Source organism: Mauremys reevesii, linkage group 2 (genome assembly GCF_016161935.1).
Source record: "Mauremys reevesii isolate NIE-2019 linkage group 2, ASM1616193v1, whole genome shotgun sequence".
NCBI classification, from domain to species: domain Eukaryota; kingdom Metazoa; phylum Chordata; order Testudines; family Geoemydidae; genus Mauremys; species Mauremys reevesii.
The window spans coordinates 265,091,673-265,235,851 of record NC_052624.1 but is presented as its reverse complement, the minus strand read 5'-3'; the positions used below and the strand labels follow the sequence as shown (position 1 = coordinate 265,235,851).

The window sequence follows — 144,179 nt, the reverse complement described above, 5'->3', positions numbered from 1 at the left end:
GAGCACTACTTTACTCAGCAAGCAGTCCTTTAGAAATCAGTGGGACTTCTTGGCAATGATATGTCTGATCCTAATCCCACTGAAATGATGCAGGGGCTCCCACAGCCTCCTAACCTCCTTAGAGTTTGTGGGTATTTATATCCAGTGCTTGGTTTGTTCTCATCCCTGGATGTAAATACTTCATAAAGGAGGGCTCTGACTCTTTCCTAGCATGTGCTGATTAGGCCTCAGCTGGAGTATTGCATCCAGTTCTGGGCGCCACATTTCGGGAAAGATGCGGACAAATTGGAGAAAGTCCAGAAAAGAGCAAAAAAAAAAAAGATTTAAGTTCTATAAAACATACCCTATGAGGGAAGATTATAAAAATTGGGTTTGTTTAGTTTGGAGAAGAAAAGACTGAGAGGAGACATGATAACCGTTTTCAAGTACATAAAAGAGGAGGGAGAAAAATCATTCTCATTAACCTCTGAGGATAGGACAAGATGCATTGGCCTTAAATTGCAGCAAGGGCTGTTTAGGTTGGATGTTATGTTAGGAAAAACTTCCTAACTGTCAGGGTGGTTAAGCACTGGAATAAATTGCCTAGAGAGTTTGTGGAATCTCTATCACTGGAGATTTTTACAAGCAGGTTAGACAAACACCTGTCAGGGATGGTCTAGATAATACTTAGTCCTGCCATGAGTACAGGAGACTGGACTAGATGACCTCTTGCGGTCCCTTCCAGTCCTATGATTCTATAATCCATCTGAATTAGAACTAGATTTCAGCATAATAATAATGAATAATCTCTTGGCCTGATTTTCAGAGGCACTCAACACCCCAAAATTTTCTGGAGCGAGAGGTGTTGATTCATTTAAAATCCACCCATCTTTTTGTTGTAGTTTACAAGTTAAGACACCGAGCCCATTGCAGTCTAGGTGTTTTTCTCCCTGATTCGTTTCTTGTAACAGGTCTGCTGATCATTATTAAAAACTCTTCTGTTTGAAAGATGTCGCCTGATAAGTAATTATTTTTAAAGGGTCATTGAGGCTTTCACAATAGAACAGTTAAGAGAATACACAAGAATGGTCCCAATTCTGCACCCAGTTACACTGGCGTAAATCCACAGTGACCCATACATTTTAGTTCCCTCTACTGTGAGTCATGGCAATTAGTTGCTGAATCTTCCAGCTGAAATCACTGTTGATTTTTTGTCAGATACCTTTTTCTCAGCCCAATCCCTGCCAATTTTATGAGGCTTTTTCACCCCTTTTAATATTAACCCTGAAAGGGAATTGAATCCATCCCATCCCAGACAGTACTCATGCAGCTTGCTAGAATTAACTCAATAATCTGGGGGGTGGGTGTTGCTCAATTTGAGTATTTTATTATGATATAACAAATGCTTCCTATTAGTGAAGCTTCCTTAAGGTTTCTGTGAAAACTACTCTTTTGACCCGTAGCATACAATGTGGTTTTGTTTCTTTAAGGAAACAGAATCATGCTGTACACACAGTGACTTTCTCGACTTCCACTAGGAAGACCTTTTAAAGGTTTTGTTGTAGTAACCAGAAAATAGTCAGCAGCCCACACATCCTGGGACTTATTGGCACAGCTCAGAACAATAGATTTCTGTCCGCTTGCTGGTAAAAGAAACAACAAATGGCATCAGAAAACCAGGAATACCTCCAGATAATATGGGGGTGATTAGCTTTCCCTTGTGAAATACTCAGGGAGGGGTGGTATTACAAGTGGAAGCACAATAAAAATCTGCTTTACTACACTTTTTTTAAAAGGTCCTCTTTGGAATGTTCACTGCATACACCATTTTACAGCCTTGAAATGATCTTTAATAGACCCAGATAGATGGACTTGCTGATGCTGACAAGCTGAAATGAGACCTGGCTGATCTTCAGCTATCGAGAAATACATGATGTCCTGCCTGCTTTCCTTCAGTGGGAGACTGGTGAGCTCATGAGGGGGTGGTAGGAACTGGCTTTACATCAGAAGAGAGAGACAATTATATGAGGATGGCCAAAAATGCTTAGAGGAGAGGTGTATGCTGAGCAAGTTTTGGAGCAACTTCCCTGCTGTCATGCACTAGATTCAGTCTAACCCATTGATCTCAGCCTTTTCAGGCAGCAGCAGGAGTCTGAAATCAGCATAGCCCTTGTATTGCTCTCCATAGGAGGGATCCTATATTGCATCTGATCCCAGATAACGGAAAGCTTCATTAGGACAGAGTAGCAGGAAGGTCAAACACTAAAATGCAGATGTAGCAGTCCTGGAGAGAGATGCAAGCATCCCAAAGGGGAGGGGTGTTTGGATCCACTGTGATGGTTCTAGCCCATCTCTAATCAGTGCTCAGTTTAATAAATAATCCTATTGGGTTATAACTTTTATTTTTGGGGAGTTTATAATTAACGTTTTAAAATTTTAAACCAATTTTCTCAAATGCGAACCCAAAGGGTGAGAGTTGTCCTATCTAATGGGCACACGGCTTGGCCAGAATGGAGCCAGTGGCAGGATCAGGTCCTTTATTTGTAATAATTTATTTTCTGATGGGAATTAGGCTATTCTGTACCTGACAGGAATTATCTTTACTTCATCTGAAACATTATCTTGTAATATTTTATCAAAAAGATGAGCCTTGCCTTTGAGATTTTTCATTCTACATAGTTTCATAGTTTATAAAGCAAAATCGTACCACTGTGATCATCTAGTCTGGCTTCCTTTATAACACAGGCCATCGGACTTCCCTGGATTAATTCTTGTCTGAACTGGAATATATCTTTTATAAAAACATCCAATCTTGATTTAAAAAATTGCCAGTGGTAGAAAATTCTTCACAACTCTTGGTAAGTTTTTTCCAACAATTAGCTTTCTATTTAGCTTTCTTCCAGTCTTCTGAAAATTCCCCAGTGTTCCAAGAGCTATTGAAAATTAACATTTAGTGAGTGTCTTGGTCAGCTCTTCTAAAACTGGACTAAAGGGTGAGAAATGTGAGTAGCAAGTAAGGTAATCAATGGTTTAGTCTTAAATGAGTGTATGTGAGCTAGTTGACAGGCAGCAAATGAAAATGTATTGTCTGGTCTCAGGTACAGTATTTTCTAGTGAGACATTTGGTCACATCATCACAAGATTACTAGACGTGATTTCCATAAAATCACTTAATATGATTGCCTGTTACTGTACAGGAGCAGAATCTGAATAACAGGGCTGTCTCATTGCTAGGGCTGAGATGTGCTAGCAATGCTGCTTGGTGGAGATGGTATAGTGCATCGTGTCATTGGTTTCTGCATTTCATGAGCATTAAGGTCACCCCAAAGCGTTTTTATTCTAGAAATCTTTTGTACTAAAATCAACAACGAGCCAAATCCCTGCACCATTCGTTCAGGGTTGGGTGCAACTGGTAGAGCAAAGGTAGCTTTGTCCCCTTTATGCCTCCCTGATCTTGGGTGTGTGATTCTGAATAGTCCAAAATCACATGACGAGCCAGTGGCAGAGCTGAGAAAGAAAAAGCTCATTTGAATGAGAGAGATTGTGACTTCTCTATAGGGTTCTAAAAATGTATAGAATTTAAGAGAGAATTATTTCCCCGCTATTGAATTTTACAGGATGGCTTAAAGAAAGAGTATCAATCTCTGTTACATTCTATAGATTTTTAGAATAATTTCTACAGACTTCCTTATTGTTTTCATCTCTATAAAATTTGGTGGGACATTTCCATACAGGTAGAATCCAGGTCCTCTGATTACCATCCCCATCCCCTACTAAACCATGCTGACAGCTTAAAGGAAGAGGCAACCAATACTACTTTGCTGTTCCTTGGAGGTTTCACATTCATGAGGTATGCTGGGATCACAGGACAAGTTATGGTTGCAGAACAAAACCAAGCTACTGCTTTGAAATCACTCAAAATTGTTAGGGTCACATCTACACAGTAAAGATCAGGCAAATGTATATTGTGACAGATCCAAACCAGGAAGGTACAGGAGTCTGGTAGAGGGCAAATATACTGGTCACTGGATGAGTAGTTTTCTGTTCCCTGAGTGACCAGAGCAGGGGCTGCACTAGAGTAATCAGGAACCTGCTAGAACCAATTAAGGCAGACAGGCTGATTAGATCACCTGCAGCCAGTCAAGGCAGGCTAATCAGGGCACCTGGGTTTAAAAGGAGCTCACTCCAGTCAGGGATGGGGGAGCCAGAGGAGAGGAAGTGTGTGTGAGGAGTTGGGAGCAAGAGGCACAAGGAGCTGAGAGTGAGAGGTTGTGCTGCTGGAGGACTAAGGAGTACAAGCGTTATCAGACACCAGGAGGAAGGTCCTGTGGTGAGGATAAAGAAGGTGTTTGGAGGAGGCTATGGGGAAGTAGCCCAGGGAGTTGTAGCTGTCATGCAGCTGTTACAGGAGGCACTATAGACAGCTGCAATCCACTGGAACCCGGAGTAGAGGGCGGGCCCGGGTTCCCCCAAAGCCTCCCCACTCCTGATCAGACACAGGAGAAGTTGACCGAGACTGTGGGGAAGATCACTGAGGAGAGCAAATCTGCCAATAAGTGCAGGACCCACCAAGGTAGAGGAGGAACTTTGTCACAATATCTTCTACCAGGCTGGAAAGTTGGAATAACTCTTATAGATTTGTTTCCATTTTTGTAAGAAGGACTTCTCTTCATACAGCTTATTTCTGATGTTAATGAAATCTACATAGCAAACAGCCATAAGGTGCCATAAATCATATAACTATTGCACCTCTGGGATATTGGAGTTGAGTGCCCATGAAGACACATAAAGACTTGTAAAATGTCCACCATTTTAGCAGATATTCTGACAGATGGGTTCTGTCTCCATACATATCATGTTATTGCAACAATCAGTTAATAGTTCATTATAACAATAATCACAGTGAAAATTTCCCAAAGGGAAGCTTTAATTTTTCAAGTCTGAAGCCACACTGAAGGAACAAGGTCCGGTTTTATTATTACTGTCTTACTTTGAGACATTTCCTACCTTCTTGTGCTCATGAATGGACATGAATGAATGAATGAAATGCATTGCTCACAAACACAACATGCGCTATTTGAGTTTGAGAAGGGGGAAATCTCTTGATTAACAGCCTGATCCTGCACTCCTTACATAGGCAAAATTGTGTGACTTCAGTTTACCTGAGTAACACCTGTAGGATTGGGTCCTGCCTGTGTTCTAGTTTAATCTTAGATTATCTAACTGAGGCGAGGTTGCAGGGATCGGACATTTACTTGGTCTTATTACAGTGTTCCTACTGCTGTATTGTAGACTCTGCAGCATCGAGCCATAAAAGCTGATTGGGTTGAACTTTAACCTGTGTGTCACAAGACAACAAAGTCACATTTATTAGTTTCTGGGCCAACCAGCTCAGTATTAACCTGTCCAGATGGAATATCAATCAGGCAGCAACTGTCAAATATTTGGACAGCATCATACACAGCACTGGAGGATGCTTGAAAGATGTGTATCCTCTGGGCAGGTCTACACTACAGAAATACTTCAGTATAACTATGTTGCTCAGAGTTGTGAAAAATCCTCCCTTCCCACGCCCCCGACATGGCTACCGCCTCTCGCAGAGGTGGATTAACTATGCTGATGGGAGAGTTCTCTTCTGTCGGCACAGAGCATCTTCATTAAAGCGCTACATCGGTACAGCTGCGCCAAAGCAGCGTTTTAAATGTAGACCTGCCTTCATATATCAGCAGCTACTGTCAGGTTTTGGGTCTGTCAGTAGCCTGTGTTGGGATGTCAGTGCATCAAGCTTGCCACAAAGTTGCAGGTCTATAGGACTACAGTTATGCCAACTTTATTGTATGAAAGGGAAATGCGGGTGCTGAGGAAAGCTGAAGAACACCAGATTGTTGTTTTTTATTCTTGTTTTCATCAGCTGCCTCATATTATGTGGCAGAACAAGATCAGAAATGAGGATATTCAAAGCTGAACCCAGCACCAGCCTCCATCAGCAGCAGTTCGGTTTCTTGGTATGGACATATTATTAAAATGTAAGACCAACAAATTCTGAAGCATGTGTTTGTGTACCAAGGAATGCTGCTACATGGCCAGCAATCACATGGACATCAAAAGCCCCAGTGGCATGATAAGATTGCCAGTGATGGACATAAAGTGAATATCCAGCCAGATCATCTTAAAGACGTAGGCACAGATTTATCCATGTGGTGCTTGAGCTGCAAGGAGGCCAAGTCTCTTTGGGGTTTGCCATCATGATACTATTGTAATTCAATGCTGAGCCAAATCCAGTGAAATCAATGGGAGTTGTGCATGATGTAGGAGAGACTCAACAACTCATAGGCTCAGGCCTACCAATAGTTTGAGTGCCATGTGGAATTCCATGGGAATTTGGCAGACACTACACTGCTGGAGTTGTTACTTACCATGAATTACATTGATGAATCCCATGTTACCCTGCATGTGCCTCTGGTCTTCTGGAGGAAATGGTTTCCTGGTTCCATTCTTATAAACTAGTCTAGCTCTAAGGATGTTCTCCTTGGGGCTGATTCTCTCACTGAAGGACACTAGTACGTTCTGAGGTGGGCAGCAGGGGTGAAATCTTGGTGACAATGAATTCAGTGGGAGTTTTTTTATTGATTTCAGTGGGGCCAGGATTTTGCCTCATGTCACTAACAGCTAAAACATGTTTTCAAAAGTCCTGGATGAAAGGGCACTGCCGTGGCTTTACTTATTTTGCCACTTTTTCATAGAGAAGACTAAGGGCCAGATCCTCAGCTGGTATAAGTGGGCATAAAATAGCTGTTCACCACGATATCTGTGTAACTAAGAGAGAAGTTTGTGGATTGTTTCTGGCCAATTATTTTGGAGTAATGATAATAGAAAAATAATCATTGCAATCTCCTTTTTCTATCTGTCAAATCCTCCACTAGCACTCCCAATCCTATTCAGCGCACTAGTCACATCCATAACAACAGGGAAATGTCCCAGTAATTAAATTGTCACTGCAACTGAAGAAGATTATATTGAATTTTATATCTTTGCTTATGAATGTCTGCTGTAACTGATCATTTGTTTTTAAGCATGATTGAACATGGAGGACAATGCTCAAAGATGTCCTGATTCTATGGTTTGATTCACTGCAAGAAAGTAGATTTAAAAAGATTTTTCTTTTTTTTCGTGTCTCCTTCTGTCTCTTTCTTGTCCTTCTATGAGTCATAAGGTGTCAGGCCATCAAAGATGTGTCACCTCCCACCTCTTCGTGCCAAGGGTCATTGTGTGACAATAAAAATGCCCCTGCTGCATCATCATGCCATTGTTGTTTTATTTTTACAGTGCCCAAGTGTGCTAAGTGCTTTACAATATAGACAAAAAGACCTGGTCCCTGCCCAGTGCTTAATTTGTAATAAAAGAGGTGCCGGAGCTCAAGCAATTAGGTGCTGGGATTCAAGCATTTTTTTTTTACTTTCATAACTGACACTGCAAGCCCAGAGATGGCAGGGCTATGAACTGCCAAGCCTAGAAGTTACAGGGCTCAGTGCTGGGAAGCCCTGGTACAAATTAAGCACTGTTCCTGCCCCGAAGTGCTTACAATCTAATTTTAGATGTGATGCAGTGAGTTGGGGTAATAAACAATAAAATGGGTGATGACGTGTGGAAGTACAAGAAGATCATAGTTTAATCAATAAGTTCACAAAGTTACTGGCTTGATTTTCTATCATGTTACACTAATTTGGTGCTGGATTAACGTGCTGAAATCAATAAAGTGGAATAAAACTGGTGTAATGTAGAGGAGAATCAGATGCAGTAGCATATGTACAGCCTGATGGTGCAGTTAAATTATTTAAGGCCTGAATCTCACTGCCTTTCATCTTGTGTAGCTGTTTAAACCAGTGCAGTAAATGAAAAGGGAATAGTGGCTCAGATGACCAGAACCGAAGGTAATATTGTTCAGGAATCATGAATACGAGCAGCTAAGATTAGCAACAGTATTCAGAATAAGTAATAGCAATGGCAACAGCAAAAGATGCAGCAAACATGGACTAGTTGATTAGGGTCATATTCTGGCCTTGGATTCATATATATGGCTCCCACTGATAGCAATAGAATCATAGAAATGGAGGGCTGCCAGGAGCTTGAGAAGTCATCAAGTCCAGCCCCCTGCGCTGAGGCAGGACCAGCTAGACCTAAGCTATCCCTGACAGGTGTATGCCCAACCTGTTCTTAGGAACCTCCACTTATGGAGATTCCACAACCTCCCTTGAAAGCTATTCCAGAACTTAACTACTCTTATAATTAGAAAGTTTTTTCTTATATCTAACTTAAATCTCCCTTGAATGCTTTTTACTATTCTTCCAATCATTCCTTCACAGCAGAACTGACTTCTTCAAAAACAGTCAGCTCTCCTGAACTCATCCCATAGATTTTTTTTTCTCAAGGGACCTTACCTATCAGTTCTCTGAGTTTGTTAAAGTCTGCATTTTTGAAGCCGTGTTTATGTATCTGAGAGCAAAATTTGACCCCAAGTAGGGGGATAAAGTGAAAGAGAATCTGAGTCTGCAGTCCTCACCTAAATTAGTAATAAATGTTGAATCTTTGGTACCCAATACCCAAAAGCCTCTGCATGGCTTAATAAAAAAGTCTTGCAAAATATCTGTGAAACAGGCAACAGTACACACTCTCCAGAAGTGCAGAGTTGAGCTACAGTTGAGCTCTGAGTGTTGAGAATTGTAGAGAATATCACTACCGGTCAGATATTGAGGCCTCACCACTCATTAATTTATCTTGGGATAATGTGAGCAGTTCCATTTCCACACTTTTGAGTTGCTGCAGTCTGCTCTTCCCATAGATGGGTCCACTCCTAACAGCACTTATCAAATCTCAGAGTGAGCTCAGCATGTTTGAAAACTGGGCCACTTATTAAGATGCCAAAATATGGATTCAGGCCCAGATCTTCCCATTGCGAGTTAGGTGTGTAAATACTTTTGAGGATCTGGGCCTTAGGGCTTGATCCTGTGCTTATTGAAGTCAGTGACAAAACTCCTGTTTTGGAGGATCAGGCCTTTAGAACGTAACTTTAGGTCCCTATTTTTGAAAATGTTGGTCTTGCCTTTCATTTGAGATAGTTGGAACTGGTTGTGGGGGACCTGATTCTCCGTTGCCCTGAATCTTGTGCAACATGAGTGTGAAATCCTGTTGTTCTGATTCGACAGTGTTTTACACCTACTTTTCACTCTGCACAGGCACATGGCAACAGATTCAGGCCTGTGGGATGGACTAGATGATCTCTTGAAGTCCCATCCCATCCTACATTTCTGTCATCCTACATTTCTGTTAGTATAAATTGGGGGTTAACCGCTGCTGAAACACCTCAGAAAGAAGAACCCTGATCACAGAGGGCATTTCATCAGGTGGAGCAATGGTTTGAACAGTAGATCATGGTGAAAGGATTTGAGATTCTCTCCCTTACCCTCCAAGCAGAAACCCTTGTACAAGCCTGTATAGGCTCGGGGACTGTCAAAAAGTATATTTACAGCCTCAAACTAGTATTCTAGGCCAATATCTTAACATAAAGTTGGAACCCTGTTCTCTGTCATATCAGCACTTAGAAATTTTAAAGTTTTACACACGTCTCCCTCTAAATTTGGTAGGACTATTCAATATATAATGGTACTCTACATTGTTTCACTGTGGTCTTGCATTGCCATTTCTAAGTGAAATATATGGTGGTATCAGTTTATGCATCAGATTAGAAGTTCATATCTTAGTGTTGGTTTTAGGATTATAACCTTAAATCTGTCAGTGGTTATTAAATACAATGCTCTATTATGTTTTCTAAATGCACCGTAGTAGTCAAGGCTGAATACCACTTTGAATCTTATACTGTACCTCACATTATATTTTGCAAACCTATCAAATCAGAATAGACAAAGGGAATCAGATCCTATGCAGGGGTATAAGTTGGTATAGTTCCATTCTTTTCAAGGGAGCTCTGCTGATTTACACCAACTGAGAATCTGGCTGAGGCTGTGATAGTGCCTATTGTATATTATGAACGACTATTTCATGCTTTAAAACAGTCTGTGGCAGCTATTTTTATTTCCAATTTCTAACTTGTGGGTTTTAAAATAGTGCTTGTCTCAAATGTAAAGAAACCACAGAGTAAGATTTTAAAGGATTGTTTTAAAAGACCTCCAGAAAGGAAACCGCATGGACTGGGATGCTGCCCCAACAAAACCCAGCTTTAGAGAAGAAACTGAGACATCTCCTTAAGGAAAGGGAATGGTCCTTTGGCAGGTCTCCAGCAAACACTATGGATCCAAGGAAGGGCAAGATGGCTGATCTGCATGTTCAAGAAGATCCTGATGTACATTTTGAATTGATCCTAGTTACATATAGCAAATTTTAAGTTTTAATTATAAAATTGTTAACCCAAGATGGCCTTGATTTACATAAATAAGGAATATTGCCTAAATGGTAATAGTAAGAAATTAAGAATATGTAACTAAGGGTACATCTACACTATGAGTTAAGGGTATGATTTCCCTGCTCATGTACACATACTCATGGAGCTCTCATGGAGCCAGCATGAGTATAAATAGCAGAAGCATTGGTAGTGGCAGCAGTGGCATAGCTGAGCCCTGCCAAGTACAAACATGCATGAAACTGGTGGGTATGTAGCCTAGCTTGTAGTGTAGACATAGGCTAAGGGTATGTCTTTTTGTTGGCCAGGAAGATAGAAAACTGTAATTTATATCTGTAAGTGTCACCACACTCCTCTTGCACTCAGCTCTGATCTATGTCCATTAAGTGTATCCAGAGGTCTGCAGCCCTAAAAAGCATTTTACCTTATGGAAGAGGACTCTGTAGCCCATGTCATTCAGATTGAAATGCCCTAGCTAGGTAGGCTCCAAACACCTGTCCTTCTCCGCTACTTTGACACTGAAAGTTGCTTCACTTCCTTGAGATGTCTGAAAACACTTGGGTTGTAGCAAAACAAGATTCTTTCAAGAAGAGAATGATAGTGTAGTACAGTAACTAGTGGGCCTGGTGTAGGACGCAAGTGGCCAGGGTTCTCATGATTCTGCTATTAGCTTGGGAACTGAAGAGTATAAGTCACAAAAAGGGAGGTTTCATTTCTTCAAGAGTAGACGGCAGAGGGAAATGGAAGATATGGACACATATGTAACAATCTTGACATGGATCCAATGAAGTGGGTATTAACCCACGAAAGCTCATGCTCCAATACGTCTGTTAGTCTATAAGGTGCCACAGGACTCTTTGCTAATCTTGACTCTGGCACTTAAGATCAGATCCTGAGCTGGTATAAAGCTCAATATGATGGGGGCTAATTTAGCTACAATGAGTCAGGAAAAAGATCTTGGAGTCATCGTGGATAGTTCTCTGAAGATGTCCACGCAGTGTGCAGAGGCGGTCAAAAAAGCAAACAGGATGTTAGGAATCATTAAAAAGGGGATAGAGAATAAGACTGAGAATATATTATTGCCCTTATATAAATCCATGGTATGCCCACATCTTGAATACTGTGTACAGATGTGGTCTCCTCACCGCAAAAAAGATATTCTAGCACTAGAAAAGGTTCAGAAAAAGGCAGCTAAAATGATTAGGGGTTCGGAGAGGGTCCCATATGAGGAAAGATTAAAGAGGCTAGGGCTCTTCAGCTTGGAAAAGAGGAGACTAAGGGGGGATATGATAGAGGTATATAAAATCATGAATGATGTTGAGAAAGTGGATAAGGAAGAGTTATTTACTTATTCCCATAATAGAAGAACTAGGGGTCACCAAATGAAATGAATAGGCAGCAGGTTTAAAACAAATAAAAGGAAGTTCTTCTCACGCAGCGCACAGTCAACTTGTGGAACTCCTTACCTGAGGAGGTTGTGAAGGCTAGGACTATAACAGTGTTTAAAAGAAAACTGGATACATTCATGGTGGTTAAGTCCATAAATGGCTATTCGCCAGAATGGGTAAAGAATGGTGTCCCTAGCCTCTGTTTGTCAGAGGATGGAGATGGATGGCAGGAGAGTGATCACTTGATCATTGCCTGTTAGGTTCACTCCCTCTGGGGCACCTGGCATTGGCCACTGTCGGTAGACAGATACTGGGCTAGATGGACCTTTGGTCTGACCCGGTACGGCCGTTCTTATGTTCTTAGTATAGTTCCATTGACTTTATCAGAGCTATTCCACTTTATATTAGGCAAGGCTTTAACCCTGAGTGCATAACTAGTATCCTTAACATTCCCTCTCCAGGGAATAGATTTGTAATGGGTATAAATAGTCACTACTTGGTTTACTATTAGTCAGACATGACAATACTCACAGGCTTTCTTTAAGTTTATAATATTAATATTCCTGCTGTCCTAACTGTACCATTACTCTTCAATATGGAGATGAAAGAGGAGTTAAAAAGCATCCCATGCATAATATGAAGTAAGCATAACTGATTAGAGATCTTGTTTTGCAATTGAATAAGTTAAGTAATCCCCCCACTTCATATGGTTCCAATCAGCACTTTTTCCTTATGCCCTTTGCTTTATGTGCTTCTGGCATTTTAATGCCTTAAATTAAAAAACATTATAGTATATTTTATAATAAAAATAGTGAAATAAATTAATCCTCTTTTCTTTTTTAATAAGGCAGTGACTAATTGGGCTGATCCAAGGAGAAGTGGAGATTAATGCTGCCAATCTTTAGCAGGTAGATTTTAACTTAAACAAGAAGCATATTTCTTCCTTGCTAACTGATGGCAAAAGATACATTGAAGATCTGGGATGGGAGAAATTGAAATAAAGAAGATTATTTATAGGGTCTGATCAAAAGCCTACTGTAGCCAATGGAACTCCTTCTGTTGACTTAGTGGGCCAGCAGATATTTTTGGTCTCTCCCACATCATCTGTTGATTCCTACTGACTGATATTCACATAGACTTTTCTTATAGTAAAGGCTGATAACAGGAGTGGTGTGCCTGTCCTTTGTAAGTATCAGGCAGATCTGGAAGTGGTATGGTTGGTACAAGAGAGAACACTATGCTGGGTTGCTTATTTCCCCATAAGCTGAGGGGGCTGGGAGAGGAGCTGGGAAGGCAGAGAAATAATAGTTGTAGAATGGAGCTCCATTCATGCAATGAATGCTTTGAAGTTGGTGCATTAACTGGGATGTGAGATGGCCAGAGAAAAAAGTGGCTGAATATGGGGTTATGATGGGGAAAACAACGTGAATCACTGACTTAGAGGACAATTGCCTAAATTTGGGAGTAAAATATACTTGACATGTTCTCTTTGAAATGCAGTAAAAGAGGCAGCCTTTGTTCAGAGTAACTTTTCTCACCTACATACTGTGGTACAGTAAGTGAGGTAAGCAACACAGCCAGCACGCAAACACACTGTAGCTGTGAAGATTATTTAAAATGGTCTTTCCTTCATTAACTTGCCTTATAACTGGGATGTCAAAATATGCTGGTACCATGTAACTCTGTGAACTCTTTTGTCACAGTCAACTTTTGTATTGCGGTGACGTCTAGAGGCCATTGTACTAGGCATGGTCCACCCATAATGACAAGACCTCCCCTACCCCAAAGTACTTATTACCTAAATAAAAGATATATGGGATCCTTTTATTGGCTGTTTGTGAAACTTTCATGCCGGTCAGGAAGAATTTCAATTTCTGATTTGGTATGCAAACTCAAACTTGGGCACAGGTTGACTAATCAACTGCTTCAGTAGCTGTATATTTTCACCTGTGTGTAAACAAAACTTCTGAAAATATCGCTGAGTGAATAATTCACAGAGCAAAATTTATTTTAAGAATTGAGCCTTTTTTCCCTTTTGGTTCATGAATTGTCCATGAGCAATTTATGCTTTTCTCAAATGCATCCATGATTCAAATTATTCACCAAAGAATTTGTATACATCACTTTTGGTCTATACATTTTCCTGAGTGGTTCATTCTGAGTAGTGAATTAATTTTGATTGGCCCCATTGCACACAACTGGTGAAATGTTACTTATCCATGTAGTTCCATTGACTCCAAATGGACTATTCAAGTGAATAATTGCTCATGAACATGAGTAAAACATACACAGTTTGGCTCCATGCTTAAATACAATGGGTCAAATTATGGTGCTGGATACAGGGACAAATGAGGGCAGACTTTGGCCATATGGTTTGTTATTTTACTAGGTAGTCAAATCTAGAATAAGAACTGTTTAGCTTGAAAAGTTATGATAGGGCCTGGAAGCTAGCAAGCTAAAAATAGCAGTGTGGATGTTGTGGGACTGTCAGAGGCTTGGACTAGCGACCTGAGCTCAGACCCAAGGGATTAAGAGGATCCCAGTTTGGGTGGCTAGCTCCAGCCTCTTTTGGTCCCACAACATCCACATTTCTATTTTTAGTATGCTAGCTTGAGCCGAGCTAGCGCGGGTCTCTCTACCAAGGTTGGGCTGCACGCTCCCAGCTGCCGTGTAGACAAAGCTTTGACTGTGCAGTGTGTATGTGTGAGAGCAAAGAGCCTCCTCCATTGTTAGCCAGTGTAAGGGTCAGACAGAATTTCAGTCCTTGCAGAGCTGACCAGCCATATAGGTGTGTAGCAGTGGATGTATGCCTCTGTGTGCCTCTAGTCTGCTGCAAACTACTCTCAACACAAGGATTTGCCTACAAGGCTCAGTCAAGCCCTTAATTTATTGTAGCTTACAATGCGTGGAACAATTGTTTCCTTTCCTAATAAAAGACTGCTGAAGAACAGAATAGGGCCCTGTAGCCTTACCAACTTGGGTGCTGATCCTAGCACACCTTATAGAGTGCTTGATTCTGCTCCCAATGAAATCACAGTAAAAGTCCCACTGATTTCAAATGGAAGCTGGATCAGGCCGAGTCTGAGACCCAAAGTCAGTATTTAGATAGGAGACCGTCATGACACTGCAAATGGGTCATGCCCTTGGATGAAACAATCATCAAAGCCAGGAAGGGTGAATGTTTTCAAGGAAGAAAAATCCAAATAAAACAAAGGTAATCTAAGCTGTCTCAAAATAGTCTGGCCACAATATACATAGACCTTAACTGATGGATGCAGGAAGAGGAACCTGCTAAGGGGATGCAGAATTTCTGATTTAGCTGTTGCTGTTATAGACTGTCTCCTCTCTGCAGCCAAGGTTTTAGGTAGTTCATTGCAATTTTTCACAAACCTCTACATCTGCACAAGGCCTCATCTCCTCTGGATAAACCTACTTAGCGGCAGGCATCTCCCTTCTTATGGGCACTTGGCCATCATCTTATCTGGGGTCTATTCCCTCTTTTTGACCCTTGTTTCTAAACAAACAGCTTAAGAAGGGCCTTAGAGGGGTCCACATACGAAGGTATGAATTCTGAGGGTGTTTCTCCTAAATTACCAACCTCTTGGTAGGTTAATTTCATTTCTAAAAACTGAACATACTTGCAACTATCTAGGCAGGCATATAGTTCATTACTGTAATATCACTGTTCCCCTCCTTTTCCCTAGTACTTCTGATTGACTGTTGACATACTTTTTGTGTCTTTTCTTAAATGAGGCTGTAACATTTTGGGGGCAGGGATTGTCTCTTACTGTGTTTTGTATAGTGCCTAGTCCCAGTTGCAACTGAAGTCTTTTGGAGCTACTATAATGCCAATGAGTAGTAATAATTAACAAAATAAAATAAAGAGCTCAAGAGTTATGGGCCATACACTGGCCTTGACCAGCTGCAGAACTCCCCTTGACTTTAAGTCCCAAGCCAAGATACAGGCTGTTTGTTCATAAAACGGATGCACAGATGGACCAACTTGCTCCTGGTAGTTCTAGGCACACTGAGATACTCCCACCTCAGATAAGGATGGAATACGGATTTCCACTATGCAGCCTAGATTAGCATCCCACTAGGTTATTTGGCTAATCTATTGACTAATGTTTCATAAATTTGTAAGAAAGAGCTATGTTGTAACGAAATCATGCAAACTACTAATAAATGCTCACACATTAGCTTCCTGAAATAAATACTTCTTATCTTACCATTCTTAAGGAAAATATGTGTTTACATTAACATTTATGGTTCCATCAATCCAAAACACAATCCTTGTTTCTGGATGATGAACACATGGCTTCAAAGCTCCATTATCTTAACAATGGGACTAAATCAAACATTGTCTTATTGGCTTATTTGTTTGCTCGATAATTAATGTGAAAGCGAAGGCATTATTTATAGGTTATTTTATTCTGGGTGGATATACACATTTCCTTTTTCTGCCATTGCTTTATTTCTGGCTGCTATTCCAATGTTTTCAAAATTCAGGTAAAGAATTAATTGTTAGTTAATTTTTTTGCATTGTCTTCATCAACTCTCAGGGTATGTTTATACTGTAATGGGGAGGTGTGATTGGAGCATGTATAGACATACCCACGCTAGCTTTAATCTAGCTAGTACAAGTACCAATTACAGTGAAGCCATGGCAACATAGGCAGTGACTGATCAAGTAGGTGCCCAGAGTCCCAGGTGGAGAGGGCTAGCCCATGCCATCACCTGTGTTGCTGTGGCTTCACTGCTATTGGTATTCAAGCTAGCTTTGATTTAGCTAGTTCAAAGTTAGCTCAGGTGCGTCTACATGTGCTGCAACCACACCTTTCATTGGCAGTGTAGACTTACCTTGCATGTGGGATTTTCAAATGTGCCAAAGTGAGTTATATGCCTAACTCCTAATGGCTTTCAAAGGTAATTAGATGCCTAGGTTGCTTAGTATCAGAGGGGTAGCCATGTTAGTCTGGATCTGTAAAAGCAGCAAAGAGTCCTGTGGCACCTTATAGACTAACAGAAGTATTGGAGCATGAGCTTTCGTGGGTGAATACCCACTTCCGCATCCGACGAAGTGGGTATTCACCCACGAAAGCTCATGCTCCAATACGTCTGTTAGTCTATAAGGTGCCACAGGACTCTTTGCTGCTAGGTTGCTTAAGTGCTTTTGAAAATCCCACTCTGAGTGCTTTGTTGTCTTGTTCACTGAAGCACCAAGGATTTTCATCTCAAGTCTCTTTGCCATCTGGGATTGGTATTGCTAGTGTACAAGCTACCACACCTGGAGGAAAGAAAGATGAAGACAGATTCCTGAAAAAGGAACACGGAGTGTGAACACAGACAAAGCCCCTTTAACAGTCCTGTCAAAATCCATCTGAACATGTGCAAACTATAGCTTGTCATGGTACCAGCTCTGAATGAATTTATTTCAGGGCTGAATTGTAGCTTTGGCACAAGCCCCAGGTAAGAGGCAGTGTGTAATTGCCTTTCTCCAGGAGCAGGATTTTGCTCAGCATGATCAAAGTAGTCTTCTAATCATGCCATTCTCCAACACTTCTACCGAAAATAATGAGCCCATTCAGTACAAGGGCAGTGAATGTGTGAGAGAGATTCACCTGCTTATGTGAGGTATTCCTGTGGGCTTCAGGCAAAACACTTGGTTGCAGGCGTTCTGGTTCAAAGCTAGCTTTATGTTTTTGTTCTTGGTTTGCATGCTGGAGGTGTTGCATCCTGTCTTTTGGTGGCTTCTGTATTGTGAGCTCTCAATTATTCCGTTAAAACATCTGAGCTTATTTGCCCTTCTGTCATACGTGCTAAATATAAGTGAAGAAACAAACTGAACACAGCAAAGTAAACAAAGACCAGGAAGTGTGAGACAGGCCTCTCAAGATGTTTGGTATTCCCACATGTTTCATATTACAGACCAGCAGGCTAGTGCTCCCCACCACACAGGTGGAAATGTGAGTGAGTGGAGGCCACCGAACACTGACTATTTACACTGTGTCAGATTACAGTAAGATTTGTGCTGAATAGCCTTGTACTGAGGCACTCAGTACAAGGCTACTCAGTGAAATACTCTGAGGTTTTCAATAACCCCAGCACTTCTCTAGCTGGGCTAGCGTTTGCATAGTTGGCTTCAATATAAAAACATAGAGATACATGCTCAAAACCTATTAAGGTGTGTCTGCACCCCAAAAAAGCAGCATGCTTAGCTTGGGTTAGCTTAATATGGGTTAAAATAGCTGTTCAACCCCAGGCTGCCACATGGGCTTTAACTAGAGCTGCTAAGCCAAATTAAAAGCTGAATTCCCGTGTTTTCACTGCTATTTTAACCTGAGCTAGCTACCCTGAGTAAAGAACACACTTTTTTTTTCAATGTAGACATATCCTTAGAGAGCTAGTATTTACACTGTCCAGTATTTGTACATTGCTATACTGAGGTGTATATTGCTGTACTGCTCTCACATGATGAAACACATAAGAAGCAACTAACTAAAGATGGGCGACTAATGAGAAATCTCTGTACTTGTGTCTCAGTATGGAGCTCTCAAAGTGCAAGACTGTGATTGGGTGAGACAGGTCTGCCTTGCCCTGAGAATTGGCACTCGGGAGAATGGTCAAGTGGGAATGAGGGTAGAAAGAGAAGGTCTAGGAAGGCAACAGGGAGGAGGGGCGATCTTGCCTAGAGCTAAAGGCTTGGTTGCTTAGAGATCAAGGATGCTGCAGAGCTTGGTCTAGAGCAGACAGTCAAGATTTATGTCCAAATGAACGGCTCATACATTATCTTTAAAAATTAAGGCACCTGTAATATCAGCAGGTTGTATATGCTAAACTGATACATATTGAGGGCCTGATCCAAAGTCCACTGAAATCAATAGGAACCTTTCAACTGATTTCAGTGGGCTTTTTGCATCAAGCCTTAAAAGAATAGAAGTAACTTTATATCAGTGTTGAGAAAATGCCTTACTGAGTAACTGTGTGGTATTATCAGTCACCCTTCTGCTCCCTCTCCAGCATTGTCTGTTTTCAACTTTGCTTCTCTCAAGTTGAACATAATGTATATGCTCTTCTGGGCAAGAACTAAGTCTCAACTTGTTTTGTAAAGGGGCTTAAAGCTGGGCATCTAAATCCACAACGAGGTCCGATTTATAGAGCTGCAGTGCATCTATAGCTCGCACTGAAGTCAAAGAGAGATGAAGGCTCTCAGCACCTGGCAGGACTGGGCCTTTAGTGAAGACTCCAGTATTTTTTAAGATTGCCATGGTCATTTGACGCTGGAATGAGCTTCATAATTAATAAGTATGTCTCGTTCAACAGACGCTCCAGATATAAGGAAGAGTCAGCCAAGGACAGAGGTACAGTGTTTCTCCTTCATTTAGCACATAATAGCTTGTGAAACATCTCTAACACAGGACTGTGCAAAAGCCCCTGCATGTGGGTCATGTGATTTTTTTAATGAACCTCTTTAACAGGTTTGGTTGGCTTAGCTTCATGCCTCCAAATTCCATTCTGAGTTGGCCCAAATCCCCGAAATGCAGGATGACAACTGGTGAGTGTAGTTGGTTTCATTTTATGACTCGTGGGTTTTGTAAATAAATCTGACTGCTCAAGCATGCTGGTTTGGAGCAAAAAATCTTTTATTATTATTTGCATTCCAGCTGTGTCTATAGGTGCCAACAGAGATTGCAGTTCTATTTTTCTAGGACATACATGTGGTAAGAGACAGTCCCTGCCCTGAGAACTTTAGAATCTAAAGAGACAAGACCGACAAAGGAAATATTGTCACCATTTTACAGATCGGTAACTGAGGCACAGAGAGATGAAGAGACTTGCCCAAGGTCACACAGGACTAACCTGTGGCAAAACTGGGACTTGAAGCTAGAATTCAAGACGGGTAAACGAGCACCTTAACCAGAAGTCTATTGTTCCTCTCTTTTGCCATTCCTCGTCACTGACAAACAGGCACAGCAGAGAGATTCAGTGAGTGGGTTCATGTGAACCATAGCGGGCTTTGCCAGTTGGCCAAAAACCTGAAATCAGAACGCAGCACTTATTTAAAAGAAGTGAACTTCAGGCCCTTGTGATGCATTCTCCATGTACAGCTTGGGGAAAGGAAAATAGAAAAACTTGTTAACCAGAATACCGATTGTTATACAGAAGGTAATAAAAAAATTACTGAGGAGGCCTTGGTGTTGGCATAACATGATTGCAGATCTAACGGAGTGTAGACAATTAAAATTATACATGTTGTTTTACATTTGTCTTGTACCCCAGAGCAGTGACAGGAAAATGAAGGGTGTCTTCCAAGAAATGTTCGTATGGATTGCCTTTGGTTTATTGCTGCTCATCTTCTGCTGTGGGGCATTTTTCCCATTCTTTTGGGCACTGTGTGTGGTACATACCACTTACATTACATTAACTATAAATTGCTGGAGTCTTAATTGGTTGGTGAACTACTTGGGGGATGATTACATACTGTTGATAGGAGACAGTACTCCTGATAATATGTTTCCTAAAGAGTTCACAGCAAAAGAAAACCTCTATTGTGTGTTTCTACAAACGTGCTTCTCTGCATAGAGCCACTATTGCTTTTTACTTAAAGGTGACTCAAAAAAATGGATTTGTGACTTTTTTATTTTTTTATGAAATCCAGGGGAAGGCCTAGACTTTTTTTTTTTTTAAAACTTATTCTTTTGCTTCTTTTTCATATTAGAGATTGGGTCATGCCTGTCTTGTTTTTGCTGGAAGTTTCTATGGATGACTGGAAGAAGTACAAATAGATTGGGAGGGGAAGCAATTTTTATTGAGTGTTTAAAACTCGTTTTCTGTTTCGTTTTGTTAATACCTATTGCATTGCAAGTTGGAATACTACTACTAACACCTAACTCTTATGCAGTGCTTTTCATCAGTAGATCTCAAATTGACAAAGAAAGTCAGTATCATTATTTCCAGATGAGGCACAGGGAGACAAGTGACTTCCCCAAAGTGATCCAACAGATTAGTAGCAGATCTGGGAATAGAACTGAAGTCTCTGGTTCTAGTTAAGTACTTTATCTATACTGGCTCTCAGGCAGATGCAGAATTTTTTTGGGGGGGAGAAGCTCATTTTGATTAAAATCATTAGGCAAGATGTGTCTTTTGCCCAAAGCCAGAAGTAAGGAACAGTGTGTAATTGCACCACCCTTTTTGGGAAGGAATGCTAATTTTTGAAAGAATTAAGGGCATCTTGGATTTCCTAATCTGTTGTGCTAACTACCAGGTGATCAAGCCAACTGCGTAGCTGAAAGAAGAGTCAATAGGCTGCAATTGTGGGCTTCTCCAAAGTTGTACATCCTCATAAAAACAGCAAACTCCTCAGCCTCGGGCCTTCCAAACACTTCACTGCCATTTCCCTCTCCAAGCACCCATAACTCTCACAGTATGTACCCATGGCTGGTATTTATACTTTTGTAATTTCCTGTTACTTTTATGATACAAATGCTTTGATGCCAAAAATCTTTAATAAAAAACGCTAACCATTGTTATAATAATTAAGAAAACCTAAAGACTACATGTAACCCATGTGATGGAATGAGGTATGTGAGAGGAATCCTTACATGTTTTCCCTAGAAAGCAATTTCCACTTTGCTACACTACAGTAGCCAGCACCCCATGAAGTGTGGGAAAACATTTGCCCTACAGTACATCGTAAATTTCATGACAGATTATAAATTTTGCTGGGCTAAACATTTAAATTAAACACATTGGTCTTTCCTGATTTCATGAAAAACTGTTCTTTCCTCTTCATTAAAGAGTATGTGAAATCCGCACTGTGGAGGAAGCACAATGATAGAGGAAAACAATATAGTGGTTGGCTGGGTCTCAAACCCAAAGAAAGCTAACACTCATCTGAAAGCCAGCATTATAGAGAATTAGGCAGGATCGTCTTTGGTAAGTTGATCATGCCTCATAAAAAATGGACTGTAGCCTTAGCAGCGTTGATGCTACAGAACATTGCGCAGTGGTGCAAGTTCTAATTAAATTACTTTTCCAACTAACCATCATTTGTTTGACTTGCCTTTACAAGGGCTTTCGGTTACATCAGTAGTTATGTCAGATGTGTTCTGGCATTTATGATTTCCCATTCTATTTTACTCTAAAATCCACATGAACTTTTCAGTGCTTCAGCACGAAAACACTTAAAGAGAAGCAGTGATCTCTTCAAAATGAATGAAATACTTTAGGTCCCAAACCTGAAATGTGATCCCTGGATTGGTATCCCAAGTCATGTGGAATTTGCAGCCTGGAGCACTCATGGAAAATAAATAGTGGGTGCTCAGGACCCACCGGCAGCCAAGCTCCCTTCCCTCTCAGCCACTCCTGCCCACCGCTGGCCCCACTGATCAACTCCTCCCCATCCCTCCCACTGCCTCATGTCTGCCATGAATCAGCTGTTTAGCAGCATGCAGAAGGTGCCGGGGATAGGAGTGAGGGTGGGGCAGACTCGGGGCAGGGGTGGGAAGAGGCGGGGTGGGGGTTTAGTGGAAGGGGTGGAGTGGGGGTGGGGCCTGGGGTGGAGCGGGGAGTTGAGCACCCCCTGGGAACACAGGAACACGGCACCTATGACATTGGGTTAGATATGTTTTGTGGTTCCCTGCCATCTTTTCCCTTTGTGAGGACATAAGGTCTGTAACACCTTGATTTCCTGCACCCTATTGCCTGCACCTGCCATGGGCCAGAATCCCTGCAGCCACTGATGTCACTACCCCAATCCTGAAAGAATGAGAACCGTAGTTTTGGGAGGAAGTCAAGACTTCAGCAGCACCAGGTGTTTCTCAACACCTCACTGAACTTGTCAAGTAGCTACTATCACCATTTATGAACAGCAGTCCTGGCTGAAGGCCTTGGATTTTTGGTGTGGGTCTTATTGCCTTTACAGGGCACAAGTGCCCATCTGCATGGTCATTCGACACATTATCCCCCTTTCCCTCAGGGGCGCCACACCAGATTTTTTTTTGAAGGGGGGCAACTTTAACTGTGATACCAGGAGCTACTTAGGCACCTGAAAATTCTGGATTTTTTTGCAGATAATAACTTAGAAATTAGCTAACAGGAGCACTGTGTCTAATTCCTATATAGAAAGGAAAATATATATCTATATATATATACAAACACCAGTTAAAGCCATATTTTAATTCTGTATGTAAATTTAGAACAATCAGTTGATAATACAGCAAGATATTCCCAATCTGAGTCCTTAAGGTATCATAAGAACAGCTGTACTGGGTCAGACCAATGTTCCATCTAGGCCAGTATCCTATCTTCCGACAGTAGCCAATACTAGGAGCTTCAGAGAGAATGTACAGACCAGGCAATCATCAAGTGATCCATCCCCTGTCGTCTACTCCTAGCTTCTGGAAAACAGAGGCCAGAGACACCGTCACACCCAGAGCACTGGGTTGCATCCCTGCCCATCCTGGCTATTAGCCATTGATGGACTGATTCTCCATGAATTTATCTAGTTCTTTTTTAACCCTATTAGAGTTTAGGCCTTCACAACATCCCTGGCATCAAGTTCCACAGGTTGACTGTGTGAAGAAGCACTTTCTTTTGTTTATTTAAAACCTGCTGCCTATTAATTTCACTGGGTTACCCCCTAGTTCTTGCATTATGAGAAGGAGTAAATAACACATCTTTATTTACTGTCTGCACACCTGTCAACATTTTATAGACCTCTATCAGATCCCCACTCAGTGGTCTCTTTTCCAAGCTGAACAGTCCAAGTGTTTTTAATCTCTCCTCATACAGAAACTGTTCCATGCCCCTTCTCTGTACCTTTTCCAATTCCAATATATCTTTTTTGAGATGGGGCGACTAGTTCAAGGTACTAAAGGTGTAAAGATTCAAAATTAAAAGAAATTAAAAATTGAAATTTCAATTACAAATGACTGACCTAAAAGCCTGTTTTAGCCTCTGGAAACAGTTCAGTTTTATAATGTAATATGGAAATCCTGAGCATGTATCTACGGTGACACAACTGGATGATTCTCAGCCGTGCCTTAATGAAAATATAATATTACACTATACGTCTTAAATGTTATTAAGAGAAGTTGCCCTCTAAACAATGTAATTTTCTAGGTCATAGTCAACTATTAAGGAAGTTAGTAAAGAGACCTGTTCTAAGGCTGTAACAACCTGGTAGGATTAAGAGCACTCCAGGAATTGTTTAAAAAAAAAAAAAAAAGGCCCAGGGGTCCAAAGACTAATTCAAGAAAGAAAACATTTTTTTTCTGATTGAGAAGTATAGGTATGTACAATAACTTCCTTTGAGGTCCATCAGGAGCAGCTGAAATGTATAAGAGAAGCACTGACTGTTACACTGAAAATAAAACTGATCAGCTTTGTGGGAGAGCCTTAAGGAGATCAGCACTCATCAGGTCTTTTCTCTCAGCCTAGGTTATCCAGAAACTGCTCTTTCCCGAGTCTCATCCTATCAGCTGGGTGACAGGGAGCTATTTACCCATGTGAAGTGCTTTGCACATCCCTGTGGCCTCAGGCCTGCTAGTGCTGCTGCTGGCTGAGGAAGCTAGCAGGCAGGGTTTCTAATGTGCACACAGGCTCTCAGCCACCCAGCCAGAGGGAGCATTTGGGAACCTCATTAGACTGGCTCTGAGAAGGGGTGGGGGTGGACAGAGCAATACAGACAGCAGGAGCAGCCCACACAGTCCAGAGCCCAGGGGTAGAAGGGAGCTGCTGATACAGCTCCTTAGGGACAGCCCGTGAGCCAACAGCAACTTCTTACTCAGATCACAGCTAAGGGCTTCAAGTTCCTCCAATGAGAGCACGAGCAACAGTTCATTTTCCTATTTGCACTGCACTGTGGTAGGAAACTTGTGGCGGGAGTCGGGGGGGAAGAAGCTCCCCCCCGCACCCTCTCTAAATGGTGCCTCTGCTTTCCCTTCTGGTCTGTTTTTGAGTACCTTAAGTGCAGGGACAGTGCTCCTGCTGATAATTGTATGCCTGTTACATTTAATGAATGCTAGGACTGGGGTTGCCAGAACGCCTGGTCGAAAAGGAGCCCTGGAGGCAGTGCAGCAGGGCTAAGATCGGCAGGCTCTCTGCCTGCCCTGGCTCTGCATGGCTCCTGGAAGTGGCCAGCATGTCTCTGCATCCCCTAGGTGCGGGGTTGGCCAGGGAGGCTCTGCGCACTGCCCCCGCCCCGAGCACTGGTTCCGCAGCTCCCATAGACCGGGAACCATGGCCAATGAGAGCTGCAGGAGCAGGGTGCAGAACCGCCTGACCATGCCCCTGCCTAGGGGCCGCAGAGACATGCTGGCCACCTCTGGGAGCCGCCTAAGGTAAGTGCTTCCTGGAGCCTGCATCCCAACTCCTTCCCCATCCCTGAGCTCCTGCCCGCAAACCTAACTCCCTCTCAGAGCCTGCACCCCACACCGTCTCCTGCATTCCGAACCCCTCAACCCTAGCCCAGAGCCCCCTCCTGCACCCCAAACGCCTCATCCCCAGTAGCACCCCAGAGCCCATACCCCTAACCAGAGCCCTCACCCCCTCCCACACCCACTCCCTGCCCCAGCCCAAAGCCCTCTCCCACACTCTGAATCCCTCAGCCCCAATCCCCCAGCCCGAAGCCCCCTCTTGCACCCCACACCCTTCATCCCCAGCCCCACCCCAGAGCCTGCACCTCCAGCTGGAGCCTGAAGCCCCCCACCACACCCCAACCTTTTGCCCCAGCTCAGTGAAAATGAGTGAGTGGGGTTGGAGGAGAGCAAGCAAGGGAGGAAGGGGGGATGGAGTGAGTGGGGGCAGGGCCTTGGAGAGGTCGTGGGGCAGGAGTGGCGCCTTGGGGGTGGGAGCGGGGCAAGGGTGTTCAGTTTTCTGAAGTCAGAAAGTTGACAACCCTAACTAGGACCTGTACACTGCTGCCATACGTTCACTCGTTCACTCACTCTAATGGCACTAGAGAAGGCAACAATAAATGCCGCCTTAAATAAAATGGCCTCCCTCCCACAGCTGCCAACCCACAGCAGAGCCTGTACTAATCCTGTCAGGGTTTCCAATGTTATGGATACCCTGTTGTCCCTCTGGTGTCTGCTGCTCCTGGGTCACCCTTCTAAGAGTTTCCATACTATGAAATGGGTCTGGGAAACCCACCAACCTACTCCAGGAGGGCAGAGATAGGGGAGAGAGTCAAACTGTGGTGGGTGAAACACACCACATTTTGAACCACCTGTTGCATAGGTCTGGGTCACCAATAGTAAAGCCCTTCCTGTGACCTAAATTTTGTGAATTATGAAAGACTCTCCTTATAGGCTCTCAGAGTCCTCTACTAGTCCCACAGCTGTCTTGAGCCAAGGCTCTAGAGTTCTTGGGGCATCACCTGCGGATCCTTGCTGGCTGGTGGGCTGAGTTCCCAGAATCTGTCATCCTGAAATCAAGATAGAGCATCGGCAACACCATTATCCATTCCCGGGACGCGCACTGCATGAAAAAGGATGTTAAACCACAGGTAGTGTAAGATGAAGCCCCCACCAGCCTTATTACCTGAGCTGTCTTAGATGACTATCTATTTACAATATGGGCCACAGATTTGTTGTTGCACCAGAAACAGACTTTTTTGTTCTGAAAGGTTGCTCCCCAACCATGACTGCCACCAGTATAGGAAAAAACCTCAAGGAAGATGAGGTCCCCTGTAATACCGTGAGCCACCCAACACACTACGCTCCCTGAAAGTAAACCCCCAAAACTCACGCCTCCTTAGGCATCAGATGGTACCTGCAGCTCAGTTCTGAGCTGCCAGTCCAAATGCCATAATGAAAGACCACTAAACTCTTCCAGGAATCTTTCCCACACATCTAAGTCTTCTTTCATTCTTCTTGTTTCACTCTCACTTTTACTTTGATAAAGTGGTGGGTTTTTGCACTCCAGACAAGGCAGAGGCTGACGCCAGACAAGCACAAAATGCCCTATTGGGTAACCGACAGCAGCATGCAAAGTTTAGGTGTCCCAGGACCCCGTCTAGTTCCCTCAGAATAATTTTCTTTGAGAGCCTGCATTAGTGCACTGACCGATTCCAACTTCTCTGTAGGAAACCTAGAAACACCTTGAACTGTGTCCAGTTTGATGCCCAGGAACATCAAACTTCTGGTTGGGCCCTCTTTTTTTATTCATACCAAGGGGGACCCTGAGGCACTTAGCTAGGTTCTGAAACACCTGAAGCATGTACTCACAGTTGTCTGTCCCTAACCTTCCTGCAGATAAGAAGTCATCACTGTGTTAGGCAGGCCAGTCTCCCACACAATTGCTCACTCCAGCATGGAGCTGCATCTTTCAAAAGGAGTACACGACACTGAGCACCCCAGCGGCTTTATCAAAATGGTAATGGCCCTCAAACAGAAACCCAAGCAGGTTAAAGCCACTGGGATAATAAATAATATGGAGATATACCTATCTTAGAGAACCAGAAGGGACCTTGAAAGGTCATTAAGTCCAGGCCCCTGCCTTTACTACAGGACTAAGTATCATCCCTGACAGATTTTTGCTCCAGATCCCTAAACGTCCCTTTCAAGGATTAAGCTCACAACCCTGGGTTTAGCAGGCCAGTGCTCAAACCACTGAGCTAGCCCTCCCCTGAGCTGATGCACTGAATACACTGAAAGCAACCAGAATGCAGACCTTATGTCACATTTTGGTAACAGCACCCCAGGGTCACACTCCCTAACCATGGCTACTGCAGCATCAAATGAGGAATATCTCACTGGACTCAGTGGAGGAGTCAATATGCTCATTTTCCGATGAGCCTCAGGGATAGGACAGGTGATGGATCAGCCTGTATTCCCTCTTCCCCTTATTCGGTACTATACCCAGGGGAGATACACCCAGGGAGCACAATTCTGGCGCTGGAATACATCAGAAGGGGCCTGCCACCTCTACCTGCCTGCTACCTCTGCGGTGAACTTTGCTAAATTCCATTAACTCTGGCAGGAGTCCTCTCCTTGGAAAGGAAGAATGGTTTGCAGTTAAGGTGGTAGAGTGGGACTCGGGAAATCTAGGTTTGATTCCTGGCTCTGCCACAGAGTTCCTCTGTGACCAGGGGCAAGTCACTTAGGTTCAGATCCTCAAAGGGATCTAGGTGCCTGAATCCCATTGAAACCAATTTAGGAGCCTAGATCCCTTTGAAGATCTGGACCTTAGTCTCTCTGTGTCTTGGTTTGCTATCTGGAAATGGGGCTAATAGTGCTTCCCTACTTCATAAGGGTGCTTTGAGTTATAGTCATTGAGGCCCAGGTCCTCAAAAGTATGTAACCTAATTGAGGATATGGGCCTTAGTGCTTAGGTCTTGGTCCTGCAACTGGATCTGTGCACGCAGACCTTGACTGCTCTCAATGGGACTTCCCATGGGCATAGCGTCTGCCCACGTGGAATCCCACTGAAGTCAGTAGGGCTCCATGTGAGTGAAAGGATCCCACTGTACTGATTCTACTACTTATATACCAAGGTGGGTGGTGCTATAGCAAACCTTAGGTAGATAGCACTCCCCAGGCACTCTCCTTTAAAATAATTACATTATGGTGACAACGCTGCCAACACAGATTGTGAATGGAGACACAAATTCACACTTCCAAAAATGTAGCCCATAATACACACTGTGGAATCGAGGGTAATCTTATTATTGCTGTCTTGTTTATTTAGGCTTTAACCTTTTTGGGGCAGGAACTTTTTCTTACTATGTGTTTGTACAGCGCGTGGCACAACAGAGCCCTGAACTCGGCTGGAACCTCTAAGCACTACTGGAATACAAAACATTACTAATGTACTGAGTATATGGGAAGAGTAGGCATTTTGTCACGTCAAAAATAATTCTGCAGAATGTTCTGTTTTTTAAAAATACCCATTCTCCAGTAAGCAGGAACGTCTGTCTAGTACCTCTGTGTGGACAAGGCAATAAAATACTCCTTCCTTTAGCTCTACAAAGAAACCATATAAATGTAAAGATAAAGGGTACTGAAAAGGCTTGTACTTTTTATTAAATTTGGATTCATTCCTTTCGAATTTTATATGTGTTTGAAAACTGGATAGTTTTTTCATGAGGAAAAAAAATGATTACTGGAGGTAGAACTACTGGAGGCTTCAAAAGGCTGCCAGCAAATGTATACCATCAGGGCTCCCAGTGGGTGGGAGCTCCAAGTAACGTTTGATTCTAAACGCTGACATTCAGGGACTGTATCTGGATGACTGCGCCACATTGATTTTGCCTTTATTTTTCTTGCACTGTAACCTGACTTTGGTTCAGGAAGAGGAAATCCAGGGTCTTAATTGAAGCCAATCAGTGAAAGGTCATGGGGTAATACTTAACAGACAGAAATAAGGGAAAGGAAAAATGAGGAAAAGGTAAGGGCTTCACTTGCATCAAACAGTCCGTTGGGTTTTGGAGACAGAATGCACCTGGAAGGAAAATGGACTTGGACCCCAAATATACACATCACTTGGGAGTTATAAAACTAAATACAGTTTGTTTAGATTATTTGCTTCCCGCTTCTCTTGTGACTTGTACAGCAGTAACCTCTGTGCAAGGGGGTTAGATTGCTTATTGCAAATATTCAGGTGTTTATTATAGTGGCGCCCGCAAGAGCAACTGTGGGGAGAGGGGTGTCAATGTTTCCATTCTAAACCAGAAGAGGAGTTCTGTGGTTCCAGCTGTTAAAACGCTTGGATTTAAATGAAATATTGCTAGCTAATATTCCATAATGTGGCTTGCTTCCTCTGGATATTTTTTATTGTTTCAAGTAGATTCACAGGGATGCTTTGTTAAGATTTAACAGCAGCTACTGACCATCTGCAGGATTCCATTTGCATTTGAAAATTCAGGTCTTGATTCTATTTTCACTTACACCCATATAAATGACCAATAGTAGTAATTGGGTTATGAGATAAGAGCCCCATTGTGCTAGGCACAGTATATAAATGTAGTAGAATACAGTCTCTGTTCTGTCAGGCAGCTAAAAGTCTAAATAACGGCAAAGGGTGGGAGAAAGGAAGTATTATTATTATTATTAATAATTATTATTATTATGGGTAGCAGATTACACAAGACTAAGTTGGGAACAGGCTGAGAGATGCCTATTCACATGCTGTTTTGGGGAAGCAATTTCATGGACAAGTGGGGAACAAAGATCTTATCCAACAACTTTTCTTCACGATGACCTACATGGGGGTTTCAACCTCTGGAATCTGATATTCAGTATGTGCAGGTTTGCCCAACTAAAATTAAACCTGGTGTTTCAGTCCATCCATGCCATAGAATCTGATCAAGGGAAGCCAATGAAACACCACTAATAGAATGAGGAGGATCCTTCTGACAGAGAGAGTAAAATATAAGCCACTTGTGGAACATGTATTTTATTACAAACCTCCATAATCCCAATCCTTGGATTTGAGCAAGCCTTTGAATACATGGTATAAAATAAATGCTTTTGTAACTTAAGTGGAGAGACAAGCCTTTGTCTTGGCTTAACTGTGAACATCCATTCATTCTATAACACCAAAACAGAATTGGGGGGTATTTCTGACCCTTCCTGTGGGTATATATGTTTAAGCAGAAAGCCCAAATTATATACATAGACAATAAAGCAGTCTCAGTGTCCTCAATAAATAGCTCTCACTAAAGCCTCTGTAAAGAAGAATCAGTTTTAAATAGCAAGTATTTAGAGGCTACCAGAATCTTAGAAAACTATTTTTAAATGGCATCAATGAAACAAAAGGAAATGTGCTGAACCAGCATAACTAACTTCATTATATGTCCAAGGCCACCACACTAATAGGGCAAAGTCCTTCTTTTCTTCCCCACAACTGGGAAGGAATTTCAGATTCAGCATTCTATCCTGTGCAGCACAGACTTTGTGGCATCTTAGCTAAACTGTCGGCACAGCATGATTAATATTATAATGTGTGGGTAAAACCATGAGACCATTGAAAAGAAGATCAGCCAAAATTTTTGTACAGACACCTACGGACAGTTATTTTAAAACTGTAAAATATTTGGACTAGCTGGTATTTAAGATTCCAAGCAGGATCACAACTTGCAGGATTGGTCCCTCAAGGGTAGGATCCAAAGCCCACTGAAGTCAATGGAAAGACTCCCATGGACTTCAGTATCTACATCCATTACCAATCCTGTGAGGCTGCCCAGAACTACCATCTCACCATTGAAAAGTTAAAACTAATTTCCATTGCACATCAATACTGCTGTGTGCATTCCATCTGCACCAACAACTTTGCTATATGTCCTTATGTGTCTCTACTGTTTTCTGTAGTATCTGAACACCTCACAATCTTTAATATATTTCACTCTCACAACATGTCTGTGAGGAAGGGAAGTGCTATTATCTGCATTTCACAGATGGGGAATTAATGCACAGAGACTAAAGGTACGTCTACACTACCCGCCGGATCAGCGGGTAGTGATCGATCTATCGGGGATCGATTTATTGTGTCTCATCTAGACGCGATAAATCAATCCCTGAATGCACTCCCCATCGACTCCGGAACTCTACTGTTGCGAGAGCCAGAAGCGGAGTCGACTGGGGAGCGGCAGCCGTTGATCTTGCGCCGCAAGGACACGAAGTAAGTCAATCTAAGTCACGTCGACTTCAGCTACGCTATTCTCATAGCTGACGTTGCATATCTTAGATTGATCCCCCCCACCCCAATGTAGACCAGGCCTAAGACACCAATCTTTAAAGGTATTGAGGTGCCTACCTCCCATTGATTTGCCCAACATAACCCAACAAATCTGTGGCAAAGTGGGGAATTGAACTGATGTCTCTCAAGTTCCACACTAGTGCTTGAACTTCTGGACCATCTTTCCTCAGCTGGATATATGTCCAAATGTTCTAATAACTTGAATGGATATGCCTTAGAAATAAGAGCAAACTTTGAATATTTAAATAGTTTCACTGGGTAACTGGGACATTTGCGGCTGTCCTTAAAAGTTAAGGATAGGATTGAAAGGGTTGGATGTTTTCCATAAATCTTTACACTGAAGCTGCAGGGATTCCAATTACTCTTTTAAAAGATTCTAAAAATGTTGACTTACTCTTCTGGTGCCGTACAGTGATATCTGCCATCTAAGCATCAGTACAGCCAAGCAGACAAGAATATGGTTTGTTTAAATTCTTCCTCTATGAAAAACACTGAGCTCACAAGAGTGCTATTTGGGAGGAAACATTGTGCTATTTGGTAGGAAAAATCACACATCTGCTACCAAAATTCCATGCGGAGCGTAATGATCCCTCACACTTTGCTTTGACCTGCAGAATGGAAGATAGATTCACGCTGTTTTGGAGAAACAGTGGATAGATGCAGAAGAGCTCAGACTAACAGGAACACAAAGTAATGACAACAAGTTATAATGTAACATCAAGTGCAGGGTCTTGGTTACCACATAAGAGTTCTCTGGAACAATCACTTTTATTGCATTGGCCTGGCTTTATGGTCATTAGCCTTGGTATTTATTAGAATGATACCACATGTTTATTGCTTATGTCACTTTGAATTAACTACCACCCAATGCAATGAGCTTGATCTCTGACCTTTCTATGTCTTTTAAACAATTGTTTGTTATATGATTTACTATTATGTGATATTGAATTTTATTGACAAGTTATTGGTATAAGACTGTCTCTGATTGGGTGTACAAGCCCCATGCTCGTTAAGAATGGGTTAATGAGAGCCCGTGGGCTTAATCAGTCCCACCCCACTATGCTGACAGAAGGCGTCAGACCTGGAGCTAAAATGGGAGAATCCAGCTTAGCTGGTGGTTGACTGGGGAGGGACGTAGATCTTCGGCTCTAACTGGGGGGGAAACCTGGCTGAGGAAACTGAGTCAGATTGCTGGCTGTTAGAACCTCCCTGGGGGAAGGAAGACTTGAGGCAGGAAGCCCAGATGAGTGCTAATTAGAAAAGGCAGACTCTGAGGAGGAGGGCTGGGTACTCCCATTGATTGGGCTGGTTGACCCTCCCTTTTGATTTTGTATATTGTTTTTGAAGCTTGGAAGGGGTGGAACTTTGGCTGACTTAGCTGGATGGCTAAGTTACCATAGCACTGGACTGTTTCCGGCTATGGCTGCTGATCACTGAAGACCTGGAGGGAAACTGAGGCAGGGTGACTAGTGCCCTGGTGGGCCACAAGGGGGTGCTCTGGAGACCGAGCCTGCCACACTCTCAAATACTCACAGTCCCAGTTCCTGAGAGGGATTGCACCTACTGCACTTCTGCAGAAGATGTGGAGCAAGCTGTCTGTTTAAAGCAGAAGCCCCTGCTAATAGAATGTTGAGGACGAGAGATTATGATACAGATCATGGTGCTTTAAATACTCATTCGCACTGCAGCTGTACCTTAACCCCACATAAGCTGATTTGCCACTGATGCTGCTCATATGTCAGCATAGCTTCAATAATTTCAATGGAGTTAGTCCTGATTTCTGCTGGTGTAAGTGAGTAGAGACTCAGACCCATGGTATTTTCTTTTCCAACAGTGTTTGTTATGGCTTTGAGTGAAATTGCTACACAAAGCCAGAGTAATTGGGCTCTGTGCAAAGATCTAAATGGGGGTTCTGAGGATGGAATCACTACTACAAATCACATGCAGGCAGGCCATGAGGCAGGTGCTCAATTTCTCCATGACTAAGGTGACCAGATGTCCCGATTTTATAGGGACAGTCCCGATATTTGGGGCTTTTTCTTATATAGGGTCCTATTACCCGTCACCCCCTGTGTCCTGATTTTTCACACTTGCTGTCTGGTCACCCTCTGCACGACTGGAGTAATAACCATTGTCCCTTTCCACCCACTCTGCACAAGATTTGAGCTACTATATCTACATAATTCCAGTGTACTTTAGGGACTGAGGGAGCAATTCACACAGACTGGATGATCAAATAGTTATTTTCCATCCCTAACTTGTATGAGTCATATCAACAATGAGAACGGAAAATCATTTGAATGGTTGTGATTCAGGTGTTGAGCCTATTAAGGAAAGTGATTAGAGCTGGTGGAATGCCTCTTTCTGTGTGAGTCATAATCCTTTCACCTTCACCTCACAATGAAACTTTACTGCCATTGTTGAATGAACACATGCAAAATGAAATACCTCTACGTAATGCTGTGATTACCTATTGCTAACTCATCTGCAGCACTAGCCAGTTCCTATACTTGGAATGAGTTGGTGGGGAATCTGTTAGGAAGTGCACAGACTCAGCCCTGGTCTACACTATGAGTTTAGGTCAAATTTAGCAGCATTAGATCAATTTAACCCTGTACCTGTCCACACAACAAAGTCTTTTTTTGTCAACTTAAAGGGCTCTTAAAATCGATTTCTGTACTCCTCCCCCACGAGAGGATTAGTGCTGAAATCGACTTGCTGGGTCAAATTTGGGGTAGTGTGGACGCAGTTCGACGGTATTGGCCTCCCGGAGCTATCTCAGAATGCTCCATTGTGACCTCTCTGGACAGCACTCTCAACTCAGATGCACTGGCCAGGTAGACAGGAAAAGCCCTGTGAACTTTTGAATTTCATTTCCTGTTTGGCCAGCATGGCGAGCTCAGAGGTGACCATGCACCTCTTATCAGTAGAGGTGACCATGGAGTCCCAGAATCACAAAAGAGCTCCAGCATGGACCAAATGGGAAGTACTGGATCTGATCGCTGTATGGGGAGAGGAATCCATGCTATCAGAACTCTACTCCACCCCAGAGGACTTCCCAAGCTACAGAAAGCTGGCATTCAATAAGTTTTGAAGTGCAGTGTGGCCTTGTCTTTCCCTCCTCCCCTCCTCCCCCACCCCTCCTGCGACACCTTGGCAATTATCCCCCCATTTGTGTGATGAATTAATAAAGAATGCATGAATTTGAAACAACAATGACTTTATTGCCTCTGCAAGTGGTGATCAAAGGGAGGAGGGGAGGACGGTTGGCTTACAGGGAAGTACAGTGAACCAAGGGAGTGGGTTTTCATCAAGGAGAAACAAACAGAATTTTCACACCGTAGCCTGTCCAGTCATGAAACTGGTTTTCAAAGCTTCTCTGATGTGCAGCGTGCCCTGCTGTGCTCTTCTAATTGCCCTGTTGTCTGGCTGCATGTAATCAGGTGATTTGCCTCAACCTCCCACTCCGCCATAAACGTCTCCCCCTTACTCTCACAGATATTGTGGAGCACACAGCAAGCAGTAATAACGATGGGAATATTGGTTTCACTGAGGTCTAACTGAGTCAGTAAACTGTGCTAGTGCACTTTTAAATGTCCAAATGCACATTCTACCACCATTCTGCACTTGCTCAGCCTATAGTTGAACTGCTTCTTACTATTGTCCAGGCTTCATGAGCCATGGGAGCAAGGGGTAGGCTGGGGTAGGTGCAACTGCATGGTACTGCCGGCTGGGTGAGCAGCCTGAAGCAGAAGCCTCCAGCTCGCATGGTATTCCAGGCAGGACTGAATCTCCATGAGATGAAACTTAAAGAAGAGAATGACCTGGAGACATTCCAATTTATGTCCAGGCGCCCCTGACTGACCTTACCGAGGAGCACCCAGGAGACGACGATGATGGCTAGCAGTCATACTGCACCGTCTGCTGCCGCGAAGGAAAGGAGCTGCTGCTGTGTAGCACTGCAGTACTGCGTCTGCCAGCAGCACCCAGGAGATGTATGGTGACGGTGAGCTGAGCGGGCTCCAGGCTTGCCATGGTATGTCATCTACAGGGGTTACCCAGGAAAAAAGGCGAGAAACGATTGTTTGCCATTGCTTTCATGGAGGGAGGGGAGCCCGACGACATGTACCCAAACCTACCCATGACAATGTTTTTGCCCCATCAGGCATTGGGAGCTCAACCCAGAATTCCAATGGGCGGCAGAGACTGTGGGAACTGTGGGATAGCTACCCACAGTGCAATGCTCCGAAAGCCAATGCTAGCCTAGGTACTGTGGATGCACTCTGCCAACTTAATGTGCTTAGTGGGGACACACACAATCGACTGTATAAAATTGATTTCTAAAAAATCAACTTCTATAAAATTGACCTAATTTCGTAGTGTAGACATACCCTCAGCATAAGCAAAACATTGCTGCTTTTATTTTTTCTTTCTCTTGCCACTTGTCCTCCTTCACAGGAAGATAGTGATTCTGAAAGTAAAACCAGTGTAACTCAGTTACTCTTTTAGTCTGCGGAAGAGAAGAATGAGGGGGGATTTGATAGCTGCTTTCAACTACCTGAAATGGGGTTCCAAAGAGGATGGATCTAGACTGTTCTCAGTGGTAGCAGATGAAAGAACAAGGAGTAATGGTCTCAAGTTGCAGTGGGGGAGCTTTAGGTTGGATATTAGGAAAAACTTTTTCACTCAGAGAGTGGTGAAGTACTGGAATGGGTTACCTAGAGAGGTGGTGGAATCTCTTCCTCAGAGGTTTTTAAGGCCAGGCTTGACAAAGCCCTGGCTGGGATGATTTAGTTGGGAATAGGTCCTGCTTTGAGCAGGGGGTTGGACTAGATGACCTCCTGAGTTCCCTTCCAACCCTGATATTCTGTGATTCTATGATTCTTTTTTTGGTGTGTGGCTATCTCACCTAAGAAACATCCTATTTTTTTGTTTTCTGAAAAAGTCTCACTAACTTAAGGATATTAGATTTCCGGTAGCTGACACACACTCTCCTGAAAATGAAGAGGAAGACTTCCAGTGAAATCCTAATTTTGATTATGGCTGTACTAAGGAGACAAAGCAATGTGATGGCCACTGTAACAGTACTTGGGGCAACAGAAATTTGGGTACTTCCGCCAGTAACACAAAGCTGCAAGGTATGGACCTGATCCAAAGCCCACAGAACTTGTGGACCATATATCCGCTCTTACTATGCTGTGCTTTTAGTAGGTGGATACACCTGAAGAGTCCCAGTGACATGCCATTGATGGCTGATAGAAAGCCTCTGAAGTCTCATGAAAGCACATTGCTATTGATTTTTGAGCTTGGATAACTTTGTCTTAGAAAGAACAGGAGTACTTGTGGCACCTTAGAGACTAACAAATTTATTTGAGAAGAAAACCAGTTTTCTCCTGTAGAAAGGCTTTTCCCCAGCTCTCTGACTTTCAGTGAAGTCCAGCACAGAAATCAGTTAGTACACTTAGTCCTTCTCTCTATGGTTATAGGTGCCACATGTGGCTTTGTGGATTGTCATCAGTCCAACTCTGAGGGATGGCTGGATGCCAGCATCAGACACAACAAAGAAGTCTTGAGATGGGAAGTACCTATTTAGGTCATGTTCTCCACGCCTCTATGCAGGGTTCTCTCTACAATATACTCTCAAGTTCCTTGTCCAATTCAATTTCAACTGCCTTGAGAAATGTCTCTCACTTTCCTAGGGAGGCTAGTTCACAGTATAACACACATTGCTGTTGGATGCTTTATCCTGATATTCAGCCTAAATTTTCCTTGTCTTTTATTTCATCCCATTGTTTATAATTTTGCTCAAGGCCATTCAGGGGTATTTCTTCTTCTTTGGTGTTCAAGTAACATTCATCTCTAATAAATTTGGATATTTTCCCTTTATTAATCTTATGGCACATATACCACTCATGAAGAGACACTACTAGTCTAAGGGGCTGATCCAACCCCACTGAAGTCAATGGAAAGACTCCCAAAGATTCCAGTGAGGTTTTGATCAAGCCCATAGGGAACTTGACAAGAAGCAGGGCCTGCAGCAGAATTAGGCTGGAAGCAGGACCTGCAACAGGGCCAGTCTCTGGGCAACGTAAGAAGCGCAGCTGGCTTGTAACAGTCTGTCCGATTGGTTGGAAGGATCAGCAGACAGACTCTTAAGCCCAGCTCCGGGTGTTCAGCAGTGCTCAAACCATTAGCCCATGTCTAAAATAGTGCCGGCTTTGGACCCAGCCCTTTGCCTGCCTTGCCTCACTCTAGACTCTGACTCCTTGCTCCTGATTCTGGCTCTGACATTTGACTCTGGCTCTGATTCCTGGCTACTGATGCCTGCTCTGACTACGAGGCACGACTGCCCATCTCCTGGTCACTGACAGAACTATAGCTAAATAGCATACATTCATTTATAATCCTGTCAAATACTAATAATTTTTAAAAGCTAGATTACCTTCTACTTTGGCTATTTTATTCTTTGCTAGAGGTTTTTATTTCATGAAGATTGTATGATTTGAGGATCTTGTCTAAAAAGGCTTACCTCAATCAACAGACATGGTTATGTTAGCTTTTTGATTTGATTCCTTATTATGTGTCATACGCTGAGTTTATTTTTGTAATGGTCCTTTTCTCTTTTCAGTATCCCTGTGTAACTAGGCCAGTGGTTTTCAACTTTTTTGCATTTGTGGACCCCTAAAATTTTCAAATGAACATGCAGACCCCTTTGGAAATCTTAGGCATAGGCTGCAGACGCCAGGTTGAAACCCACTGAACCAGGTCGTCTGAGCAGCACCCCATTGTGGCCTGTGATGGCACTCCTCACCCTGCTGCAGATTCCTGGGTGTTGCCCCTCATAGATTTGAGGTAGTGGTGCCTCAACCTTCCAGATACTCCCTTCTGGGGGTGCCAGAGTCCAAACAAAAAAGGAAAACAGCAATATCGGAATCAATGTCTACACGTTCGTCAGAAGGATCCTTGCATGTTTCTGGGAAGCTAGTCCCTTTCAGTCAGTCCTCCTGGGCCTACTTGTACCATCCTCCAAATAGCTCACACAGGTGGCAAGCTGCCTTAGGCTCTTGGCTGGAACCAGGCTTCCCTCCTGAGAGACTTCGGCTCTCCTTCTTGGTCAGCCCTGGACTGGGCTAAGTCTCCCTCTTTTAGCTTCTCTCTCCGTGCCTGGCATTGAAACAGCTGTAGTGGGATGGGTTCAGCAGGCTCTCCTTATCCGTCTTGTTGCCACTGGAGAGTCTCTCAGTCTCCATAACCCTCTTGTTGCCAGTATGGGGCAGAAAGGCCCCATCACACTTGCTATACAAATAAGGCCTGATTGTATCTGATCCCAGTTATACAGGTGGGGACTGATGTAAGTGTACATAGTTCATTGAAGTCAATGGAGCAACACTGACTTGCACCAACTGAGGAGTGTACCTGTATTTTTCACTAGTACATAGGCTGTGCATCTGATGTATATTGACAGCAAGACCTCTTATGATACAAAGTTTACAGTGGAGGATAATTCTGGCCACATATATTGTATCCACTATTTATATTGTGGCAGCACCTAGAAGCTCCTGTCATGGACCAGTGCTAAGCGCTGCACAAACAAAGAACAAAAAGATGGTCCTTGCCCCAAAGAACTTCCAGTCTAAGTATAAGACAAGAAACAACAGGTGGATTCAGACCACCAGTCAAGGGAAGCACAGGGAAACAATGAAACAGTATTGGCCAGTCTGATAGGTAGCGATCTCAGTGAACCATCCATCGAATCATTAAGGTTTTTTTGTGGATAACTTTCATTCTTCTTTTAGACAATGAGGCAAACGGCCAGATCCTTCTTGCCTTACTCACATGAGTAGCCCTTTTGGGTCAAATACTTTTGGGACAAGATATAAGAAATAGCAACTTTCACAGAAGAACCGTCTCAGTCTGAAGGAGCAAGCTGATACTTGTGCAATAAGTTTCCTCACAGAGATGTGACCATGGAAAGCAAAACATCAAGCATTGTCTGACAAAAGCCATCCACTGTTTAATTGCACTTCAACTGCAGCCATCCAGAGTCACAGTGCTATACAATTTGATTATTTTTATAATATGCACACCAAATTTCACTAAATCGTCTCTGGGAAAGTGTGGTTTCATGCTGTGTGCATGAGACATCACCATTTGGAACGAGCTGTGTGTTAACATCATATGATCTGGACCATGCACTGACTGAGCATCATATAATAACACTTCCCGATGGTCATATTAACTATGTTTTGTAACCATTTACATGTAGCTAATTTCATGGAGTGTTGCTTTTAGAGCTGGTTGGGAATTTTCCGACAAAACATTTTTCATCAGAAAATGTCAGTTCCTTAAAACTGAAGAGGTTGGTTTTGATGTCTACATTTATTTGAAATAAAGTTTAAAAAAATGCCAAAAGAGGATATTTCAATAGTTTTGAAAAAAAATCAGTTCAAAATGACTAATTTGAAATGTAAATCTATACTTTAAAAGAAGTGAAAAATCAAAAAAACATTTCAAAATTATTAAAACAAACCACTTTGACCCAATCTGAATTTGTTTTGGATTACTGAGTAATGGAAATGTTCAAGACTTCAAAAACCCCTCCCCACCTCTCGTGTCCTGAAATGGGACAAACTCTTTACATCTCAAACTCTCATGAGATGGGAAAACCATTTCCCACCCAGCTCCTGTTGCTTTAAGCATGTTTACTTGAAAACACAATTACTGCTGCACCAAGGCCAGGCCAGCAGACTATGAATGCGATTTACTTCTCAGAAGGGACTGAGCTAATAGGATCGGTGTAGATTTAGCTGCACATTATAGGTGGTACTTGCTAAAAGCAAGGTTGAACATTATAACCACCGCTTTCATAAACTCATAACTTCACAAAAATTTCCAGGTTTGGGCTCAAATTTTGCATGAATGATCTCTGGTCAAATGTGAATTTGTTTAGATGGTATCAGCTAAATTCCTCCCTTTTCAAAACACATTTCAGTGAGAGTGGGGAAAATACATTTCTTGTGTTTTAAGAATGCCTCTCCTGATCTCAGTGAGGAGGGGGATATTTGATCAGATCAGCAGGAGAAGGACAATCTCTGAGGTTCTGGAGAAGGAGGGTCAAGCTTGGTTGCTCACTCTGCTCCCCATCCAGAATATTATGTGGAGATCCAGCTTGGAGCTAGGAGATGAGTGCAGGGGACTGGACTAGATGACCTCTTAAGATCCCTTCCAGTTCTATGATTCTATGAGGGTCGGGGAGGAGGAGAATATCTGTCATTTCCTCGTTCCTGTATGTGAAGCCCTCAAAGCATGCAACGGCTATTCCTCTGCCCTGCCATCACCACCCTACTGTAGCAGTACAGTTTGAACTGTGTTCCCAAGATGCTGTAGCTCACTGGTCACCAGTTTTTGGTATCAAGAAGGACTTTTTCCCTAGAGGTGATATTGAGAAGTGTTGGGTGGGGGTTTTTTTTGGTCTTCCTTGAGGTATCCTGGGGGCTTGATTTTAGGTTCACAGGCATTAGGAGAGAATTGAACAGATGTAGGCTTATAAGTGGAGTTTGTATTTTTGTTGCAACTTATGGGTGAGAGGCTCAAAGGGGCCAGCTCCCAGAGATGCACAGGAGCAAGAGCCCCGGTAGTTGGCTGGTACCCTCCATGTGTGCCCTTGTTCCTCCTCACTAGTATTTTTGGGAGGGCAGTTTACTCTCTCCCCACCCTTTTAAAGTTTAAACTTGCTTTAAAATCAGCCCATGTCTGTTTCTTTGTTTCTTTCTCCGGCATGTTGTGATCAGATACAAGGCCTCAAGTGCACACGAGTTGTGTTTATTGTTTTACGAGAGGAAGAGCCTTGACAATGCCAGACTGAAGTGGCAATTCCACAAAACTTGTTCAAGAAATCCCCTCAGTTTTCATGTAAAGTGAAAAAAAGGGCATCTTGGGGCATTGTAGAGTGCTCCAGCCAGCCTTGGTTGCAGAAAGCCAACTATGATAGAAGCAGCAGCACTTTGCATTGGCCTAGACTGTACAAAATGGACATTGCAGAGTCTTTAAATAGCTGATGGGCTTGCAATTGCCACCCATGAAAAATGACTACGGTAGGTCAAGAACAGAGAAAAAAGCAGCTAAAGTGGACTTCAGATCTACCTGCACTTCTATTGGAATAAAATCCAGTTAATGCTAGACTTACTTTAATGTGCTCAAAGGAAATCTATCAATTAAATCTTTCTACCATTAATGAGAGCCAAAGATGAAGAAGTTACAGATTTGTAAAGCCAACTTCAGGAACCCATTAAGTATGTGCTAAAATTCCAGACTGCTGCTTAGAGATGATTTTATTACTGAAAAGAGGAAAGATGTTGGTGATCAAAAATCATTAGGGAGACAAATACAATGTACAAGGACCACCCACTGATTCAGTTCTGCTTTGATAAGCAGACTCTGTTATCATGACAGACATGGGCACAAACTCTCTTCTTGACTCTGCTGTCAGCCGTTTCTTTGCTTTTCTCATTGCAAGCCTGCAAGATTATAACCTAAGCATTGTCCTTAGTGATGCCATGTAGTGACACATAGGGAGTACGGTGACTCCTCAAGGCAGTGGCAGTGTCCCCTATCCTGGATCTAGACCAGAAGGTGAACCTCACTATTCTGTGCCCTAATAAAGTAACTATTAATCTCAGAATCCACTCTCAATGTAGATTTGCAGATTACTGGAATGTGGGTTAGTGAGGTTCTCTGGTATGTTCTGTAAAGAGCTACTAAGTAGCTGAGTCATCTGCCTACAACTTGTGTTCAGTTGTGGTTTATCAGTGAAGTGCATGTGGGATAGCAGTAGTTATATTCTGAAGCTCAGAGTGTGCCTCATCCAAAGTCTGCTCAAATCAAGGATAATCTTTTCACTGGCTTCAGTGGGCTTTGGATCAGGTTCTATAACTAAGACAGGGAAGATAAGTTCTCTTTATGCAATTCCGCTTCTGTTTATGTTGGATTCATCTGCATATTTACACCCTCCACAGTCAAAATGAATGTCAGCTTTGTGATTAATGCCATTCTTGTGCCAGGGTGAGAGCAGTCTGCTACTTAAAGCACTCCCCATGTGTCAGGATGGTGGGTTACTCTGAGTATGCTCAGGCGGTATAAGGCAGTGTGGGACACATTCTGTTTGTGGACGTGGTGGGCGTGACACTTTTTGAGCCACAGGAAGTTGGTGGAATTTAGTCTGAGGCTCGCATTTTCAAAGTGCAGTCCAGGCAGTGTGGGAGTGATAAAGAAACATTGAGGGTACCTGAGGCACACAGAGTTGTTGTGGCATTGTTGTTTGGATTCCATTGTGCCTAGAAGCCCCAACCAAGCTTGGGGCCCCATCGTGCTGTCCAAACTCATTGTTAGCTCCTGCCCCAAAGAGTTCATGGTCTGAGTAGAGAAGACAGACAGTGGGAAGGGACATAGATGCACAGAAAGGTGAAGTGACTTGCCCAAGCTCACATTCAAGACCCATGGCAGAGCTGGAGTTAAAACTCTGGTCTCTAGCTCTCCCTGCCTCCCTGAAAGCCTTGTGAAGATTCAGTGACTAAAACAGTTTATATGAGACTCATGTCTAAATAGATCATTTTCCTATTCACTTCGGGTCACAGCTAAGGGAAATACATAAAGGAAGTGCAGTAGCAATCTTCACTAACTTGTGTCATTACTCTGTCATGCAGCTCTGTGCAGAGAATAAGTGGGATTAAAAAAATACATGCTGAATGAAATTCCATATAGCAACATATGTAGGAATAGACAAAATAAGACTATTTGAGTATTATCGCTTCATAACTTGTTTGCAGCGGGAATATGTGCACAAAACCCGTCCCTGTTGTATCAGTAGTTAGTACTTGACTGTACTCTCACAGCAGCAACAAGATGTTGGTATGCAGATCTGGTGAAGATGGTCTGCTGTCCCTGCCACTGTAATTAATCATGCTCAATATGATTGGAGATTAGAGAGAATCTAGTAATACTGCACATGCATGTCTTAAGTGTCCATTATCCATGGGTAACAGAGGGTTAAACATTTCCTACTGTTACTCCTTCCAAGGATCAGGGAATTACCATGTACCCTATCTGGCAATCTTTGGGTGAGTTCATTTTCTTTTCCATGCTGAAGAAACCCAGACATGCTTTAAAGAAAAATATTTCTTAATCTTATAAAAATTATATATGTTGTAGCAGATTGGTGCCCCCTTCTTGAAACAGGCTCTATTCCAAGTATTGGGAAGCTAATATAGATAGCAATAGCTAGGGTGACATTTAAACTGATACCACTTGAGGCTGATCTCTTGAATTCCCCATTGCAGTGGTGTGCTGCCAGAAAGGCAGCATAGGCCACTGGCTAGGACACTGGATTGGGATTTAGGAGACCTGAGAGATTTAGAGAGACTGCTGAACTTGAATTAATATGCAAATTAGATACAATTAATTTAGGTTTGAACAGAGCCTGGGAATGGTTGGGCCATTACACTAATTGAAACTATTTCCCCATGTTAAGTTTCCTCACACCTTCTAGGAGTCATCTCGATTATCACTTCAAAGCTTTTTTCCTCCTGCTGATAATAGCTCATCTCAATTGATTGGCCTCTTACAGTTGGTATGGGTACTTCCACCTTTTCATGTTCTCTGTATGTATAAATATCTCCTGTCTGTGTGTTCCAGTCTATGCATCTGATGAAGTGGGCTGTAGCCCACGAAAGCTTATGCTCAAATACATTTGTTAGTCTCTAAGGTGCCACAAGGACTCCTGTTCTTATTCCTGGCTCTGTCATTGACCTGTTGTGTGACCTTTACTCCCTGCCTCTTTGCTTTCCCTCTCTTCTTCCTGTCTTGCCTATTTAACTTGAAAGCTCTTTGGGACAGAGACTCTCTCATATGCGTTTGTACAATTCCTAGGTCAATGGGGCTTGATTTTTTTGTTGAGCACCTTGAGGTACTACTTTAATAATCACAATGCAACCAGAGGAATGTCTGCGGGTCGAGGTTTGCCATGGCATTTGGCATGGAGTTGGCTCTTGCATCATTGTTATTAAAGCCAGATAAAAGGCAGAGCCATTTGGGTGCATGAGCAGAGTTTATGTTACATGGCACTGGCTCTGGCATTTGGCAGTTGCAGTTTGCATCCGGCAGTGAGCTTACATTTATCACGGACATTTCCAGTGGGCAATGTTTTGTGCTTACATTCCGAGCCCTGGGAATGCACAATAATAGCTAGAAGGGTGTAGCCAAGAGCTCATTACATAGAAAATTATGCTTCTTGATTTCTCCCATATGATTTCCAGTTTGTAAGCATTGATGAACATGTGATCTTTCAGCCAATTAATTTGGGGATCATTCAAATAGGCAGCTTCAGGGCTGCTGTTCAAATTATTGAGGGAGCTTGTTGTGAAGTTCTTGCTGTTTACCACATCGTTTAGCTCCAATCATATGTCTGGGGCAGAGTCTCCTTTTAGCTTTCAGTAGTCTCATTTTGGATATCTGGCACGAGATGAGGAACATCCTGGCCCCATCCAGCTCTGGAACTTCCTTGGATGATTGGTCTTGCACGCAATAAAGCTCAGTGAATGCATTTGAGCATATAATAAAGGAGCCACCAGCATCTGCTAAGAGGAATAAGCAAAAGTGGACTCAAAAACATTGTTCTGTCAGTTTAAAATAGAAGCCTTTGGCCTCTCTTCAACACAAAGTAGCTCCCTGATCACCTTACCTTTCTATGCTTTCTCTGCCTGTTGTGGTTATACATACCACAGCACGCCAGACACTGTTCCATTATGCCACAGTAGGTATTATGAGCCGAGAAGTGCAGAACCAAAGCCGTAGCATTCCGCAGTCAGTGTCTGCTCAGTTCCTGCAAAGAGAAGCCACATTAATGTAAGCAAACCTCTGTTTCATCACTGGGCTGAACATGAGTGGGCATGAAAGGGGGCAGGGCAGAGATACGGTATGCGTAAATGGAATGCAGTGAATGCTACTGATGTGCAAAATATTTTAAGTATCTTTAATTACTGCTGTGACCAACCAGGAATGGTGGATTATTCACGGCACCTAGAACTGCACCTAGAAAAAAGTATGAACAAGGACAGTCTAAAGGTCCAGCTGCTGACAAAGGCATGCCTGCATTTCAAGCTAGGGATGTGAGGAGACATACCTGTGCTAGCTCTGATCTAACTAGTGGGCTAAAAATATTGCACAGCTGTTGTGCCACGAGGAGCAGCAGAGGCTAGCTGCCCAAGTGTGTGTCTACCATCTCTGATTAGTTTTGTTAATTTAGTGATGTTAATTTTTTCAAATGTCAATTTTTTTTCAAATTTCAAACACTTGCATTTTTTTACTAGAGCTTAAATTTCAAAACAAAGTTATTTTGAATCAGAAAGCTAGAAATTTTTGTTTCAAAAACATCAAAATGGGATGCTGACAATCTTTAAACTTTTTTCAAAAACTCTTTCAGTTGAGAAATTAATTAAAAACAATATTTTCCCGCGAAATGTCTTCCCTTTGACAAATTTGCATTCTTCAACAATTTTTTTTATATAAAATTCTCAGTCAGCTCTAGTGTACTGGGCAAAGTTTGCATGTGAGACCACTGGCCTGCATTACACTCTCCTCTTAGATTCCTTTGCTTTCTTGTGTCACAAGTAACAAAGCACTATACTCACCAATTCTACCTGTGATTCAGCAATGGTATCTCATTCTGTGAGGGTGCACAGAGACTCAAGCCTGTTATGCCAATGGAATGTATTGACATTAGTAGCTTTTCTGAAGTTAGGTTTGAGTGTTTTTTATCATTATCAATCATGTAAGCTAGTAGGCCACCTTCATCTGTAAAACTATTTCTGTATTTGAAAGGTCCTATTCACCTGTCACAGAATACGAATTCAGTGGGAATTACTTGTATCGAAAGCATGAGAATAGTACCCGAAGGTACAAAAACATGACAAAAGCCCATGACTGGAGTACTGTGTCCAGTTGTGGTGTCAACACTTGAAAAAGGATGTTGACAAATTGGAAAAGGTTTAGGAAAAATCTCTACAAGAACGATTTGAGGTCTTACCGTGAGAAGAAAGAAGCTCACTCTACTTAGGCCTGGTCTACACTGGGCGGGGGGGGGTGTGTTGAACTAAGGTATGCAAGTTCAGCTACGCGAATAGCGTAGCTGAACTCGAACTACCTTAGTTCGAACTACTCACCCGTCCAGACGCCGCGGGATCGAAGTCTGTGGCTCCCCCGTCGACTCCGCCACCGCCGTTCGCGGTGGTGGAGTTCCGGAGGCGACGGGAGCGCGTTCGGAGTTCGAACTATCGCGTCTAGATTAGACGCGATAGTTCGAACTCCGAGAAGTCGAACTCTACGCGTCGACCCGGCAGGTAAGTGTAGACCTACCCTCTGTTTATCCTAGAGAAGGTCAGGAGGTGATTTTATTACAGTCTAAAAGTACCTATGTAAGGAGGAGATTTCTGATAGTAGATGGCTCTTTAATTTAACAGACAAAGGCATAACAAGATCCAATGGCTGAAAGCTGAAGGTAGATACATTTGCACTAGAAATAAGGTGCAAAATTTATACAGTTGATCTTAGGTTGGCACCAGCCTCTGAATATCTCAGAGTTTAATGTATTTATCCTTATAACAACCCTGTGAGGAAGGGAAGTACTACTATCCTCCTCTTATAGATGGGGAAGTGAGGCGAAGACTAACTGGATTTTATGCTTGGATGGCTTTTATGCTATTAGCCAGGATGGTGTCCCTAGCCTCTCTTTGCCAGATGTTGGAAATGGATGAAGGGGATGGATCACTTGATGATTGTCTGTTCTGTTCATTCCCTCTGGGGCGCCTGGCATTGGCCACTGTCGGAAGACAGGATACTGGGCTAGATGGATCTTTGGTCTTACCCAGTATGGTCGTTCTTATGACATTCCCAAGGTTACATAGAAAATATGTGGCAAAGCTAGGACTTGAACACAAAGCTCTGAAGTCCCAGGCTTATGCCTTAAAGACCAGCCCATCTTCCTTCTTGTGTGTTTGACCAGCATTAACTTATGGTGGCCTTTAACCATTTAAACCAATGGCAATTAACCATAGGAGCAATATAGTTAGGAGTATAGTTCATTTTCCATCACCTGAAGCCTTTATATCAAGATGGGATGTGTTTCTAAACTTAGTGCTCACCCAGAAATTTGGGGCCTGATGCAGGAATCACCTGGTGAAATTCTATGCCCTTTGCTATGTAAATCAGACTGGATGGTTATAATAATCCTCCATACTTCTAAAACCTGTGAATCTATAATCTTTGCCAGCTGTTGCTTTCTTTAGTAGTCTTTTAACAGTCTTCAGTGGCTTTCTGTCCAAACCGTTTGGTTGTGGATATCTAAGTGATATACAAAAGCACGTTTGAATTTCAGCTCTTGTGGAATTATTCACTTACAATGGAGGCGCCAGTCAGAGCTCCATAGCTGAAGGTTGAGTTAAGGTTTGAGTTAAACTGTAGTCCATTGACTGGGCTTATCTCTTGACATATACCAGGCCTTCCTGGGACATTTTGTGTAATTAATCACAGTGTTGCATGTGGTATTCTGGGTCATATGATTTTGTTAGGAAAAATTACTCATTCCTATTGCCAGGCGGACAGGTCTGTTCCCAAGGTTTTTTGTGGAACATCTATATTCTTCACTGATTTGATCTCCAGTTAAGTTTTGTTCATCCACAAGAATTATTTTAACTTGCACATCCAACTCTCCATGTATCTAACTGCAATAAGTGTTGCCCTTCTACTAATGATACTTGAGCCTCAGGTCTTCCCTGCTATGCCTACTTTCTCTTCCATTTGGGAGTTTAATCAGTGCATCTACATAGCTGCAGATCCATAACCCTTGCCATTCCAGAGACTCCCTTCAACCAAAATTCTCTTTGTGGAAGGATCCCCAGAGGGTCACTCCTAAGCCTTATACAAGGAATGGAGACCCCGTAAGTGAGACATCACATCCTTACATACACATTTTCTTTGCACCACAGCTGGCCTTAGGTGCAATTCAGGCTACAAGGCAGTTAAATATGAAGCGAACTTAACTGAAAATATGTGACTGATTCATGCATAGTAGTTTTCACTATTACTGTGTTATATTTTATTGAAAGTTGTGTAAGAACAGTTTAATATGTACTTTTATATATATGTTTCTTGTGGATTCTATATGACTGGCAGCCAGAACAGTACTAGAACTTATTAAACATATGAATGTATGGTTGTAGAAAAAAATACATATTGCAGTGTATCATTTGAGAGTATTTTTGGTAGAACAGAATAGTAATTTTCAGAAACCATAAATCAGAGTCTATGGATAACATGCGGAACTGATTTTTGTCCTATTACACAGCAAAAAAATCCACAAGTAATGTCTCTGACAAATTATTCAACTATAAAATGATCATTTCAAGAAACTATGTTTCAAGCCAAACATTTCATAATACAAATTTACTCAAGATCTACCTCCCACCATAGATTTGTATTCCAGGGATTATGATTTGAAAGTAGTTTCTTTTTACAGCTACAGAATAATTATTACATGTGTTGTGAGTTCCAGAGCAAAATGAAGAGTGTAGAATCCTCTCTAATATAATCTCTTATCTAACTCTAATTTAGCTACTTCAGAGTGCTTTGATTACTTAACATTAATTACAATCAGCCCTCTTTGCCTCAGTAAGTTCCCTAAACATCTATGTATGAGTGCGTTCAATGTTTGTGTTTAAAATGTGTTTAATATTATTAATTTAACAAATAGAATAGTTGGGTCTTCATGGACTATTTACGTGAATAAAACATTCCAGATTAGGCCTGTAATATGCATATAATGGTAGCATGCAGACACTACTCACATGGGATTCTTGGGCACAATTGTCTCCTCCAGGCTGAAGAATAGACTCCAAAGTCCAATAACCAGTTTGAAAAACAGCACAAAACATCCCAAATGGGGAGCAGAGTTATCTCCTTACTCAGTGCACTGCAAGGTTGTCCCTAATGTGGGCAGGCAGTGCACAAAGGCAAGGTGTATGGGACCCACAGAAGTGCCTTTTATTCATCAGATGAGTTCATGGAGGATAGTCCATCGATGGCTATTGGCCAAGATGGCCAGGAACTCAACTCCATGCTCTGGGTGTCCCTAAGCCTCCAAATGCCAGGAGTTGGAACTGGACAACTGGGGGTGGATCACTTGAAATTGCCTTGTTCTGTTCATTCCCTCTGAAGCATCTGGGCATTGGCCACTGTCGGAATACAGGATACTGGGCTAACTGGACCATTGTTCTGACCCAGCATGGCTGTTCCTATGTTCATTCAACACCCACGCTTCTGTAGGTACAGTACAGCTTGCCTTTGTGTATATGAGAGAATTATGGAGAAAGTTCAGACTAAAGCCATGTCTACGCTTACAAGCTTACAGTGGCATTGCTGTACCAATACAGCTGTGCTGCTGTAAGATTGCTTGTGTAGCCACATTGTGCTCTCTCCCGTCGACATAATAAAACCAACTCAATGACAGAGCAGTAGCTATGTTGGTGGGAGAGTGTCTCCTGCTGACAAAGCGCTATGCACATGAGTGCTTACACCGGCAAAACTTCTGTCGCTCAGGGCTGTTTTTTCACACCCCTGAGTGACAGAAGTTTTGCCGACATAAGTGCTAGCGTAGACATGGCCTCAGGCAGCTCAGACTTTGATTTCTTTTTCTGTTTTCATAGGTCCCATGATTGGTGCTAATTAATTTTTTAATAATAACAGCACTGGTATGGTTATGATGGCTAGACATAGTGAATCGCAGGCCAGTCAACATGCACTGGGCTGGTTTTTGGGGGGAAAGAGGCAGAGCTAATCATTATATCACCATAAGCTGACAGTAGCTATTTTGTATGGCATAAGAGACAGTTAAGACCAGGGACTAAATTCTGCTCTCTTACCCCTATATAACACTACAGACTTCACTGCATTTTATGGAGATAACCTAAGGTGAAGTTTGATCCATATTATGTAATAACACCAATATGTATAATTTGCTATGGAAGTGGATTCTCGTGAGTGATTTAACATAATTTTTATTCAATAATCTATACCAATGGAATGAATAAAATACCCAAGATTTTTGGTTATGCATATTTCAGAGAATAATATTTTTGTGCTTATGCTGTAAAATATCTTTTATCCGTGATCAAGCTCTTGTACAGATGTTTGCAAGTGATAGCTGGCCATCCCACGGACCAAGTTATACGCTGAGAAATACTGCTGTACTCTACCTGTAGAGAGAAATAATCACTAGAGCTGAGGATGAAAGGCATTGTTTGAATGTGAACATCCCCAAAAATCTCTTTATCTGTGGCTGTGGTTTGGCCCAATAATGAAACAGGGACAAGCTGAACAGTTCAGATCTGGATCCACTTTTCCAAAGTGGAGTGTGTTTGCACAAAGGATTTTGGTTTGGATCTATTTCTAAAAACTTTCTTTAGGAGATTTCAGAGGAACTAAAGCTTCAAAAATCAAGGGTTGTATTGAAACAAGGAGGCTAAAGGCAACATGCTGATGTTTTCATGGTCTTCTCTTTTTCTAAAACCTGATCACAACTGGAGGCTTACACACAGCATTAGACAAAAGCTGCAGGGTGAACTGAACTGAGGTATAATGAAAACTTGGCCAAAAAGCAAAGATAAGAAGTGCATTAACAGAGCAATTTTTTTTTTTTGGTCTGAGGGAGCCTTTGCAATCACTATCTACAGCAGCTTTTTTCTTTTTCACTTTCGACCCAGAGTGTCCGATAGACAGCATTGCAATTCCTACTTTACTGCATATCATTTCAACTGTTAAAGGGAGCACATGATAATGAACAAAAAGAGCTTTGGTAATGACTAGAGCTGGTCAAATAGCATTTGTTTGAACAGAATAACGTGAGCTTTTTCAAATTTTTGCTTGTAAATCATTGCAAAATGGCCCAAAATTAGATCTATTTTTTTTATTACTAATTTTCACTCTGAGTTGTTGGCTTTAGCAATCTTCTGTCCACAGGGCAGGGATTAAATACATAATGCTGTTTCTGCTCTCTGATTTGTGCATGGCAGACCATAACTCCAAAAAACACTGTCACAGCCTAAGTAGCAATGCTAATGTCTTAAAAATGATTAGAGAAGCAGAAAAAATCCCTCATAGCCATTTTAAATACAGCTGTCGTTCAGATTATTTTCCATTACTGAGAAGACTTATCCAAATTACATGTTAAACATCACCTAGGTCCAATCCTCCTGAATTTTTTAATTTGAAAGATTATTTGCATCAGAACAATAAATAAAATCCGTTGAATTGTTTCCTGCATTAAATTGTCTAAGAAACCTATAATTCTTATGCTGGGGTTGGTGACAACAACAAGGGCGGGGTTCATGATATTTAGGGGGTTGCTTTTTTTTGAAAATAACAAAAATATGGCCTGAGTTACCACCCAGAGTCTCATTTATAGCTCTGCTGTTTATCTCGTTTTACTTCATTTTCCCTGGTTGCCCTTATTGGGAAGCACTTCTTCACTCTCAAGCACTCTTGACTATTTTGGAACAGAGAACTTGCATTGAAAGGACAGGGACTGAAAACAATGGAACATGGGACACACAACCTATAGATATCTTCAAATTAAAGATTAAGAGAACCCACTGTAATTTACAGAGAATTTATTCAAGTCTTCCCCAATCTGGTACCCGAGTCATGATATGTCAGTCAGTCTCAGGGTAGCCCAGGTCATCTGTGGGTCCCATCTTCTCCTGTCACAGCTGCCTGGTCATGGTCCTACCCTTTCCTACCCTGTGCTATGCTATGCTATGTGCTATGGCCAGCTGGTTCAGCTCTCTGGTTCAGTTTGCCCCAATCTCTGAGTGGGTCAGGGCCCTGTAAAGGTGGCTTAATTGACCCTCTGCCACTCCTCACTATGAGTCCTTTCCACCATCACTGGTCCAGAGTTCAACATGTCACTACCAGTCCACATTGCCTTTTTTGAAGAACTGTCTCTACTCTGCAGGTCTGGTTGGGCCACATCAGCAGCTACTACTGCTGCTAGAATCTGCATAACTGGATTTTCTTCAAACTGCTGGCTTTCCAGCTTGGGAAGCGAAAGCAATAGGAGATCCCTAGACAGACTCCTCATCAGGAAGAGAAGAGAGAGCCCTTTCTTCTAATTTTTCTCCTTTGTGTTCAAACTCCACTAGACAACTGTGCAAGATTGGGATTAGGTTAGGGTGACCCCTGGATATATTTAGCACAATTCTTATGCCCTTTCCTTATACAATAAGGACAATTATTACCTCAAAGCTCAAAACTTAGTTAAACTTTAATTCAAGCTACAAAACTTTCATGGTGGAATTATGGGTAACAAAAATGCAAATGAAGCTAGTTTATTCTTTCTTTCCTCCGGACACCAATTGAGAGGAGCAGAGTGCTTTATTTTTCTAAGCCTATACACTGGAGTTTACAATTAAACCATTGCATAGCTTATATATATTGGTACCTTACAACTCTGTATCTAATATACAGTATGGCCAAGTTTTTTTTAAAAATGGACGTCTAAAATTAGGCCCCTATGTCCATCTTTAAGTGCCCGATTTCAAAAAATGCTGAGCACCCATAAGCTCCATCAATACACTAGGTGCATAAATATGAATTTAAGAATAACTTTAGGCACTCTTTTTAAAAAATCTTGGCCTGTGTATTGATGTAATATACTATTGCTGTATATTTGTATGTGAATTAAATATTTGAAGGAGTTTGCCTTTTGTTTTGAATTAAAGTGCTGTGTTTGAATTAAAGTTTTAGTTAATTCCAGTTAAAGTGATAGGCTATGTATTTTGTCTTGTTAGAGGAGCAAATGGACCGTATTATTCTTATGAATTTTGCAGGAGAGAGCTGGACATTGCAAAGTACCTAGGTGTGGGAAAGTATAAGACTGGGGGTATGTTGGGTCATCAAGTCTGATAAAGACAAGAGTGTGTCCATGTCAACTGCTGGCTGGCTGTTGGATTCAAAGTGGTTGAGTCAGAGCAGTATAATATACAGAACACGGAGTGCATGCTGGCTGTGTGTGTCCGTATCCTAGACAGACCCCTGAGGGAGGTTATAATACCAATGGTGACAGAATCTCTAACCGGTCTGACTTGTATCTCAGAATGTGACAAGGGTGCATTTACTTAAAGCAAGACTCAGACAACCATTTCTAACATAGGATCCTTTCCAGTTATTAATTCCCCCCTGTGATTTAGATCCTGCTCCAGCTCCCATTGAAATCAATGCTTTCACTCCTATTTACTTAGGTGGTGGAGGATTGGGTCCTTAAAACTGGTGAAGTGAAAGTCTAAACCTGTTTTAACCCCCAGTTATCCCAACTCACTAATGCTCCACATATCTGTCCCAGAAACCTCAGAGGACAAGTCCATTTCTCTTTTCTTAAACTTTGGGTTTGTTAATAGTTGTTAATAATAAACGACCAAGGCCCTGATCCTGCAAGCTACTTCATGCAGGGGGATTCATGCAGGGTCCCATTAAAGTCAGTGGGGCTCTGGGCAGGCATAGGGGTCTGTTAATATGGAACAGATTCCAGGATCGGAACCCAAGACTTTTGTACGAGTGAAAACATTTTTGTCTGATCAGCTGAGAACTGGCCCATTGGTGTAAATCAGTGTAGCTCAACTAAAGTCAATATAGCTGTGCTGCTTTACACCTGTTTGAGGGGCTGCAACTATGAGTTGCCTAAAGTTACTTCCTGGGAGGAGGTAGTGAAGAGACTGGCAAATCCATAGGAGTGGGGAGGGCCAGGAGCTATGGAAATGGCCCAGGGAAAGGCAGCAAGGAGCAGGGAACAGACCTTGGCTGTTGGGTAGAGGGAACCCAGAGTAGAGCATTGGCCCGAGTTGTCCTGCCAGTCACTGCAGGAGTGGCACTGGGAAGCAGAAGACTGCCTGAAACTACTGGAGAATTTTGATACACTTCTATTTTCCCTCCCCCTTAGCTCGGCAGGGGAACCACAATAAGGAACTGGCTGGAGGGCTGAGTGATGAAGAGGACAGCTGTGGCTCCTGAGGGCAAAAGAGGGGCTGCAGAGGAGACACTGATGGGGTGTAGCTGCTGGAAGGAGCGTTGGCCTGACCGAGCTAATCCCCAGCGCTGCCAGGAGGTGATGCCATCCAGTGGTGAGTAGAGCAATCTGTCACAGTGCTGTAAGAAGTGATACTGCTGCATCAGTAGGTGACCCAGTCTGTCTGCAGCACTGCCTCCATGGCATTGGGTGAGGTAGTTTACTATATTTCACTTGTTCATTTAATCATAAACATTAAAAATCATTTCAGGTAATTCTGTGCATTCAGGGATAATTATGTCCTGATGGAGAAATGAAGGTGGTAGGTCAGAGGAGAGAGGAAATGACATGGTGGCACTTGTGTGGTTAATCAGTAAGGCCTGGTCTGGCTCCCACAGAAGTCAATTGAAAGACTCCCCTTGACTTCAGCAGGAGTTAGCTCGGACCCTGTCTGTGGCTTCAGTTCAGCCAAGCACTTCAGCTTGTGCTTATTGTTTTGCTGAATAGGGATGGTTGGCTGAAGTGGGCATTGTATGAGTAAAATTACAAAGGCCTGTATTGAATTTTTTGACAAGTTATATTCATGTTAAATGTCTAAGGGTGTGATCATCAAAGGAGACTATGGGAGTTAGGTGCCTGACTCCTAATGAACTTCAATGTCATTTGGGTGCCTAACTTCTTTAAAGGCTCTAGAAAAGCCTAACCTAAGTGCTTCAGGGATGTTGATATCTGGGGTCAGTTCAACACTTCACATCAGTAGTCTGGGAACACTTAAAAAGTGATGTAAGAACAGTTGTGCTAAGAGCAGCTGAAGTAATGGTATTTCATGGTGAACGTGATAATATTGAAAGCATAACACAAAGCTCCTAGAATGGCTCCAGCTAATATCGGGAGCAATAGTTTACCTTATAAAATGAAGATGAGAACTTACAAGTGAAGGGTTTTTTTGACTGCCATTATGAAGAAAAAAACATCAAATAAATGAGTCATCTAGGGACCTGGAAAGAGTTTGGGAAACAGATGTTCTTACATTCAGTACAGATGTTTTGTGATAACAGCTCTTTGAGAATAGATGCAACAAGAACCCATTCTAATTGAAAAAATGCCGTGGGATTTTACCCAAAAAGGCATTAATCAAAATATATGAAGACAGATTTTAATGTTATTGTATTATGTAAATGATGTGGCCAACAGATCACAACAGTGAAACCTTTGTAGGATAGAGGTATAGATTAGGTACTTGTAAATTAACATGAGGTAAACTTGCAGAAAAGGCTTTCAGGGGGGTTAGAGGAGAGGTGAAAAATGAGATGCTAAGTAGAGTGGTGCTGTAGGTTATATATTGCACTGCCAAGAGATTAAATAATAACTACACGCTACCTATAAAATACCTTTAATGGAAACAAGCTTAATGACAATGCTGCTGTCTAATAAGCGCATAGTGCCTAGGGGCCTGATGCAAAGTCCCTGGATTGGAAAGACTCTGTGGACTTTGTATCAAGTCGTAATAGCTGAAAAAGACACAATCTATGGAATTACACTGATGTACACGAGAGCAGTAGAATCTAGACCAGTGTTGTCACTTCTTAGTCTCTGTTTATTATTATTCCCTGATCAGCTAAGCCTTAATATCCACTGTAGATAAGGACTAGAATAAAAACAAAGGGTGAGATCCTCGCCTCTCTCTGGTTCCTTTATGTTGAATGAAAAGGCCGATACAGCATAAAGGGGCTCTAAAAACCTTAGTTCATCTGCAAATTTGACACCATCAGCTCAGGATTAAACAAAGACTGTGAATGGCTTGCCAATACAGAGAACAGGGCCTCATCCTCCCTGATTGAACTAACTCGTTTATCTCTAGCTTGCTTCTTGCTTGCATATATAAACCTGCCCTGATTTTTCCACCACTTGCATCTGAAGAAAGTGGGTTCAGGAAATCCATCAACCTCATGAAGAAACTTGCACAAATACAGACAGACACATCTTTCCTTCCAAAATGCAAACGATGGGACATCAATAACCAAACTAACTAAAAAAAAAAATCACTGCTATCTACATACTACACACACCACAGAGAGAGATTGCCATACTCAATCAAAGAAACTGAGGAACCCCCTGATCAGCCTCTCCCACACAAAACACAAAAAAAAAAAAAAAAAGCTCCCAACCTGGACTCTCTCTCAACTTCCAAAAAACCAAACAAACATACAAAACTAAAAATAAGACAGAATCACTCACTCCTCACTTCACCTCTACAAAACTCTGACATTATAATCAAAGAGGCTGATAAAGGAGGTGCTGTTGTCCAAAATCCACAAACCTGAAAATCCTGGATGCCCCATCTCTGATGCCACAGCACAACTGGTTGCTGAGCTCTGTGCTTTATCCCTCAGACACAACTATTTCAAATTTGATGACAATATATATCCAGATCAGTGGTCCCCACAGACAACCTGCCAACCTGAAGCATATTCTCACCTGTAACTGCACACAGCACACCAGTAACTCTCTAGCAGGAACCTAACACCATCACAGGACCTAACCAGATCAGCCACACCATCAGATAAATGGACACAAATCAGATATTAGGAATGGCAATATACAAAAACCTAGAAACTGCTGAGCTCCAGTTCATCTGCAAATTTGACACCATCAGCTCAGGATTAAACAAAGACTGGCTAGAACAGGGCCTCATCCTCCTGATTGAACTAACCTCGTTATCTCTAGCTTTTTTTTTGCTTGCTATATATAACCTGCCCTGGAAAATGGAACACTTGCATCTGAGAAGTGGGGGTATTCACCCACAAGCACTGCTGCAGATGCATGTTAGTCTATAAGGTGCCACAGGATTCTTTGTTGCTCCTAAAAACCTTGTATCTGGCTTGAAGCGGTTCCCTCAGGACAGGCACTGTGGGAGACACGCCTGGTGCAGGAGGGTGCTGAGGGCAAGACTGGGGGCAGGAGCGGTGTGTTGTCAGCAGGGCCATAGCATGAAGTTCTATAGAAATTCTGCCATAACTTAAGCAAGCCCCATGGCAGTCTGTTCCGCCATGGGCCCCTCCAGCCCCTGGAGCAGCCCAGGATCAGGAAGGCACAAAGGTGGTTTAAAGCACCATAGCCCTGCAAAACCTGGCTCCTGAGCTGTGAGTTCTGCATTACACCTTAGAGGCATAGCATAGAATCTCATCCCAAAAGACCTGATCTACTTCTATATCAAATGTGTCTTTCTGTTCTTCAAACCAGCACACATGGGCAAAGGCTTCCAAAGAAACTCCAAGAGATGCAGAGTTATGATCCACTATAACATGAATCAAACAAGGGCTCTTTTGTAAGCTTCACGTGATAACGTTAATTCAGTCATAAATTGGGCCACAATTAAATTAGTCAAGATGATCTTCTTCTGTCAAAATTTCACATTGCAATGAGTGGATCCTTAAGAGAGAAGAAACATTTTGGTCCTAAGAGAATTTCTAATCACAAAATTACCAAGCAGTTGGAAGGACGTGTGCTAAATTTACCATGAAACCAATTATAAAAATAATAATCATGTGTATAGGATAAGGACATTCACTATTACAAACCAGGACAAATATGTTCCTACATTGTGTTACTGGATTCTTTGCTGAGTTTAGAACACCAAAGAATCCATGAGATGTAAGTCACTGAAGAAAGCAGTCGCTAGATTCTAACAGTATTTTTAATTTTACACAAAAGTACAGATGATTTTCAAATCAATTACTTATTATACTTGGACCTGTCACAGTGTAACTGGCTGAGTTAGGAGAAGCTGCTGTAGTTTTCCAAAAGCAACAACAGCAGAACAAAACCCAACCTGCCACACAAAAGTTTTTGCAGATCATTTTTAAAGCTGCCCCTCGATGTTAGCTTCTTGTTTTCCCAGTGTCAGTGTCCCAGTGTAATTAGAGACCCCGTAAATATAGTCTGTAAACTGAAGTGTTGAGTCTCAGTTAGCACTTGGGGATTATCTTGTACCTTGATCCAGAACAAGATGGTTATTTCCTTTGTGATCCTTTCAGATGTCTGCTCATCAGCAATCAGATGAAACACACTGAATTTCAAATATCAGTTCCAGCTAGTTAATATTTCTAAACAAGCATGAATATTAGGCAATATTCTTCTGGCAAGAGTTTGAGTTGGACTGCCTGCCCATGAAGGGATGTGAATGAGAGTAGACTACCTGCTAATGCCCCTGCACAGAAAAGGCCCTCACTTTGGGTTGGATGTACAGGGTACTGCAGGCCCACTTGCCCTACCCTCTCCCACCAAGTGGAGGTGATGCAGAGGGGTATTGAATGGTAGAACCTTGCCTTTCTCCCCTAAACACTATGTCCAGTAGAACTAAGCTGGTCGAGGGTTTAGGGGCAATGCAGTAGAGGCATGAGCCGGAGCAACATCGTGCCTCGACTATGAGAAAGGGGCTGAGAGACTTTTTCCATTGGACCATATGAACTGGAACCATAAACTCACTGAACCATAAACTCACCAAATGAGGGTCAATCCATCCTCATTATTGTATCCACTCATTATACTCCGCACCGGAATATAGCCATTATATGAACAACATACCCTCATATCTCAATGTCTGTACTTTGACCCGTTAAACTTTTACCACCAATCGAGGATATTGCAGATTATGTATTCCTGATGCCATCCGATCTTAAACCGAACTTTGCACCCCTTGATAATTTGTACATTATTCCCATGATAACCAGAAACTTCTACACATGGGAAAGTAACTCTGGTTCTTGTTCCAGGGATGATTCAGAGGTCGCACAGAAACTCGCCACCCTTCCCTATGAGCTGTGTCCTTGGCACGCAGTTTAGCCCGTAGTTGTTAATCATGCCTCAGTGGTGTTTATGAATTTTTACAAGTGTTGTTTATAGTCATTACTACCATATAAATAGAGGCAAACCCTTTGCTGGGTCAAGAAAGAGGAATTGGGTCAGATTCTGCTTTCATGCCTTGTTCTAAACTGAGGATTTTTCCACTAGAGGAAAAAACACTAGTATATAGAAGCCTTTAATTACACCAATGTAAATTATGCAGGGAAACTCATTTTTAACAAAGCGGTAAAAAAAGAAGTTAACCAAGAACAGAAGTAATCTTGAATCATAACAATGAATCATATCTGGCCTGACTTGGCCATTCTTATTTGCATTGAGTGGTGCCTTACTCACACAAACACCTAATTAAAGAAACTTGGAGAGCATGGAACTACAGGTATAGTAAGATACAGAATGGGAGTTAGGGCCTAACCTGTTTAGAAAATTATGTAAATCCCAGTAAGCACTTATTTGCATCCTTAGATGCCTTTTTAAACCTTTGGAAAGCTGTCCATGGGTGCCTTCTATGTAAAATAGATTGGTTATAATGAAGTTCCTAGTGCACCTTATTGAGTGTCTGGCTTTTTACCCTTTTCAGCCTATAGAAAGCTTTGCTCTGAGTAGGTTTTATTTTTTGGGCAGGGCTGGTGTGAAGGGACAAGAGGAGTAGCTGATACTGTAAATTTCATTGTGTCTAGTGGAAAAACCTTATCTAATATAACGTTAAATGTCATTGTTTGCAGAGATAGGAAGGAATAAGAGAGCAGAAATACATTAACCTTGTTATTAAATATTTACTAAGGGGCATAGTCAGTTCTCAGTGACGCCAGAATGAATCAGGAATAATTGCATTTAATCCAATGGAGTTATAACATCATAAAACCATTGAGAGTGAGATCAGAATTGGGGCCAGAGGACTTACTCAGGATTTACACCTGAGTAACAGAGCAGAATAGAGTCCTTATATTTTACAATTCATCTTTCATTTGATGACCTATAAAATTGTGAGGAAAAAGAAATATAAAGGCTGAAGAAAACTTCATTTAAAGGTAATCTTCTTTTCCTGCTGAGGTGTTAGAGCCCACGTATGCCTCAGATAGGCTTTAGAACCCTTTGGCTGCTATAACATGATGGCCCATTAAACTGAACATAGTAAGAACCAGGAGGCTATTGTAGACACAGAAATTAGACACTTATTAAAACCTGGAGCCTGAAGACATAATCCTTTTTCCTAGAAAATCTGTACACCATGTAAATAATTGAAAGACTTCTTAAAAGTAGTTTTGTTCAAATAATTTCCAGGAGATCCATGGAGTTTTTTTGGAAGTGACTGATGTTCTGGGATTCCTGTCAGTGACTAATCTTTGCATGCATTTGGCCCACTATAGCGAGACCCAGAGGAAGAAAGCTATTCATTCAAAGTTGTCAGCACATCTAAATGAATTACTCTTCCTAACCTATGATGATTTTTCTTGGTATAATAAAAGACTTTGTGTAAGAATGAGGCCCTGTTCAAGGTTTGTCACCACAAACATACATTTCCTTGTTATTTCAGATTTGATGCAGAACGTACTACTTTGTAAACAGTAACTGAAAACAAAAGAGGGAGTTGAAGTAGAGAACATAATACTCTAAATATGGCTTATATTAGCCTAAGACTCAAGCTCATATACTTGGCTCTGGAAAATGCTTGTGCATTGTACTTCTGTTTTGAAAACAAATATCAACTCTTGCTATCCAATTCTGTGTTAGAAATGACTGGGGAAGAGCTGGGCAAATGAGTGGAGGCATGTGTTAGCCCCAAAGGGCCAAATTCTGTTTTCAGTTATGCTGATGGGATTCAGAGTAACATCTGGATATACACTGGTGTCACTGAGAACACAATTTGGCCCAATATACTTGTAATGACCACAAGTCATTGATTTCAATGGGAATTGAATCTATATGACTATTAAGGCTGAAATCCTGGTTCACTGAGTTCAGTGCCAGAACTCCCATTGACTTCAGTGGGGCCAGAATTTCACCCTATGGGTATGTCTGCCTTTGAGCTGGTAGGTGTGATTCTCAGCTCACATAGACATACCTGCGTTAGCTCTGCTCAAGTTAGCATTCTAAAAATAGTAGTGTACCCAGGTTAGCAATGGGGGTGGGGGTGGGGTAGAGCTTGGGCTTGCTGCCAGAATAGATACCTCCTCATACCTCCCCAGCTATGTACACTGGTGTCTAGCCAGAGCCACCACCCCGCCACTCTGGCTATGCTGCCCTTTTTAGCATGCCATCTCCATAAGAACTAGCACAGGTATGTCTACACAAGCTGTGAATCACACCTGCCAGCTCAAATGTAGACATACTCTAAGAGTCTGATCCTGTGCCCACTGAAGTCAAGAGAGAGCCTCTCTGGTTCCGATCCTTTGGCCATCACTGAAACAGGACTAATGACATGCTCAAAGTTAAGCATATGCGTTTGCAGGATCTGGACTTTGGGTAAGATTGCTGACAAGGGAGCCATTTGTTGCCAAATATGGGGATGACTTTTTTTTATGAAGTCATTGAGTCCACCAGTTCATTTCTGGGCTATTGACTCAGTCATGAGATGATCTTATTTTTGTCTCTATTGACCCAAGACTGGTTTTCAAACCTATAATGATTTAATGTACTTTAGGTTTATGTTATTCCAGAGTGTTATAAATGACCCTATAATTTCTAAACAATATTGATATTTATTTGTAGGTTCTCACAGGCAAACGAATTCTCTCATTAAGCAAGGGAGAGGGAAAAACTAAGCTATTGCATGAATTAAAACAAGTACAGGGAAATGTGTGCATTTAACTGAGGAAGAAGACTATAAAAATAAACCAAGTTTTCCTCTGCCTGTCAGGAAGCATGGGCAGGTTTTGAAGTAATAAATCCAAGGTATGTATCCACCAAAGGGACTGCCTAACAAAATGGTGCAATAAACAATTTTTGACAGAGGTCATAAAGGTCAGCAGCACTTTGTGTGAGTGAAGAAGTTGGACAACAGGATTTAAGTTTTATAGAGTAAAGTAGATATTGGCTGAGAAGAGGTAAGCATGTGCACAGGATTGTGAGAAAATGGGGAAACAGTGGGATCAAGAGAAGGGGAATTGTCTTAACATAAGTTTGAAAAGCTTGTGACACAGAAAACAAATCCATGGAGATGCTACACAATGGACAAGTGAAAATCTGGGATATTCCAAACTAATAGGTTGTAAATGAAACTAGGAAATCTATGGGTATGTTAATGAATGTGGTGGTTGTTCTTGTTAAATATTTATATATTTGCCTTAGAAACCTTGAACATAGCCAGTTAGTTGAGTTGGGTAAAATCTCCTTGAAGCTGGCAGCGGCCTTTCATTCAGGGTAAATGTAAGAAAGAATTAAGCTCCTTTATGGAATGAGATAGCTAAAAGAATAGGAGACACCACCCAAAACATAGGCTACATCGATGCGGGTGAGAATCTGAGCTATTTGGGCAAAGGGATTTCAAGAGAAGCTGGGGGTGGGAGGAAATGGGTATTTTGTTCAAACTGTGTGTTTCTGTTGATTCTCTTCCTACACAACGGAGAAGCAGAAGAAAGCCAAAGACCTCCAGAACAAGGATTGGAAGCATGACCCTGAGAAAAAAATCTAGAGAGCTTGTTTTGGGTAGAGTGCTGGCTGAAAGAGGCTGAGACTTGTGAGTAGAGAAACTGTCTCCTGCTGCTGGATTCCTCTGTATTCAGAGAAACAAGATTTATTTTTTTTACATTCTTTGCAAATAAACAGGTTTACATCAAACAAACACCCAACTCCATCAGGTTCTCCTCATAACAGAAACAAGCCTCAAGACCCTAAATATTGGCTATCTGGTCAAGTCAAAAGCAGAAACAATACATTAGATCAGACATTGTGTATGAATAACATTGTACAATGGACACAGTTCCTCCTCTGGTGCTGATCATGCAAAGAATTATGTACATGCTTAACTTTGCACACTATGAGTAGATCCATAGTCTTCAGGGCCTAAGGCCCTTCACAGAGGCTTCAGTTCTCAGCTGCACTCAATATCTGCTCGGCACAGCTGATGGGGAGACCCATTTGGCACCAGGGAGTTATCCAGCAATCCCCAGCTTGCAGACAATATAAATGCTCTGTCAAAGCCAACTCTTGTCTCTGGTATGTCCCAAGCAGGGGGCTTGGAGACAACTTCTATGGTCTCTCATGCCAGGCGAATGATCTAACTGCTTTCCATCTCACAAACGGAGAAGAGGGAAGCTCAGGACTGAGATCAGAAAATATTCTATATTGATCTTGCTGTTCTTTTCTCTGGCTTTACATGCCTCAAATACTCACAATTTCTTCAGCTGAATCCACAGACCTTTCAATACACTGGAGTACTGGTAAGCTGACTTTTCTATTTTAGTGTTCAGAAAATACAGCTAACTAGAAACTTGCATGACATTTCTGTATGAAATGTAAGAACTTGCCTGTGTTCTACAATATCAACAATAATTTTACTGACCTCTCGGTCTTTGTTTCTTCTCTTACGATGTGTTACCTGTTCTTCTTGTGGCACATTTGATATGATCTTGGAAACATCTTACATGAATTCCTAGGCTTGGAAGGTCCCAAAGTTTTGAAAGTAATTGACTGTTTTCCCTGACATTTCCCAGACTAATCCTCTGTGAGATCTTGTTTCAATATTTTTATGGTAGGAGAAATTTTTACAATCAGATGAAAGTCAGGTTTTTTTTTCAAAAGCTTCTCTTGCATTGCTTCATGTCAGATAATGAACAAATTTAGGCTTCATTCTTATCTCATTCATGATGGCGTAATTCTATTGACTCCAGCAGTTATTCCTGATTCTCACCAGTTAAGTGAAAACAGAATCAAGGCCCAGCATCTTTTGGAAAAATACCAATTGAATAACGAGCAGGAAACTTCCTTCGGGATGCCATGTCATAAGTGGAAAAGATCTTAAATTAGCAAAGAAATACAACCTAAAGAACACACTGTTTTCTTAGACCCTGAACAACCTTGCTCCTAGGGGTGACTGGGTCAATGACCTTTTACAACTTGGGCTTATTCAAAATCTTTGGGTAGCATGTGAAATTGGAGATTTGCAAATACCCCATTGCACTCTAGGGCATATCAGCCATAGAGAGCTTGAAGTTTCTGGGTCCAGAGAGTTTCTGGTTCCATAATGAGGAAGAATGGATGGTCAATTCATCAAGAATCCATTAAAGATTCTGATCCTAGCCTGGCACAACTCAGAAAGGGGAAGCATCAGGTAGATAGAGTGGCCAGAAAAAGCCATGTTCTAAATATGTTCCTTCCCTTATTTAGTATTCTAATATTATTAATATATGCATGTAATTTCTGGAAGTGCCTACGAGTGCTAGGCACCTTTCACAAGTATACAAAGATCTTGACTCTTGGTTGCACAAATCCAAAACCCATGACTATCATTTGCATCTTAAGAGTTCAATACATAGCAGTAGGCTTTCAGAAAGACCTGTGGAGTAGATTGTCAATTAGTGTACAGTGGAATAACTCTATTGATTTCTGTGGAGCTATGCCGATTTATATCCATTAAGGATCTGGCTAGGCCTTGTGGCTTCTCTGTAATATCAAAAATTATAAAAGTAGGTTTGTGTCCTTTGAACCAAAACCACAGAAACCTCAAATTGAATGATTTGGATTCACTGCTTACTTAGAGAGCAGTTGCTGAGAACAGAGTGGTGAATAAGAAGCTGTGTTAAGATGAAATCAAAGAAATCCAGTGGAAAACTGAGTACAGTCAAAGAAGTCATACTAGGAGTGGAATATGTGCCTTTAACTGAAATATGTGAGAGGGGGATCGTAATTATTTTTTAAAAATCAGATTATAAACATAATATACCTGTGTGCATTTGTGAATCCAGCCTTTGCATACCTTAATATCAACAGCAAACACACTCACTATCTGTTATAGGTTACAGAATAATTTAAGTTTGCAGAAAACACACAAAAGAGTAGCTCCAGTGGGCCATCAAGATTTTATGGTTTGTCAAAGAGACACAAAAAAGGACCACCCACTAAGTTTACTGTTGCAGAATGCATCCAATAGCTTGAATTGCTATAACAAAGTATATCTTAGAATTTAGACACAGTTAAAGAGCTCTTTAGATTTTGCTGATTTTTATCCAGGGAACAAGCTGTCCTTCCAGAAACCTTCCCAATGGGCCTGTCTAGACTGGGATAAAAATTGAGTGATTTTTTTTTAAACATTTGCCTAACATGTTTAAAACTCTATAGTGTATTCAGGACAAGTTGTATTTTAACACACATTTGCCTGGTAGAGGTGAACCCTAGACTGAGCACTATTAGGCTAAGTCATAGAGTCATAGTCACAGAAATGTAGGACTGGAAGGGACCTCAAGAGGTCATCTAGTCCAATCCCCTGCACTCATGGCAGGACTAAGTAGACCATCCCTGACAGGTCTTTGTCTAATCTGCTCTGAAAGATCTCCAGTGATGACGATTCCACAACCTCCCTAGGCAATTTATTCCAGTGCTTAACCACCTTGACAGGAAGTTTTCCTAATGTCCAACCTAAATCACCTTGCTGCAATTTAAGACCATTGCTTCTTGTGCTAGCCTCAGAGGTTAAGAAGAACAATTTTTCTCCCTCCTCCTTTTAACCGCCTTCTATGTACTTGAAACCTATTATCATGTCCCCTCTCAGTCTTTTCTCCATACTAAACATACCCACTTTTTAAAATTTTCCCCCATAGGTCATGTTTTCTAGACCTTTTATCATTTTTATTGCTCTTCTCTGGACTTTCTCCAATTTGTCCATATATTTCCTGAAATGTGTCCAGTTCTGAGTGCCACACTAATCCAGTTGAGGCCTAATCAGCCTGGAGTAGAGTGGAAGAATACTCCTGCTAATACATCACAGAATGATGTTTGCTTTCTTTGCAACACTGTTACACTGTTGACTCATATTTAGCTTGTGATCCACTATGACCCTCAGATCCCTTTCTGCAGTACTCCTTCCTAGGCATTCATTTTCTATTTTGTATGTGTGCAACTGATTGTTCCTTCCTAAATGGAGTACTTTGCATTTGTTCTTATTGAATTTCACCCTATTTACTTCAGACCATTTCTCCAGTTTGTCCAGATCATTTTGAATTTTAATCCTATCCTTACCAAGCTTGAAGCCGTTGCAAGTGCTTTGATCACCCGCAAACTTTATAAGTGTACTCTCTCTATGCCATTATCTAAAACATTGATCACGATATTAAACAGAACTGGACCCAGAACTGATGCTTGTGGGACCCCACTCTATCTGCCCTTCCAGCTTGACTGTGAACCACCGATAACTACTCTCTGGGAACAGTTTTCCAACCTGTTATGCACCCACCTTATAGTAGCTCCATCTAGGATGTATTTCCCTAGTTTGTTTATGAGAAGGTCATGAGAAACAGTATCAAAACCCTTACTAAAGTCAAGATATACCACAAGTATCACTTCCCCCTATCCCCAAGGCTTGTTAGCCTGTCAAGGAAAGCTATAAGGTTGGTCTTGACAAATTCATGCTGACTGTTAATTATCACCTTATTATCTTCTAGGTGTTTGCAAATTGATTGCTTAATTATTTGCTCCATTATCTTTTCAGGTACTGAAGTTAAGCAGACTTGTCTGTAGTTCCCCAGATTGTCCTTTTTTCCTTTTATAGATGGACATTATATTGCCCTTTTCCAGTCCTCTGGAATATCTCCTATCTTCCATGACTTTTTGAAGATAATCACTAAAGGAGATGACTGAAGAGGTATCTGGGCCATGAATATTCTAGGGTGCATTTCATCAGGGCCTGGTGACTTGAAGACATCTAACTTGTCTAAGTAGTTGTTAACTTGTTCTTTCACTGTTTTAGCCTGGATGCTAATTCATTTTTACTGTCAGTCACTATGTTAGACATCCAATTACCACCAACCTTCTTGGTGAAAAATGAAACAAAAAATCATTTAACACTTCTACCAATTAGTCCACATCATAGAGAGACAAAACAACTTCATTGGGTTCCCTGAAGTTTCAGATCGGCACCACAAGCCCCTCAGCTCTCTACAGCAAAGGGACATCACACTCTGTTTATCCAACCGCCAGACTGGATTGTTCTACCACCTGTTCCCCTGCTCCCCCCTCCCCAGCATGTGCAGAATGGCTCAGAGCAGGATGAGGCCATGCACCAGGGACAGGGATGGTAAAAATTTTGTAATCTTTCAAGGGAGAAAAAGACTGTTGTGACTAACTTTTCCTCAGACAACCATAGTGTTCCCTTCCCCTTCCTGGACCTAACCCTCCCTCCACCTCAACCTCCGCAACCCTCCCATTCCATGCGGCTCCTGTTTGCAAGGGGATGAGAAGATCGGGGAATGGGAAGAAGCACTGAAACTATGTAATCTTCCAAGGGACAAAAGACAGCTGCCACTAACTTTAGACAAACAGCTATAAAGTTTTCTATGACTGTCCCATCCCGAACGGGGACCTTTCTAAACCCACTCCTTCCATTCCCCCAGTCTGTGATATGTTGTGTCCCCATCCCAATTACATAAAGCACTTTGGTCTTCCACAGAGAAATGGCTGGGGATGGAAATTTTTCAGCATTTGATGGTCAGCTGTAGTTGATGCTGGAGGGCCAAAATTTGGTCACTTGCACCCCTGCAGCATGAGCGTGTGTTGATCCATAGTTTTTTTGGCAGGGTGGCTTTTTCTAGATGGCTGCATCCAGTACTAATCATTTAACTTTTGTACTGGGTTCAGATACCTAGTTATGGACATTATACCAATGTATAAACAATATGAATGTGCTAGTACCTGAATGACCCTCTCTTGGAGTGGTATCTAAGCTTTTAAAATTTAGCATTTAAACTTCACAACTCTAATAGGACTATTTAATAAGCCTCCTGGTGATTGGAAATACAAGTCCAGGTCATGACTTCAGTTACGTGAGTCTAAATCTGGAGTAAATTCTTTAGAAGTCAGTGAAGTTGTTCCAGTTTTATACTGGAGCAATTGGGATCAGAGACTGTCCCAGTATCTCTTTGGTCACTTATTTAATAAATAAATATCTATTATGCAGTGGATGAGCTACAATAATTATGCCTTCAACTGTACCTGGGGAAACACAGGAACATATTAAATATGAGAGAGAGAAAAACAGCCTTTAACGCTGCAGTAGAATGACTTTGAGATGATTTATCTTTGGAGAATATGGGTATGGCTGAAAACTGGAATGGGGAATCAGGTTAAAAGTGCTTAATATTGAGGTCGGGAACATAAAGATCTGGAAGTTGGCAGGTACAGTTCTCTTAGCCAGATTAAGGCCTCTTTAAAAACTTGGCATTCCCTTTACTGATTTTATTGTCTTAAAAGACTGATGAGCAAAAATGAGTGGCTGGGAGATGGAATTGTCCTGTTTATTAACTATATGTGATATAGCGGTGGTAGAACCTTCTCTGGTGACTTAACTTCCTGGTTCTCAGTAATACTTCTTAGTGCAGAATGTCCTTTTTATAGGATCTTGTTTTCCAGCTTGCCTTCCTGGCAATGGCCCTTTAAGTCTGGAAAAACCCAACAGGGGCACCTGTAATGGGGTTGTTTTGTAACTAGCAGCATCTCTCTCTTCAAGCTGGTAAGAATTTGTTGTTTTCCCTTTTGCTCAGATGGTGGCACTTTCTTACACTACTCTCTCTATTTCATCCACAGGTGAACTAGTTCTGACCTTCTCAAGAGGGTAAAATTCCCTCTGGGTTTACATTAATGAAGAATGTGGCACTAATCCTGGACTTGCTTCAGTGTTTATTATAGTTTAAAAAATGCAATTTTGGCTTCCAAAGAATCCTGTATTTAACAGAGTTTAGTGAATTCTTTTAAAAAATATCTGTCTCTTTATAGATTTGACTACAGAATTCCCCCAATACCTTGACCTGAAATAAGGGCAGGTCTACACTAGAGCTGGGATCGTCGCTCTGGGATCAATCCACAGATGGTCAATTTAACGGGTCTAGTAAAGACCTGCCAAATTGACCGCAGATCATTCTCCAGTCAATCCCTGTACTCTATCTCCAGAGAGAAGAGTAAGGTAAGTTGATGGGAGATTTTCTCGTGTAGACCCTGGTAACTTGACCTAAGGTATGTCAACTCCAGCTACGTTATTCACATAGCTGGAGTTGTGTAGCATAGGTTTACTTGCTGCGGTAGTGTAGACATAGCCTAAATTGTCCTCAGGAAGAAGATTGTTTGGAATAGAAAAGCAATAACATACTTTGAGTCCTCTTGTCATCATCAGTAACAAACAGAAGTGTCTAGAGAACCATTGTAGAATATGAAATATGGGTTGAACCAACTTCCTTTCCATGCTAAATTCTGAGCACTTTTATATTTTCTGCCACGTGTAGAATATGACAGCGACGTTGCCTTTGAAAAATGTCTTTTTTTAATCTATTACCAAGAATATATCTGGCAAAGGAAATACAGGGATGGCCAAGTCCTCTCATGCATTGGTCAACCACTAATGTTAAATCTAAATGGGAGAATGAAATGCAAGTGACAATGGCTAATGGTGAACAGGTAAATATTTGGCTGTGTATTAAGAACGTATCTAACTCTCTGATCCATAGGTTATACCTAAATAAAATTCACAAATGTATGAATTTAGGGTTGGCATTAGAGCTGACCAGAGGATGATTCCATTTTGTGGCAACTTTTGAGGCTGTGAAATTTTGTTTTCAATCTACTCTGGAATGAAAACAAAACATTGTGAATGTTTACACAAAAATGGAAGGGCATGTGTGTCATACAGTCCATAGTTGGGTGGTTAGGACACTGACCTAGGAAACTCAGGTTCAAGTCCCTGTGCTTCCTAATTCAGAGCAGAGTTTTTCTTTCCAGCCTACTGACTCAGACAGAGCTGGTATTTGAACCTGAGTCTCCCACCTCCCATGCTAGTACGCAAACCTCCAGAGTGTCACTCTCTTGCTCCTTCAGTCCGAAAGCCTTCCCAATTAAAATGTCAAAGAAACTAATGTCTTGGCTAAAGGTTTCAGCTTAGATGTGTGATCGGGCAAAGCAGGGAACTAAAACTCCCATCAGCTCCCTCCCTACAGCACCTCTTTCTCTGGCGAGGTAAGGGGAAATGTCCTGAAGGAGGAAATGGCTGGCTCTGTTTGGAAGCTGAAGCAGCAGCTGCATGGCAGATGGTTGCTGGAGAGAAGTTGGAGGCTGGAATGGATGCAGAGCCATGTGCAGAGCAGGCTGTGAGTCCTGGACATTACAGCTGGGTGCAGGTCTGTGTTGTACATATGGGGAATCAGCTGCAGCTGGGCAGGGAGCCAGTGCAGAAGGGCCCCAATGAGAAACACTAAGTGAGGCTGGCCTGAACCTTGCAAGCTCCTGTTTGCTTTGAATAGAGACTGGACTGAAGATGGCACCCCTGGCACTAGGGCTGAAAAGCCCTGACTCACACTAGGACTGCCAGGGACACAACATTTATCGCTATTGTTTGCTTTGAACTGTAACTGTTTAAGCCTCTGAACCTAGGGTATCTGTAACCTTTCCCTTCCCTGCCAACCCCAGTGAAAACCTTTCCTTTAGCCATGCTACTGTGCATCTGGCTTGCGACTGGCATGCTAAGGGTTTCCAGCACTGAGCAACACCAGTGATTACAAATGAAACACCATATCTCATATTTGGCAAAATGATTTGACCAACTGTAGTGGCAGTAACAGGTTGTTAATGTCAGGCCATTACTTCTAATGGATGTTGGTTAAAAAGAGTGGTAGTGGTGGGAAAATGGATAGGAAATGGAATATACCATGTTGGGCTTCTCCTTTCATTCCTGGTTCTTCCAACCATTCCTCCTTCCTACTCTCTCTTCTTTGACTGCTCAGCATCCAACTGTTCTCTCCTCTCCCCCTCCATGTTGCATCATCCACTGTTCACTCAATTCCTCCCCATCAGCCTTCCTATCTGACATTGAATCCTGGCTGTCTCTCTTCATCTCCTCACAGTTTCTCTCACTCATCCACAGTGACTTCAACTTCCATGTTAATGACTCATCCAACCCTTTAGTTGCATTGATCCCTCTCCCCTCCCTCCTCACATGACCTGCAACACTGGTTCAACTCACCAAGAGAGCTGTTCACTTGACTTGGTCTTTGCCATGCTCTGATCTCTCTGCTGCTGCATTCCTTCTCCAACCATCACCTGGTCTCTTTTGGCATCACCCATCAGTCCCCCTCCCCGGCCCATGTCTAGTCACCGTGCCTTTCTCTGACTTCAATCTGTCAGCGGTGATGACTTGTCATCTGCTCTCAGCCCTCTCTTCCCTGCCCTCCTTTCCCTTTCTTCCACTGATATGACTGTTGAATCCATCCTTCACTCTCCTCCACCCTTGACTGTTTTGCTCCTCTCTCCTATAGAAAGTCCACCCTGCTAACCCCCACTGTGGCTCACCCCTAACATCCATTTCCTCTGCTCCTGCTGTCATGCTTGCCCCAGTGACCCTGTAGAATGCAGGACTGGAAGGGAGTTAGAGGTCATCTAGTCCAGTCCCCTGCACTGAGGCAGGACTAAGCATTATCTAGACCATCCCAGGCAGGTATTTGTCTAACCTATTCTTAAAAACCTCCCATGACAGAGACTCCACAATCTCCTTTGTCAATTTGTTCCGGTGCTTAACTACCATTACCATTAAGAAGCTTTTCCTAATGTCTAACTTAAATAATCTTTTCTGCAATTTAAGCCACTACTACTTGTCCTGTCCTCAGTGGATCAAGCAAACAATTTTTAACTCTCCTCTTTATAACAAAATTGTATATACTTTTATGTAAGATTGATATCATGTCTCCAATCAGTCTTCTCTTCTGCAGACTAAACAAACCTAGTTTTTTCAATCTTTCCTCATAGGTCATGTTTTCTAGATCTTTAATCATTTTTTGTTTTTCCACTCTGGACTGTCTCCAGTTTGTCCACATCTTTCCTGAAGTGTGGTGCCCAGAGCTGGGCATAGTGCTCCAGTTGAGGCCTCATCAGTGCTAAGTAGAGTGGAAGAATTACTATGTGTCTTGCTTACAACACTCCTGATGATAGATCCCAGAATGATGTTTGCTTTTTTTGCAACAAAATCTATCCCATCTCCTGAAGTACCTCACACCCATGCTTTTCCCCTACCTTACTCTCATTCCTAGCCTTTCACTCTCCTCTGGCTCTTTCCCCCTCACAATACAAGCATGCTCTAGTCTCTTCCATATACAATAGAAACAAAATTTAAAACAAAATCCTTTCCTTGATCTCACTTCCTCTCCAGCAACTCCCCAGCTCCTTTCTGTCTCTAAGATCATTGTATGAACTGTCTGGAGTTTCTCTCCTCCAATTCCATTCTAGACCCCCTCCAATTTGGCTTCTGTCCCTTGCACTCCACTGAAACCACTCTTGCAAAAATCTATAATGACCTATTTCTAGGCAAAGATCAGAACCAGTACTCCATCCTCACCTGCCTTGGAAACCATCAGCCATGCTTTTCTTGAAATTTTGCCCTCCCTGGGCTTTGTGACACTGTCCTCTCTTGGTTCTTCTTCTACCTCTCTAATTGCTTCTTCAGAGGATCCTCCTCAACCTGGATCCTCTCCAACTTCCCGTGGTGGTTCCACGGCTGTCTTCTTGTTCCCCTTCTCTTCCCCTTCTACACCTTGTCACTGAGTAATCTCATCTGCAAACATACATTCCAAACCATCTCTGCTGGTGAATCTCAGATCTACCTCTCTGCTCCAGACCTGCCTCCTTCTCACCAAACTAAAATCTTGTGTCCTCTCTCTAACATCTCCTTTTGGATGTCTAGTCATCAGCTCAAGCTCAGTGTGGCTTCCCTTTCAAATTCCTCCCCCCGCCCCCCATTCTTTTCTCAATCATAGTGGACAACACCTCCAGCCAGCCTGCCTGCCTCTCAGGCCTTTAACCTGGATGTCATCTTCAACTCAAATATCTCTCTAGGTCCTCACGTCCAGCTGATATCTAAAGTTTGCCAGTTCTTTGAGATACAGCCTCTCCTATTCACCCATACAGCTAAAATTCTTGTTCAGGCTCTCATCTCATCTCATGTCTTGATAACTGCAACGTTCTTCTCTCTGGCCTTGACAAAGGTAACTTTGGCCTTGTCATATTCCCCCCTTCCCCTCCAGTCCACCCCCCAAAAAAAACCGAAACCAAAAAAAACCTTAAAACTTTCCTTTTCCCAATTCCTACAGAAACTTGACAACTGTGCTGCTGGTGCTTGAGACCACTGCCTATCATGCTGACCAATATAGTCTCATTGTTTCTTTGTATTCCCCCATCTTTCTGTATCCATATGTTGTCTCTTGTCTTAAACTTAGATGGTAAATTCTTTGGGGCAGGGAATGTCTTTTCTTGTTCAGTGTTTGTGCAGTGCTTAGAACAATGGGGTCCTGGTGCATGACTAGGCTACTAAGTCGATACAAATAAGTAATAATAATGCTTCCTCTCCTATAAATCACTGTCTGTTACTGACTCGCTATGTGACCTTCACCAAGTCACTTAACCTCTTTGCCTCCTATGTATAAAATGTGCTAAATATTCCTCTGAGCCTGGTTATTAGGGGCATTCTGTGCATATTTATACTTGTATAGTTACTGGATTTTAGTTATGTAGGTCACAATTCTGAATAGTCATTAGTGCCAGGTGAACAATTTTGTGGACTATTTGGAGAAAAAGGAACAGCAGGTTTGGATTTTCTGACTCAGAACGGGGGAAAAAATAAAGTTCAAGTCTGACTTTTCCAGAGGAAGCCATCTTCTGCTGTGTGAGCTGAGCTGCCATTCATTTTAAATGGCATTTGTAAACAGAATGGTGGCTGAAGATGACGTCACATCTCTAAGAGATTCTGGGGATACACTCAAACCTAGGTGAACTCTGGTGACTTCAGAATTTTCAGCAAGCAATCCACTCACTGTTAATTGGTAGTCTACTTTTAGAAAGTGGCTCTCTGTTATCAAAGCACAAGAAGTCATCCTTGATATTCCATTCAGAAATTGTAACGAACAAAGGGTCACCTCTTCAGCTAGTGCAAATCAACATAGCTTCATTGGAGTCATATCTATGTGTATTCACATGCGGAGTTTGGCCCAAATTTTCAAAAGACTTGGGCAGGACCTAACTTGCATGTGAGTGTAGGGCTCTGTGCTTATGGCTTTGTGCAAACCCTGACTTGTGTACTGCATTCATGGCTTTGTGTGTGCAAGTCAGGCTAATGCACACTGGAAAATCTGGGCCTTATTTATTCAGATTCTTTTCATTACTCATAGCCTGCTATGCACTGAAGATTTAATAGCTTTCCATGAATCTCTTTTCTTTTTTATGCTGAAGATGGCTTTAATTGGCCTATTTTTAAGGGGCATGTGGTTGTTTGAGGCCTCATGGTGAGAGCTGTAGAGACAGCTGACTTCTCAAATTCCAAGTTCATGCTCTGCCTGAACCATCAATTAATTATACAAGGTTTATACAATTTTACATGGTGCCAAATGAATTATGTGAATAATGGCAAATCTCCAGTCCTGTTACCAATAATAGTGTCTATTACTTTTGATTTGGATAAATTTACACCAATCACTTCGCTGCTCACTTATTAAGCACACCAGTGATGGTGGCAGCAGCATTTACACATGGGGTATCTGCTGCATGAAGTTAAACAGCAAACGATCTCATTTGGGAAAGTGGAGCATTCAATACCTAGTTGTCAGTTCTCTTAATTGTACAGAATTTTGCTAAAATTATTCTCATCAGCAGATACACCAAGGGAAGATTTTTTTTCTGTTCAGCTAAATGTTCTTTGATATTTGTGGGTTTTTTAAATTGCAAGTGGCTAGCTGTAGATGTGTATCTAGATAGATTTGATCTTTGGCCTGTGTGGAACAAAGCTGGCAGTCAGCAGTACTGGCTTTTTGCCCAGTTAGCTGTGCCATTTATTACCACCCCTGAGACTTCTGGTTTGATGTCTGTCCTGCAGCATGGGAAGTTTTATCACTGAGGAAATGAACTAATTTTGTAGTGGCCTTTTTCAGTTCCAATGGGGGAGATAGGCGCACATAACAAACTTCAGACCTACCTAAGGTTTTGTGGTGTTTAGATGTGCTTGTAATTATTAGAACTGGAAGCACTGGCTGGTGGGAGTCTGAAAGGACAGGAAACAGGAAGGAGGGGGAGGAGTTGAGGAGGCTGAGTGAGAGTTACAGAGGGTGCAGCAGCAGCTTGGTAAAGAGGTTTCCACTGTAAAAATAAAGTCCTGTTGAAGTTTGTTAGTACCCTGCCTGGTTGATACAACAGGTTTCAGGACCCCTCTAGCATGTGATAAAAGGAAAAAAAAACACAGCTAACTGAAAATGCAGAGTTGTGGATCAACCCACCGAACCTCACCCATCCACTCCTCTAATAGACCCCTAACCTCTGGCTGAGTTACTGAAGTCCTCAAATAATGATGTAAAGACCTCAAGTTACAGAGAATCCACCATTTAAACTAGTTTAAATCTAAGTGACTTGTGCCCCATGGTGCAGAGGAAGGTGAAAACCCCTAGGTTCTCTGCCACCATGACCTGGGGGGAAATTCCTTCCTGACCCCAAATATGGCAATCAGTTAAACCCTGAGCATGTGGGCAAGACCCACCAGCCAGACACCTGGGCAAGTAACTCAGAACCCTCCTCATCTAGTGTCCTGTCTCCAGCCATTGGAGATATTTGCTGTTAGCAGTTGCAGATAGGATGAGACTGCCTACAATAAAATGCAGCCAGTCATCCCCTCCATAAATTTATGTAGCTCACTCTTGAAGCCAGTTAGGTTTCTTTTTAATATCAACTGATTCTGTGCCCAGAGTACCTCAGTGCAGGGATCAGAGATTTTGTATATTCTGACAGGGGGTTCAAGACTGAGACACACTAGAGAATCAACACACTAGAGAACCACCTTCTGTGAACATGACTAGATTACACGCATTAGCCCAAGAGGTTTTGGAGGTTGGTGGGATAAAAGATACTGAATTGGACTCTTTTATATATAAGATCAATTTTTCCATGGTTGCTGGCATGAATCCTTATTAAATACTCTTAATAAAAGGGATTAACTGCAGTGGTAGAAGCATCTCTTATGCTACATTCCTTTTTGTGGTGAGATCCATTGAAATGGAACACTGCAATAAACAAAAGAGAAAAACTGGGCAAGAACTAGAAGGAAAAAAGGAAGGCCATTGAGTAGGAGTAGTTTTCAGTTGATAAGGGCATCTGAAAATACTTCCAGTGTCCATGAAGAAGCCACTCCAATATACTATAAGGAGAAATATCTGCAGGCTGAACAGCAGCTGGCGGGACTGCAGATGACCCAGCCAAGTTCTGAAACATCCGCTTCAGATACACCATTCACCCCTCAAAGATCCAAAGAATGTAATAAACAAGCGATACTAAGATTTAACAAAAGAAATCTTTTGCTTTAACTGTGGGCAAATAGGATATTTTCAAAATGATTGTGAGAATTCCCCTAACCGCAACCTAGTACATCAGCAATTGGCAGGTAGACAGACATATCAGAGCAAGTTTGAGCCAGAAAGAAAAGAAACTAACAATTCTCAGAGCAAGGTTGCAACTCAATGGATTCAGGAGACAGACACTACTTAAATGGGAGTCAGTGAGGCCACTCAGCAGTTAGTGGGACCTGTTTGTCATGGCTATGTTTACCTATGTGGGTAAAGAGTACCTGCCTAGTCAATACTGTTTTTCAAGTGACCTGCACATGTGAAACTTTCTATTATGAGCATTTATCTTATTGAAAGTTACAGTCTATTGGTAGGTTTCAGAGTAGCAGCCGTGTTAGTCTGTATCCGCAAAAAAAACAGGAGTACTTGTGGCACCTTAAAGACTAACAAATTTATTTAAGCATGAGCTTTCGTGATATACTTCAGATGGAATGGGCTGGAGGCATGGCCAGCGAGTATCAAAGGCCAGGGGAGGCCAAACATCTCAGGCCGTGGCCCCACCCATGCTCTGCCCCAAGGCCCCACCCTTGCTCCCCATCTCCCCTGAAGCTGGTGAGAACTCAGCTTCAGCTGGCAGCCTGGAGTTCAGGGCTTGGGCTGGTGGCCCAGGGCACCTTTGGATGGCATGGAGGTTGGGCTGGACAGCACGGGCCAGTGGGCGGCTCAGGGGCTCCTCCAGTCATGGGAGGGGGGATGTCTTGAGTGCAAGGGACGGGGCCAGGGGGCTAGCCTCCCCGAAGGGGGCGGGGTTCACCTGCTGCCCATGGCTGGAGGGCAAATGGTTCTATACCTGGGATATATAACCTTGAAGATACAATTGCCAAACTTTCACAGATGAACTAACAAACAACATGAGGTACTCATCTTGGTTTGTTCAGACCAACATATGAATCAACAAGTGTCAGCGATAATAGGCACAAATGTGCTGAAACATCTTGTAGAAGACTGTACAAAGAAATGGGGTCCTGAATTCTTAAATAGGATTTCATTACCAAATGAGTGGGTTGAAACTTATAGTGAATTTTTACTCAGTCAGAGATTACAGCAAGAAGCCGATGACTGGGGTCTGTTGGCTATGAAACTATGAAAACGTTACTGGCTTTGATTTTTCATTCACGGCACGGGGATCTCTCTCCTTCCTTCTTACAAATTCAAAGTGATGCTGTAAAAGAGTCTTTCTGGGATGCCTCTGCAGTGGGGTAACAGCAACTTGTCACACTCAGGTACCGCCCCCAGTCAGCCCAGTCCAGGCCCCAGCCTCTTAGTCCTTGCAGTTGGCCCTCTTATTAGGTTTACAGGTGGGGAAAGCCAACATTCAAACTCAAAGAACAAACCCCTCCCAGGGTTAATTGAAAGAGAGAAGGTCAGCAGCACTGTTTTACTTCAGAGCGCCTGTGTAGCAACTTTACTGGAGTCCTTCTGGCCAGGTAGCCAGATCAGTCTCTCCTTGCTGGGCTTGCTCCACGGAGCTGGGGGGTCTCTGGCAGGGGGATTCCTCCTGCTGCTGCAAAAGCCATTTCCTTCTCCATGCTTCCCTCTTGCTGACTGCAGTTTCCTGGAGATCATGGTGTCATATATAATGTTAAGAGAAGGGCTATCGAAACTCATGTTTCAAGGCAGAAACCCCACGACAGGTATATTATTGCACAACTGGCAAAGAGCCTGATCGAGCAAAGCATTTAAGCATTTGCTTTTGTTTAAGCATGTGAGTCCCACTGATTTCTCATGTGCTTAAAATTAAGCCTGTGATAAATGCTGCACTAGTTTAGGACCTGAGTGGATTTCTCCAAAGGCACCATTTACAATAGATTCCTTCTCTTGGGATCTTGGGTCTCCACTACAAGACCGGCTAGTGGCTTGATGTGCGCTGAAGGCACAAGATGCTAAATGTGAGTATCTTCAGAGAAACAATCAAAAGCTTAGTAATTTTTCCCCATATTTAGATCAGCTGAATATGAAAATAGACATTTTACTAACACAGTAAAAGTAGTATTTCGTTACTTTTATCTGACTAAATAAAGTAAAGTGATCCAGGAAACAAGTGCCATATACTTTCATTTCTGCAAAACGGTTGTTTTTGTCACTAGGTGGCAGAAAGAGAGGAGTTATCTTGTAAGATTAAAATGGTTATTTTACATGTAAAACACAAGGCAATGCTATATATAGAAGATGAACAGGAAAACAATAAAACAGTATTAGAGTATTCACCACTGCACTTTTTTCCAAAACAGTCATTACAAACTTTGCTTCATCAAAAGAAAATTACCCAGGTCTCCACTGAGAGAAAGAGCCTGGAGTTAAAAAACAGTGGAGTAATGGCGAAGCATATTTTAAATATGGGGACTGGAGCAGGCTATTCATTTTATTTATTAGCTGCTTTATATTAATTTTTGGATTAATCTAGGGACCAAATGTACATTCATTGCACCTTCAGAATTCCCACTAAGTTGAGTGGGTGTAAAAGGCATGAAGAATGAAGAAAAGCACACTGAAGTGAATGGAAAGACTCCCAGTGGGGCTGGGCCTTTAATGTGGAGGGTTTTTTTTTAATAATAAGCATTTGTAGCCAATTTAGTTCATTTTATCATTTAATTGTTATTGTTGTAGTTAACTCAGATGATTTCATATGTAATCAGCGTGTGATGAATAGGTAAGTAGGACACAATTGTAGGAGTAGAAGACTGACAAGTATTTAGTAGTGACAAGTATGTATTAAGGATATAAATAAAATAAGGCTGTAATACACAGCCTACAGGCTAAGGCCTATAGGATTTCAGTTTAGCCACACTAGACTGAAGGCGTAAGGAGACTTGACATGAGTGGGTGACCTAAGACTGACCCTATGCCAATAAGACCACAAGATTACTGTAATAGTTGTTATACAAACAAGAGTGTTTACTTGTAACTGTGTTTATAGTCACCATATTAATTCTTCATGTGCTCTAAGAGTCTCCCAATCTAAGAGAATAATAAAGGGAAACTTTCACCCTTTAAACTGAAAAAATGTGTCTGCACAGGAGCCAAATTCATGGTGAGGTAACACAGAGCTATCAATCAATTCAATTGAAAATAGTGGCTATATATTCATTACTGAGTAGTCAGTGCTGGGTTCTGTGGTTTTGCAAAGTACTAAACAATAACACATTCCATTTCTCATGTGCCCCAGGGTTACATGCATGTACCTTGCTTAGAAAAGATGAAAGCTTTCCCCAGGGAGGCCAGCCACACAGATTGAGAAAGATGGACTAGACTAGACTATCTATTCATACCCCTCCTGTCCTTAAGGATCAACTGCTTGATTTCATCACATGTAAAACTGATCCAGGAGCATTCTGGGTATTTTCTTTCATGTCTTGCTCATTGCTCTGACTGGACTTTGATAGTGAACACAACCTGAATCAGTAATTTCACATTATAGTACATGATGCGGTAAAACCTGACATGTACACAAATGGATGCGATGTATCATAATATCATGTATCAGATGGAGAAGTTTGAAAGGACATGTTTTCCTGAAAAAAAAGCAGTAGGAGGTCTAGGTGGCACAATGGGTTCATGGAATGGCCTTTCACCTCGGCGGGGGGGCTGTGTTCACATCTGGCTTCAGTCATAAGAAAAGTCAATTTTGGCATGTCAGTTGAGCTCCTAATGGACATTTGTTCACATGTGAACTTCCTAGTAATTCAGCAGAATTTGGCAATTTGTCAGTTCTGCAGGTCAGTGAGCAGAGGAGGTGAGGGAAGGATATTGCCTATCGTGCATGAGGTGCAATGGCAAAGCAGCATGGAAAGCTTGCATAGCACCTACTTGAACTCTGCCTGGCTCTAATTAATTTACATCTAGACAGAACATACAAGACATCTGGGTATTTTTTCATTTCATATTGAATAAATCAGCCTTAGTTAGAAGTTTTACAGCCACAAATCAGTATTTGCTATGACTTTTTTTTCCTGTTTATATTAGTGCATGCAACATTTAGGGCCCGATTCTCATCTCACTCACACCAGTGTAAATCAAGAGGATCCAGAGGGGCTACACAGGGATGAAACTGGTGCATAGTAAATGAGGTGAGGATCAGGCTGTTAAGCCTTATAGTAGACTAACATTTAAAGTGGCTGACTGACTGACTACACAAATGCACTCATGTCTTTTCAAGCTGTTCTGACACAGTGCACCGGAGGAAACACAAAAGTATATTGCATGTTTCAGTATAGTAGAAAGCATGAGGATGGGATTGCAATAGGTAATCAGCTGTCCAACTAGTATTTAGCATATTTGGGTCAGTCACAAACATAACACACAAACACAAACACAGTCTGCTGCCTTCATAGCCAAACATTACCAGCTTTGTAACCCCATTTCATCTACTCATTCTGCTTTAGCAGTTGTAATAGCCACACAAATTAGGTTTCAGTTCATGTTGTGACCCTAAGAGCATCCCTATAACAGAAGGCCAGCGGCTCCTTGGTGTTTGCAATGAGTTTCACCTGGCCTGAACGGCTCAATGTACCCCCACTCACTATTGTTATAAACTGTATCTAAAAAGTGTCAGGTAAGAGGCCATTATAAAACTAATAACTCCCTGATGGTTAATATTCTTGTGTCACGTATGTATGGTCAACCCACAAAGGATTATTCAGATATGCAGAATTATTACTAAAATGTGCTTAAACCAGGTATATCGGGGGAGTTGATAAATTTTTTACAGTCAAAGGAAAGAGGCCACCAACTCAAACCAAGTGTGGCCAAATTCAGTGGGCTATTCATTTGCATCAGAGGTTATCGGAAGAAATCATTTGCATTGTAAAAAATCACCAGCAAGTAGAAGACAGCAAGGAGTCTACACCAGACAGCATGGCATCCCCACCCAGCAGGGAAAAGGAGTTTTGTCTGGGCTTATTTTTCAAAGAATACATTTCAAAGGTTTACTGGACTATAAAGCGAAATGGAAAGAAGCCCATAGTTATTGATTACTGGGCCAGGGCTTTTGTATATTTGAGAAAAGTGGATCCTTCAGTCAAGGGGGCTGAAGTCTCTGGGTCCGGGAACTGAATGTAGGTGAGAAACCTGCTTCGGCAAAGACTGTAACTTGCTGAAATTATGTTTTAGTCTGAAAAGTTTTTTTTTTCACTTTTGTTTGTAACCCCATCTATCTTTATCTCTTATATTTGAACTCACTTAAAACTTCTCTTTTTTGATTGAATAAGCTTGTTTTACTTTTTATCTAAACCAACCCCATGCTTTGACTGAATTGAAGTTGCTGTTTAATGCTAGTCAAGATAACAAACTGCTGCATCCGACAAAGTGGGTATTCACCCACGAAAGCTCATGCTCCAAAACGTCTGTTAGTCTATAAGGTGCCACAAGGCTCTTTGCTGCTTTTACAGATCCAGACTAAGACGGCTACCCCTCTGATACTAAACTGCTGTTTCTGTCCCTTTAAAGGAACAGCAAACTTAATAACTTCACTGTTTCAGGCACTCAGAATTGCAGGGCAGGTGGTGACACAACCCCTCATTGGTCTAGACTGACCCCCAAAGTGTCACATGTGTACATAACAGCAGACAACAATCATGGTTTAGGAGTAGGGAGGGGGTGATAAAAGATCATATTTGGTAACAAAGATACAGGGCTACAGTGAATCACAGTCTTCTATCCTATCGTCAAATGAGGCCAGTGTAGATATCACTAATATGCCACTAGCATAATGACTAGTGCACCTCCCATAAAGAGAGGAAATGTCTTAGTAAGTGTAAGTAGCTTAATCTTAGTATTGAACTCAAAGTGATAGTCTAGAGTAACTGCAAGGGGCTGCCATCCCTTGTTCCTTCATTGCACTAACCCTTTGAAGACTAAAGCTCTCCAGCACACATTTAATTGCATCCTAAGCAATCTTCTTCCCTGTAATGGAGTTTGAGGCAGTGACTTAGGCGCGCAGTTGGGAATAATGCCGTGACTCAAACATTTGGTCCAAATTCACCCCTGATGTAATTCTGCTGACATAATAGAGTTTCCTTGTGGATGATTTTTTCCTCTTTTGCCTCTCTTTAAATTTAAAACAAATAGGAAGGATCCACCCAAGATATCTGGCTGCTGGCAGGATATTGCTTAGCAAATACAAGCTGGAACACCTGTGTGTCAGATGTGCACAGCTGCATGTTTGTCATGGCTGCTCCATTTGCCATGCACTTCACATGTCAATTGCAGTACTCACTTTAGGAGGATCCATTTTGGGGAGACAATCACAAATCTCATTACCTTCAGCTCCCAGTGCAACATGCACTTGCCTTTTCTAAAAAACAGAGCAGATGTTTATAAATTAAAAAACCCTCTACCAATCCAAAACACTGCAAGAGGAAGGAGGAATCACATGTGCCAGATGTTCGTGACATCGCTTAATACACTACTGGAAGGCACACAGATACTACAGTGATGAATTGAAGAGCCTATAGATATCAGAATAGAAGAGAACATATGTTTGGTTACTCAGAGGAACTGGATTACCTCCTGGTATTAGATTAGCAAATGCAGTGCTCATGAAATGTGTCCTGGTGGAGGGTGACCTGTGCACAGCAGAACTATCCGCTCACAGTGCCCACTAATGTGCCTCATCTGGGTGGGCCTTTCTCAAATTGAAAGCCTCCGTTCTCATTCAGTCCTTATCCTCTCTACTGAAACTTCTTCAAGGTGCCTGTTCTGATGGGAATACTCGCCCATTAGGAACTGATCTGAAATCACAGCGCCACTTGTGACCATGCAGCATAAGAACATAAGAACGGCCATACTGGGTCAGATCAATGGTCCATCTAGCCCAGTATCCTGTCTACCGACAGTGGCCAATGCCAGGTGCCCCAGAGGGAGTGAACCTAACAGGTAATGATCAAGTGATCTCTCTCCTGCCATCTATCTCCACCCTCTGACAACAGAGGCTAGGGACACCATTCCTTACCCATCCTGGCTAATAGCCATTAATGGACTTAACCTCTATGAATTTATCCAGTTCTCTTTTAAACGTTACTATAGTCCTAGCCTTCACAACCTCCTCAGGCAAGGAGTTCCACAAGTTGACTGTGCGCTGTGTGAAGAACAGCTTCCTTTTATTTGTTTTAAACCTGCTGCCCATTAATTTCATTTGGTGGCCTCTAGTTCTTGTATTATGGGAATAAGTAAATAACTTTTCCTTATCTACTTTCTCCACATCACTCATGATTTTATATACCTCTATCATATCCCCCCTTAGTCTCCTCTTTTCCAAGCTGAAAAGTCCTAGCCTCTTTAATCTCTCCTCATATGGGACCCGTTCCAAACCTCTAATCATTTTAGTTGCCTTTCTCTGAACCTTTTCTAGTGCCAGTATATCTTTTCTGAGATGAGGAGACCACATCCGTACACAGTATTCAAGATGTGGGCGTACCATGGATTTATATAAGGGCAATAATATATTCTCCATCTTATTCTCTATCCCCTTTTTAATGATTCCTAACATCCTGTTTGCTTTTTTGACCGCCTCTGCATACTACATGGATGTCTTCAGAGAACTATCCACTCCAAGATCTTTTTCCTGATTTGTTGTAGCTAAATTAGCCCCCATCATATTGTATGGATAGTTGGGGTTATTTTTTCCAATGTGCATTACTTTGCATTTATCTACATTAAATTTCATTTGCCATTTTGTTGCCCAATCACTTAGTTTTGTGAGATCTTTTTGAAGTTCTTCACAGTCTGCCTTGGTCCTAACTATCTTGAGCAGTTTAGTATCATCTGCAAACTTTGATTTTGTATAGTAATACTAAGGCACAAACTAAAGCAAATTTTGCCACCTCACTTTTTACTCCTTTCTCCAGATCATTTATGAATAAGATGACTAGGTTTACAGGAGTAACTGAGAGCAGAATTTGGCCCACTATTTTTCAAAGGCCTGGTAAGATGAAAAGATAAAAGTGGCTAGTGAAAATCCTGTTTTGTTTTTGGAATCTATTGTTTCTTTCCTGGCTTGTTCATCCAGTCATTTGAACTGAAAGCATGATTTTAGCTTCTGAAACTGTGTGAAAACAAAAAAACAGTTTTATTGCCCTTATTTAACAGAGATGTAAACATTTAATATTTACTCGCATTAATTGTTACAATAGATGCTTTAGGGAGTTCTTTATATTCTGCATGGGACACTAAAGATTTTGCAACCTCTTAGACATATTAAAAACTATTCTGTCAACAAGTGTATGGAATGCCTACAGCTTGTCTCCCCAGCCATTCTCAGATGGTTATAGTTGTCTTTCATGCTGATTTAAATGAAGGATTATATTTATTCAGGCATAAATATTTGATGGAAATGGTACAATTTTACCAATGCCATTAATAAAGGAGCATAGATTAAAGGAGTATTCAGGTTGTTTGTTAACCTTTTAATGTGCTTCTGGCATTCTAACAAATACTATCAGTTTCCAGTGATCTCTCATGCAAATAATCAATTGATTTATAAAACAGAAGGAAGTTTCATAACAACAGTAACTCTGTTCCAGAGGGCGATTATAATAATTGCAACCACAGTAGAAATGTTCATTTAAATTGATCACTTTTCTTTGTAAAATCAAACTTCTAAAATCCATAAACAAAGTAACAAACAATCAGACACAAGGAAGTAATATCCTCTGCAGATGTTTCATGGTAGACAAGGATTGTGTCAGGTTTTGTAAGCTAAGCAGGGTTGAACCTGGCCAGTATTTAGATGAGAGCTCTCCAAGGAAACACACATAGGAGGAAATGGTGTTGCTGATTCAGTAGATGGTATTCTTTTCTCTAATCACTAATGAAATAATTTCTCAGAGTGGTATTAGAAAGCATTGTGCTCTTAGAGGTATGTCTTTTGGATGAGAGGCAGAACCAAGATCCTGAGCACTTCTGGTCATTAAAATATCCTATAGCACATTTTTCCAGTTGCAGAAGTGTTACCCTATTGGGCTAGCTACCTTCCAACATAGGTAATTATATTCTCCTGGCATCAAGTGATTACAGAAATCCAAGAAGAATTTATGGCATAAGAATTGATGGTCTACCCCTTAATTTTTATGTGGCTTAAAGATGTATGAAATCATATTGCCTTGTTTTCTTGTTTTGAAGACAATGGTTCCTATCCAGGATACTTTCTTCCTGGGTTGTCAATGGGACAATTATTCTCATGAGTAATGAAGCACATCAGAACCAATTGCTCTTTTCTCACTCTCCTCTTTTTCTTGCTTAGAGAACTTGGAAACCAGCCAGATACTCTTCCATTGTCTATTTCAGGCATCACAAGAAAAGAAGTATTTCCTACATGAAGGGGAAAGACTTGGCCGAAGGACCCTGTTTACTGGTACAAGATGGCTAATAGAAACCATCAAAAGCAAAAATGCTAATAAGCTTATTTATGTTGAAATGAACAAATTACTGTTAATGTTTTTCAGCTTTTTGATCAATTTATGTAGCATTTTTTAAATTAACTCAGCACTGTATGTATTCCATGTGGATAAAAAACAAACATTTTTCTCAGAGGCATATTGTCCAAGCATAGTAGGTATGGGATTCTCCGGCACAAGGCAATTGTGAGTTACGGGTGGTAAGACAGATCTGACACTTTCCAGATGTATAACTGTATACTGCATCTCTGAGACCTCAAGACTTGACATTAATTCACTTCTCAGCAGAGGGGTTCATTAGCATGGCACCTACATACAATGGTGATGGCTATTCTACAAATACTTAAGCTGATAGATCAGATAGAAAAATGTAACTTTTCATTATAGCTGTTCTTTGCAAAAATAAACAAACAACGAAACAAACAAAAACCTTATTCAGTGCTTGTCACTAGTCACAACCATTCTACTATCTGACTGTTAAAGAAAATGAAACAAAAAAGGACACCCTACCCTTCTGTGTGGCTAACTATAATTAGCATTGCTTTATTTGTGTAGCAGCAAGTACGTTGGATGATTTATAGACAGATGGAGAAAGTCCATGAACTAAAGATCTTACAATCTCAGGGCCTATCCAGGAAGTATCAGTGGTTAAACTGTTTCAGACACTGCCCAGTAAATAGATGTTTAACTTTTGTTACATATTACTGAAAGGTTCAATTCAGTGTAGACCTTAACAGGGAAGAAAGATATACCTGCATGCATAGCAAGGCTTGTTTCTCAGCATGTAGTAGCACTGCTTGAGGTTCTGGACATGTGGCTTACCAACAGCTGCCTTTATTGTGTATCTTCTGTTACTCATGCAGGTTCCACATTAGGAGTAATGATTTTCTTACAAAATGGCTGCTGCATGAAGAAGTTTTGTCTCCAGGTTTGGGGTGTATGTGGAACTGCCCCTGGTCAAATGTACTCCCCATCCACTCCCTGCACAAATTTTCAATGTACATGCTAGTGTTCAAACTGTGGGTGTGCAGAGACTGGGTCAGGAACTGGATTCCCTGTGCAAAGGGTACACAGTGGTTTTGTGCATATGTATAATATCACTATGCACTAGGTCTCATGTAGAAATGTGCTAGACCAGGGGTCTCAAACTCAAATGACCCCGAGGGCCGCATGAGGACTAGTGCATTGGCCCGAGGGCCGCATCACTGACACGCCCCCTTGCTGCCCCTGGCCCCACCCCCAATCCACCCCTTCCATGAGGCCCCGCCCCTGCCCTGTCTCTTCTCCACCTCCTCCCCTAAGCGCGCGGCTCCCCGCTCCTCCCCCCTCCCTCCTGGAAAGTGCTAAGCGCCACCAACAGCTGTTTGGTGGCTTGGCGGTGGGGCACTTAGGCGGCGGGTCCCGGAACAGAAGGGGCCCCCCACCACCGAAGACCGGGCTGCGCCCGGCGGCGGGTCCTCTTTCCCCACCCGGCCGGTCCGCTTCCCACCCGGCCCGGCCGGTCCGCTTCCCTCCCCACCCCCGGCCCGGCCCGGCCCGGCGGTCTCGCTTCCCTTCCCCACCCGGCCCGGCCCGGCGGTCTCGCTTCCCTTCCCCCCCCCGGCCCGGCCCGGCCAGGGCGGGTCTCGCTTCCCTTCCCCCCCCCCGGCCCGGCGGGTCTCGCTGCCCTTCCCCCCCCCCAGGCCCGGCCCGGCGGGTCTCGCTTCTCTTCCCCCCCCCCCGGCCCGGCCCGGCCCGGCCCAGCGGGTCTCGCTTCCTTCCCCACAGCCCGGCCCGGCCGGCGGCTCCCTTCCCCCTTACCCGGCGCGTCTCGGCGAGGCCTGAGCTTCGTCCGCTCAGAGCCGCATGGTGAGGCGGGGCTGGGAGCTCCACGCCGAGCACAGCGCTCAGCCCAGAGCTCCCAGCCCCGCCCCCTCCCCACGCGGCTCAGATCGGGGCGGGGCTCAGGCGCTCGGACGGAGACTCGGCGCTCTACGCCGAGGCTCCAGGAGAGGGGCGGAGGCGGGAGCCTCCGCTTTTCTCTTGGGGGCTCCTGCGGAGCCCGGGGCCCGGGGCAAATTGCCCCCTTTGCCCCCCCCTCTGGGCGGCCCTGGGGAGCTCCGCGGGCCGCAGGGAAGAGCTCCGCGGGCCGCATGTTTGAGACCCCTGTGCTAGACAGTGGAAGATGAGGCTCTATAGCTTTTTGCAGGATCTAGCCCATGATAGGTTGGAATATTAATTACATTTGTTTTATTTTCCTTGTTCTATCTCTAATTATTACTGAGGTTTATATTTTTAACAGTTTATTGTAACTTTTCTCTGGATGTGCCAACTGAAAATTTCAGTCTCACAATGGTCTGGAATAGCCAAATACAACTATATTGGATATCAGTTTATTTCTGTTGGTTGTGATCTACTTTTTTTGCTCATCCTTGTTCTTTAACTTGCTCCTTTTCTTTCACTATATGTAAATGACAGGTGGGCCTAACTTGAATCATTATATGCGCATCCCATGACAAAGAGCTGGTCCCCTTTTCAAACCTATCAGTTTACATTTAATGGGAAAGACTATGTTGTGGCATAGCTTTTTGAACAAGTATGTAAAGGGAGTCAGATGGTGTTCCTGGAGTTTGAGGCTTAAATCAACCAGTGAAGAGGAAAACGGATTTAACCCTATTAAACAGATCCAAATGTGACACTGCCTTACTCCAAGAAACACATTTCATAACTGAGAAGGCTGAAAAACTCAAAGGTGGTTGAATGGACCATGAATTTTCTTCATGTTATTCCAAAAAATCAAGAGCAGTCTCCATTCTTGTAGGGAAAAATTTACAGTTTAAGCTATTGGACTTCAGACAAGAAAAGTATGAAGGCTGGCAATCATTAAAGCTAATATACATGAGGCAGATTTAAACATTGCTAATATATATGCTCCAGTTGTGGATGCTCTCAATTTTTTCCATATGCTGTCTTAGCAAATATAAGACATGAGTGTCAACGGTGTTATCACAGAGGGAGATTTTAGTTTGACAATAGATTTGACGTTGTACAGATCTAGAGGAGTATATCCAGAACAAAAAATCAAGCCATGAATGAAGCTTCTTCAACTTTAAAAAAGGTGGTGAAAGATTTAGGTTTGTTGAAGTATTCAACATACTAGTTTTTCCTTCTCCCCTTACGCCTTAATAGAGCATTCGTTACTTTCCTGAGTCAAACAGTATATATCATTGCACTACATCTTAAGATAGAAGTATCATGGTAACTTTGGATCCTGCACTGCAATATTTAGCTATTAGTAATGAATGATCATTCTTCAAATATTTAGTACTTTTACCATGTAAATGTCTCTTCTGTAAATAATCCAGAACTTGTAATTTCCCTTTCAGGGTATTTGCAGAATGTCATTCCCATTCAAGGCGATTATTGGAATTACCTGATGCACTTCAGAGGTGCAGCAGGCAAAGAGCAGCTGGAGATTCCAGAGCTGATACTTTACTTCCCTCGATTTCTGATTCAAACTGAGTAAGTCAGTCTGGCAACTTTACAGCTTCTTCAAAGAGTGCACCTTACCTAGTAATAACTATAGTTCTATGAACACAAGAGGCTAATTTCCTATGCCAAACTTGTATGTAAGTAACCATCATTATCACTCAGTGGGAGAATATGCCATAGAGGTATCTCAAGGAGCCTAAAAGTGCAATATCCAAATTGTTTCCCTAGGACCAGGTTGTGGTTGGTCCTCACATTTGTGTAGTGATGCAAGGAGGAGCCTTTCCTCTCTATGAACCTGTCTGCTGCTGAATCTCCTAAGCTTCTCCAGGCAGAGCCTACTGGCTGTGTGGTTATATGTACCAGGCATGTCCTAACATTCAGAGTATCTGAAGAACTTCAGTTCTATTCTGAATGTAATGATACTCTTTGGTGGTGCATCAGCTAAGAGCATATGGAGATTCCAGAGTTCATACTTCACTTCCTCAGAATTCTGACAAAAAATTGAGTGAATCAGTCTGTAAACAACAGAATATTAATGGACAAGGGCAGAAAAGCAGATATAAGTGAGAAAGGGTTACTGTGGCATCCCTCTCCTTTTCTTTATCCTATTGGCAATTTTATGCTTTTGAACATCTTAAAATATCCCTATTACATATATTTTAAAAGATTAACTGATTTATTTTTATAAAAAGTTTGCTCATAAAAATGCCAGCTTGTCAGAATTAAAAAATTAAGTCTTTTATTTATTTTCATTCAAAGGCATCTGGCTGTGGAACGAGCTCTCAGAGGAACTCAGATTAATCAGGAGCTTCACCACCACTAGAACATGCTTCAAGACCCTTCTGAGAAAACTGTACCAGGTGGATAGATTAAAAAAAACCAAGATGATCAAACAACAAACAGCTTCTCCCAAAAAACAAATACATAAATGATCTCCTAAAATTTATAAGAACAAAAGAATAGCCATACTGTTAGACCGAAGGTCCATCTAACCCAGTATCCTGTCTTCTGACAGTGGCCAATGCCAAGTGCCCCAGAGTGAATGAACAGAACAGGTAATCATCAAGTGATCCATTTCCTGTTGCCCATTCCCAGCTTCTGGCAAACAGAGGCTAGGGACACCATCCCTGCCCATCCTGGCTAATAGCCATTGATGGACCTATCCTCCATGAACGTATCTAGTTCTTTTTTGAACCCTGTTATAGCCTTGGCCTTCACAACATCCTCTGACAAGGAGTCCCACAGGTAGACTGTGTGTTGTGTGAAAAAATACTTCCTTTTGTTTGTTTTAAACCTGCTGTCTATTAATTTCATTTGGTGACCCCTGGTTGGTGTGTTATGAGAAGGAGTAAATAACACTTCCTTATTTACTTTCTCCACACCAGTCATGATTTTATAGACTATCCATATTCCCCCTTAGTCGTCTTTTTTCCAAGCTGAAAAGTCCCCGTCTTATTAATCACTCCTCATATGGAAGCCTAATAATTTTTGTTGCCCTTTTCTGAACCTTTTCCATTCCAATATATCTTTTTTGAGATGGGATGACCACATCTGCATGCAGTATTCAAGATGTGGGCATAACATGGATTTATATAGAGGCAATATGATATTTTCTGTCTTATTATCTATCCCTTTCTTAATTGTTCCCAATATCCATTGAGTGGATGTTTTCAGAGAACTATCCACAATGACTCCAAGATCTTTTTCTTGAGTGCTAACAGCTAATTTAGACCCTATCATTTTATATGTGTAGTTGGGATTATGTTTTCCAATGTGCATTACTTTGCATTTATCAACGTTGAATTTCATCTGCCATTTTGTTGCCCAGTCACACCCAGTTTTGTGAGATCCTTTTGTAGTCTTCGCAGTCTGCCTGGGACTTAACTACCTTGAGTAGTTTTGTATCATCTGCAAATTTTGTTCAACCCAAGCAGGCTCTTCTATAGCCAGGAAGGGAGAAGAGCAGAGGTTTCCATGAAGTCCTCTAGAGATCTTGTCATATAGATCAGATTTACTTGGGGAGTATTTGGATACTATGGTGATAGGGGACACTACACAAAACACTAAAGATGGACTAACCTTTTGACTTTCTCAGATATTGCTAAACATGTATCTCCATCTTTGTTATAAATCCCTTACTCTCCTGAGTAACTATCATTGAAACTCTTCTCCCTGTTCCCTCTAAGATGGTCTCTTCAACAGGAAAAGAAAGAGTGTCTTAAGTCAAGTTAGCTAACACAAATTAACTAACATGAAGTAAACTCCTAGGGAAGACAAGACAGTTTGTAGCTCTAATATGAGTTAGCAGGTTGTGTTAGACTATGGGGCAACCTAAGGTGTACAGGGACCTGCTAACTTATGTGAAAGCTACAAACTGCCTTATCTTCACTGGGATTTTGCCTCAAATTAACTATCTCAGGTTAAGAACCCACCTTTTATTCCTAGTGACTTTAGACCATTAGGCCTTGTCGTATGCTGTTGATTTATAACTTTCCTTTCATACTATACTCTGCCTTAGTCCCATGATCAGGCTTTCAGCCTAACTATTCTATTGGAGGTCTGCTAAATGAAGGTTCAAAAACTGGATCCAAATTGAACTTTTTCCAAGTTTCAGGGTGTTGGATTTTGGTAGATTCACCTGGTGAACTTGGATTTTAACACAGTTTAGATGTAGGTTTTTGGTTCAGGCTCTTCTATAGATCTTTATTGGAAGTCTGTTAAAGTAGTGTGTGTTTGTGTCTCTTATTGGTGGGCATATTGCACACACAGAGAAAACTTTGCATTAAACAATGATTTTGGTGGAAAATTTATGTGAACAAGAATGTCAGCAGTAGCAGAATTAGGGCCTGTGATCCAGTCTTCCTCACACATTATGGGTGAAATTTGCCCCCCTGCAAAGGGCCAGCACAAGTCCTATGCACCAGATATGCTCCACTTACTCCCTATTTTGGTAGTTTAAGTGAGATTTAGGTGGCTCATGGGGTAAGTTTCACCCATCACAAGGAACAAGATAAATATGCAGCTGTTATTTTCCATGTGTTGTTAAATCCTGATTCCTGCATTTCCTCTCAGCTTTCCTATGGTGGAAAACATTCAGCATCCTTGTCCATTGAGCCATACTGATAAGAAGCGAAGTCTGAGTCCGTCATAAGCTTGTGGGGCCGGTGTCCGTTGATGCCTACTGTTGGATTGGTTAGAAGACATAGCAACCAGTTCAAATAGGATGAAGTCATCTTATTTGTGAGCTAATTCACTGGTCTCTCCACTCCTCACCAGCCTCCACACTCGGCTGTTACAGGTCAGTTGTTAACCTCATCAGTAGCACCTACTGCCTTGTGTTTATACATCTATTATGAAATAATAAGGCACTTAGGTTTGAAGGGAAATGGAGTCAGTGTTGCATCCTTTCATCTTTCTTTTACTCTTTCACAATGACAAGGGCTGGATAAGTGGAGCTGTTAAAAGAAATGTCCCAAAACAAAGACATGGTTAGGTTGGGACTGAGAGCCAATGGAATGTGGCTGTTTATTTGATGAAGAATGATTCATTTTATATAGGGGACACCAGGGAAAGTGTTTCTTTTGCACCATTCTTTGGAGCAATCACAATGCAGAGCTTTTCCTTCTTTGTCCTGAAATTCAGATTGAGCCCAACAGTTAAAGAGCTGCTCTAGTTAATGTGGAGAGTTCTTGGTCTTCCACAGTTACCAGAGAGGACCAGGATGTGTTGCAGTAGGGAGCTTAATAAACATAGGAATTCCTGGTTAGGGAGTTGGCTAGTTGCTGTTTAAAGCATGGCTCTTTGTGTCTAGGTCCTCACATTACAGCCATCACCCCAAGCACACAGAATATCTGATGCATATCTGCAAGTTGGAGCTTTCTGCATGCAAGCACTTATGTTCATGCACCCCAGACTTGAGTGCGCCAGATAGGTGTTTTGCACACACAACTCCTGAATGCCGCTGTTTTTAGAATGTGTGCCTTAGTATTACTATACAAAATCAAGTGTCATAAATGCTGAAAGAAGCTTTCGCCCTCATTTAAATATAGGCAGGGTCTGAATGAAAGCTTCTGACATCTCGCTGGGAGGGAGAGAGATTTGGGTGTGTTTATGTAAATACAGTTTGCTCCTGCTCTGCTTAGATATTCAGTACATAAAGCAGTGTCAAAGTAATCAATTTTGGCTAGTGTTAGGTACAAATCACTTTAGTGCTGAATGCAGGGGTAGTGAAATGCTGTTACTAATGATTGTGGGAATACAGGGAAGCAGGACTTAACCTGTCTCAAATGAGGTGGGGGGTCACCTTCAGCTGAAAGGATGTTGTTAAGCCAGGGGCTTGAATGCCAGAGCTCTGTGAAAGAAGGGTAGGAACAGGTATCCCTAGCTAGGAGGCTGGACACTTTCAAGGGTCCTCCCCACTGGTCAATGAGATAAGAGCTAAAAATCACTGAGAGGTAAAATAACTTGAGATGGGGCTGTGTTTCTGCCCAGCCTGCAAAGAGCTGACAATTACTAAGAGACTGATGTGCAGAGGTCACAGCAGAGAGGCAACTGATAGTCAGCTAGTGAACAAGTGGCTGGTGCAGCAGAGAAGCACAATGAGCATCCAGCAAGGTGGCTGGTGAGCAGGCAGCTGATGGAATCAGTGAGCAGGTGGCTGGTGAGTGGCCAACAGGATGGCTGGCAGAGAGGGGTGGCAAGAGAGTGCCCGAGCAGCAAAGCAAGTAAGGTACCTCTTTACCCCCCTCCCCAGGGTGGGAGGTGAACTCTGCAGATACACCTCTGAACTCTGAGTCTGCACTGACCAAGGACAGCAACTGTGAGTGGGGTGCAGAGAAGGACCAGACACATCAAAGGGACTTTTGGGTTGCTGGACTTAAGAACCTGAGGGGAAAAGGACACTGCCCAACATAGTTGTGGGTGGGTCTTTTACTCATGGTTTGTGTTTATTAACCCTGTTTGTGGTGTTTTCCCAAATTAATGCTATGTTCCTTCCCTCCTTTTATTAACAGTTTCTTTTCTACACTCAGACTCTGTGCTTGCGCATGGGGAAGTATTGCCTCTCATAGGCACCCAGGGGTGGTGTGTAAATTTACCAGGTTACTGGGTGGGGGCCTGAGCTGGTTCTGTGTTGTATTGATGGAAAGGAACCCCTAGATATTGAACCTGGACCTGGTTGCATCTGACTGCACCTGGCAGAAGGATTACACAAGTGGAGGCTTGTACAAGATTTCAAGTTGGAAGTCTCTGAAGCTTGTGATGCACTTCCTCAGCTAGCGGAAGTATGTAACCAACACACCTCCTAGGTGTGATGTTCTGTCCCATCTAGTGGGAGGGGGGGCGATGAGAGAGAGAGGAAAAAAGAGAGAGAGAAAGAAATTAATGAGTCTTCTCTACAAACTTAGCTAAGAGGCCGTTGGCTTTTAGCCCATGCAGTAGAGCTCATGCATTTAACTCCAGAGGTCCCTGGTTCGATCCCACCCACTGATGACCGGGATCTGTCAGTGTTACAAGTGAGTGCCTAAGCATCTGTTGGTAGAATGATTGAAATATAATCGGCACTTGAGACCCAGTGTCAAGCACTGCTTTACATTCTGCCCCTTCGATCTTCACAGTCACCTCTACTTGAGGCCCTATCAGCCCTGAAGGGATCCTAGCTGGACTGTCTTTGCTAGGGGAGCCTTCAAGTCTGGTGGGTCTGGGTGTCCCCCTTTCTCTGACCCCTTGGCAGTTCCTCAACCCCTCCCAACTGATCCTCAGCTTTCCATACATACACTAAGGAGGGATTTTCTTCATTATGACACTTGGCAGCACTGTGTTCATCCTGACCACACCAGTAGCAGAAGAATTGTTCCTTTGCCTGGGTGGGATGGTGGCTCTAAATGTTGACTTCTCCATTGCCACAGCCAGAGGCTCCTGATTTCTGGAAGTCTTAGCTCGGTCAATGGTACTTTGCAGCTCAGCTATCTGTTCTGTCAGGGCCTGCATTTCTTGGGCCTGCTCCTCTCTGGTGCTTACCATCAGTGCACTGGCTGTTTGTGCACTGGCTGGTTCAGAGAGTTGGGCTTCCCAAAACTCAGTGGCAGCCTGCCTTTCTTCCTCCTGTCTGACCTCTTTTATCAGCTAGGAGTAACTTAGGGGATGTTCCTGTTGTTCTCTTAACTGGAGATGAAGTAGAATTGGGTTCTGATATTGTGTTCCTCTTACAATTTAAGCCAGTCTGGTCTGATCCATCTGCTCAGCAGTCATTGCTCCCCTCTTGACAGCTCTCTGAAGCAGTCTCTCCAGGCTGAAACCTTCTCGTCCTTATGCTGTTGGGAATTAAGGAACTTACAATAGCTGTCTTCACAGCCCTCTATGCTCCCAAAGGTGTGCTTGAGGGCCTCTAGGCAGTCCTTCACACTGACCCCAGGGTTAGTGAGTCTCAAGGTGTGAATCACATCTAATGCTGGGCCATGAGGCTCTCTGCTAGACATCTTTGCTTTTCTACATCTGGTACAGCCCACTCATTTCCCTGGTGTGTTTTAACCAGGGTTCAAACTCCTCTTACTCAGGTATTTGGATGGAACCCTCAGCAAATAACTTTACCTTACAATAGGCCCTTGACATAGGCTGGGACAACACAACCTTTCCCAATGCTTGCCCTAGTGCTTTTTCCCAATCATTGGTCATGGCTTCAGCCCCGAGCTAGGAATGCTCTTCCTACCCCTCTTACTGTCACATAGCTCTGTCATTTGAGCCCCTGGCTTAACGATGTCCTTTCATCTGAAGGTGACCCCCCTCATTTGGGACAGGCTAAGCACACTCCTGCTTCCCTGTATTCCTACAATAATTACATTTTGGTAACAGCATTTCACTACCCCTGCATTCAATACTAAAGTGATTTGTCCGCAACACCACCCAAAATTGATTACTTTTACACTGCCCTATGTGCTGAATATCTAAGCAGAGCAGGAGCAAACTGTATTTACATAAACACATGAAGTCTCTCCCCCGTCCCAGCTAGCTGTCAGGGAAGCATTCATTCAGATCCTGCTTACATAAAAAACAAATTGAATTCAGTACTGGACAAAAATGTGGCACTGAATGAATGCACAAGAAAAAAATACTAACATTACTATATATGAGACTACGGGCTAATCATGCCTTGATCTGTGCCAAAGAATTGGGGATGGGGAGAAGAGGGTATAGGAAGTGGTTTCCTTCCCACAAGCTGCAGGCCAGAATTTCACCATTGCACCACACAGAGCACTAAGAGACAGAGAGAGAGTGCTGGACAACCCTTTGACTCATGCAACACCTGCAAAAGGATGTGACCTATGCATTTAGGGAATGTCCAGCCCCTAAACTGGCAACCGCTTACATTGCTATCAGCTGCACCAGCTAGCCTGGCAGAGGCTCAGAGGAACAACAACAAACAATTCCTTAGCCCATCTCCTGGAATCTTGCCCTTGCTGATTGGATTCCTGTGGCAGCCAGGACTAGATATAGCTCTATTACAACTTTTCAATCGTTGTCTAATACCAGGAGGCAGAATGACCTAGTGAGTAGCGCACGGGACTTGAGTTTTATTTTTTTGCCAGTGGCATGCTGAGTGACCTTAGGTGAGTCACTTTCCCCTTAAATAAAATGGGGATAACGATACTGACCTTCTTTGTAAAGTGCTTTGAGATCTACTGATGGAAAACTCTAGATAACAGCTAGGTATTAGTAAATGAAAAACGTCACTTTTTATTGTATAGCAGGGATTCTTCCCCCCCTACCATTTAAAGCCTCCTTACAAAAATAATAATTTTCAGCTTGTGTCTGAAGAATACCTGTCCTCTTTACTTCCTCGCTGTTTGGGAAAGGGCAAACCTTCCTATTCCCTAACAGAAGAAAACAAACAACCTTCCTACGTGATTGATTGGAAAAACTCAATGAACTAGCCTGGCTATAATTACTACATAAACACAGTCCCCGGGCTGAGACCAAGTGCTCTTGCGACCCTTTCATGCGGCCTCAGTAAACCAGGGTAATCTTGGAAGCCTACTCAGCAAACGATAAATGAAAAAGTGATGAAGTCAGGAAGTCACTTGCTGTGAGGTCTGCAGTCTACATCACACGGTGGGAAGTTCTTAGCAAGGTTTTAATTCTAGTATGTTGGCTGCTACTTTCAAAACCCAAACATGACATTGATGGAGATAATCTTTGGAATCAGTATTGTGGTGCTCGCTCATTGTTTACCCATGTTAAACTCTCATTCACTCAACTGGGGTCAGCTCTGCAGGATTTTGACCATTTTGATATAATGTAATATCAATTTATTAATTTACTAAAACAATTATTTACTGTATTTTGAATCTTCCCATTGGTCTTTGTATGGGTCATGTTATTACTAATATACTAGGTTTGAATAACATACCAAATGAAACTTTGTTTTTAGAGGGTTAAGCATCAGGAAAAATATTTTCAAGTGCACCTATGTCCTATTTTCAAGAGAGATTTAGCATCCTAAGTACCTTTCATTTTTGAAAGCTCCTAAGTCACTTAGGTGACTGTAGCAGGTTGGTTACCCTCTCCTGCCCTTAGGGGTTTAAAAAGTGGCCTGGCAGGGCTTAAAAGCTGCAACTCTAAAAGCTGGGCTGATTGGGGAAGTGGCTGCAGCTGGGCCACACCCTAATCAGGCCACAGCTGGCCTGTATAAAAAGGCCAGGGAAGCGAGGCGCAAACAGTCTCCCTCTGTCTGTACAGGGAGAAGGGCCTGGCTGCAGGGAGCTAGACATAGGGTACCAGGGTGGAGCAGGGCTGGGGAAAGGCAGAGGAGCTTCTGCCTGGAAAGCCCCAGGTTGTGGCCTAGGGTAAGGCCAAGAGGTACTGGGGGTTGCAGGGGGCAGCCCAGGGGTAGGCAAAGGCAGCAGGTCCAACCCCTTTTGCCTGTGACGAGTGTCTGATACTGCTATCTGCCCCAGTGAATGGGGGCTAGATGGAGACTGGGCAGTAGCCAAAACTGAGGTAAAGTGGGGATAGTGGGTTGAGGGTTCCCCCAGGGAGGGGAGATCCAGATTGGTGGGGGACTGCCAGGGGGCAGCACCCCAGTTAAAAGGGCACTGAGGTCCAGGGAGGGACACAGGGCCAGAGGACAGGTGGATAACTGGCCCACACAGGGTGCTCCTGGCTGGCAGTGAGCTAATTCCCAAGGACAACCAGCAGGAGGCGCTGCAGGGGTGAGTCCACACGTCTACAGTGACATTGAAAAGATTACCCAAGGTCTTTTCTTTTGATTTATTTGTATGAGTATGGTCTTAAATTTTCAGAGGTTTTCTTTCCTTGATTAGTGCATATAACTGCAATTAACATTACTAGAATGAAATATATGCATAATGGGTCAGATCCAAAGCCCATTGCAGACAATGGGAATGTATTAGTTGATTTCATGAGCTTTGGATCAGGCCCAAATATAGACAAGCTGGTTAGGAGTAACTGTGTGAAGCAAGATAGAGAGTTAGCTATATGACTCATTCATGTGACTGGGGGAATACATATGACTATGGACCAATACTGTGGAATGTTGAGTGTCTCCTGCCACTCAGAGCATACTCAGTTAAGGACAATAGTAAGGAGGTTTTTATTAAGTAAATTAGAAACAAAAATAATCATAATAAATGTATCGGTCCATTACTAGATGGAAGTGGTAGAATTACAGTGGTCTACAATTTTTGAGAAGTCGTCTGCTTCAGCGATAAAATGTAATATTTATTATGTATTTTGATGTGCTGAATTCAAATATGACAATTAAAACAACTGATTGGCTACTGTTTCTAAGATATTTAAGTTTTTACATTTTATGTCTATGTATATTGTGTAGATAGTAGAGTTTTAATCATAAATTGTAAACCTAGGTCTTTTCATGTGTTTATGGTTGCTTTACATGATAATATTTCACCTGTCCTGTTTATGTAACACTTTAAAATCAGCAAAAGGGTTATATAACTAAAATTTATTATGAAACAAAAGGCAAAAGACTATTATGTACATAGTTTAGTCCTATTCAGTGACTACTCAGCACTTCTTGGCTTGTCTCTTGTATTCATTAAATGGAGCATCTCTTGTCACTGTCCAGCAATAGTCTGCAAGCATTGATGGGCTCCATTTGCCCTGATAGCGTTTCTCCATTGTTGCAATGTCCTGGTGAAATCGCTCGCCGTGCTCGTCGCTCACTGCTCCGCAGTTTGTTGGAAAAAAATCTAGATGAGAGTGCAAAAAATGTATCTTTAGTGACATGTTGCAACCAAGGCTTTTGTATGCCTTGAGGAGGTTTTCCACCAACAACCTGTAGTTGTCTGCCTTGTTGTTTCCGAGAAAATTTATTGCCACTAACTGGAAGGCTTTCCATGCCGTTTTTTCCTTGCCACGCAGTGTATGGTCAAATGCATCATCTCAAAGAAGTTTATGAATCTGAGGACCAACAAAGACACCTTCCTTTATCTTAGCTTCAGTTAACCTTGAAAATTTTCCACGGAGTTACTTGAAAGCTGCTTGTGTTTTGTCAATGGCCTTGACAAAGTTCTTCATCAGACCCAGCTTGATGTGTAAGGGTGGTAACAAAATCTTCCTTGATTCAACAAGTGGTGGATGCTGAACACTTTTCCTCCCAGGCTCCAATGACTGTCAGAGTGGCCAATCTTTCTTGATGTAGTGGGAATCTCTTGCACGACTATCCCATTCGGAGAGAAAACAGCAGTACTTTGTGTATCCAGTCTGCAGACCAAGCAAGAGAGCAACAACCTTCAAATTGCCACAAAGCTGCCACTGAAGTTGGTCATAGTTTATGCACCTCAAAAGTTGTTTCATGTTGTCATAGGTTTCCTTCATATGGACTGCATGACCAACTGGAATTGATGGCAAAACATTGCCATTATGCAGTAAAACAGCTTTAAGACTCGTCTTCGATGAATCAATGAACAGTCTCCACTCATCTGGATCGTGAACGATGTTGAGGGCTGCCATCACACCATCGATGTTGTTGCAGGCTACAAGATCACCTTCCATGAAGAAGAATGGGACAAGATCCTTTTGACGGTCACGGAACATGGAAACCCTAACATCACCTGCCAGGAGATTCCACTGCTGTAGTCTGGAGCCCAACAGCTCTGCCTTACTCTTGGGTAGTTCCAAATCCCTGACAAGGTCATTCAGTTCACCTTGTGTTATGAGGTGTGGTTCAGAGGAGGAGGATGGGAGAAAATGTGGGTCCTGTGACATTGATGGTTCAGGACCAGAAGTTTCATCCTCTTCCTCTTCCTCATCTGACTCAAGTGAGAATGATTCTGGTGCATCAGGAACCGGCAGTCCTTCTCCGTGGGGTACTGGGTGTATAGCTGATGGAATGTTTGGATAATGCACAGTCCACTTTTTCTTCTTTGACACACCTTTCCCAACTGGAGGCACCATGCAGAAGTAACAATTGCTGGTATGATCTGTTGGCTCTCTCCAAATCATTGGCACTGCAAAAGGCATAGATTTCCATTTCCTGTTCAACCACTGGCGAAGATTTGTTGCACAAGTGTTGCAGCATATGTGTGGGGCCCACCTCTTGTCCTGATCTCCAATTTTGCAGCCAAAATAAAGGCGATAGGCTTTCTTAACCATAGTGGTTATACTGCGCTTTTGTGATGCAAAAGTCACTTCACCACAAACATAGCAGAAGTTATCTGCACTGTTCACACAAGTACGAGGCATCTCTGCTCACTTTGGCTAAACAGAAATGTATCCCTTTGCAAAATCAAACACTGACAAATAAGAGAGCACGACACTGTATGATTTCTAGAGCTGATATAGGGCAATTTGTTCAGCAGAGTGATGTAAGCTTCGTTATGATTGCATCATCCATGACTTCTAGGAATAACATGATGCAATTCATATCATGTATGACGCAATACCAGCTTCAGATTGCATCATTCATTGTTTTGCCTGAAAAGCAAGTACTGTCCAAACCCCGTCATAGATTTATTCATAGATCCAGTCAAAGATGTATTTTAGTCATTTCTGGTTTAAATTGAGATCCTTTCCCTTTATAACTCACTTATCCTCCGCTATTCTAGAGCCAATCAACAATTTTAAGCATCATTTTCGTTCTCAGTGACCCAGAATTAGTAAAGTTTGACTACATTTATTTCAGAAGCATTTTGCCTGTAGAGCAGTGTTATTAATAATAATGCAGAAAGGTATTTCAAATGTAGTTACGCCTGGGTAATGCCCACTAGATAAGATGCTTTCAGTCTAGATAGTGGGTGGGGTAGGACCTATTCAGGGCAATGGGCCATTAGGAAAAAACAGTAGGCCTTAGGAGAAGCTTATCTCCCACCTGGTGATATGCCTTCCTGAAAATGCTACAGACAACTATGACAGTACAAGGACATGTAATGAGACCACATGTCTCTAGACTCCATCTTGGGATGTCAGTATTTTTCCACAGCCTAGTCTGGGAACCAAGCTTTGGGAAGAGAGGGTTCCTGCCATATGCAAAAGCTATATGAGGGCAGGGAGTGACTGTGACAGGTTGCCCCCCTCCCCACCTTAAGGTGCCACCTGATGTACTGGGATACTACTGAGCCCGCCTGTTCTGCCAGCCTGGGCCCTCTTTTACCTTGTCTTGCTGAGCCAGGCTTTTAAGTCTTCACTAGCACACACACAGGCAAGGCTATAGCCAGCTGCAGAAAGACAAAGACACTGAGATCAGCTCTGGGAAGACTCAGCTTAAGGGACTTGTCCCAGTACTCAGGTGCCCACCTCCCTTGGAGTGCAGACCCAAAGGTATATTGTGAAATCCACCCCCTCCCTCAATGTGGAGGAGGGTATGCACAGCCTCTTCTCCCCCCTCTACCCCCTGAAATTATGAATTGCACAAACCGGGTTTCAGAATACACAAAAACACATGTCTTAACTAGAACGAGTAGATTGTAAGTAATTATAAGAGATAGCAAACAGAACAAAGCAATTACTGAGCAAATAAAACAAAACACGCAGACTAAATTTAATACACAATTGGCTACAAATAGTAATTTCTCATCCTAAAGGTTGTCGCAGGCAGATTACAGAGATTCTTGAAAGCCAGCTGAATGGGCCTGAAGCTTGAAACTTCAGGTATTTTCATTCACAGGCTGGACACCTTTTCAGCCTGGGCTCAGCTCTTCTTCCTCCAGTTCAGTTCTTGTTTCCAGATGTTTTCCCCATCTCTTTGGGTGGGGAGGCAGAGGAGAGCCTCAATGATTTCTCTCCTCTGCTTTATATAGCTTTTGTATATGTCGGGAACCCTTTATCTTCCAGTGGAAAAACACTGACTTCCAAGGTTGGATCCGGTACCAGGTGACTCAGTCACATGTCTCTTCAGGGTCATAGCAGCCATTACTCACAGGCTGTTTGGAGTGTTCACAGGAAGATTAAGCTCCTTCACAGTCCATTGTCTCTGCTGATGGGCCATCAGCCCGGTCTGACTTTTTTATTGTTGTACCTGAAGGGCTAGTTGTGGGTGTCACCCAAAGTAGCACATTTGAAATACAAATATATGTTCAATATTCCTAGCTTCAGATACAAAAATGATACATGCATACAAATTGGATAAACAAATTCAGTAGCTCATAACCTTTTCAATGATACCTCACATGACCCCTCTTCCATAAAACATATCTTAGTTATGCTGTATTCATATCATAACCGTATTTCTATGAAGAATACGAGATGTAACATCACAGTGACATCATCTAATGTTCTTCATTTCCCACACAAGAGACTTCTGTAAACACCTGAGGAACAAAGACTGAACTGGGGCAAGTGCTGGACCCAGGCTAGAGTGATTTCTAGCCTGTGAATGAAATACCTGGGGATTCCAAGCTGTAAACCAAGTGCAGCTTGCCCCTTAAGAACCTTCAGCCTGTTTGTATCATTTCATAGGATAAGAATCTGTTATTCATATCCAATCTATTTTGTATAGTAGGTTTAGTTTGCATTTTTTTGTTTATTTGCTAGGTGATCTGCTTTGATCTGTTTGCTATCGCTTATAATCACTTAAAATCTATCTTTAATAAACTTCTTTTTGCTTTAACTAAACCAGTGCGTTGGAGTGAAGTGTGTGGGAATCATAACTCAGGGGCAAAAGGCTGTTTCATGTTCCTCTCCACATTGAGGGAGGGGGTGAAATTTATGAGCTTACTTGGTACAGTTCCCTATGCAGCACAAGATGGTATAATTTTGGGTTTATACTCTGGGCTGGTGGGTCAGGGGGCTCAGTGGTACCCCATTTCCAGGTGGCACCCCAGGGGGAACCCGTCACAGGGGTTGTGGTGGATAATCAGCTGAACATGAGCTCCCAGAGCAATGCTGTGGCCAAAACGGCTAACAAAATCTTTCGATGCATAAATAGGGGAATGTTGGGTAGAAGTAGAAAGATTTTTTTACCTCTGTATTTGGCAGTGGTGCAACCACTGCTGGAATACTATGTCTAGTAGTGGTGCCCACAATTCAAAATGGAGGCTGATAGATTGGAAAGGTTTCAGAGGGCTGCTGCCTTAGGCAGCTGTAGGATAATAATTTCCCCAGATGCTGGTTCTTTGCAAGAGAAACCAAAGGAGAAAAACAACTGTATAGATTTAAAGGTCACGTTGAAAATGCAGATAGGCAGGTGCATGTGTTCTGTTAGCGATCCTTTAAATTTCCAGTTTTATTGAACTGTGTACAAAGTGAGGGGGAGGGATAGCTCAGTGCTTTGAGCATTGGTCTGCTAAACCCAGGGTTGTGAGCTCACTCCTTGAGGGGGCCATCTAGAGATCTGGGGGCACAAAAACTATAGCTGGGGATTGGTCCTGCTTTGAGCAGGGGGTTGGACTTGATGACCTCCTGAGGTCCCTTCCAACCCTGATATTCTATGATTTGTGAAAGTTACCCAGATTCACATAATGGAGCCTTCCTCCTTGCTGCAGCATATTAGAAAGCTCTGCAACAAGAAGCCCAGCTGTTCTCAAACCTCTGCAGTTTCCAAGGCAATGCAAGGCCACAGTTGATTGGCTTCTATTTGTTTTTCAATTCAGTCTCTCCAAGATCAGGTTAGATTTGAATTCCCAAAGGTGTAACTGAGTAAAAAAAAAGCCTGTTTGTTTTTTTTCTGACATGCTGATACTTCGTGAACACAGCAATGACTTACCACTCTAAATATAGATCACCTGGAATTTATTAATTTGCAACAGGAGACACCCTTTAAACTTTTGGTGATCAACTGGCTCCTGTTCTGACAAGGTAAGAGTCTAAAGAAACAAAAAACTTATCCAGGTAGTAAGAGACATCATATTTGTGAGCTGACACCTGGAGGTGTTATAAAGGCCTCCACTAACATTGAAACAGGGCCTATTTCACCCTCGGCAAGAACAGGAAAGCTACTCCTGCTTTAAGGTCTACATATTTTGAAGGGCTCTGAAAAATGGCACACACTATGGACCTAGTGTACACTGGTAACTGGAGCCGGCCTTGCTGTCTGATTTAATTTAATTATGGGTAGGGTGCTCAACACATCTGTATGAGTATTTTTTAATTGTTACATTTAAATAAATGTATAGATGGCAATTGCTGCAGTTGGTTACCCTGGGGCAAGCCTTGGGCCAGATGCTCAGCTGGTGTAAAAGATCTGGCCCAGAATGCCTAAGTACACCTGCAAAGCATGTGCACACTCTTCTTCTGCCTCCCCTCTTATGCATAATCTCTATGTCAGCCCAGCCATCAGTTTTCACTGCAGATGTCCCATTCTACAAGACTCCAAGCTGATGACTGGGACAAGCAAATACATCCCGAACTTTGAGGGATGTTTTACCCACAACATTTATCTAATTTAGCAAAATTAGAACAAAATGGAAAAACCTTATTGCAATGTTGTCAGCTTTCACTGTGAATGAATAAAAACATAATATTAGTTTGGGGGAACCGAATATTTGTATTTGCTTCCCATTTCTTTTATTTGCAAGTATAGTCACTGGTTAAAGTAAATTGAAACAGGAGCGGTGGGGAAGCACTCTCTCTGCTTTGCTCCTACTTATTTTAACCCATGAGGGTGTGAATTCCTTGAAATCAGTGGGAGTCTTTGGTATGCAAGACTAGACTCGAAGGGCCTGGTTCTTCTTTTAATTAACTTACTTGACTTAAATGGAGTTACTTATAATCTGCATTGGTGTATGTGGAAGGAGAAGCAAGGCCTAAATTTTCCAAAGTGGCTAGTAATTTGGGGTGTCTCAGTTTTTGGGTGTTCAGTCTGAGACACTTTACAGTGGCCTCATTTTTAGTGGACAGGTGCTCAGGACTTTCTGAGACTCCATCACAAGCTGGGCACAGCAGTATGGAGACCCCCAAAATCACTAGTAACATTGCAAAATTGGGCCTATGTTTCTCGCTTCTATTTGGAATACTGAGAGCAGTTTGGAAAATGCTCTGTGGGAAAGGCACTAGATAAATCAAATTCTCATTCTCTTCTGTCTCTGTGTTTCCATGCAGTCATCCTAAACTTTATCTGAGTAGTATAGGTCTGTCTGTCAGTCTGACATAAATTCCATGCAAAATAATGGAATGGTTGTTATGACTCTCCATTAATAAAGACTCAAAGGAGAGCAATACAAGAATGGCAATCAACGTGAGTTTATGGAAAATAGATCTTGTCAAACTAACTTGATTTTTTTTTATGAGTCTACAAGTTTGGCAGTTTTGACATAACATACTTAGACTTCTGTTAGGCATTTGACTTTATATTGCACAAGATTTTGATTGAGAAACTAGAATGGTAGAAAATCAACATGACATATTAAATGGATCAAAGCATGGCTAACTGGTAGGTCTTCAATGCAATTTTAAATGGGGAATCATCATCAAACGGGTGTGTTTCTACTGGGGTCCTTCAGGGAATGGTTCTTGGGCCTACAATATTTAATATTTTTATCAATGACCAGGAACAAAACCTAAAATCATTACTAATAAAGTTTGCAGATGGCACAAAGATTGGAGGAGTGATAAATAATGAAGAGGACAGGACACTGACACAGGGCAATCTGGAATGCTTGGTAAGTTGAGCACAGTCAAACAAGTATGTGTTTCAATACGGTCAAATGCATGCTCTTAAAGCTAGGAACAAAGAATGCTGGCCATGCTTACAGGATGGGGGACTCTATCCTGGAAAGCAGTGACTGTGAAAAAGACTTGGGAGTCATGGTGGATAATCAGCTGAACATGAGCTCCAAGTGTGGTGTTATGTTTAAAAGGTCAAATGTGATCCTTGGATGTATAAATAGGGGACTCTTAAGGAGGAATAGGTAAGTTTAATCATTGGAACAAATTACCAAGGTTTGTGGTGAATTCTCCAGTACTGTAAATTTTAAAATCAAGATTGGGTGTTTTTCTAAAAGATACATTGAGGTTTAAGTACGGCTATTAGAATTGAAGCAGGAATTAATTCAGAAAGTCATCTGGCTTATGTTGTATATAATGTTAGACCAGACGATACAATGATTGCTTCTGCCCTTGAAAAAATCAATAGTTTTACATACTGTGTATGTAAGAAACAATTTAGAAACTAATGTATTAACACCTTTAAAACTGGTGATGAGAAAACACAAATATACTATAATAAGCCAGGTATTTTTGCATCTAGTCATATTTTATTTGTTTATAGATGTAAACATTTTTGAAAACTTTGCCACTGGAGTGATAATGCCAAGTGGAAAAGCCACATAAAAGCACCATCAATGGTATGTGACATGGAGAAAAATATCTAATTAGTCCATTTTCCAAACCGGCTTCCTCCAGTGGAGTCACTCATGTTGCAAATAAACACTTATCCAAATCCAGCTAAAACACCTCTGCAGTTACAGAGGGTAAACAATGTTTTAATCATTGCTCAGAAAAAATGGGTTTCTTAAATAAATGTAGTAAATTTCTTATGACATATCATGAGACGGTTGAAGCTGAGCAGAACTAAGTTAATTTTACATGAATGCTCAGAACGAGGAACATTGTGTGTCTTCGTAAGCACAGCAGGAATACTTCACTAGATTCTCTTATTTGGCTAATAACAAAACCTACACATTTTTTCCTAGTAGGTGTCCTTGACCTTTTCAACCTTAATTTGTAAACATCCTTTCTACAGCTGTGTGAGCTTTGAAGTACCCAACTTCTTATCACTATCCAAATGTTGACTTCAGAGCTTGCCTCTTTTCTTCTTTTGACTTATCTAACAGCCTGAAAGTGCCAGTCAAATTCTATACTTTTAATTTGACATCCCCATCTAGGATGTGATGTAAAACAGGACACTTGATTATTCAGTGGGTTCTCATTCCTTGGGGCTATAACTGGGATTAGGTGCTTTGCTATGATGACCCTTGTTCACATGCATAGAATTAAATAGGTGTCTAAATTTGCATAGGGAGGAATTTTCTTTCTGGGCTTTACTGATGAGTTTTAATTTCCCTCCGAAAATGGAGAGGACCATCCATTAAGATTGGATGGGCATAACTCATAAATCTCATTTCCTACTATTACAATCTTCTGTAGTTCTCCTAAACTAAGGATATTCTGTTATGGCTATTTATATTTTATTACAGTGCACAAAAGTACATTAGGTGCCTAGACAAATTATTGACCCAAATGGTCAAACAGGTTCTCACCTGATTTAGACATGCAAATCCCTCAAAGCCAATGTACAGTTATGCTTCCAAAAGTGTATGTGCACTTCTAAAAATCTGGGCAGGAAGGAGATTTAAAAGGGGATTAGGAAACTAATGAGATTTTTGGCGTATGTAGCAGTAACATGCCTAATAACTGAGTGTTCTGTGGACTGAAAAATGCAGAGGTCAGGAAGAATCTGACTAGTGGCTTGTTGTAATTTGCTTATTTCTATATAGAACAAGATGGCAAATTCAGTCCATAGATACTATTTGGTGTCTAGCACTATTGTTGAGGATTTGTTCAGGTCTCTATAATTAGTACATTAATAATAATGACAGTCATCTGGTGTTCCTTACTTTTAAAATAAAGGTTTAATTCTACCAGACTGAGCCAGACTGCTGTCCTTTCTGAGGCTTGCAAATCCTAGGAGACAGAATTCACTGCTATTCCTTTTCACTCTCTATTAAGCCATGGAACAGAGCGATAATGTGTCCTGAACTCTTCTGGTTAGTCTTAACTATTTCACACTTCTGATCTCCACTGCTTCCCAACTGAGGGGTGAAATCGTAGCTCTATGAAGTCAATGGGAATTTTACCACTGACTTCAGTGGAGCCAGAATCTCACCCTAGGGTCTTGGAATTTGCTCTGAGACACCCAACTTGCCAAGCCTAAGGCTCATTTATTTCTGTAATTGGCTCATTTGGTTACATCATAATGGCTCAAATCTCAGGCAAGGAAGCAGGGGTAGGGAATGGCATCTTGAATAGTGAGCCACTAAGGACATTCTCAATGAGGACACCCAAAGTTACACAGTTGCTGCTGCTGACAAAATGACCCTGTGATTTATGCAGTCAGTAGCAAAGTTGTTGGAATAGCTGATTTTTTGGAGTTTGCTGGCAGTTCCAAAAAATTGGAAAAAAACATTCATTTTGGGTCAAACAAAACATTTTGTTTCAACTGTGAGCATTTAAAAAAATGAAAAGTAAAATTGAAGGAAATTTCAAACTGAAAAGTTATTTTGAATTGAAAAAATCCAAACATTTTGTTTAAAAATATGTCAAAACAAAAATTTCAACTTTTCAATGTTTAATTAATTTATTTACCCCTTTTTGGGACAAAAATTTTGCAAATTTGCAAAATATTTCAGTGTCACAAATCTGCAGTTTCCAGGAAAAGGGAAGTTTCTGCCAGCTCTTGTTGCTGGATCCTAGGGTAGGTTCTGTGTTCAGCTGTAAAACTGCTTCTGCTTCTGTCTTCAGTCAGCTGAGGTAGCACTGGCTGCACTGTCTCTCTCATCCAGGACCTAAGCCTTTTTTTGGCTTACCTTTGGAGTCTGAAAAAATTGTTTACTTGCCCTGTATGTTTATGGATAAATAAAACTCCACTTTACTTTTCTGATCCAGCTGCAAGTATCCTTTTATGGTACCATTTCTAATGACTATATCTCATCATACTGTTTATGGTCTTACCCTTCTGAAGTGCATAGCTTACTTGAATTCCAAGTTTTCTTAAAAGGAAAAACTTTTTGGAACTTTTATCATGTAAAACATACACACTTCCTGCTTTGCTGTCCACTAAACTCCTTTAATTTTTTTTCTTTAAATCTCATGATGGCATCTATGGCAAAAATCTCATCATGCATCGTGCCAGATCACTGTTGCATAACAACCAATCAGCAACCACATAGCTTTTGATTATGTTTTGGGCAAGACACATAATTGCTCATAGAGTGAATTGGTCCCTGAGTGAAAAAAGAAAAAAGCTATTTAATAAAATTAAAGAATTCTATATGGGAGGTTGAGATTCTTTGGAAAGGGAATTTAAGACTTATTTTTGTGGGATGTGTAGTTTAATTGGGTATAGGGAAATAACTATTATCCTTGTTGACTTTTTCCCAGTTGTGTTATCTTATGGATGTCTTTTTGCATAATTGTTTGTATATTGAACAATGTCACGCACATCCTTGTTTCCATTTCAAATCAGAGAAAGCACCCCCCCAATAAACATTGCTAAGTAGCAAGTCAAGTGTGAATCTAAACTGTATAAGAACCCTTCGCATGATAACGTTCACAAACAGACCGAAGGGGAAAAATTCTCCGGTATGTAAATCTGTCTGGTATGTAAATGTATAATGTTTGCTTGTGAAAGCTTTTGAGATGAAAATGTTGAAATCCAATGGTTCTGTTGCATTTGTCTGTCCAAATCTGAACTGCTCTTTAATGTATTTCAGATGTAAAGTTAAGAGAAATAGTGAAGAATATTAACATAAGGAACTGGAAGATTTTTACAAAATAATTAAAAAATACATTTGTCCCGCTTGGGGACTACAGAGGTTCACTGTGCAGTTCATGTCAGTTCCGTGGGAAAATTATGTTGTAAGTATCAAGAATGTATATCTCTGAATTTGTGTTCCAGAAAATATATGTTGGTGTTCTATCAGTTTTAGTAGAAACTATGACATCATCTCTTTTGGGCAGTGCGATCTACTGGAGAGCAAGGCAATAACCTCTCTATACATGCCAAGTCTATCCTTTGAGGTTCCATTTCAATTAGTCTATGCTTAATAGATTATACAAAGTTCCTTTCCTCCCCTTGATCAGACACTGATTTTTCCTCCATTACATCTGTGATTTTAATTCAAACTGATGGCTTCAGTGAAATACAAGCATAGATTTTCCATGTAGCAAATGGGTTAGCTTCGGCGATGTTAGGATGTCTTTTCTAAATAGGCCCTTGTATATAATCACTAATGGATAAAATTACTTGGCATTAGAGACTCTTTGATAAAATCTGGTGTTTATTCAATGAGGTATGTCAGTTCATCTAGCCCAAAGTGGCTATGAATTTCTATTAACAGCTGCCTGTTAACTCTTGTCCACATTACAACCTTTAATTAAGTCCCCCATCCTACCATTTGATCCACACAGGTGAAACCCTGTGCTTGGGTGGAGCTGCACTGGTTTCAATGCAACTTTTTTGTAAGAGTTGATCTGACTGTAATGCTTCAAGCTTGTAATTAGTTACTGCCAAGACGAGCTCTGACTATGGGTTGTCTCCGCATGCAACATAGTTAATGTTGCAATTGTTTACATTGCAGTCAGGAGGTACGATTGCAGCTTGTATAGGCATACCCAGAGCTCACTTTGATTTAGCTAGCTGGAGTAACAATAGTAGCATAACCATGGCCTCAGGGGCGGCGACATGGACTAGGCTTCTGAGTACAACCCTGCCAAAGACCCTGGGTACATGCTCCAGGGGCTATCCTAGGCTGCCAGCCCTGCTGGCGCAACTATGCTGCGATTGTTACTTGAACTGGCTTTCCTCTAGCTTGGATATGCTACTTGAGCTGCAGTCACATCTCCTGAATGCAGTGTAGACATACTCTCAGTTAGGAATCTTCGCGGATAGCAGTGTTCCCCTTATCAGAAGCCTATCCTGGTAAGTGATTGGTTTACTGTAACTAGTGTGACATGCTATCTTTGGTTATGTGTACAGTATATGTTAAGCATGTCTGCATGGTTTGGAGGCCTCTCTGTGCTCCATGTGACAGGATGTCCCAGAATGCATTGCTCCACATGCTGCTGAAACTTCTGAGCACTTCTTGTCTTGGCACCCTAGTCTCTGCTTAGGCACTATGGCAAAGCGGCTAAAATGTTCCCAGGATACACTGGTACAAACATGATTAGGCAGCAGAAGCTCAGTCATGGTTCTACTATGGCTGGGAGGCAGAGAACTTGCATTTTTGGACCCAACTCAAACCATATTTTTGCATGAACACTAAATTGCTTCATAACATTGACTATAAAGTGTGATTAAATACAGCAGGTAAATGTGGAAAGTCTGTTTTACTTCCAATAAAGCCCTTGGATGGTGCAACAATGCTGATTAATATAGGCATTATGTTTACATCATCTTGACATATTATTACTTACTGTAGTGGAAAGAGAGGATGGATCCTCCATTCTGCCTTCACATATGGGGTACACATGCTGTAAACATGGCAATTATACTGAATCGGCTTAGTAGAGTAAGTTATTAGGGCATAAAGCTGATTTCCTAAATAGTAAAACTAGCCTGAAAATTATTAATGTATGTTTATGGGCTCATTTGCTGCCCAGGTGAATTTCGGTACAGAGGCTTCAAGCAGTGAAAGTGTACGGGCATGCAACACAATACATAAATGTTATTTTAATGGAACATCAACACTAATTTTCTTTTGAAATTGACTATTTTCACTTTAAAAACTGGTATAAAGGTTTTCCTTCTCTCTTCATGAAGTTCAGACGTCTCTTCAGCCAGGTGTTGTGTATTTGGTTGTCATGGTTTTTGTTCCTATGGCAACTGAGTTAGATTATTAGGGGATAGCCCAGCCGGTTTCGGCCGGTTGGGTGAGCTCTGTGTCTGTCTCTTGCATCCGACGAAGTGGGCATTCACTCACGAAAGCTCATGCTGCAAAACGTCTGTTAGTCTATAAGGTGCCACAGGATTCTTTGCTGCTTTTACAGAACCAGACTAACACGGCTACCTCTCTGATACTTGTAAATAAAATGGTAGTTTTGTTAGCTGTCTGCTGTCTGGCCTCAAGTGATTTCTTCCTAAACCGGCTGCCCCCAAGGATATAACACCAGGGAACTGAGTAGCTCTTATATGGATACAGCACATGAGTAGTTCTCAAGCCCAAGGGCCATGCACATGCCATGACCCCTCACATTCTACAGATGGAGAAACAAAGTCACAGACACAGATGAAATGTCTGTGGAAAGCCAGAATTAGAAATCAAGTGTCCTGAATGCAGTCAGTGTAATGTCAGAGCCACCACATGCAAAGTGCTGCAGAAGGGTTGCTAAAATCCACACATTTAAATAAAGAGAATCTTTTTTTCAGGGAGTAGTTCCTTTAAGTTAGTTATTTAAGGCATTATTTGTCAGTAGAAGGTCTGACACTTTCATACCAATGGGCTCTTATATGTGGTGTCTCTTTAATGTCAGATATGCCTTATTTACATTTAGTGCAGAAACGAGTTAGAAAAAAATGAAAGAATCTTCATGTTTCTGAGTCTTACAGTCACTGCAGGTTTGGTAAGCTGATCTTTTCCTCTCTTGTTCAGTCCCTCTTTAAAGCCCTCATGCTCCTGTAAGGACAGACATGCTGTTGTTAGTAGCCAACAAAAGATGACACATCCAAATCGGTAGCAGAACAAATTGTTTTTCCAATTGACCTTTGAAACAAATGAATGCTAAAATTATAATGAAATTAGTTAAATACATACTCGTTCCAGCCTTTGTTGCAGTCTAATGGACAGAAATATTAATGTTTCACATATGGTACTAACAATAGAGGTCTGCTCGACCATGTTAACCTTTTCACTGGTCTGGCATGTTTCTGTAATGGCCAGGATTAGTTCTATGTATGGAAGCATATTACGTGGGAATCTGAACCCTGATCTGACTCATCACAGCCTGGAATTTCAAAATGCCCAGCATGCGTTAGTGAACCTGACTATGGGAAGGAGTGGAGAAGGGCTGTGGGAGGTCTTCCCTAGTTGTACTTACATATGGCACAGTTTGCACTGGTCAATAACCTCTTTGGGTATGTCTACACTGCACAGTTACCCTGCATGATTGGCAGCCAGGTCGCAGCACCTGGGTAACCTTGCCTGAGTAAGAGTGTTCCTGCAGCAAAGCTTTACCCGCATTACTGTGCCTTCACTGTTTCTACACTTGCCTGTGTTTATGTGGGGGTATCTTCCATGGTTCTGTGTGTTGAGATATTCTAAGATTCTTTCCCTGTCAATTGTGGACAACTTGTCTGAGCCTTGGGGAGAATTTTGGGAAGGGCACAGGAGGACCATCAGTGCCCAAGTGATCTTGCCTGCATCCTCACTGCGTAGTTGAGCAGGTTCCAGCCTGAACTAAAGCGTAGCTTGTGCTCTAGCCTATACCCCCAGCTGTGCAACAACTTAGCACATACTGGAGAGTTTTGTGTGTGTGTGTGTGTGTGTGTGTGTGTGTGTGTGTGTGTGTGTGTGTGTGTTAGAAGGGTTGGACAAAACACATGCAGGAGCATGGGCTAAGACTACGGTATAGATATACCCTTTGTGTGGCTGATAAATGAGCAGCGCATGTACACAATGTGAATTTTACACATGTGAAGTTTTTGTTTAATGTTTAAAGGTGGGATTTCCCCCCCCCACCAGCTTGTAACACGATTAGTTATTTATATATCCACAGTGCCCTACACTCTGTACAAACCCACTGGAAGTCGCAGTCCTTGCCCCAGCGAGCTTACCGTCTAAAAGTACCATAGACAAAGGGTGAGCCAAAGGACCAAAACAGGCAAGTGAAGGCAGGTCATGATTAGGGGTGCCTGTCTTTGGTCATTCCATTTAATTTTCTTCTTTATTCATTTTCTGGATGTGTTTGCTGTTGGGGCAGTAGTGGTATGAGGAGAATGGCAAGAGAAATGAGCAAGGAGTGGAGAGAGGAAGGGGAGGTGAAAAGGAGGAGAAAATTCGGAGAAAAAAAACGAGACAAGGGAGGGGAGAAGAGGGTGGAGCCGGCAATGGAGGGACTGTAAGGAAACAGGAAGAGAGGAAGTAGAGGCAACCACTCTGCTGGCAGAGAGAAGATCATGTCTAGTGGTCAAGTTGTTAGTTTGCTAACAACACTGGTGTCCAGTGGTTGTAAAGGCCAATGCGGGGAGAGGGGATGAACACCCTGGGTGGGTCTCCCTGCCCTGTCCTGCTGCTTCTCACAGTCATTGCTGGAGAAATCTTTGCTACTCCCAGGGCCTGGCTTCCTCTCTCGTCACCACCTATATAGCCAGCCTGTGTTGGCGAGGAGGCTGGTGTGACAGTTTGTACCCCTGTATTCACCCCTTACACGCTATTCCAATAACCTTTGTACCAGTATGCCTTGTGAGGTATTGTTTGAAAACTCATAACTCGCTGGTCAATATTGTCCCAATAAAATATATTTGGCAACATTGTATGTAAAGTTATAAGATTCCACTATGTGGTGTTGCTAAGACATACTCTGAGTCTGGGGAGTGGCCAAACCAGTTCCTCAGAGACAGAAGACAAACACCTCAGCCAGGTGTAAACAGGCCAAATGGGCCATCAGGTGCTAAATGGCTACTCAGTGACAGGAAAAGGGACATGGGCGAAAAATCTCCATCTTAAAAAGGAGCAGCTTGGAGATGCCCCAAAACATTCCTCCCTTTCTCTCTGCCCACCCACAACACCTGAAGAACAAAGGAAGCAACATTGGACTGGGGGAGGGATCCTGAATGAAAGAAGTTGAACTAGTAGGACTGCTGAAATGTGGTGAGAGAGACCTTTGCTTTGAATTCACTCTAGTTTAAATTAGGCATGCGTTGCGTTTTACTCTTGTGTTTTAACCAGCTCTGACTGTTATGCCTCATTATTTGTATTTACTTAAAATCTTTCCTTTTGTAGTTAATAAGCTTGTTTTATCTAAAGCAGTGTGTTTGAATTACAGGGTTTGGGAAACTCCACTTCGGTTAACAGGATTTGTGCAAATCATTTTCTATTAATGAAATGATGAACTTTATATAAGCATGTGTTGTCCAGGAGAGAGCTCGGCAGTACAAGATGTACATTTCTGGGGGAAGCCTGGGACTGGAAGTTTGTTGATGTTGTTCTGTAGTGTAATTCAAGAGTAGCTGGCTGCAACACTCAGATAATATAACTGGGAATAATTTACATGCTGGAGGGTGTGTGAGAGCTGACTAGGAGTGGTAGTTCTCACAGCAAAGCAGTGTAAAAAGCACCCCAGGTTAGAGAGTTTATGGGACACAGCTATTCATCGGTCCAGATTGTACCATGGGCATGTCACAGCTGGGGACTGCTATAGTCACTGATACCAGCTGCTTGAAAGGAAACCAGCAGCATATAACAGTGACAAGCCTAAAGTAAAAGAACAGTTGGAAGACTTATACAGACTTCATGCCACAGCTAGTCAGGCTGGGCTGCTAAGTCTGCATCTGCAGGGTACTTGTACACACTTTTACATATACATATTTAGGGTCATCATCCCCCCGCTGCCCCGTTTTAGCAACCCATCAGAAATAGCACTGACCAACAGCATTCATTCTTGGTCTCAGAGGTGAGGTAAGTGGACATGTGTGACTTGCATATCTGCCACGCAGAATGCCAAGATGGCTGAGGTAATATCTTTTATTGGATCAACTGCTGTTGGTGAGAGAGACAATCTTTCAAGCCAGGGCTCTTCTTCAGGAATGGGAAAGGTACTCAGAGTGTCACAGCTGCATACGAGATCGAACAGATAGGTTAGCATAAGTAGCTAGCATGTATTCTAATGAGCCATTCAAGGTGAAGTGGCCCATTAACACCCCTGCAGTCACAGGACCAAAAAAATGGGGCAGAGGTTAGTGGGATACAGATTGTTGTAATAAGCCATAAATCCAGTGTCTTTATTAAGACCATGATTTTTAGTGTTTAACAAAATTATGAAATTAAGCTCCCAGGTTCATCTTCTGAAAGTGTTGTGCAGGTTGCCTTTGAAGATGAGGCCTAATAGGTCAGATATAGAGTGACTGTTTTGTGAGAACAGGTGCTAGAGTGTTTTTTTGTTGTTTATCATTTTCCTGTGTGAGTTCATTCGAGACTGTGGTGATTGTCTGGTTTCACCTGCATAGTTGTTATGGGGCATTTAGTAGACAGGATGAAGTACACCACATGTTATGATAGGCAAGTGTAGGACCCATGGATCTTGAAAGGTGTATTGTGTGGGGATATTGTTCATTGTAGCAGTGCAGATATGTCTGTAGGTTTTGCATCTGTTGTTCTGGCAGGGTCTGGTGCAATTTTGAGTTGCTGTGTCCTGGTGAGTGGGGAGCTTGCTTCAGATGATGAGCTTGGAGAGCTTGGGGGGTTGTTTGAAGGCCGGAAAAGAGGGTTCAGGAAAGATTTCTTTCAGACTGGGGTCCCCATGGAGTATGGATTGTAGTTTGATATCCTGTATGGGTTCCAGTCTGGGGAGGTAGTTGACAACCAAGGATGTGTGCTCGGAGGGGGTCTTATTTCTGTATTGAGTCAGGTTCTCTTGGGGTATTTGGGTGGCCCATTCTGTTATGTGATCTACTTCTCTGGTGGAGTGTCCTTATTTGGTGAAGGTGGTTTCGAGTGTCTTGAGGGGTATCTCCGGGACTTTCTCCTCTGAGCATATTCCATGCAGAATGTCATATTGTGATGCAGGCCCAAGTCTCGGAGCAAGGAGAGGCAGGTGTAGATGTAACCAAGATAAGTGCTTTATTAGTAACAAACCAGATAGTCAGCACTGCTTCTGAGTGCAGTGAGACCTAAAACGAGCTCTCTAGGTCACTGACAGCAACCAGAGTAAGTGGGGCTGGGTCCTGGAATGCCCTCCCTTCTCCCCAAACATCCTCCACCCACCGCACCTTTTCTCACACCAGCCATGGATTTGATAAGGGATAGGTGTGGGGTGAGCGTGTCCTGAGAAGCCCTGTGCAGCATGTGGAGAACTGTTCCAGAGCTGACTCACTGGAAAATGTTGCTTAAGTGGCCAACTCTGGGGGGTATGCAATGATCAGGATTTTAGCTGGACGGTTGCCTTGCTCATTCCCAGAAGTTAGTTGAATGGAAGAAATGGTCAAACACATACAGTACTATATATCAAACTATACCCAGCACAGAGAAAAGTAGCCCTGTCTAGTACTGAATTACTAGTATTTCAAAACTGAATATACAATACCAGATATTTCAATTTGATAGCTCAGCTCCCTAACACAGTATAGCACAGTATTACCCTGTCCTTGTGCCAAAAGTTACTTAAGAAATAGCACAGAGTTCAATGTACTTACTTTTGAAAATGTTCAGCACAATATATTATATACAGCTTGCTACAGTAAAGATGGTCTTTCTCCTCTCTGATATTTTTAAAACTACCATAAGAATTTCAGGGTTTTTAACATCAGATTTAGACATTGTCTTATCAGATCTTTTCTCCCACCCCAACCCAACAGCAGTTAATGTTAGATCTTTTTTTCCAAAAAGCATTTTTTAACATTGGGATCACCCTTTTGAAAGCTGAATTTTGCCAAAGTGTAATGAGGCCTGATTTTTTTAATAACATTCAGATTATTGGGTTTTATTTGCTGTATGTGTACCCATCACTTTACAAAACCAGCAGAAAGACAGCATCCCTGCCCAAAGGAGTTTATGATCTACCTCACATAAATATAACGCACAACAGTCCAGTTCCAAAAGAAAAAAAGTTGCTGGGATATTGTCAGTGGAAAGGTTTTGATGCTTATTAGTTTTCCTTGTATAAATAGTCTCCAGTGTTTGCTAGGCATAAAACACTGAGAAAACAGTGAAAACAGAATATTAACTATAGGGATATTTTATATTCTTTGGGGCCTTGATTCTGGAAAACGCTTAAGCATATCTCCAAGATTAAGTCCATCTCTTTTGGTACGTATGTCCTGGAATTAAGCACCTGCCTAAGTGCTTTACTGAATAGCGTTGCTTTCCTGAATTGGGGCCCAGGACTGTAAATGTATGTACAGCTCCTTGCACAGTGGAGTCTTCAAAACTGGAACTTCTAAGAGCTACTGCAACATATGAGAATAGATTCACATGGTTCTTTTTATCTAGTAATTCTATCTATCTGCATAGTAGATCTTTGGGCATTCAAAATAATAATAATTATCAAAATACCTTTTCTTTCTAGGCTTTTGTGCTGTACTCATCTCCCTGATGTCTGGTCTCTGAATGCTGATCATAGAGGGCTGGATTCTGTACACTTTGCTCATGCTGAGTAGCACTTGCTCACACAAGTAGTCCCCCCAGAGCTTCAGTGGAGTTAATTAACTTGAATAAGGGCTGCAAAAATTGGCTTTTAGAAACAAAGCCTGCAATATCCACCTGATGTGAGTAAATCTCTCTCTCTAATAAAAAAAAATAAAGTACACCATGGTTCAAAATTCTGCCACCCATATTCATATCAAGCAGTACCTTACATACGGACAAGGTGAACTTCCATTACAAATAAAGTTTGATTCTTTTATCTGATATGTAGCAAATGCAATAAAATGTATTCAAAAGTACTGTATTAACAAATGCTCATACAGAAAAATCAAATGCCTTAGGTAGAAGAGAAAGCAGCATGTTTGAAACATTAATCAACACAAAACCACGATGTGGAAGGGTGAAGGTGCCTTGCAACCTATGTTAACCCAGTGCATTAAGTCTAATGAAGTTACTGCATAGTGTAATATTCACGTTTCTATCATCTCAGTGTTAGTTCTTTTAGAGGGTATAAACTCATAGGTATTTTTAAATGATTTGATTTGAAGAGGGGTGGTCTCCATGGTGTTAAGATGTCAACTTACAACACATGGTTTTCCAACAAAGGCTCTTTATTTTAAACAGATGTACAGAAACAAATGAAAAATAAACTCACTGGCTTTGGTCATAGGAGTAGGCAAAATGCTGCCTGCTGCTCATTTGAGCAGTATAACAACTGCCTTTCAAAAATCCTTCACTAACTCATAAGTCTGACTCTTATTTCAGCTCTCCATAAGCCACAGCTTCTTCACACCCCTGCAATCAGAAGCCAGAGGAGCTTGGCTGTTATACTTTGAACCATGTTTCCTAGAATTCCTGACTGTTAAAGGAACCTTTATTTCTTAATTATGGAAACAGTCTGCACATACAAAGACTGTGAGCCAAATTCTGACTTCAGTTACACCATTAGCTTCACTGTTGATGATGGGGGTGAAACCTTCAGCGGTGGGGGTGAATTTGATCCAGTATCTGCCTAATTGCGTCAAAACATTTCCAGAAGCATCTTCATGATGCAGGAGCTGAAGTCCTATTGAAAGGAATTCATAAATGGAATGGAAAATGGTTGTTTGCCTTACATCTCCTTGTGACAGCTTTTCCCCAGGGCTACTCTGCTTTGGAAATCTTTTCAGATAGGCAGGTGTGAACATCCTAGGCATGAGGTTTTCAGCAGCTCACAGAATCCTGCTCAGTTTGCCAGAATCATCTCCATGCATAATGTGTTTTATATGTGGCACCATAGAAAATAACACATACACCCAATAAGCTCTTCCTTCTCCTAGTGGGGGAAGTAGATACACTTTGAAGAAATTGGCTGTGGTCTCTCTCTTTTTTTTTTAAACAAAAAAATTAGGGTCAATTAATAGCAATGCATGTGATCAATTAATAGCAATGCATGTGATCAATGCAAAACAAATTAACTAGATTAAAAATAGTCATGATTAATCACAGTTTTAATTGCACTGTTAAACAATAATATAATATCAATTTAAATGTAGTAAATATTTTTGGATGTTTTTCTACATTTTCAAGTGTATTGCTTTCAATTACAGCACAGAATACAAAGTGTACAGTGCTCATTTTATATGATTTCTTTTATTACAAATATTTGCACTGCAAAAAAGATAAACAAAAGTAATAGTAGTTTTCAATTCATCTTATATAAGTCCATTCGGTCCAACTTCTTGTTCAGCCAATCACTAAGACAAACAAGTTTGTTTACATTTACCGGAGATAATGCTGCCCGTTTCTTATTTACAATATCGCCTGAAAGTGAGAACAGGCGTTTGTATGGCACTGGTGTAGCCGGCGTTGCAAGGCATTTACGTGGCAGGCATGCTAAACGTTCCTATGCCCCTTCATGCTTCAGCTTGTAGGCACTAAAGTTTTACATTGTTTTTTTTTATTGCAGTTATGTAAAATATATATATAATTCTACATTTGTTACTTGCACTTTCATGACAAAGAGATTGCACTACAACACTTGTATGAGGTGAATTGAAAAATACTATTTCTTTTGTTTATCTTTTGTACAGTGAAAATACTGTACACTTTGTATTCTGTGTTGTAATTGAAATCAATATTTTTGAAAATGTAGAAAAACATCTAAAATATTTATAATAAATTTAAATTGATATTGTATTATTGTTTAACAGTGCAATTAAAACTGTGATTAATTGCGACTATATTTTGTAACCTTGGGATTAATTGCAATAATCTTTTTTACATTGCTTGACAGCCCTAAAAAAAAAAAAAAAAAAGAAGAGCTCATTTTCATTTAGCATGAGAATGAAAGCCAATTTTGAAACCTCCGTTTGTTTAAGGAAATGGAATTTTTCTTTCCCAGCCAGCCCCAATCATAATGGCCAGAGTACATTGTTAATAATATATACAGGCCTAACATATAATCCCCTTCTTCAGCCATGCCTGTTTGTTAGTTAGGGATCGGCTGTGCAGGGCTCTTGAGATTTACTACCACTCAGGCCTGGTCTACACTACACGTTTATACCGAATTTAGCAGTGTTAAACCGAGTTAACCCTGCACCCAGCCACACAATGAGGCCCTTTATATCGATATAAAGGGCTCTTTAAACCGATTTCTGTACTCCTCCCCGACAAGAGGAGTAGCGCTGAAATCGGTATTGCCATGTCGGATTAGGGTTAGTGTGGCCGCAAATCGACGGTATTGGCCTCCGGGCGGTATCCCACAGTGCACCATTGTGATCGCTCTGGAAAGCAATCTGAACTCGGATGCACTGGCCAGGTAGACAGGAAAAGCCCCGCGAACTTTTGAATTTCATTTCCTGTTTGCCCATTATGGAGCTCTGATCAGCACGGGTGGCGATGCAGTCCCAAATCCAAAAAAGACCTCCAGCATGGACCGTATGGGAGATACTGGATCTGATCACTTGTATGGGGAGACAAATCTGTTCTATCAGAGCTCCATTACAGAAGACGAAATGACAAAGCATTTGAAAATATCTCCAGGCTATGATAGACAGAGGCCACAGCAGGGACTCAGCATAGTGCTGCATGAGAAGCCTAATGGAAAGCCAAAGAATCAAATGGATGCTCATGGAGGGAGGGAGGGGGTACTGAGGACTCCAGCTATCCCACAGTCCCCGCAGTCTCCAAAAAACATTTGCATTCTTGGCTGAGCTCCAAATGCCTGAAGGGTCAAAAACATTTTCCCGGGTGTTTCAGGGTGTATGTCGTCAATTTACACCCTTCCCCCCTCCCGAAAGAAAAGGGAAAAAAATCGTTTCTCGCCTTTTTTCAGTGTCACCCTATGTCTACTGCATGCTGCTGGTAGACGGGGTCTTGCAGCGCTGAACATCAGCATCCCCTTCCCGGTGGCAGATGGTACAATATGACTGCTATCCATTATCATCATCAGCCTGTGAGTGCTCCTGGCTGGCCTCGGTGAGGTCGGCCGGGGGCGCCTGGGTAAAAATAGGAATGACTCCTGGTCATTCCCAGCAGATGGTACAAAAGGATTGGTAACCGTCCTCATCATAGCAACTGGGGGCTGAGCTCCTCTCCCCGCCTCTTTAATGTCCTGCCTGGACTATCATAGCAGCTGGAGGCTGCCTCCCCCTCATTTTATCTCACTAAAAGTCAGTGTTTCTTATTCCTGCATTCTTTATTACTTCAGCACACAAATGGGGGACACTGCCACGGTAGCCCAGGAGGGTTGGGGGAGGAGGGAAGCAATGGGTGGGGTTGTTGCAGGGGCACCCCCTAGAATGGCATGCAGCTCATCATTTCTGCGGGATCTCTGAGGCTGTGATACGCAGTGGCTGTGCTCTCTGGTTCTCTAGTACACTTGCCCCATATTCTAGGCAGGACTGACTCTATTTTTAGACAAAACATAAAGAAGGGAATGACCCAGGGAGTCATTCCTATTTTTGTCCATGCGCCCCTGGCTGACCTCAGCGAGGCCAGCCAGGAGCACCCATGACAGCAGCAGATGGTACAAAAGGATTGATAACTGTCATTGCCAATTTCCAAATGCAAACGGTGCAAAATGACTGATAACCATCATCTCATTGCCAATTTACAATGGCAGACGGTGCAATAGAGATGGTAATCATCTCTGCTACCTTGCAAAGGCAAATGAATGCTGCTGTGTAGCACTGCAGTACCGCCTCTGTCAGCAGCATCCAGTACACATATGGTGACAGTGACAAAAGGCAAAACAGGCTCCATGGTTGCCATGCTATGGCGTCTGCCAGGGCAATCCAGGTGAAAAAGGGCGCGAAATGATTGTCTGCCATTGCTTTCATGGAGGAAGGATTGAGTGGCGACATCTACCAAGAATCACCCGCGACACTGTTTTTGCCCCATCATGCATTGGGATCTCAACTCAGAATTCCAATGGGCGGGGGAGACTGCGGGAACTATGGGATAGCTATGGGATAGCTACCCACAGTGCAACACTCCAGAAATCGACGCTAGCCTTGGTACATGGATGCACACTGCCGAATTAATGTACTTAGTGTGGCTGCGTGCACTCGACTTTATACAATCTGTTTTAAAAAAACAGTGTCTGTAAAATCGGAATAATCCCGTAGTGTAGACATACCCTCAGTGTGCAAGAATACCTCATTGTTAGCTTTACTTCATCCAACCACATTCCACCCTCATGTAGCCTCCATTTTAATTTTCTCTGGGGAGAAGCACAGCTCAAGGACTCTGGCATTCATCTGCTAAGTCAATGCAGTTACAAGTGATGAGCATGAATCATGACCATGGGCTACTGCTTCTTTCCTGCATAGGTCCATGGGCCATTAGATACACAGTGTATAAAGAGGGGTGGAGTCCCTGGGAGTGAGTTGTCGGTGACCTGGCATCCCCCATGCGGTGGAGATGCACCGTTTCCATGGCATTTTGACCATTTCCACTAGCATTGTGGGAAGAAGACAGTGGAGCAGGATTTGTTCATCTCTTATTTGTTAAATTGAGACACAGAATGGGTAAATGATTTGCCCAAGGCGACATGGTGAGCCAGAGGCATAGCTAGGATCCCATAGCTAGGATCCCATCAGGCCTGTGCTCTTTCCTTGCAACTTCTCTGTTTCGTGCAAAGGAGTATAAATACTAACTGAACCAGAATAAATTAGAGTGTCTCCCTTTGGCTAGATTTCTCTTCATGTGTGGTGTATTGTTATTATTACCGTAAGTACCTAGAGGCCCCAACCGATCTGGGCCCCATTGTGCCAGGCATTATATCAGCATAGTAAAAGACAGCCCCTGCCCCATGGATCTTACAATCTAACCCCCCGACTCCTGCATTATGATGCATGTGGGCAGACTGCTACGTCTGCCCTGTCACTGTACAGGCCTGGCAATTAGACAGACAAGGATTGGAAGAAAGGAATCCCCTTTTCCCAAAGATTTTGAAAGGATGGTATCATAACAGAAGAAGTTTTTGCTGCTAAGAGCTATACAACTAAATTATTAACTTTTCTATATCTGAAATACCTGGGCTACCCAGAGAACTACTACTTTTTAAACACTTCTGATGGTGGTGAAATGTAGAAAGTGATTATTTCACGAGGGTGAACATTTGTGATGGTAATAGTATTTTGCACTTAGGATAGTGGTTTCCATAGAAAGCTCTCAAAGCACTTCAAGGCTTTGGAAGGAAGTACTGTTATACTAATTTTATCAATAGGTCATTTATAGCTAAGTAAACAGGATATTTCATAAGATGTTTGATGGATTATTGGATATTTTGTAAAAGGGTTAACAGACACTGTCACATTTCCTGAGGTAATTTCACCTCTGGTCTCTCTGTGGCCTTCTTAAGGGCATCCCACTTGGATCTCAGGCATCTAGCTGTCACCTTTCTTGGGGTGGAAAGCCTTGACTCTCTCCCTCTAGACTGGGGATTTAGGCTGCAATTCGTCCTGCAATTCACTGTTATCACCTTAGCAGGTCTGACTTTCGTTCAACAGCTACTGTCCTGTTCTCTCAGGGGCAATGACAAGGTTTACCAGTGACAGCCAGTCTTCATAAAGATTGAGAACAAAAGCGTGTGGCAGAGAAAGAGTATCTTAAAGATAATAAACAGCTTCTATGCAGGTCTTAGCTTACCAGATGTCAACCATTGTCCACATGAAGACTAGCAGGATCTACTTCATGTCCTCTCACAGAGCCTGTCCCTCTGGTCAAAGACACACATCAGTCAGTTCTTGAAGAGAGAGTATGTGACCCTCCCCCTCCCCCGGTTTCAGTCCTGTGGTTTCTAGGCCTCCTGAACCAGGTGAAAGCAGAACAGGAGGTGAGAGTTCTCCAGACTTGTTGCCTGCCTAGGGATTTGCATTAGTTACCAACCCTCCCTCAGTAATTTTAGTTCCTGCAGGAAACTCCTGCAACTCCCCCATAGATCTAGAATACAATCCCTAGCCCATAAGATGCATGTAACATTTATAAAGTTGGTAGAATAGTCTGTGGATAGTCCATGTGTTCAGGATATTTGTCTCAGACAACAACGTTGAGTCCTACATTTTTGAAAATGGCCTCTAGTTTGGACTGCCTCATCTTTTGGTTGCTCATTTTAGCTTCTTAAGGTGACTTAAGGTGGAGACACAAAAATATATGCCTACAAAATTGGGAGCAATTTTGAAAATGTGGGACTGGCAGTGTCTTGCCCAAGGTTACGCATAAAAACAGTGTCAGAGACAGGAATTCAACCTAGGAGACCCTGTAGCAGGGTGGTTACCCTGCTCCTGCCCTGAAGGGCTTAAAACAGCCCTGGGGGAAGGTTGTGGCTGGGAGCTGCTAAGCTGGGCTGATTGGGAAGTGGCTGCAGCTGGACCATGCCCCAATCAGGCCACAGCTGTCCTGTATAAAGAGGCTGGGAGACTGTAGAGGAAGAAGGGCCTGGCTGCAGGGAGCTGGAGACAGGGTACCTGACGGAGCAGGGCTGGGGACAGGCTGAGGAGTTGGGGAGCTCCAGCCTGGGAAAGCCCCAGGCTGTGGCCTAGCATTGAGCTAACAGGTACTGGGGGTTGCAGAGGGCAGCCCAGGGGTAAGCTAAGGCAGCAGGTCCAAACCCCTTTGCCTGTGATGAGTGGCTTATACTGCAGTTGCCCCAGGGCGTGGGGCTAGACGATGACTGGCAGTAGCCTTATACTGAGGTGAGGTGGGGATAGTGGGTGGGGGTTCCCCAGGGAGGGGAGACCCTAAGACTGAGGGGTTACTGCCTGGGGGCAGCACCCCAGCTAACAGGGCACTGGGGTCCTGGGAGGGACACAGGGCCAGAGGACAGGTGGATCACCGGCCTGCAGAGGGCGCTCCAGAGCTGGAATGGGCTAATTCCTGGAAGTCACCAACAGGAGGTGCCGCAGAGGTGAGTCCGCTCCTCTACAGACCCCACTGCTCTAAATAGCAGATTACCCTGTCTCCCTCTCATTCTTTAAAAAAGGAAGATAGTGTCTCCAAAAGCCAGCCGCCTCCTCTGTCTCACTGGTTGGAAGATGGAAAGGCAGCTTTCACCAGTGATGGAGAGATGGCTAAATGCATGTGGAAGGAATAACAGGATCTGTGCTGCTGCTGCTGCATGCCTTTAAGGACCTTTACCCAAAGCCAACTGGTGAAATCTGAGCCAAGTATGTTTTAGTTCCCCCTGAACTCTCAATGAGGCAATGTTCACATGAGCAGCACTCACAAGACAGCTTGGCCATCCAAACTGCAGATGAGAAATGAAAAGGTAAGGATGTTATGCCTTCAGAGATGGTACATGCCCAGTATCCCCTGTAGAACGTTTTTTGGGAGCTAACTTCTGATTGAAGAGGGTTGTGTTGAGGATGTTTGTAATTGATTCAGTACTGTTGTGTGACAAAACACAATAGCTTTGTATGAGGTTTAATATAAATCTCTTGCACTAGCAGAGCCTGGTAATTGAATCAATATACAGCTGAGGATAGAAAAGTAGTATGAAAAAGTTTGGTTTCAGGTTAAATGTGAAACAGATGTGCAGTGACTCTCCTCCCATGTCTGCCAACTGCAGAAAGGAAACAACTTCCAGTACACATTTGAGCTCAGAAAAAACAGCAATTGCATGATCCTTTGGCATGGCTAACAATGAGTTGTTGATAGTTTAAAGCAGCGCATCGTTTTTCTTAGCACAAATGGCAGCGACTGTAAAAAGACAGGGCGGGATGGGTGACACATACTTCGTGGGAGGCTATGGGGGAGGTGGGCAGTGCCTCTCTGGAACATTTCCTTTCTAGCCCAAAGTTTGCAGGAGGGTGGGGAACCAGAGGTGATTAGGCTGATCAAAACAACAGCAGCAAAGAGAGAGGCTCCTGTATTCCTGAGGATTTCTGAATAAATGGACCCATTCCATTCAAAAGAATTAAAACGTGCTACTTTTGAAAGGAAGGCCTGCCGTGGCAAACATAAACATACAGCGCGGCTGCTGCTGCTTGGACATAGGCATATACCATGGACTCCTGGGAGACATGCAGGTGCTGCACATGTGTGGCAGTGTCGCATGTGAGTGGAGGTGCTATGAAGCATTCTGCATTCACATGATAGATGAAGGCAGAATCCCTGAGGCACACTGAAATGGGGAAGGATACTGAACAGAGCTGAGCCTGCCGCAGTACGGTGTAAGGAGCAACACATGCTCGCCCCAGCCATGCCTGCATCCATGTTGTGCACGAGAGGCCTTGATGGCTGAAGCTGGGCATGCAAAAATGAAGATATCCAGAATGAGGAGCTGCTTTTGGAAATAGTTGCCCTCCCATTGCTCTCAGTCATCAAAACCAAGTAATGTAATAATCAGCCCCTCCAAAAAATGTTCCCTGTCTAAGGTCTGATTCATTATCCTCTCTAGTTATGAAAGGGGGAAGAAGTGAGGGTAACATTGCTTTAGAGCTGGTAAAACAGCATTCCTTGAATATGTTATGAGACAAGTTCACCATTTCCCATGGAATAATTTGTTCACTAGGTACTTTTGTGGCATGTAGTCACGTACTGTGCTGTAAGTCGAAAACCTGTGAAATGTGTTGAATAATAGTCCTGGCAAATACTTTTTTCTGCTTTGCAGCCAGCTCTAAGTAATGTATAGCATGATAATATTCTAGCCACTTAAGGCATCTTAAGTGCAAAATTCTCTCTGATCCGCACAGCTGATCTCTGTTGTATCTTCAAGGCTCATTATGCTTGTGGAGCTTCCATACCGTAGCTCTGTGCACAGAACAAGTGTAGACTACGTAACAGAGATCAATATGAGTGGATAAGAGATTCACATCCCGGCTTGCCATGTAATCAAGCCCTTTACAAAGTTGTGTAGTGTAGGCTTGCAGTATAAGAAGACTTTAATGTTCTTGCTTATTGAGGTCTTTGAATGAAAGGTGTGACATTTGAATGAAAGGTGTGACAGGTTCTGAGGCACCTGACTACCATTTACCCTTAGCACAGAGAAACCTTATCTACACCTGCCAGAGGACATCTCCCTGACACCACCAGCCACAGGCAGCTCGAGCACTCCCCACTCAGCCCATACAGGCTCTGCTGTGCCTCTCCAGGTTAGCAAGAGACACACTGCATCCCCCGTGTCCTCCAAGAGTCTCCCTGGAATGTCCTGCACCTTATTCACACAGACTTCCCAGGCCCGCTGTTCCCAAAGGAACAGTACACGGCAGCTTACCTGTTATACCTTAGAACACAGCTCTGCTTAGCGCACTGCACTTAGATTTGTTTATCGAGAAAGCAAATGTAAGCTTATTTAACAAGAACAGAGATTGAAATGATAGTGAGCAGTAACATTGGAAACAAAGGATTACATATAAAATAAAAGAATAACACAAATAAGAGCCTAAACTTAAGTAATAGGACATTATTATGTCATAAGAGCAAAAGCTCACTCAAAATGCTTCCAGTGTATTATCACCAGGCATGGCTGTGATCTTCCGTTCATAAAGCAAGCCCACTGTCAGCTTACTTGCTAGGTGAAAGATGGCAGGATATCCCTTTGAAACCCCAGATACATCAAAACAATCTGTGGATCTTTAGTCATAAACTGGACAGACACGCATCTGCTGTGTGTTTGTTTCCTGTAGATTTTGTGCTCTCATGTGAATTTTTTAATTTTGATTAGCTGGTGTCTTAGTATGCACATAGGTATCCATTGTGAAGTATACAGTCCTCAAACCCGACAGACAGTTAAGTGACTCATGCCTGTCTGAAAGGAACATGTTTGTCACCTCCTGGGGACCTTCTCTAACACGCAGACCCGAAGAACATAATTTCTAGTGTAAGTACATAACTTCTTAAATATTCTCCTTTCATATATTTTGCAATGGTTATGATGACCACGGTGTTACTGGCTCTCAGCAGATACTTCACACTCCATCTTTTATGGAATTATTATGCTATTATTAGTATTAACATTATATGACTGGTCCAGGGGAATCCTTGTAAAATGCTGTGCATGACCTGTGCCCTCTTCCAGTTGGCATCAAGAGGTTCCTGGGTCACAAAAGAACAGGAAGTTTATCAACTGATCATGCAGTCGAAGTGTGGCACCCTTTTGTGTTTGCTGAAGATAGAGGGATGGATAATGCACTTGCTCAGGATTGACCTTGTTAAAGAAACGAGACAGTTCCACCCAAAAGGCAATAGCCTTCGTTGTAATCAAAAGAAGGCCACATTAGTGATGTTAACTGCTTACACTCTAGTCATTACCTTACTATTACAAGGGACTAGAAGGAGGGGGTTAGAACAGTAGGTGCCTTTTCAACTTTAACAAAGGTCAGTGTGTTCTGAGGCCATGTGTCCAGAAGTTACAGGAAGGATGTGGTTTCTATTCCTGACTCCACTGCTGATTCACCAGGTAACTTTGCGCCACTCACATAAATCTCTCTGTGCCTCAGTTTACTTATCTGGAAAATGGGATACTATATCCCTGCCTTTCAGTGGTGTTTTGAAGCTTAATTAATCCATTATTTGTAAAATGTTTTGAGATCCTTAGCTAAAAGTTGCAGTTGAAGGGCTGAGCATCACACTAAAGCCTCATGGCACAGGTTGTTCTGATAGCTGCCTCCTTGCCTTCACTGCGCTTCTTTCCTTACTCCTGATCTGCTCAACACAGAAAGTCACCCAGATAAAGAATATTGGGAATTCATTGTTAAAGCCTGAGCTTTATTACTGTCAGGTAGGCCCATCACAAGATATTAGGTAGACACTGTAGGCCTTATTGTCCACTGCCTGCATGTGGTCTGGTCATTTGGTTGTGAACCATCACTGCTCATATTGGAGTCAAGGAAAGTTCATCCATTATTTTCATCTGAAGCATGATCAGGCATCTGAGTTTACATCCACTCTGCAGAGGTGTAAATGACTACACAAGTCCAAGGCAGAGGAGACTCAAGCATAGTGTTCAGGCCTGTCTTCATGTGCATACCTCGCCATCATGTCAAGGAGTATAATCTCAATGCATGCATCCAAGGGCAGAATTTACAAATCCAGGAAGAGACACAGAAAACTGATCTAGAGGGAAATGTAAATGAAAGAACAGATTCTCAGAACCCTTGCTGCTGTTGGGAGTCCTATTTCTTGCTGATCACCTGGATGCAAAAGAGTGCTGCCAATTCTAATCAAGTCTTCAACACAACCTGATTGCTGTTTAGCTTTCAACCAGGAGAATGAATTGCAGCAATCTCTCAGACAACAAGCACAATCCCTTTCTAAGCACCTGTTTTAAATTACTTATTTGCATCTGTAAGACACAGTAAAGACATGACAAAATGGTAATAAACATTGCCACTAAGAAATTAATTGGCTTGTAGTGACTGGGTGTTGCATTAAATCATACATATGTAGCATTTTTCATAGTCTGTGTGTTTTACAGACTTGAGTTAACTGGCTCTATAGAAAAAGCAAATGTGGCAGCTAATATGAAGTCAGAAAAATCCCACATAAAGTCCGAAGCCATGAACATATGCAACGTTTCCAGCTAATCCTTGCTGGTATTTATTGATTCAGAGGAAGAATGTTGGCTAGGATATTGGGTTATCCCAGACTAGTGGAAAAGCAGATCATAGCCAACAGACATGAAAACTAGAGCTTATATGAACTCCAAGCATAAGAAAATAGGGAGCAATTTAAAGATTGTGTAGCTGAGACATTTCCTATGGAAAGACTGTATTCTTTGCCTTAGACTTACTTCCTGTTCCGACTGTGAAATGATACTTACATGGGGCAAGGAAAATCTCCTTGCTTTCAGTTTCACACCTCCATGCTACTGACCCCAGGGCCACACGAATCAGACCCCAGGGATTTTTGGTCACTCAAACTGTAGCTGCCAAAGTGTCTTGATTACCCTATAAGTTTTAGGGGAAATTTGGGAGCCTTTCCCTCCAAAATATCTGAGTGTAGTATTCTAACATGATAGCAACTGAGATGCCTTTCCATACATGTATGACTTCCCAGTGACTTGGCTGGTGGATGATGGCACATTATCAAAGCCTTAAATTAATAGTCTGAACAAAATATTAGTTTTTATATTTCCGGTGGAAAAACACAGCCATTGAGAAAAATATTTAAATTAATAGTGTTTGTATAATATTCAAACCTCTGCTCGTTATTTAGGAAATAACTGCACCTGTATAAACATTTGGTCTGGAGAAGTTAAAGGTCATGTTACCACTGCATAGTCCATGACCTCTGAAAGATAAAATATCATTTTACAAACAAAATATTCATGCCCTAAAGGGGATCAGTAGGTATTCCTCTGGGTGTTGCTGCAGCCATTGGCACCAATCCTACAAACACTTATGCACAAGCTTAATTTTAAGCATGCCAGTATTGGCTCACAGCAGTATTGTGAGATTTCAATTAATAGTGCTTGTGGGGTTCTCAGATACTATAATGATGAGTCCTGGGGAAGGGTTCCCTGTGCCCAGATTCTTCCCTGGCTGCTGCAAGGCCCATAGGGATGATGACAGTCAAAGAGCAAGCTAGGCCAACCCTCAGGGGTAACCTTCCCTAAACAAGCCCCAACAGAGAGTTGGCGGGAACCTAACATTTTTTGTTTATTCAGGAGCCAGGTTTGTCCTTTTACAGGAGCCTTTCCCAGCATGCCTTTCTGGGAGCCAACCCTTTAAATATAGCAGAGACAGGCAGCAACAGCCTTGAAAGAGCCATTTTGTGGCCAGCTGCTGCTTGCTGTAACTTCATCTCTTCCAGCTGATGAGTGTTCTCAACTCCTTGTATGTCTTCTCCTTTTCATTCCTGAGGGGATGGCACATTCTCAGAGCTCAGCTTCTACAGTACTTGGGTACAGCACCTGGCACAACAGGCTCCTGGTCCATGACTTGGGCTCCTAGGCACTATGGGAATACAAATAAATATGAACAACAATACTCTTAGTAATTGTAGGGTGGAAGTTTCAAAAGTTCCTAAATGACTTAAGAGCCTGAGTCCCATTATCGAAAGGGACCTAGTTATTTAAGAGCCTAAATCTCACAGAAGGTCAGTTTGGAGTGAACAAGTGTTTTAAGCTCAGACAGTATGACATAATCGCTCTGTACAAGTCTCAAGCACTTTGGGCAGTTTTACTAACTCCTTCTACTATGATTTCCCTTAAGCACATGACAAGGAATTCTGGTGTGGAATCTCACCAGATTACCAGCTTTCTCAAATCCAAGATGTTAATGGCCCCTGCCCTCTAAGGGGGCATCATAAATTGAAATGTTCAGAGGAGTGCACAGGATTGGCAATACATCTTCCATTATTGTTGCGGATTGGTTATGTAATGTTAATGGAAGGTATGTGGCTACATATGAATTATGGTGACTATGTCTATTTTCTGGGAAACAGTTCAGGAATTGGATTCGTTTTGTTATCACAGTGATACTGTGCAAGCTAATCTCTATCTGAACATGCCAGATGTAGCTGTATTACAATAACTGCTTTGCGTTCTGTATTTTATTCATTTCACCAGATCTGATGGCATGAGAGAGCATCGAAGTACATCTTTCCATGTAGTAGTAAGTCTCGGGCAGTGTTTGCCATAAAAAAGTCGGCCCTTGCCAACAGTTGACTCACTGAAGTATTAAGCTTCCCCAATATCTTTATAACAGGAAATAACTGTTGTAGCTGTGGCATGTCTATGGGAAATGTTGACTTTTTAATAGTAGCCAGTAATACCTAACACTTATACAATGCTTTACACAATCACAGCACTATTCATTATATAGTATTTATTTTTAATGATCACTGGGTGCTGACCACCTTATGGAAGAGAGATACACATGCTCCTTGCCTTGATTTGCTTACAGTCCAACAGTATGTATAATGCAGTAAGTAAAATTAGAAATAATAGGAGAGGAAATATGTGATTGGCAGGTGAGGGTTACAGAAATAATGCCATATGGTGTCATAGTATCTTTGCACACATCTGATTCCAAAATATAGTCCTCAATATGTACAAAACTCGCCTCACCCCCATATGCTCAATAACCGCATCCCTAGAGCAAAGTGTCCCTTTGCCTCACCTCTCATCCTACCTCTCTATCCAACCACTTACCATCCAGCCACCTTTTGTTTCCCTCCATCTGGCAAGATCGTGTATATCATCCTATGAACCTTCCACATCTCCTCTAACTTTCCATCCATCCCTGACAGCTGCCTGCTGCTGCTGATCAGATAACTGGCAGTGTTTCTGTGGCAGGAAAGGTCTACTTCGTTCCTCTGTCAGAACAGGGTGGGGGTGTTCAGGTAATCAGGACCAGGCAGTAATAGATCTGGTTCCAGAGGCTACAGCGGGAGTCTTGGTGCAGCAGCTCCGATTGCTGAAAGTGCAGTTTCTGGCTCCCACCAGGCAGCCCTGTCCTTAGGAGTATTTCTTCCTCCTTCAGTACCGCGGGAAGGGGCTGCTGGAGTCGCGGTGACAATGGGCTAGAAGTAAGTGCAGCTGGGCAATCTATTTAGTGTCAAAGAGGTTGCTGTTTCTACACTGATAAAGGGATTAATGACAACGATTAAGGTTGTATTAGGAATCTTGTTTGCGCATGAGTGTTACTGTAATCAGCATGTTCAGGAGTGACCTTGTTGTCTCTTTCACACAGTGTTCTTGCTACCTCACATTCAGTGCCACAAAACAAATGTGTCTCCTATTGACACTGGTTGACTGCAAACATCTGCTCGCTCGGCATCTCACCAAAGCAATTGACCTTGAGAGCTGCACATTAAAAATATCAGTGCAGTGAGGCTCTGAGCTCATGCTGGTTACCTCTTTGATAGCTAGAAGGGGTAAAATCAACTTTCCTTTTTTTGGGACACAGTTATGTTACTTGCATGGAGAGTCCCTTCAGCATGTGGAGTGTCTTCCCAAAAATAAGTCACCAATTCCAATATAAACTAACCCCATCATTTTACAGAAACTGTGGTTTTGAAGCTGCAGCTAGCCTGTATTTCTAATGATTGCATTTGAAATTAATGCCTCCAAATTTAAACTGGCCCACAGAACTTGCCTTGCTGACAAAATATAAAAAAATTACTGTTACCCTTGCTGATAACTTATACAAGGCAAAGGTTACACAGAATCGCCATTTCCTGAGATCCTCATAAACAGCTTTCTTGCATTCTCCTGAAGTTCAGGCATGCTACATAGACATGGAATAAGTAGGTTCAAATTCTTAGAAAGCTGCCAGCCCTCATGGAAATCTGTGTTTCAAAGAGGACATAGATCTGATCAGGGCCGCCCAGAGGATTCCGGGGGCCCGGGGTCTTCGGCGGCGGGGGGCCCTTCCGTTCCGGGACCCGCCACCGAAGTGCCCCGAAGACCCGCGGCGGGAGCCCCCCGCTGCCGAATTCCCGTGTCTTCAGCGGTAATTCGGTGGTGGGGGGGGTGGTCCCCACCGCGGGCGCCTTGGGCGGCGGGTCCCGAACAGAAGTCCCCGCCGCCAAGACCGGGCTGCGCTCGGCGACGACGACGGTGGCGGGTCCCGCTTCCGCCCCGCCTGCCCCCGCCTGGCCCGGCCCGGCCTCCGCTTCTTCCCCGGCCCTGGCCCAGGCCTCGGCCTCCGCTTCTTCCCCGGCCCGGCCTCGGCCTCGGCCTCTTCCCCCCCCCGGCCCCGGCCTCGGCCTCTTCCCCCCCCGGCCCCCGCTTCTCCCCCCCAGCCCCGACCTCAGCCCCGGCTTCTCCCCGGCCTCGGCCTCTTACCGAGCGCGTCGCTGGCAGGGCCTGAGCTCCGTCCCGCTCAGAGCCGCGTGGTGAGGGGCGGGCTGGGAGCTCCACGCCGAGCGGGGGCAGCTGCCCCGCCCCCTCCCCACGCCGCTCTGAGCGGGACGGGGCTCAGGCCCCATTGGAACTCCCAGCCCCGCCCCCTCACCACGCGGCTCGGATCGGGGCGGGGCTCAGGGGCTCGGCCGGAGTCTCGGCGCTTGATGCGCTGAGGCTCTAGGAGAAGGGCGGAGGCGGGAGCCTCCGCTCTTCTCTTGGGGGCCCCTGCGGAGCCCGGGGCCCGGGGCAAATTGCCCCCTTTGCCCCCCCCTCTGGGTGGCCCTGGATCTGATAAGAGACTCATACACTGGGGCGTGCTCAGCTTTGCAGCCATTTCTACAGCCACATAACATGTCTTGCATTTATTCTGTTGGGTAGAGTTACAGGAGAAGTTGGAGGGTTATCACTTAAAGGGGCAGAAGGCAAAACCCACCAACTACTAGAGCCAATACAAGAAAAGAAAAAAGTGGGGGGAAGTCCTGTTTTTACCTTGAAATTCAAAATTTTGACAAAAAATTACCCCCAAATTCTGAATTTTGAAATATTTCAACCGGTTGTAATAAATAAACACCAAGAGTTTTGCTGTCCATCTCCAGTAGTGTAGCCTCTACAGAGTCTGACTTGCAAATCTCTGGGAGATGTGGGTTTATTTACAAAGGTGAAAGGGTTCACAGTGCCACTGAGCTACATTTTTGACAACGAGAAGTTTGACGGTAAATGTGGAATATGCGGAATGAAGAATGCATACTTACCGTGTGCATATATACGTGTGGGCTTTCTCTGTGTTATTGTGCATCACATGGAATCTGGGAGCAGCAGGGTAGGAGGATGAAAGGATCCTCCCTCCCTTTCCAAACTCTGTGTCATGGTCAAGGATCATGGAGCATAAGAGCTGCTTCCTCTGTGTGCATGTCATCTCAACAGGGATGAGGTGGGTAGGAGGCACTTCCCTGGTCTATGGTGTTGCTTGGGAAATAGCTCCCACTGGAATGATATGGCTTTCTACTACTGATTATGCTGGGCAGTGCCTAAACTGTACAATTTAGACCTCTGGGCATGCCAGCTATTTAATGAGCACAATCAATTACGTACCAATAGTGATAAAGCCACATCTAGGGTATGGTGTTGGAATGTAGGAGAAAGTTGTGGACAGTGTGAAGACAAACTATGCTGCTAACCACTTTGAAACTGTTACTTTCTCATCCCTACCACCTTGTCTAAGCCAGGCTGTGGACAGGACAAGGAAGACCCATTATTGTCATGCAGTGATGAAGAGGAAAACCTGCTCTTTATTAAAGCGATGTGGAATTAATTTTGTGGGCCATGATATGTTTATGTTAGAGAAACTCCACATAGAACAATTAGAATAAGTACCAACCCAAGTAGGGGCTGGGGTTAAACTATTACCAACAAAAACCCAACAATGAGATGCTGGAACTTTAATACTCTCAATTAAAGGAAAGCTATGATCACTTCGACCTGAAGCATTAAGAACTGGAAACATATAAGAATTAAATTGTGAAGAACAATTATTACAAACAGTAAAAGCAGCCCACTGCACATAGGGGGAAGAACATTTTACACTTGATATATTAAATGAAGAAAAATTATAAACTATTGGTACAAATTGAAAGGGTAATGGATATTTAGGTGAGAACTGAGTGGAGCAAACAAGACAATCTTCTGGACTCAGCGCTGACAGGGACTGGTTTCCGCTGACCTCCTGCACCCAGTAGGCGGCAAACCAAGTTTGTAGTCCACCCTCTCCTAAGGGCTCCGTGGGCAAAGATGTTGTGAGGGAGAGCAGTATAACAAATACAAACCAACTATAAAATTAAACCAAAATAAATTTTAAATATAGATACATGCAAATACTTTGAGGGTATTTGAGGGTATACTTTTATGATGCTTTTTTGTTATGTTTGGGAGCCAAAGGTGGAAACCTGTTGAAATTGTTTGGTTAGCTTTATGCATAAATTGTTATTTTAAAACATTTTGGTTATGACATTCTTATAACTATAATTAAAAGTGCAAACAAGTTTATAAAAAGCCCAAACAAGAAATTGACATTTGTTAATATTATCTTTACCTTAATGTTGAGGTTTCCCCTTACATTTTTTTTTAATAACAAATTAAAAAAAAACTTAAAAAACAAAACTGTGATTGATAAAAGAGAATTTCTTTGTTTGCAATTATTGCATTATTTGTTGAGGCAGAAATATATGTACATATATTTGTAACTGAAACCTTTTTGAACTTTGCACAAAAAATTGGTGTTAATATACTATGATTACACCCCAACCATGATTTTAAAATAGTGTGGTACCACATCTTATATATATATATTTTTAAAAGGGTATAAAATTGACTTTTGTTGCAACAAAATAAAAATATTTTTTTTTTGAAAAAAAAATAGTCACGTGACACACACAACATACAGGACAAACTTACAATTAAAAACAAATGGCACCAAAATTCTATTCATATTTATACAAAATAACACAACCAAAAATAAAAAGTAAAAGGGTTAAACATTTGAATAAATAAATTATTACCTTATTTAAAACTTGTAGCATAAATTTGATAAAAATATATTAGTATTTGCCAAATGTATTGTATTAATTCGGTAACAAGGAATTTTGCATTACTTTATATTTAACATTATTTTAAAACTCTGCTATATGGAAATAAGAAAAGCCCATGTTACAAATATTAGTTAGTGGTTAGAATAAGAAGCAAAGAGTGCACTTCTGTTGCTTGGCAACCATATCTTCAAGAAAGTTAGGAATAATTCCAGCTGTTGCATTCCTGAAGGGTTAAAATAATTAATTTACCGTATTTAAAGTTTTTACCTTGTTTTCTTTTTGTTTCTTGTTTTGTTCTGTTTTCAATTGCTTTATTTTTTGGAGGTTTCTGTAAAAACTATAGCTTTTAATTTTTAAAACAAAAAGAGAGAGCCGAAGTGAGGAGAGGTGGAGGAGGGGAAGGGGGGGGGGGGTGAAGAGCAACCTAGGAAGGTAGCGAGACCTGAGCCAAGAAAGATTAACTTCATCAAGGTTAGTTATCACAATAGGCAAAGCTTCTGCTACAGTTTTAGATTCAGTAAATTCTGGGGCTGTTGGCAGAGCTGGATACAGAGGAGTTTTAGGAGCTTCATATGGGGGTGGCAAAATTTTCTGAGAGGGACTTGAGGGGGGGATAGTGATGGGCTCTACCTTTTCTGTCTTCTCCTCATTATCATCTTTAGGAGAGCCTGGGGCTGCCTGTTTAGCTGCAAACATTGTGCCCCCGTGGAGGACAGAGCACAGATCAAGGGCCTTGCATATCATGCTAAACAGGACGGTGGAAACATCCTCAGAGTATCTGCCAGGGTTAATGGCACAGTATAGCCTTTTAGAGTTTTGCCCGAGCCAAGGGAACAGATCCATTCTATTTTTGGATTGGTCGAATTTTGGCTAGTAAAAAGGTGAAACTGCAAATGTTGGAACTGTTCAGTTTCATCATCTGCGTGGTCTGCAGCGTGCCACGGGCATGGCCCAACTTCCTTGCATCCTGTTCGTGACGCCATGTGGATTGCCACGGACTCGCAGGGGCGAAAGAAAATGCAGGCCTGTTATTTACCAGGCTGCACGTGGCCACAGACTATATTGGTAAGGGATGCAAGGAGAGTGTGGGTCACGGTGCAAACTGCAGACACACACACACACACACTAAACTTAATCAATTGAAAAGTTTTATTGGGGATAATTACAAGGGGTAAGGGAGCAGTGTATGATTAGCTAATAGAGTTAATGAAACTTAAAACACACAATGACTAAAATATCTACTAACAATATTTATAAACAAAGATGCAGCATTTAGTAATAACTGATACTTACAAATACAAACCAACGCATAACGACCGGCAAACGTAGAAGCTCTGTTTGAAACACATGAGCTGAGAGAGAGGCTTCGAGGTGATCAGGCTCGGTTACGGGCATACACAGGATACACGGGTATACACAGGATACACGGGTATACACAGGATTCGTTTTTCTTTCTCCTCTCCTTGCCTGCACATGGCAGGCAGGCCATAAAGTACCCACTATGACATCATAGAAGTGTCATAGGGGACGGGGCCCAAAACCTGTTTGTGTTCGTTTCTGATTGGCACAAGCAAAGTTTACACCATGTAGGGGAGCAGGTGCCTTAAAGTCTGGCTTCGCCCCCAAAAGGTGAGGAAATGCATATTGTTTTAGAATGCGTACAACACTGAATGACAAAAGAAGAGGCCAGGGCAATACTGGTATGGCAAGTTCTACAGGATGCAGACAGGAACTCATCTCAACAACTTTCTCATCCCTACCACCTTGTCTAAGCCAGGCTGTGGACAGGACAGGGAAGACCCATTATTGTCATGCAGTGATGAAGAGGAAAACCTGCTCTTTATTAAAGCGATGTGGAATTAATTTTGTGGGCAATGATATGTTTATGTTGGTAACTTAAGCAGCTTCTCTGCCTTATAATAATAATAATGCCTTGAATAAGCCAATGAGCCACAAAGCCCCAGAGTAAACCCCCACTAACACCTGCTGCTCTAAAACATCTTCTCTTGTTCACCAGGTCCTTATAATTAAAAATCAGACACTTGTGTATTTTGTTTTCCTCTGTTTGTGCTGACTGAGGGCTGTGTCTCTGAGAGACTAGCAAAAGTTTGCTCTCAGTTACATGGTTGAAAGTACAGTCATAAAGTTGAAGACAATAAGCAAGATTCTCTAAAGTGCCTCCTGATTTTAGGTGTCTGGATTTTTGAGTGCTCACCCTGAGACACCTGGATGCTGAGCACCCGTCTCTGAAATTCAAGGATCTCCAAGGTGTCTTCAGTGGGGGACCCAAAATTACTATTCCCCTTTGAAAATCTTGGCCATATGGTTTTGCACCTGTGCAGGTGACAGCAAAATTTGGCCCATGATGTCACCTGTAATGCAATATTCTAGACATTCCATGAGCCCCACTTATGCTCAGGCAGCCCCTGCAGATGCAGTGGGACTAATCCAGCAGTCTTTACAGAGGTCAAACCTTTACAGAGGTTGCCCCACAACCCCTTTTCACAAGACGTCAGATACCTCTTGTTAGTCCTCTCACTTTTCATAAATCTGACTTTAAGATCATATTTTATTAAAAGGGAAAGAGCCCTAAAAAGAGAGTGACTGAAAGGATCAGACAGAAATGGTATCTGGGCTGAAGGAGGAAAAAATCTGGGTTACCCAATTATTTATTTGTTAAATACTAGAGAGATGAAACCACACAAAGCTGTGAACTGGAGTCGAAGATGTGTTGGACTAGACTTAGCAAATGATGATATTAATAGAAAAAACAGGGGAGAAGTATTCATCCGGGCTAAGATGTTATGCATGGTTAGAGCACGAGAACAGATAATTTGGGGGCTAGAAAAGTTATGTCTCTAGCATTTTTTTAAATATAAAAAATGTTCTCTTCAGTTGGAGGCATTATAGCCTTTAGTAAGGAAAATCCTTAAAGCCTCTGGGCCAGATTCTTAGAAGGCATGATTATTCATAGCTCCATTGAAGTGAAAGGAACAAAACCAGTTGATGCCAGCTAAGAACGTGCCCCCTGTATGTTTTGGTTTTTTGGGTTTATGTTTTTTGAAACCAGCACTTGTAGAGCTAATTGGCCAACCAGAAGCTGAAATCTGATAAATCATCTAATTTATATCTATTGCACTTTCAGCTGCTGGCTATTGGTGGCTTTTCCAGTCTCACTTCTGTTTCCATTGTAGCCCTTTAACTTTAATGGGACTGTATTTTATCAGGATCTGAGGGCAGGGCACAGAGCATGTCTCAGAAGGGGCCCTTTGTCTGTACTACCTTATCTGGAAAGAATAAAATTATCAACAAACCCTATAGGTGACACATGCAGAGTGAACTGGTTAGCCCTGATATTTTTCTGGAATTATATTGAGAATTTGCAAAATGTGAGTTTGAAAAATGTTTTCCTAAATATGCAATTAAAGTGATGACAGCCTCCTAGAGGCTTCAGCGTAGCATACTTTATGATGTTACAGTTTCTTTGCCCTACATACCAGTCTGATTTGTGCAGTTAAACAAACCATGATAGAACAGTTTGCAAGTATTCTTTTGAGACTAGGTCATTATAAATATAGCCATATTTATGTTCAAGATGTATAGAAGCTGCCTTGTTTTTGATTATGTTGCTATTATTCATACAATAATTGCTAAAATGCATGTTCAGCAACAACACTTTAGTATTGAACAACTAATCAAATTTACCTTTTACTATACTACATTAACTTGAACAACTATACAAATTTACTTTACTCTGAGAACCTCAGAGCTGTTTTAAAGTCCTCCTTACATCAAACACCTGAGCATTTGAGGCATTCATTATCAATAGCATTCCTTTGTGCTTTAATATTCTGTAGTAAATACCATGAATGCTACAAATGCAGAGGGTATCTTAACTGCAAATTTTTTTTTAGAGATAAATTACGATCCTTTCTATATGTGTGTGCAGCCTTATGTACAAGAAGATGCATCTTTCAAACTCAGTTTGATTCTTAAGTCTCAATGAGATCTACATAGTAAGCCAAGTTTGAAGAAAATAGGTTAGCTGATGTTGAAGTCATGAATATTTAAAGGAAGTGTCTGACAATCACGGACAGACTAATCTTCTAAAGAGCTCTAGCTTTGACTCAGTGGACTTTTTGCTTTAAAAATTAGAACTAAAACTAGAGAGACCAAGTAGATGAGGTAAATATCTTTTATAGGACCAACTTCTACTGGTGAGAAAGACAAGCTTTCGAGCTTACACAGAGCTCCCCTTTGGGTCTGGGTAATCTGAGTACATTTCCCTGAAGAAGAGCTCTGTGTAAGTTCAAAAGCTTGTCTCTTTCATCAAAAGAAGTTGGTCCAATAAAAGATATTACCTCACACTCCTTGTCTCTCTCATATCCTGAGAACAACATGACTACAACAACACTGAAAAGAACTAAAACTGAAGGGAATAGATAAACAAAACACTGGGCCTGATCCTGCATACCCAAAACTCTCACTGACATCAAGGGATCAGGTACAATGGTGCTATGTATTATGAATAATCACTCTTCTGCCGTAAATCCAGAATGAAAGAGAAACCATATATTTCCGACAACAGGCCATATATGTGTCAAAATAAATGACAGACATTAAAATATATTTGAGAGCATGCTGAAGATATATGTCTATTTTAGACGTTAAGGTCCAAATCCTCAAAGGTATTTGTGCCTAATGCCCATTGATTTCAGTGGGCCTTAGGTGCTTAAACACCTTTGAGGGTCTGGGCCTAAAAAACAAACACAATTTAATGGCTCTGTAAATAATGAGTAGCTGAGACACTCACTTTTCTGTTTTACAATATTTATAGCTAGACCAATTTAAGGGCCCACAGAGGTACAGAAGAAGTGGCGGCTTCTTTAAATGCAGGAACTACAGTTAAGTGCTGTATACGTGGGTGGTCTAAAAATCTACAAAGCTGGTAGAGTCAAAATGGACAAGGAGATAACTGGAAGCTGACAGCTATCTGAAGGAATATCTAGCACGTATTCAGGAATTACAAGTTTTCCTAAGAGACTAGAAATATCTCAGTGTTTGGTTTGGGAACGCTGAAAAACAAAGCAACGGCTTGTTTCTGCCTGACCTCCTGAGTCGCAGCTAACCTTTCAGGGTGGGATTTTACACCTTCTAAAGCATCTAAAGGACTGTTTCAATTAAATGAAATGACAAGCCCCCTCTCCCAACCTCCTTATCCCAGGTTAAGTTTCAGCTCTGGCACATCTGAGTTAGAATTTCATAGGGATCATTGCACTCTAGTAATAACCATTCAGTGTCAATCACCAAATGTCGGTGATGTGATATATAGGAATTAGAGAGTGCTTGAACTTGAGCAGTACAGAAGAATGGCAACTGCCTGCCCTGGTTTTGAAATCACTGGATGTATAACTGTGGAACATAGCTCCTTGCGGTCAGGATTTATCTTCCTGCATTTTGTATGTGGGACCGAACATACTTCAATAATGCCCAGTCCAGTATCTCATCGAATGAAATCGGTGCACCAAGAGCAGGAGGAAACCACATGCCCAGTCACAGCTGCAGCAGATTCCCTCAGAGATGGGGAATTTTCAGGAGCGGAGCTTTCTGCAGCAATGTGGATTTGCACAAAGGGAATCTCCCCAGCGAGAGAGAATCTACCTCCTTCCTCTGCCAGGTTGAGCTGTTGATGTTTGGACGCTCCCCAAAGATGTGGAATGAATTAAAAAAGGGGACCTAGAAAGCTGAGTCAAAGGAAATCCCTCTGATGTAAAGGGCTTGCAAGGAAACCCCCGTCAACAATGGGACATTTGGGAAGGCTGACCTTCAGCGGAGATACATGAATGACTTTGCATTGCAGTGAGAAAGTCCCTCCAATTCACTCCAATCCAAACAAAAACTCCGCAGCTGGACTTAATCAATGAGGCAAGTTGATATGGTTTGGAAGCAGCTGAAG

General features: G+C 42.3%; 1 long non-coding RNA gene across 1 annotated transcript; it reads left to right on the top strand.

Moving 5' to 3' along the window:
- The first annotated feature begins 31,325 nt into the window (after window positions 1-31,325).
- LOC120397068 lies at window positions 31,326-89,884 on the top strand. Its single transcript, XR_005593652.1, has 3 exons — window positions 31,326-31,404; window positions 54,521-54,701; window positions 89,768-89,884. It is a non-coding gene; the product is annotated as an uncharacterized LOC120397068 (long non-coding RNA).
- The last annotated feature ends 54,295 nt before the right edge of the window (window positions 89,885-144,179 follow it).